At 46.4% G+C, this 112,683-nt stretch overlaps 4 protein-coding genes across 6 annotated transcripts; 3 read left to right on the top strand and 1 right to left on the bottom strand.

The window, feature by feature from the left end:
- Positions 1-8,859: 8,859 nt before the first annotated feature.
- LOC116940756 (kinase non-catalytic C-lobe domain-containing protein 1-like) lies at positions 8,860-25,393 on the top strand. 2 transcript variants are annotated; one of them, XM_076065835.1, is made up of 11 exons: positions 8,860-9,322; positions 14,291-14,408; positions 15,138-15,209; positions 15,890-15,951; positions 16,464-16,622; positions 17,159-17,242; positions 18,157-18,307; positions 20,351-20,450; positions 21,979-23,045; positions 23,734-23,878; positions 24,336-25,393. In XM_076065835.1, the coding sequence occupies exons 1-11, from the start codon at positions 9,260-9,262 to the stop codon at positions 24,667-24,669; spliced, it is 2,355 nt and encodes a 784-aa protein (XP_075921950.1). In that variant the 5' UTR covers positions 8,860-9,259; the 3' UTR covers positions 24,670-25,393. The 2 variants fall into 2 exon arrangements, with proteins under 2 accessions (XP_075921950.1, XP_032806832.2); XM_032950941.2 differs by having other exon boundaries at positions 24,333-25,393.
- Positions 25,394-25,468: 75 nt separating this feature from the next.
- LOC116940665 (kinase non-catalytic C-lobe domain-containing protein 1-like) lies at positions 25,469-48,170 on the top strand. Its single transcript, XM_032950793.2, has 15 exons — positions 25,469-26,061; positions 26,645-27,114; positions 27,839-27,932; positions 28,143-28,240; positions 28,706-28,983; positions 29,716-29,826; positions 31,709-31,847; positions 32,804-32,974; positions 33,306-33,527; positions 34,703-34,788; positions 36,598-36,739; positions 38,029-38,151; positions 38,532-38,591; positions 39,363-39,520; positions 44,151-48,170. The coding sequence occupies exons 1-15, from the start codon at positions 25,893-25,895 to the stop codon at positions 44,380-44,382; spliced, it is 2,553 nt and encodes an 850-aa protein (XP_032806684.2). The 5' UTR covers positions 25,469-25,892; the 3' UTR covers positions 44,383-48,170.
- An 8,259-nt stretch (positions 48,171-56,429) lies between these two features.
- Positions 56,430-76,463, bottom strand: PLPBP (pyridoxal phosphate binding protein). 2 transcript variants are annotated; one of them, XM_032950797.2, is made up of 9 exons: positions 76,393-76,463; positions 62,467-62,583; positions 60,903-61,010; positions 60,675-60,710; positions 60,268-60,343; positions 58,849-58,980; positions 57,641-57,783; positions 57,346-57,444; positions 56,430-57,152 (listed from the first exon to the last, which is right to left on the bottom strand). In XM_032950797.2, exons 2-9 carry the CDS (start codon positions 62,545-62,547, stop codon positions 57,030-57,032), a joined length of 798 nt encoding a protein of 265 aa, XP_032806688.1. In that variant the 5' UTR covers positions 62,548-62,583; positions 76,393-76,463; the 3' UTR covers positions 56,430-57,029. The 2 variants fall into 2 exon arrangements, with proteins under 2 accessions (XP_032806688.1, XP_032806687.1); XM_032950796.2 differs by lacking the exon at positions 76,393-76,463 and adding an exon at positions 64,343-64,518.
- A 594-nt stretch (positions 76,464-77,057) lies between these two features.
- Positions 77,058-86,967, top strand: LOC116940666 (pantothenate kinase 2, mitochondrial-like). Its single transcript, XM_032950795.2, has 7 exons — positions 77,058-78,086; positions 80,892-81,244; positions 82,036-82,286; positions 83,633-83,809; positions 84,053-84,176; positions 84,676-84,801; positions 85,054-86,967. The coding sequence occupies exons 1-7, from the start codon at positions 78,044-78,046 to the stop codon at positions 85,102-85,104; spliced, it is 1,125 nt and encodes a 374-aa protein (XP_032806686.1). The 5' UTR covers positions 77,058-78,043; the 3' UTR covers positions 85,105-86,967.
- Positions 86,968-112,683: the final 25,716 nt, after the last annotated feature.

The following is a 112,683-nucleotide window of genomic DNA, read 5'->3' as shown; positions in this document are numbered from 1 at the left end:
CCCCCCCCCCCTCGTCACACATCGTCACAAATGTCTGACCCCCCTCCGCCCCCTAGCTGCGTGACGTCATTTATGGACGGCCCCTTAATACAGATATGATTCCTTGTAAAAGGTTTCAGTTTGGTGTTTTAACACCTTAACACCTGTTTTGTTGCCAGAAAAAAGGGGAACCCCTATTCTCAAAATGTAATCTTGTCTGCAATTTGGCCTGGATTCAATCGACATCCCAGAAAAACATAAAACGTTGGGCCAACGTTGGTCCAACGGTTCCAAACCACGTGCCAACGTCTACTCAACGTTGGCATATTTACTGGGCAGCTGGCTACTGGGAGAATTCTTTATCAAAACCTGCCCCCACTCCGCCCCCCGTGGAGCGTGATACACGACAATTTAACTGCGGCTGTTGATCTTCTTTCATCGGCGTCTCATCATTTGGTCGTGAACTATTCTCCCCCTCAACTTGAAACCGCACGTCCTTCCCTCCTCTCCTCCCACACACACACAGGGCACACACAAGACACACACACAGGGCACACACAAGACACACACACAGGGCACACACAAGACACACACACAGGGCACACACAAGACACACACACAGGGCACACACAAGACACACAGAGCACACACAAGACACACACAGGGCACACACAAGACACACACACACAAGACACACACACAAGACACACACAGGGCACACACAAGACACACACACAGGGCACACACACAGGGCACACACAAGACACACACACAGGGCACACACAAGACACACAGAGCACACACAAGACACACACAGGGCACACACAAGACACACACACACAAGATACACACACAGGGCACACACAAGACACACACACAGAGCACACACAAGACACACACAGGGCACACACACAGGGCACACACAAGACACACACAAGACACACACAAGACACACACACAAGACACACACAGGGCACACACAAGACACACACACAGGGCACACACAAGACACACACACAGGGCACATAAGACACGCACAAGACACACACAAGACACACACACAGGGCACACACAGGGCACACACAAGACACACACACAGGGCACACACAAGACACACACAAGACACACACACAGGGCACACAAGACACACACAGGGCACACACAAGACACACACACAGGGCACACACAAGACACACACAAGACACACACAAGACACACAAGACACACACAAGACACACAAGACACACAGGTCACACAAGACACACACACAGGACACACACACAGGGCACACACAAGGCACACACACAAGACACACACACAAGACACACACACACGACACACACACAAGACACACACACACAAGACACACACACAGGGCACACAAGACACACAGGGCACGCACACACAGGGCACACACGACACACACACAGGGCACACACACAGGGCACACAAGACACACACACAGGGCACACACAAGACACACACACAGGGCACACACACACGACACACACACACAGGGCGCACACACAAGACACACACACAAAGCACACACACACGACACACACACACAGGGCACACAAGACACACACACAAAGCACACACACAAGACACACACACAAGACACACACACACGACACACACACAAGACACACACACAGGGCACACACACACGACACGCACACAGACGACAGCGGGGCTAAGGAATGCTTCTGTAAACATTCGTCCCTTGAACAAGAAAACTCTCCCCCACCCCACCTCAGCGTAGTGCTTTGACAGTGGTGATGGTGGTGCTGGTCACGATGGGCGGGCAGAGGCAGGTCACACACGTACGGAGCAGACGGGTCTGTGCGTGTCATCGTCGTGACAACTTTTCCCGCCCCCTTTCTCTTTCCCTCAAGAAAAAAATATATATCTAACTTACTGGCGCTTCGCTTTTAACACAAAAGGGCAAGGATTAAAGTATGTCTCGACATTGTTGATCTCCGCCTCCTCCTACCGCTCTGGTGTCCTCAGGAGACCGCGAGGAGGCGCCAGGTGTCTCGGACTCGTTAACAAACAGGACCGCGGTAACAATAGGGCAATACTAATAATAAAAACACACACAAATGTAATAGTATTGTAATCGAGGTTGGTGGTGGTGGTGGTGGGGGGCAGTGGAGTGGCGAGCGGTGGTGCAGCGGTTAGCGCTACGAACCCGGGGGCAACCCGAGCGAAGATTCCCGCCAACAACCACCAGTGCTAGCGACTGTCTGAACCCGTTCTGGGCCACCCCTAGGTCGACCCAGCCTCAAATGAGTACCCGGTGCGGTGTGTTGTAAACATCGCCACTGGGGAGACAAAGGCGGCCAGGGCGGGGTTCCGTCCACCCCCCCCCCCTACCTCGTGCGCCCTTGCGACCTTCATTTGGTGCTCGCTAACAGCACCAGCGGGGGGGGGGGGGAACTTTCACTTTGTGTTGTGTGGACAGCCCCCCTCTACGAGCTGCTGCTGCTGCTCACCACCACCCCGTTCACTTTCACCGCAGCAGCGACCAGGCGTGGTGAAGTATGGTCAAAACCAGCAGTGACCAGGGGTGGTGAAGTATGGTCAAAACAGCAGCGACCAGGCGTGGTGAAGTATGGTCAAACCAGCAGCGACCAGGCGTGGTGAAGTATGGTCAAACCAGCAGTGACCAGGGGTGGTGAAGTATGGTCAAACCAGCAGTGACCAGGGGTGGTGAAGTATGGTCAAACCAGCAGCGACCAGGGGTGGTGAAGTATGGTCAAACCAGCAGCGACCAGGGGTGGTGAAGTATAGTCAAACCAGCAGCGACCAGGCGTGGTGAAGTATGGTCAAACCAGCAGCGACCAGGGGTGGTGAAGCATGGTCAAAACCAGCAGTGACCAGGGGTGGTGAAGTATGGTCAAACCAGCAGTGACCAGGGGTGGTGAAGTATGGTCAAACCAGCAGTGACCAGGGGTGGTGAAGTATGGTCAAACCAGCAGTGACCAGGGGTGGTGAAGTATGGTCAAACCAGCAGTGACCAGGGGTGGTGAAGTATGGTCAAACCAGCAGTGACCAGGGGTGGTGAAGTATGGTCAAACCAGCAGCGACGTTATCTGACATTGGAATGGGCACTGAGACACGAATTGAGCATTTTTCCTGCGCTTCGCTTTTGCGAAGGTGCGAGCGATTTGTGTTCAGGTTAGTGTCACGTAAAGGGGGCCGTCCATAAATGACGTCACGCACTTAGGGCATTGAGGGGGGGGGGAGTCAGACATTTGTGACGATGTGTGACGAGGAGGGGAGGGGGGTTGATAAATGTGACGTCACATAAATATGCGAAAATTTAAATAAATATAGACAACACGTTCTACTTAATTAAATAGACTTTTTAATAAATGTTTTCTCCATCAACATCAGAGTGCAGCGCCACATTAAATACGCACTACAATGACAATAGTTTAAAGAGATTTGAAGCACGTTTGATTTTTGGGGGGGGGTGGGGGGGCAGAGCTTTGTGACGTCATATTTGAGGGGGGGTCTGACTTTTTGTGACGCCGTGTGACGAGGGGGGGGGAGAAATGTGACGTCACATCAAAATGCGAAAATTTAAATAAATATAGACAACACGTTCTACTTAATTTAATAGACTTTTTAATTAATGTTTTTTTCCTACAACAGAGTGCAGCGCCACAATAAATACGCACTACAATGACAATAGTTTAAAGCGATTTGAAGCACTTTTTTGGGGGAGGGGGCAGAGCTTTGTGACGTCATATTTGAGGGGGGGGTCTAACTTTGTGTGACGAGGGGGGGGGTCAAAAATCGTCAAAAATCGCGTGACGTCATTTATGGACGGCCCCTAGGCCGTGCAACGATCCACGTGGTTCGGTTTTCCCAGTGGAGATGGAGCGATGGAATCGCCTCGTGTGCCAGGTGCGAGGGGTGGATCGTAACATTCGTTGCATCGCAGCACCGTGAGAGATATCCGTGGCGTGAGGTTAGCCTTCGTGCGTGCAGCAAGAAGGTTTTGGCCATGGCTGAAGATGGCGGTGACCAAATCTGACACACGTGGAATGTTTTTTCAGACACACACTAAATGCGCGAGGCTTAAAGCCTCTCACACCAAATACGCGAGTCTGCTAAATTATGACTTGACAGATATATTTTTTCGTCACATCTGACCCTTCGCTTGTACAGTGAACCATTGCCGGATATGAGAATAGGTTTTCCCCTTTTTTCTGGCAACAAAACAGGTGTTAAGATGTTAAAACGCCAAACTGAATCCTTTTACAAGGTATCATGTGTGCATTAACCTGTGGTATAAAAAAAATGCTGGCAAGTATGAACCGTTCATACAGTGTGTGCTTATTGTTTAATTGTGTAGCTGTTATCATTCTCTCTGTGTGAGTCCTCGGGATAATGGGAGTGTTCATACGTCAATCAAATGCTAGTGTTGATCTGTCCCAACTTTTAGGACCTGGGAAAACACGATCCAAACCAGCTACTCAGCTCTCCTTTGCAGGAGAGGCATTGTGTTGACACAAGCATACAGTAATAATAATTGCCTTTGTATATCCAGAAAAGCCTCACCGAGTCTCAATACTCTTTTTTCAAGATGGTCCCAATACGCTGTTCCTTTTCGCCAATTCCATCAATAACTGCCATGTGGGAGTAAAATGGATTACCTAGAGGAAACCAACGCATACAAGGGATGTCAATTAAAGCGCCACACGTCCACTGCTGCACTACCATATCCTGGTCACCTGGGTCATTCCTGCCCCACAACACCTGGTATTCTCAGACAGTCTCCCACCCAGACCCTAACGAGGCTCAATCCGACTTAGCTTCCAAGATCTGACAAGATCAGGCACATTCATGGTGAATTTTATTGTAGGCAACAAACCCGGCCACATGCAATTTAATTGGCCAAATATCTCAATGCGTGACTGACCCTTATAAAGGGCCTTTTACATATATTCACACCCCTTGTTAATCCACTTCAGGTTGAATGCTGTGGGGTTGGTGAAGGTGAGGTTTAGAACGAGTTCATATATTACTCGTGACTGATGTTAACCATGTCCGAGCTTCTATCTCAGGTCGCCGGGTTGGTAGTACGCAGCATGCTAACCACTGTGCCACCACTCCACCTCACAGGACATTTTACCATGAAGTATTTAAACTGTAGATGGTACTGTATTTGAATTTCAGATACTCTAATGTACTGAGGGATTTTCACTAACTCTGGTAAACCTATCAATAGATAGTTAGGTGCATAGCTAGCTGGAGGTAAAAAGAAAATCCTCATTGAAGTCGAGGAACAATGCATCCGTTTTCCCGAGATCATCATTGGCTTTAAAGCTGCACCCATCCCATTATTTCATGGTTTGGCTTCGGAAGCAATGCAGTCGTGTGCTACCTGCCTCTCACACCCCTCAGCATGAATGATTCACTCGTGCATTATTCAAGTAGGTCTTTTTGTCAGCAGTAGGGAAGCAAACAACTGATTAGGCTTATGGCCAACCTTTGCATAACGTACAGGTGCACATGTTTTCTGTGGAGAGTGAGGGAGTTGAATTTCCCGGTGTTTCAAGTTTATGATGTTTTACAAGGTTAAAACTGAAAACGAGCCAATAACAGCCTAATTTGCCAGAGTGACCTGGGACATTAGTTTGCCAGGAGAGTGGAATGATTGCTATATATAAAATTAAAATTGAATGGTTTGTGGTCATTTTCGAATACTGCATAGCTAATTTTTAGCTTGACGTTGAGTAACAATGGCCTATGCTTGCGAATGACGTCAGCGAATGTTTAACATTCACTTTGAAGCACCCAACACGTATTATTATGGCTATTACACGCGCAGTAGTAATCAGGGCAGCCACTTGAATCGCAACCGTGAACCTCTAACAAGCAGCGAACGTGCTTTAGCTAGGCCATATCATGGCCCATGGTGGTGAGCTTTTGAGTGAAATGCTACACCAGCTTGATTGATTTCTCACTTCGAGTATTATAACAGTACAGGTGGGGATGTGAGCCTGAATTCAAGTATTTATTTCATAGTCTTCGTCTTTCGCATGGCTGATGTAGATGCAGAGCAACAACTACAATTTCACATTTACATGGCCAAGCCAGACAACCGCGTCAGGATCAGCGGAGTGTATCGCTCTGATGTCTCCTTCGTATTTGTGGATTGGGCATTGCATCGTTATATGTTGTACTAGCCTTTTGCCCGTCCAAGGACGGCTGTATTGCAGTAAATCTTAAACTCGCAGGCGAAAAGCAGACCGCGACGTGATATATCCATTGCATCAATTCGAGTGCAATTTGTAAGGCCGCGGTGACACAGACTCATTTCATTAAAAGGTTTTCATCCCTTACTCTTTGGTTATTTCGGTAAAGTCACGTTGGTATAAAATGAAATAAATCACGACGTTTCCTTGTTCCCCAAGACGCCTTTTTTACTTTGATGTCTCAACAGCGTCACAGAGATCACGTGATGACGTGAGGGTTCTGCCTTTTGTAGTGAGGGTTGTCAGCTGACGCCGCGGAGGGGGGAGGAGGCGCCCCGCCCCCCACGTGGAGTGACGTCAGCCACTAATTAATATTAAGGGTGAAGGGTGTTCATTTGGAGGACGTCACCTGTTCATGATTATTAATGAGGGGGGCTGTTCATTGTCGAATGACGTCACCTGTTCATGATTATTAATGAGGTTCAAAGAAAATAACAAACAAAAAACCACGACGTTTCGTCATAGTTTTTGACTATCGCTTGTGTTGCGATCGAAACGTCGTAGTTTTTTGTAATTTTTTGGTCATTTTCTTTGAACCTATCTAGGTGACTTTACTGTTCATGATTATTAATGAGAGGGGGGGGTGGGGCTGCTCTACGTGGAGTGTGACATCACGCGCGTTACACACTGACATTATTGGGTAAATATAGCAGTAAATGGTCTGTTCTGGATGACCACAGTCGCACACTGGAGAGTTTTAATTTTCCATTTGGGCACCATGGTTTGTGCAGACACGATTTAGGTTGGTTCATGAACTTCGTGGAAGATCATACCCAGGGATCGTCTGCGTTGGCTCTTTCACAATATGTTTGTGAATTCTTTTAAACTCCATTCAGCTCTTCAACCTTCATCAGGGTTGCATTGTTTAAGGTTAAGCGCATGGGTCCAAAAGGGCTTCCGTGACTTCAAGCGATGACGAGGGACGTTATTGAGGTCCTGATGAATGGAAAGGCGACTGACTGCTTTCCTCGATTCGCACGACTTCCTGGAGGGTTGCAGAGGATGGGTGGGGGAGAGATGTGTGACAGCACGGGCAGCCGAGGTGTTGGGGTCGACTTGAGGGTTCTAGTGATACACCGCATTGCAGTGTTTGGTTGGACATCAACAAGTCGAGTGTGACTAATGAGGTGAGTTCTGTGTGTCCCAAAGGTCTGGCTCATCGCAGAGTTTATGATGTTATCTTTCTGCACGGCACTGCTTCATCTTGCCCAGTTGGAAGCGGTGGGTCTCTGGTTAAGGTTCCGGGGGTATTTTTCATGTAAGAAAAATATATTTGGGGACGCATTAAATCAAGCGGTGTAAGTAAATCCAAAACAAAATAGCATTTTTTTCCTGCCACATAGTTAAATAAAGTTTTGTAATAAGAAAAAATCGTGATTTTTTTCGAGCACGACCATTTTAACCCTTTGAATTTCATCCAAAACACATCCATGCTGCAATCAATTGGTGTGATATTTTTACTGGCGTCTAATATTAGCAAACATCGTCAAAGTAAATGTGAGCTTGCACAATTTCTGCATTTGTGACTTAGCAATTATGATCTCAGCACCTGGGCACACTCGCCTCACCATCCTCGCTGGAACGGCAGTGAGCCCTGTAGACTCACTTGCCCAATACTCTCACCTTGACCATGGCACCCCATGCAAAGGCATTTCTGCGGTCGCCACGAGAGGAGGGGAGGCTTCCTGCTCTCGTTAAGATGCTGTTGCTCATTGACACCCGAGACAATACCTTTTTTTCTTTCAGTTCTCGAAACCCAAACAATTTTTTTTATGTTCGTAACATGAGGGACGGCTGATGAGTGTTCAGTCCCTGATACTGCGGGGGAGGCTGCGATGGTATCGGTGGGGTCACGCACGTCAACACCAACACAGCTCTCGCCACAAACACGCGTGAGAACTCATGGGTAGTTGGAATCGGCACTTGCCAGCAGCTAAAGCTGCATCGGTTTCCCGCCTCCCCTCTCATAATAAATTATGCTTTCGCGATTGCTCACACATAATGAAACTGGTTCTTCCACAACTGTCGTGTGATGTCATTTCATAGGGGCACCGTATGAATGCACGCAGAGCACCGGCGATTCCAGTGGGCCCGAGCTTGCAAGGTTTTATTTCTTTCATGCAACCATTGACCATCGCTGGCATAACAAGACTGTGCTATTTTTAAATGCACCAGCGAGATTAAATGATGAGGATGACTCCCCGGCTTATGAAAAACGAAACGTCTCTTGGCCGATATGTTATCACTTGGGCTGATCATAAAACTTAGCTGCGTCGTATACTTTGTGTCGTATTGAGTTGCCCCGGGCAGAAGACTACGACAAAGTCTATAACGCGGTTCACTGCCTTACTGACGCTGTAACGTTTTAACATCTAATTCGGTGAGCTTGTTTTTGTTTTTAAGCTAATATTTGCAGTACCCATCGTTAACATCATTTATTATTTAAGTACTTTATTAGTTCCCCGATTTTTTTGTGGGGGGGGGGGGAGGATGTTGTTTTCAAACCTCCCCTAACTCAGCCTAGCCCAACCCAACCGGGCTCATCATTCCTCAGGGCTGTTGTGAGACCACGTTGAAGCCCATAGCTCGTCCTGGCCTGTCTGGACAGGCAGGTGCGGGCGGGCGGGCCGACCATGAGCGCTTTGTGGGTTTGTTACGCGGGAGCTCAACGAGCCGCACCCTCGCAAACGTCGGCGGTTCCCGGAGTCCTCCCGGACACGTCCTGGAACACATGACACAGCGCACACTCGCACGCTCATCTTCACGACGCTGCCTAACCACCACCACCCCCACGTTCACCATGGCTGCATCTTGCGACCTGCGTACAGCTTGAGTCCCGGCTTTGAAGAATTCGTTTCTTTCGTTGTTCGTTTGAAAGTCATCCATTTACTGTTGATCTTATTGCGTGCAACAGCTGTGCTGCAGGGAGACACCGGTGGGGTAGTTTGGGTACACGGGGGCCATCCTGCTGAAGGCTGCCGATCTTCCCTGGTGAACTCTTCGTCATGCTGCCCATCACGAATGGTGGTCTGGGCCGGACCAGACCACCACTGGCTCGCCGGCAGAACGTAAGCGTTTGTTGATTCATGTTATTTACTTAACCCGTTTGAGGCACCTTTTCAGACGCATTACATCTTGCAAAGAACACCTGGGAGGCTTTACTTGCAACAGGATAGGTAGTGATTTTAACACATTTGAAAGGAAAATGTTGGGAGTTTATCTCGATACATCTGTATGTCCACTTTCTTGTAGAAATTACTTGGGTGGGCTAGGAATTGAACTGCCCCTTCTGTGCGAGCTGGTTCAGTGGCGAACGAGCAGACTAAGCAGGCTGTTCATTAAATTGTGTCGCTTACACGAATCTGCTTTTGTCGTGTGGTACATGTATTTGTTTAAACTGCGCGGTTGTGTGTGTTGTGTTAACTTTTGCAACACTCACCACCTTTCCTTTACCTGACATAGTTAGTGCACTGTAGCATAGTTTTCTGACGAACTGTAAGCCAGCCAACTGTAGCAATGCATTTGCTAAGCCTATGCAGTTTTTTTTTTAAATTTGCAAATCCAAGTGGATTAAATGCTTTTATAGAAATGGGGGTAGCTTAAACATGTTACACTGCAAAAAGCCAGGCCTCAAATCTTACCATACCTTAGGTCCTTAGGACCTCGTTGTGATTGAGAATATAAAAAATCAACACGACCATTCGCTTTTTGTACGTCTTTTCTGTTGCTTTTTATTTTTGGGGACCATTTGTAAGCATTGTTTTTTTATTATTATTAGGAAGTTCCTATCATGATATTTTTTTTTCCCATTAAGTACCATGACATCGACGTTCACCGCGAAATTACGCCGATGAAGTCAGCTGGTGTGCAGGTACCTTGAGTGGCTTTGTTACATCTCAGGAGCGTGAGAGATGCTGACGGCTTTGGCAGGCGGCCTTCAATTTAGAGCCACAGGGTTCGGCAATCCGCGGCTCCGGAGGCGGATGCGGCTCTTTAAGAAGGACTGCTTCGTGAAGTTACTCGCGAAGGAACCACCGTCTCGTATTCACCACGTGCATTGCGGCTCTTGAAACGTTTATGGGTTGGATTTTAACTTTTTTTGTTATCGAATTCTCTCAAACAAAAATGGATATTTTTTATTTTCGTTGCGATTCTCGGTCAAGTGGGAAGTTGAACCTTTCTCAAACGTGTTTTATCATATTCAAATTAGAGACGCTCCCATTCTCAAAGATGGCAGACGGGATGAGTGAGATCGGCGTGGGTTTAAGGGTTTGCGAGTCTCTTGTAGTGTCACGTTAAAAGCCACTCTATAGTAATCAGAGGGTTGGCAGCAGAAGCGGCGGGGAAGTTGACAGGTTTTTACCGCTGCAGAGTTTACTGTATTCGGTGAGTCTCGTGGCACACTGCAGGTCGCGTGCACCACCTGCACGGGGCAGCCACCGCTCCGCTGCAATAACAATAAAGAACTGGAAATGTCACTTTTGTCCAGACCCACGCTCGCGGGACCTGGAGGGAAACAGCGTAGAAGAAGCATTTTGTCGTTCCAGAAAACCCCATTGCCGGAGATTAGCTTGTGGCACAAACTCCCGCAGCGAAACTGATCCGCACCTTTATAATGCACGCGTGCTGTGCGAGTTGTAGCGCACGCACTTCGCACCGTGCGATTTTTGTCCTTGTCGCTATTCACACGATGTTGAAAGGCGCTACTTACTACCTGACCGGCCAGACATGTATTCGAATCGCCCAGCTGCCTTATCTAGGACGAAAGGATAGTAAAGTGTAAGAGGTATGGGTACAAAAAAAGGCACAGGTAGCCCCAGCTGTATGTGCATTGCTGCATCAACGTGTTAAATACTTTAAGTGTACAGTGACATTTCCTTTATTGCTTTGAAGGAGGGACACAATGTAGATGTATATTTTATAATTGTTTTCTTTGTGAGCTGCAAGTTATTGTTGTTGCTTTTGAATTACAGTCCCAGGCAGGCAGGGCTGCCCCGAGCTGTGAAGCGCTGTGCTGTGCGTGTTTGTAGTTGCCGGCTGCAGCTCAGGCGGATGGTAACACGGTGGCAAATGCCTCCTGGTTTGGCACCAGTGAAAGCTCCACGATAGGGTTCACGACAATTCATGTTCCTCTATGTGGCAAATCCGCATTGAGTCTCAAGACTCGTTTTCAGGTGGGTCTTCGAGATGTCAACTACATCGCCTGCTATGAAGGAGGTCGTGGACATGATCCCAACCTGTATATTTGGAGTTTGCGTGTCTCCCTCCAATATTTAGAATCAACATACTTTTGCGGTATTTGGCTGCTTTACATTTCCACGTGATAAGCCGCTTCGCTGAGCTATCCTTTGTGGCTAGGTCCCTTCTGAAAAAGAGCTATACAGCTCAGTGGGCCTTTCCTGGTAAAATAAAAAAAATAGTGAATAATATAGTTAGCCATTTCCCTTGAAGAGTGGCATGTGCAAGAAGACAGAGGAGAAGCCCACGTACAAGGAAAACACTTAAAGCTCCGTACAGATATATCCAATGACCACCTCACTGTCCAAGCCTGTCATGCTTGTTATTTCCATATATTATCCCATCCAAGTTTTATTGCCAGACCCAACTTTGTTCGGCTTCTGAGGTCTGACAAGACCGGGCGCGTTTATGGTGATTTATTCATTTGTAGGGTGAAGCCTGACAAGGCAACTGGCTGAATTTTGGCATAAATGGCTAATACATAGGGGGTTGCGAAATCTTCCAACAATGGCTTGCTCTCAGTCAATGTTTCGTTTTCATGCACTGCACAATGGGTAATCAGTAGTGGTCAGTTGTGGCACGTGCCTATAATCCAGCACTGTGGAGGTCGAGGGTTTGGTGGATCACAAATGTTGTTAAATGTGAGGTCCATATGCTCCATCTGTATAAGATAGTGTTGCCCACTCCCACACATGAATTTTCTGGGTGTTTTGGTTTTCTCCGACATGAAAACACTAATTTACCAGCTGAAAAGATCTCATATAGAGAGGACCACAGAGCCTGGGCCTTTGGCACCAGCGCACCACATGGCTGCCTCCCGCTTGTCTGTGGTTCCTCGTGTCTCGGGAGTTGTTCTCTCTTTTTGAGAGTGAGCGAATACTCTGTGGCGTGTTATACATTTAAATTAGTATAATTTTGGTCATCGCACTGCGCTATAAACTCGGCAACCTGAATCAAATTTCCTGCACTCCGTTCACCAACACGGTGAACTGTGGTAATTGCAAGGTTATTGTGTCACATATTGAGCCTTCTGCAAGAGACTAAGGAGGTTTATCAGCATAGTTTGCTATCTTGAGGATATTTGTAATAATTTATTTTAATGTTTGCCAGTTAAAAACCATCAGTGCAATGTCACTGATGTTATTTAAATATGCCGTAAAGACCATATTCATACGCATACAATTGAGACCTCTCCATAATTTATGTCGGTAGCGGTAGCGTTGTTTTTGTTGCAACCATTGCGAGCATTTTGAGTGCGAGCATGGACACAGCCGTTCGTGCTGGCCTGCACACTCACAACACCATGGCCTATGTCACCAGAACCGATATCACCATTATTATTAATCCAGTGTTCGACTTGTATACTTGAAATGCACTTACACGTGTACACGGCCAGATTTAGCAATCTTTCTCCTGGGACACCAAAGCAGAAGAGATTACCCCCCCACCTCCCCCCCCCCTCTCCACTTACACTATGAATACACAGTCCCACTCTTCCAAATACGTTTTGTAAAATGTATTTCAAGTGCGGTTTTCCGGGTTGGGTTGATCAATTTATTCTGAAACGACACTAAGTTTTACTTGAAATAATGTAATGTACAGTATTGTAATGCATTGTTCAGGAGTTGACGATAATGTATTGTTTTTGGTGGGCCCCGCTGGAGTTTTGGACTCAGGAGGGGACAAATGTCTTATATGCCACCCGCTGAAATCTGGCCATGCATGTTTGTGTTCTGTGTCAGATATATCTGAGTGAGGATTCGGCCAGTCGTTCATCCGCTGATGATAGCAGTGAAGTTGATGGTCATCAGTGTCACCACCCACTTCCCCAACCCGCAGATGATTATCATTGCAGCTTTAACCGATGCCCCCATGATGTACGGCTCATACACAATGGGTTGTCAATGACTCATCCACATAAATGTGTCCATAAGTATGAAATAGCCCCCACCTGTGGCTGCCAGGTATGTTGGCAGTTGCGGTCGGGACCCTAAGTGGTTAACCCAGACCCTTCATGTGTCAGTTCTGTAGTATGTATTTATGTTGAACTTCTTTCACACTGTACGTAGCAAACCGTGCTAATCGGAGGTACGGCGGGAAGGACAGGAAACTAAACACAAAAAAGCAGTTCTAAATAAATGTGTTTTCAATTTAGATTTAAAGGTGTAAATCTCCAGTGGCTTACCTTGTATCGGAAGGAAGAACGTTCCAGACGGCCGCAGAAGCGCATCTGAAAGCGCGCGATGCGGTGACCGTCTTTGTAAAGATCCCTGGAGGGGTCTGAGAGCCACAATGTGTGCAGTGGACAGGCATCGTCATTCATCTGCACGTGTGTGGACATTTGAGCTTATGTCAACTGTGAAACAATATTGTATGATAAAATATTTATTTTTGCAGACTAGGCCAACTTTCCAACAATTTTCACTTATATGCCCATAAGGCCTGTGACCAAATCAACCAGAATGTGCCCGAGCTCATCAGATCTCGGAATCTAAGCACGAATCTACCTTGATAGTGCTTGGATGGGCGACAACCACGCAGAGCGAGCTGTTTAAGCTCCCCATCCTCACCATAGCTGACCATTGTGGTCAGCTATGGTCAAATACCATTTCACACGGAGTGGGGATGCCCTCATCGCGGTGTATATTTACACGTACACTTCATCAAGCTGTGCCAATGGGAAGTTTGCTGATCAGTGTACGACCCATCGCTGCTGCCCCGTATTGTAAAGAGTAATCCGTTATGGACGAGCCTCGCCGGCGATTGAGACGGTGTTATGCTTTGCCCTCCCCGCTCAGACGATAATGTCTCTGCGCGAGATCCTCTGGGGTTTGACCCACCACATCGGAGAGCCTTCACTGTGGGCCGTGCTGCGGGAGTGTGTCATGGCTCTCAAGAACCGGGAGCAGAGACCAGGTGAGGACTGGCCCGTGAGAGTTATTCATCATCGTTGCCATCGTCCTCATCTGCCAGGATCAATCCACTGCTGAATAAAGTCCTTCCCAAGCCTTCGAACTTCTTCACAGTCCTGCAATATAATAATCCACCTAGCACCTGCACAGGAGCTGATTTAATCACTCCATCTTTGCGACGGATGTCCTCTCCGGCGCGTTCTCTCCCTTGGCTGTCACTCATTAGTCTTGATCACCGGCGATGATCATCACCCTCCTGCCCAAGCCAACTTTTCATTACAGCTCAAATTATGTCTTTCACCTGCATCCATGTGTTCCGCTTTCTGCATGTCAATTACATCCCGAGCTTGCACCTCTCCATGCTTCTTTGAGCACTTTTTTTGCAAATTATTATTTTGTTTGAGCAAAACCCAAATAAATTAGTCTGATGATTTTATTGTGCAATGTGTTTAGTCTTCATTGCCAATTCTGCCTTCCATCACACGTTTAGCCTGCAATGGTTACGTCTCTGAAGCGTGTTCAAACTACCTGCATGTGAGAACTCTAAGCATCAGCAATGTGTTAAACATCATTTATAAAATCCTTGAGTCTATACCTTGAAAGTAAAAAGAGAACCAATTATTTGCGTCGTGTTTTTATTGATGTCATTTGTTTTTTTATAACATTTGAAATAATAAAACTCGTTGTCGGCGGCCCTGACGCAGAGCGCGCGTTGTGCCCTGTTGTGCCGCAGTTTACGTGTCGCTTGACACGGTCACCATAGTCCCTTCTGGGATCGTCAGATTCATGCCCGTGAGTCCACAAGGTGAGGACCCAGAACAGCCACAATGCTACACCCAAGGACAAAGATGCCCCCTTATAGCATTAACAAACTGTAGGAGCAAGTGCTGTTTGTGAGCACCTATTGAAGGCCGGCACTGTGGCACACGAGGGGTTGGGTGGCCAGCAACCACGCCCGGCCGGCTTTGTCTCCCCAGTGGCGATGTTTGCACACCGCAGCAGGTATTCATTTGAGGCTTAGTCGACCTAGGGGAGGCCCAGAGCCGGTTCAGATTATCGTCACTGGTGTTAGCCGCGTGCGGGAATCAAACTCGTGTCGCCGGGTTCGTAGCGCAGCGCGCTAATCGCTACACTTCCGCTACCCAGAAAGTGACACCAACATCCACGAACACATACAAATGCAGAGATGCATTTGTAATCGCTGTTAATGAACACCTCTGAAGGCCGTCACTGTGTTACACAACCTTGGGGAACCCCAGCACCGCTTCATATATCGCCACTTATTTTGGCTGTGAATCGAACGCACATCACGGTGCCTTAGCCACACAGCCGTATACACTTTTACACAAGCACCAAAACGGAAATATGTACACTAATACGAATATTTTACATAGGCTGTTGGTGCTGTACCTCAGTCCCCAGCAAATGAGATATGCGACATGGTACTCTACTCGTAAAATAATGGATGCCTCCGCCCCTTCTCAGACGACCTGGATGAATTTTTTCTGGCCCCAGAGCTGGAAAAGCAGGGAATCATCTCAGAAAAGGTAACGGTTGTGTGCATCGCTCCTCCCTCCGCTGGCACCTACCGCAAACCAAAAGCCAAATCCTCGATTAGCTACACGTGATATAAAAAATATATAATTCCGTCAAATTGGAAGCAATCTCCTGTAACTAAGGACTTACCTTAACCATCATCATCCTCAACCGTGAGCAATCTGCTGCGAGGTGATGGCGTCCCCCAAGCTATCATCATGCCTCACTTTCTCGTGATGTAGCAATCCATCGAGCACCTGCACAGCTGCTGATTTCATTGCTCGGTCTCCACCGTGGACGTCCGCTCGGTCTCCACCGTGTACGTCCTCTCGGTCACGTTCCTCGGCAGGCAAGCGCACCGACATTAGTCTTGACCACCAGCCGCTTTTTTCCTCAATCGCAACAAACCTCATGGAAGTCTTGACTCTTACCCCGTGGATATTATTTATTCCGATGGCTTACTGACTAACCCTTTGTTTTAGCTGCACCCACATCATCAACGCCTCTTTTTATCTCCCAACAGTCGTGTATATTCGGCGTGGCCCAGACGGTGCTGGCCGCGGCCACGCTGTGCCTCCCGAGCAGCCAGGGCCCTCAGCTCACCGAGCACTTCCAGCAGCTGCTGGCGCGCATGACCGAACCCGACGCCGAGAAGCGCCTCTCCATCAGCACCGTTCTGAAGGTACCGCCGGCACGCTGCCACGGCCGGTGCAAGCAGCAGCGCGCTGCGTTCGATTTTGTAGCTACTGAGGTTTTGCATTCGGTGCACGCTGTAACGGGGCTCGTTAGGATGGTGGGACTCAGGCGCTGGAAGACAAAGAGCAAGGAAATTGTACGTGGGACCCCCATTTCGTTCCTTGCAGCACGCCCATTGCCAACAGCGCTACGCCAACAGAACTGGCCGTGGCGTTAATTTCTACTTTGCGCTGGGCTGGGATGTGCTGTGCTGTCGGCCATTCAAATTGTGCTCTTTTGAGCTGTAATCAGCCATAACAATGATGTCATGTGCCCTGCTGCTCCTTCCCCCGCACCTCCGATCAGCACTGTTGGCTAAGAAGTTCAAAGAAGGTCATCTTTGGCTCTAAGCCAGGACTATATCTTGGAATGCCCTCCCTCCTTTCCAGTCTTCGGGTATTATAAGCTGGTGGATGAGGCTGTGCGTTTCGCTTCAAGGCTCTTGGCTGACAAGGTTGCTGGTCTCTGTTTACCGTTGACCAGGACTGTAACGAGTACCAGAGCCAGACAGGGATCCTCACCCAAGAGATCTGCATGATGTTGCGCATGGAGGCTATGCATGGACAGGTGAGACGCCGTGTTCATTTGGCTGATGAAGAGACTCAAGGAGTTAAGGTTATTCTTCGGGGGTTGGGGTGGTTTTGTGGGTTAGCTTCCTGTTCTCCTCCTGCTTATTTTTTTCATCAGTACAATGCGTATCTACGTACATGCACCATGGAAAATGAACCTCTTCTATTGCGTAATGGTCGTTGCTGCCAGTCTTTAAATTCTGACATATGCCCGAGGGTGTTTGTCCGCGTTGGGTAGTTTATGACTAATCAGGAAGTTGACTGCCCACGAGTCATCTCTGCACAGTATAATTCGTGCCGCACCCACCTGTGCACTCCACCGTGAAACCCACGCCCACATCGCCCGTGGTGTGCCGCGGCGTGTCTGCGCAGGTGTGAGGCATTCCGCAACAGGAACTGTGGAGCTTGCCCCTACCTGCGAGTGTCGCAAGAAGGAGCCGCGTTGCCCTGCGCGTGCGAGCGATTGGAGATGCCACTTTTGTAATCGGCTCACAACAAGCAGAGGGGAAAACGCGCATTTAGTGTTGCGTGACGTGGCACCCCCTCCCCCCCCCACCCCTGCTTGTACTTTTGCAAGGCATGTGGAAGAGCTTCGCGAATTGGATAACGTAGCCTGAAACAATCGTCCTCGCACGCAGGTTTGGTAGAGTTCAACGAGCTGTTTAAGTAGCCTGGGTTTTGCGCCAATGCTCTGGCGACCACAATTTTTAATGCAGTGTATGTCTGTATGCCTCGTATGTCTGTGTTGTACTGCTTCAATGCGTGTGCCCATTGTTCATGAGCCAAAAAAGCATTTGCATTAACCGAGCAGCGCCGACTCCAAAATTCCTCTTAGAGCCGACTCCCCTTCATCCTCCTGGTCTCGTTGCCACTTGTCCCTTGCTCTTCTCTCTCGAATTCTGCTCCCTGTAGATTCTGCACATGCAGGAGCAATGCTCTGGACAGCAAGGAGCCAGAACAAAGCCCAAGAGCCCTCCCCCCTGCCCGGCCCGCGCCTCCCGTCCAGCCCCAGCCTGCTTCTCTCATTCAACCAATGACCATTCGGGGAACCCAGGTCGCTCAGGTACTGGGATGTTTACAGACTCGGTCCCACGCGGGTGTTCAGTGTCATGACTCATGGGCACACGGGTGGGTGGATATGTATCTAATCGGCATCAGACCGGAGGAGTGAATGAGTTCAGTGTGGCGGAACAGACCTCGTGGTGCTCTATTTGAGCTAAATTCCCACTGTCAGTAAAAAATTTGCATGAGCATGATTTGTCCCATATTCTTGGTTCTTTCGGTAAAGTCACGTAGAAGGCAAACAATAATATAATAAAAATATAAAACGATAAAATTCTGACGACGTTTCGACTGCAACACAAGCAATCATCATCAGGTGTGAAAACCACAGCAAGTTTTCTTGCTGTGGTTCATCAGAAAACTGATGAAGAAAACTTGCTGTGGTTTTCACACCTGATGATGATTGCTTGTGTTGCAGTCGAAACGTCGTAAGAATTTTATTGTTTTATATTTGTATTATTTTATTGTTTCCCTTCTACGTTACTTTCCCGTAAGAACCAAGAATATGAATCCCTGCAGTCACGAAAGCTTTAAATCAAAATGATTTGTCCCGATAAGCTTGCCTGTAGAAGTTAAACTGAAATAATTCCCTCCCATGCCGCCTCTATGAACTAGACATTTCTGGGGTGTGAGAGGGAATTTTACCCCCAGGGACACCTGACCATCAAAAACTCCCTCCCCCTCTCCTCCGCCCTGTCACCCTACACATACAGACAAAGCTCCCTTGTATAGGCTTAACAGACTGTTGGGGCAAATGCTGTTCGCGAGTACCTATGGAGGCCAGCACGGTACACACGTGGGTGGGTGGGTGGCTGGGTGGCTAGCACCACACCCAACTTCCTTGTGGCGATGTTTACACACCGCACCAGGTACTCATTTGAGGCTGAGTCGACCTGAAGGAGGAGGGCCAGTACCGGTTCAGATATTCGTCACTGCTGTTTGCCATGAGCGGGAATCGAATTTGGGTCGTTGGGTTCGTAGCACAGCGCGCTAACCGCTACACTACCGCTCCCCACATACAAGGAAAAAGACACACGCAAAAATCCCTACCTAACCTTCATGTTGAACTCTCTCACTAGTTTAGCACAAGGCTGAGATGGAAGGGGTTAAAATATGTCAGACGGGAACAATTGAAGAATGGTTCAACCTCATGAAACAGCAAGTTATTAAAGGTAGCATTGTTTATAACGTTCATATTATAACTATTATAAGACTAAACAGCCACATGTCCCTTGCCTCCCCCCACTAAATCCGGCCATGCCGCAGGCAAATTCGATCAATTGTTTCCGTTCAGGGTTGGTGATATGATTCAAGAATTTGTTTTTATTATGGTGAATGGTAGTGTCTCCAGTGGTTACAGAAGTCATGGGAAGACATTTCATACATCATATATACGAATAAAAGATCATCAGTTCTTACATAATCGATTCGATACGTGAATTGTGAGCTTAACATTCGATATGTATCAATGTGCCGTCACACCAATGCTTGTCAGGGTAAACTGCATTAGTCACAGCATAGCATTAAAATCACAACTACATCTATAATGTTTGTTTCCCCTTCATAAGACAAATATGGGTAGTGGTAGTTGTAATATAACTTAAAATCTAATTATGTTATTTGTTTAATTGAAAATGCGTTATGGGCTTTATTCTAGGAGGGTTACGAATGAATTATGGTAAAGTTGTAGGTTTTTTTAGTGTTTAGTGCTCAACCATGACTTAATCCTGGACTGCATGAGTCAAACAAATCTGAGAGGCACTTGCCGCCTTTCATTTTCAACCTGTCCCGATGTATCTCACGATCGGTGCAGTGTCTCAGTACGGTACAAACATTACACGTTACGGCCGGTCACACTGAGGCGTCAGTGCTTGGTTTGGGGAGGGGGGACAAAAATGGTTTGATTATTCTCTAACCGCTTTCGTTTTTTTATATATATAACAACACTACGGCCTCACGGGCTGTGCAATTGGGTTCTCGGGCGCGTCGCGACACGCCCATAGCTTGCCCCACTAATGCACACCGCCCGTCCCCACCGCTACAGGCTTCCTGCCCGTCTCCTCGACGGGAAAGTTCGAGGCCGTCCGCGGACCCGTTCCCACCAAGACCCCTCCGCATGCCGGTGGTGCAAACCACAATCCTGAGTGAGTGAAGAATTTTGTGGGAAAAAAAAATATGTATATTTACCTACCGTGTTCTCCGGGTTATAATAAACGTTTTTTCTCCTTTTATTTTAAAGCAGTACTGGGGGACACGTCTTCTAATCCAGGAGGTGTGTCTGTGACTAGATTTGTTTAACTTTATTGATACAGGGCACAAGGTTTCGAGTTTCCTCTAACTTTCATCAATGTTTCGGGCACTTTCAGAAAATCTGTTGAGCCTTTCGCATCCAGCGTACGAGCCAGAGCCTTCACCCCTCTCTGCTTCATTCACAGTGACGGTGACTCGGAATAAACTTCACAGATGTTAATTTTAATTTTTTTACATTTTTACAAAAAAAAAGTTCAATGGTATTCAGTGCCAATTAACTAGGATGTTAAATACATGTAATAAAATATATGTATTTAGAAAAAATTTAATTATTCGCAGTATGCCAGTCTTCACACATCGCCGGAAAGGTTCTCTCAATAGTTATTCGGGCTGCAAGAAGCTATAATTTATTCGCATTAATTTTCGCAATAATTAAGTAAAACTATATCCATCTCATATTCTTAGTTCTTTCGGTAAAGTCACGTTGAAGGGAAACAATAAAATAATAAAATATATATTAAACAATAAAAATTCTCACGACGTTTCGACCATAACGTTTCGACCATAACGTCGTGAGAATTTTTATTGTTTTATATATATTTTATTATTTTATTGTTTCCCTTCAACGTGACTTTACCGAAAGAACTAAGAATATGAATTACTGCAGTCACGAAAGCTTTAAATCAAAATTTATATCCATCTCCTAGACTCGTGCAATTGTTTAACATGCTATCAAAGACTCTATTTGTGGTGATGCTTAAGTTTCTATCTGTGGAAAGATTGCTATCTGATCAATGTTATGGTTGTTTCTGTTACTTGCCTGTACCAGCTGTGACAATAATTGGCAACATAACTTGGCAGAAGCACCTGCTCTAAGTCATACTTTCATCATCATGACACAAAGTCGGTCCTGTATTGCGAGATTCTCTTGCAATTTTCACATATTGCATGTGTGTGTGTTAACATTATAATAGATTGTGCTGTTTATCCATGAGTCAGGCACAGCACCTGAGTAATCTTAATCGTACGGTAAGGTCTCATTTAAAGTCACATTAGGACCAGATGTAACCAGGCATGTGTGGTGTTGATGATGAGCTATCTACAAATCAAATGAGGTTTTACCTGTTAAAAAACAACTATGAACATTTTCACCGTGCTTATCTTATAGGTTTTTTAAAAATCTCTAAAACAATTTTCAAATCCTCTAATTGCATTGCCACTAGCCTAGGGAGACCACGGGTTTGGAGTCTGATTGATAAAATGATGAAAAATCTGGGTAACATGTCAAATGGAGTCTTGGGAGGCATGGGGGGCGGAGGGCACTTAATTGCATTTGTGAGGCATTTTTGAGTGAATTGTGAGGCATTTTTGAGTGAATATGTAGAGTACGTGTCTATGGACTCGTTTATATTTGTTTCGCAGAAGGAGCATGAGCGTCGACGACGGCGCACAGCAGATGCCCAGGCGCCGCGTTCTCCGGCAGCAAACGTGGACCGAGACGGGGCACCGCAGGGTGTCGCGGCAGAGCGGCGTCGACGCCGACCACACGACCGCTCGCCTGCCGTCGGACACCACCGCCGCCACCCCCGCCGCCGCCGCCGCCGCCGCCGGGCAACCGCAGCTGAGCCGGAGGCAGTCGGAGAACCACAATCCGTGCCAACCCGCGGCCTCGCCGGCCCCGCAGCAATGCTTCTCCCTCGTGCTGGACAAGTCGTCGGGGAACTACCTCCTCGTACCCGTCTCCTCCCCGCAGGACCCCGCCGGGGCCGCCACTCCCGCGCCCGGGCCCATCGTGAGCAGCTCGCCGCTCGTGATGATGTCGGCCGAAGGGAGTTACGCTCCCGCGGTGCAGTACGGTGCACGTGGCAACTGGCCCAACTCCAACGGGGACGGTCGGGGGCCGGACCACCCCGCCTCGCCGGACTGCGGCAGCCCCTCGTCACCCGGACGTGCCATGAACTGGAGCTCGCAAAGTGGGCCTCTTTGCCAGCCGGCGACGCACATTGCCAGGCCGCGGGGCCGCCCCGAGCAGTGGAACACGAGCACTCCGGTGCAGGCCCGAGGAGCGGCGGCCGCCGGGCGGACAGCGGTGGGTGGCAGGGCTAGGGGAAACGGTAGCTTCGGCGGTCGGGCCTGCTCACTCAGCCCGGACCTGGAGTTCCGCCGGGCGGAGATGTGGGCGGCTCAGGCGCAGGGGCAACCGGGAAGTTACGAGGGGAGCGGTACGCAGGGTTCCGGCTACAGCACCGAGGCGCAGTGGGGCAGCCGGGCGCCCGTGCCGGCTGCGGGGAGGCGCCGGACGCCATCCAGCCCCGAGGTGGGGCCATTGTCGCCTGGACATCAGGGCCAGAATGGCCGCACGGGGGCGGCCGAGGGCCCCCATTCACCGCGTCCCATCAGCCCCCAGCAGCAGCGCATCCTTAGGCTCCTGCGCGAGGAGTTTGCCTTTGAGGGCTACATGGAAAACGGTGCCGTGGAGATGGAGATGGGTGAGCAAATCCACGAAATAACCGGTGCTTCAGCAGTAGTGGTGGTTAGGGTTGCCATGATATGGCGATTCCATGATATATTGTACGATGTAAGATCAGCAATAATCAAATCGTCCATTTTGCTAAATATCATGACGATCATGTCTTAATTGTTGACAATATTTATGAAATTCAAACACAGTCATTAAAATTCTAAAACACTAGCTATCATGCATTAAATTAATGCTTCACATTAATAAAGTATTTGATGGCATGGCAGTTATGATGATATCATCCCTTTAGGTTTCATTTGATTATTCATTGTCCCACTGACAGTGTGCATTATAACCATTACAGATTATAAAGTTGCGATGATTAAAAGACTTATGGCATGCTTATGTTGAGTGAACTGTTTTTGAATAACTTCTAATTTGCCTTTATTCCTACTGGAATTACAGCAAAGTGTAAAAAGAATACAATGATAATGCAAACTACGATTGCCTATTGCGCCTGTTTAATGCACGATCGTCAACCATCCAAGCACTATCCAGTCTCAAACTTTGCTTATCTTGCGAGGCCTTACAGGATCGTGATGCATTCTGGGTGATTTGTGTGCGCATTATCAGGACATTGAATGCAAGTTCATTATTTTGTTACATCGATTTGACTCCCCACCGCCCCTTCAACCACATCTGGCTCCACTTCACAGCTGAGTTCATCCGAGCCCTGCGTGTACTCAACTTCAAGGCTTTCAGTTACCTGGTAAAGGAGCGCTACCCGGACCTGTACTGGGACGACGGGCTCCTCCGCAAGCTGCACTCCCGCGACACCATGCCACCTCTCAAGATACAGAGGTCAACCTCCCTGAAGTCACGATGTGGAACGCTGTTTGTGTCTCACGAATCACAACTGCTCCTTCCCTCCGATCCTCCAACTTTTCAATCAGCATGTCAAGATTCAGATTTATTGTATTGCTATTCGAGATTTACCTTATTTACATTCTTAGAAATTGTCCCGAAGGGTTGCCCTTAACCTGCAGACACAGACCAGAGCGAAGTGGACGATTTTCAAACATGTATAAACACAGTTGTATATGCATCGACTCAGGTGCTGCTCATTAAATGCTTCCGAAGACGGAACTAACTATATGTATGTTGAACTTCTTTAGCACTGTAGGTGCGGGGGGAAGGACAACAACCAAACACAAAAAGCAGTTGAAATTTTGCAAAGCGTTGCATGAATCACGCTTGCGCGTGATTCTTCCTAACTTGTTGCGGGGTGGGGTGGATTGCGCGTTTCCCATTAAAGCAGGCCGTCCTTTCAGAAGCCACCGCCGCCCTCCCAAGTGGGCGGCGAGCGGCGCATCGACTGCACGGGCCCCGAGCCGGTGACGAGCAACGCGGGCCGGGGCAATCGTGGTGCGGCCGACATGGAGCCCGGCCTCCGGAGCTCGCGCTCGCGGACCTGGTCGGAGAGCACGTTCCGGCAGCACGGCACACCGCGCAGCGCCGGAAAGAGCGCCACCCCTGGCTCGGGAGACTCCCGGGGCCCGGGGTCAAAGGTTGCCGGGAGAGTGCAGTGCGCAGGCGAGTGCGTGCGTGCGGCGGTGGGGATAGGGAGGGTAGGATTTCCCGTGTGTGTGTAGTAATCATTAAAAAAAAACGATTTGTAACCTGCACATTCACAAAATGACAAGACTGTTCCTATGTCATAGTGTGGCCAGCCCTCTTCTGATGTAGCACTAAGTTCATCTCAAATTCATAAATTTACTGACTTTAAAGTGATACTGATGATGGTGATGATCAGAGTGATGATGGTGATGATGATAATGATGACGACGTTAATAATACATATAGTGATCACAATAAAGATGATGATGATGATGACGATAATCACGATGGTAATGATTATTTTTAACCGATGTGACCCCGGCTATGATTTTAACTCCTGTCCTCACAATGTGAGACTTTAATCGAGAAACCGGTTAACCTAGTGGTTAGTGCAAGCCAATTAACATAGATGGTCCAATTTCCACATTCGTGCAGCAATTTCTGCACGGTGTTTATTTTAAAGTGTGCCATCTGCTCTAAAGTGGAATGTGACATCATTCAGTACCTGTGCCATAACCCAAATCCTAGGTCGGCAATTGCCAGCAACTCAAGTACATGATGATGAATAACTGTTCATACATAAGAGTGGTCAGGCTCCCTCTTGGAAAATACACGAGGCACTATGAATTCTTACCTTGTTCAGTAAGTGGCATTCAAATGAATCGTGTTGTTTCTTGTGTACACATTTCGGGCTCGTGTTTAACAATTTATGCATGTCAGCCATTATTTTATGTACGCGCTTTGTGCCATGGGAGCTTTTTTGCCAGTATCGAAGACTGAAAAATAAGAATAGATTTAACCCTTTCTGGCAATAAAACAAGTATTAAGGTGTTCAAACACCAAATAGAAACCTTTTTCAAGGCATCAAGTTCGCATTAACTTCACATTGTACTTGTGGTGAGCATGTTTGTTTGCATGTCCAAGGTATCTATCTGGTTTTTGAACATCTTAACACCTGTTTTATTGCCAGAAAGGGTAAAAACCTATTCTTATTTTTCATGCTTTGTGCCACTGCAAAAACGTACACAGCAATGGGACCGAATACTGGTTAACATTTACTGGTAATATTCTGTGATGGACAAAGTACATTCAATGTATACAAATGACGAAAAAAACTGCGTCTCGCATAATTTCGATAAAATGTACAAATTCCATTGAGATGTTTAATTTAAATCAAATGTAACTTACACACTGCCCATATGTGATAATTTTTTCAGTTCTATGTCTCGTAATAGCCTCGTTGGATGCATCTAAGCCAATGTTTATTTATTTTTTCCCCAATGCCGCCCGTGCAGGCCCGGATCCGGCCGTGACATCCGGCAACGTCAGTGAGGTTCCTGCACCGGAGCAGTCGCCCGACGATCAGGCCGGAATCCAGGTCTGGAAATCCGTCTGTCAGAAGAACACCGGCATCGGAGAAGGCAGCGGTGCGTGCAAAAAATTTGCGATGTGAACGTCCGCGCCCAGCCTCTGTTTTATCCACGCGTCCGGTGGCTCAAAGCATTCAGGAAATGACGCTGAATTCTAGTAACAGTCATCGCTGCCAATGGCGGCGTTGCTTGTAAGTTCTCGGGAGTGTCACGACCTGTCAATTCCTTGATTCAAATTTACTTTTGCGTTCATGCTGCACGGTGAAATGCGACCACAACACCCCCCCACGACCCACGCGGCATCGTGGAGAGACCCTGATCGTTGTTCCTGTCAACCCTGCAGTCGCTAGAGGTGCTATGTAGGAACATAGGGTCATTTTCCACTGGGAGAGGAAAGTTCTTTGCCTGCAAATAACTTTCTTTACTTCTTAATAATTAACACACGCTGCGGCATTAATAATGGATGTCATGAGAGAATTCAAAAGAAATTTCAGGATAGGAAAGTATTTTCCCGTTTTGCCGATCGGTATTTTTGATGTGTCAGTGAATGAAAGAAAACTGCCCAACGAGGTGATAGCCCTTTGAGACAAAGGTGGCTCTCACGCAACATCTGTCTTGCCATTGCACCTTCCACTCACAGGAAACCCCGCGGCACTGCCAGCGCTGCGACGGCCAATCAGCTGCCAGAGCGCCAACTCCTCTCTCTCCGAGCTCTACAGCCGGGAGTCGTGGGAGGGGAACGAGGGAGATGGCGCCTTGGGTCCCAATGTCACTCTCGGCTGGCCCGGCGGAGAGACTCGCAGCGGAAGTGCTGGTGGCGGTGGTGGCGGTGGCAGCCGGATGACCAACAACAACAGCAGCAGCGGTGGCAGCGTTGGCGGTGGCGGCGGCGGCGGTGGAGACGGAGGCAGCGGCAGCTGCAGCGGGGACGGCGCCAGCAGCGGTGCCCCCAGCTCGGACTTCCCATGTCCGTCCGGGCCACAGCCCACATGCCTTGGCTGGGCCTTGGCCTTCCGCGGCGAGGCGGACTTTAATGAGGAAATCAAGACGTATGCACAGACGTTGGGCCGCAAATACGGGCAGAGCGCCGGGCTGGAGGAGAGGTTGCAGGTGCTTACACCAGATGCCAACAAGTATGCCACACTTCGGCTGATACTCGTTTACGGCTGAATCACAAGGTGGTCGAAGTGGCTCCAGGATAAAAAAAAAAGATGATAAAAACCCTGAGCTGGCATCGCCTAGATCTTAGGTTCACATCTAGGCAGCTGCCCGATATTAATCTAGGTTCTCAAGTTTAGTTAGCTGATTGTCTCAACCTGGTCACTAATGACTGCGCAACAACAACAAAAACATCGTGTGCCATATTTGGTTCTGCAGTCAATTTGGCTAAAGTCCAGCTCTGAGAATTAAAAATATCGGGTTGACTATCTTGCTATTGACATTACTCTCAGTGGCTGAGCGCTGCCCCCTGCTATGTGGAAAAGAGGTCACTTGAAGGCATCTCAGAGGTAGCTATGTGATATACACTATGTGGGCCATCTCGAACGTGAAGCGTTGCAGTGTTATGCGACAAATCCGAATACACACCTTGTCTCATGATTTGACGCCGATTGCACAGTTGGGATGCAATTCGGGAAACTTGATTTAGTTTTTTTAAAAGGCTGAGTTGCTTTAGGGGGGATCCAGGATAGGCGCAGCTAATATGTGCAACACATCATGTGCACGTGATAACAAAAGCTGCCATGATGTGGCCATTATTAATTTTTTTCGCCTCCGTACATTTCTGCCGGGGTGTTTACCGCCGCAAATAAATAAAAAATGCTTCTTCCTGCAGGAGCTGGAGCAGCAGTTGATGCTGGAGAAGAAGAACCTGAAAAAGACGCAGACGTATTACCGCAAGCTCACGCAGGGATCCGTCAAGAGCAAAAGTGAGACTAGCTCACTGCAGCAAAACCAGACACAAACATGAATCCGAATGTGTTCTCAAAAGGACCCCTTCGTGGTAATAAGGTTGTATGTAACCTGCACTGCAGCCTTCTATGCAACGTTGCTGTGAAATGTTTCTGCCGGGTGGCTAGATGACATCGCCCACTCTGCATTGTGGGTAGCCGGATGATGTTGCCCGTTTCCGCCAACAGGTGGTGGCGATCGTGGGCTACTGTTCAAGCTCACGTCCCAGATGGAGGAGACACAGGGCAAAGTGGAACTCATGCACTTTGTGCGCTCCTACCTGGAGGTGTGTACCTTGTGACCCCGTGGCAGGCACCAGGCCCTCGTGATTTTGATTGCTAAAAATATTTTTAAAACGGTGACCAGTTTAAGTTGAACTCTTATGTAGGTTGAACTTCTTTCGCACCGTACGTTGCCAACCATACTAATCGGAGGTGCTCTTAGCATTACACCCAATGCCTCTCCATTTATTCCATGACTTCGGCATTCGCAACTTGTGAGTAGGCATTTTGGGATTGTGCTGTTTAACTCAATGATGTGTGTTCAGGTTGTACCACGTGTTGTTTGCCATGATGTCCGACGTTTTCCTCTACTGGCTACGCTCGCAGCACGTGGAGGGAAAACTTTGGTCATCACGTCTTATCTTATCTGTCAAAACAACGCATGCGGTGCAATCTGAATACACATCAGAGAGCTGTTCAACATTTATTATTGTCTCCGTCATCATCGCCATTGTGCCACCAACCCGCAGCTGCTGACGGCTGAGCAATGTGGCCTGAACCTGTACGACCTGCCCTCGCTCAAGACGAGCCGATTTGCGGGGCAGCCCAGCCCGGGCTCCGTGACCACCGACATGGGGGAGGAGGAGGAGGAGGAAAACGCGATGGCCGGCGACGCGAAAGACGTTGCTCCACCGACCTTTGGCCTCCTCTTCCAGGCGGCCGCGCCCAAAGAGGGTGCCCCAAAGGAATCGACGGCCTTTGTCCATGCAGGCACCCCCCTCGGACTCATGTCCTACCTCTATGCCAAGTACGAGCCAGTGACGTCCACCCGCTTCCTCCTTTTATTACTTTATGATGTCCAGTTCACGGGCCACCTTCAAGAGCTATTGAATAGCTTTAGAAATATATATATCCAAGTGCTCTTAAATGTTCATTGGTTTTGCCGCTGCACCCTTGCATCGCAAATCCCCTGCTCGGATTGTGCGGCTGTGTCTAATGTAATTCTGGCTTCTGATGATTGCGTTGAAAATTCCAAATGCTGGGATATGCCATTAAGTAGCCTCTGTGGTAACACAGAGCTGCCAGCCAGTGAAATAATTTAAAGATTAACTCGTATTTGGGGCAGGTGGATTGACGCCTTTATGCTCTTTTAAAAGTTTCAACTCTGGTTGAAAGCGTTTATACATTAGGTCCATCCTTTGTTAACAGTGAGGCACTGTAAGACTCGTAAACATACCTAGTAAGAACAAGACTTCAGTATACAATTGCGTTGCTATTGGCCACTTACCCTATTGAACAAAAAACAAAATTATTGAACGGTTGCTTTCCCAGCATTCCGGGTCACAAACCAGAGAAAAAGCATTTTGCCCTAACTGCTATCTGTAGGCTTCCGTACTGCTAACGAAATGCTTTTGAAGACAGATGCATGTTGGAAAGTGTTACATAATTCATGCGAATGCATGACTGTTTGAACTCGTTTTTTTTTTCTCTCCATGTTGTGCGTGTGTGTGCGCGCGCACACGTGTGCTGTGTGTCACAGGAATTCGCTGTCCCAGGGATACATTCACCAGTTCTTCTACACGTACCGCTACTTTGTTTCCCCTCAGCAGCTCCTCAGCTTTATCATGGAGCAGTTTGTAAACGCCTCCAGGTAAAGAGAAGCATCTTTAATTTATAATTTCCTTTTTTTTATCAAATAAAGTTTCACCGATTTTCAGAACTATTTTTCACGGGAGTACTGCGTTGGGATGGTTGGCCAATTCGATAACTGGAGGGTGTGACACTCAAAGCTCCACACAGATGAAGTGAAGTCATTTCTGTGATACCATCAATTGGCCACCTCGTAGCCAAAGACTACATGCAACACCTGGTGTACCCAGGTAGTGTCCCATTCAAATGCTAATCTGACCTGACATAATTGGGCATGTTCACGGTCACGTGATTGTAGACGTCATGGTGATTTGGTTGTAGGTTGGGCATATTTGCCCATAGGGAATACATACACATAGAAGCAGTACACCCATCGTTGTGGTTATCACAAGACCCGTTGTCGCCTGTGCTTAGACCTCACACCTTGGAAAATGTGGTTTTTTTTCATTGTGAGTCCTTGTGTTGAGTGTGTAAAAAAACGACATTTTTATTGGTCATGTACAACATTCAGTCAATGCCATGGTAATGGAATTGCAGCATGAGATGCCGGACTTGATAATCCCACAATTTAGAACTATATTTACCCAAGAATGTCAGTGTGTAACGTGCATGACGTCACTCCACGTCGACCAGTCCCCCTCATTAATAATCATGAACAGGTTACGTCCTCCACATGGACCCGCCCCTCATTAATAATCATGAGCGGGTGACATCACTCCGCATTGAGAACCCCCCCTCATTAATAATAATGAGCAGATGACGTCACTCCACATCGAACAGCCCTCCTCATTAATAATCATGAACAGGTGACGTCCTCCAAATGGACACCCCCCCCCCCACCATTAATAATAATTAGTGGCTGACGTCACTCCACGTGGGGGGCGAGGCGCCTCCTCCCCCCTCCTCGGCAGTGGCTGACGTCACTCCACGTGGGGGGCGAGGCGCCTCCTCCCCCCTCCTCGGCGTCAACTTACAACCCTCACTACAAAGGTAGAACCCTCACGTCATCACGTGATCTCTGTGACGCTGTTGAGACATAGAAGTAAAAAGGACGTCACGATGGACCTTTAAATGAAATAAGTCTGTCACCGTGGCCTTACAAAATGCACACGCATTAATGCAATGAATATATCACGTTGTGGTCTGCTTTTCGTTTGCAAGTTTCAGATTTACTGCAATACACCCATCCTTGGATGGGCAAAAGGCTAGTTTAACATAATGATAATTTGTGGATTTACAGTTTCTAAAATGTTTTCACTCAGCAGATTGGGAGTGATTACATTAAAAGCCCATTTCATTTCCAGAGGTAATACATTTACATTGTTCGTGCAATACCGCTACCGTGAAATCGCCCGGTCCGTATGTATTATTCAGATCCATCAGTCAAAAGGACTTCTTGGTCCATATTTTCCAGGGGCATTTGTCTAAAGAGGAAAACCCCGGCACACATCCTGTTGAAAAACTTTGGTACGGGAGGGTATTTTGGATCATCAACTCAAATGTTGTGGGGGTTTTGTTTTATTTCTGGTGAAAGAGATCCTTGTGTGTCTTCCTTTTTTGTTATTTGCCGACAATCCACTAGGATAACTCAAAAACGGTTTTGTTATGTTTAGGCTTAAAACTATCGTGACTGCCGGAATTCATATTCTTGGTTCTTTCGGTGAAGTCACCGTAGATAGAAAACAAAAATAATCAAATTAAAAGCAAAAAACCCACGACGTTTCGATCGCAACACAAGCGGCCTGAAGAAGAAACCCAAGAATACGGTTTTGTTATACATTATACATATTCACAGGATACGAGTGGCCGCTGTTTCAAGCATTCTGTGCCCCCTCTCTTTTTTGTGTCTTGTTTGCAACAATCCTCTTCCTTGTCCCCCGTAGTGTCTACACGCCACATTCGTCCAAGATCTGCCAGCGCAGCATGGATCTGCTGCACATGTGGTTGCAGACGTGCTACAGGGTGGACTTCGCGGGTGACGCGGAACTCACCAGCGTGCTGCAGGGATTCATCTTAAACAAGGTGAGGCGTGTGTGGTGAGCCAGTGAGGGGGGAGGTGAGCATCACTGTACTTTTATCCTCATTGCTGTATTATATTTTATTTGTTTTGCTTTCATCGTTTGGTGTCCAAGGTCATTCTTGAAAACGAGCCGTTACCCTGGTCTCTTGGGCTTTCACCTGGTTAAACAAATAAACCTGACTTGATCGCTCACTCGCTATAATTGCTCGCATGCCTCGCGGCCTCTGGGGTGTTTGTTTATTTGTTATGAATTATTACTGCATAAGAAGAGGGAATGCGATGTGAACGGTTTGTTCTGAGTTGCCATTGGGCAGCAGGCATAAATGGGGGGGTTCATGTCCCGGCGAATAGTCCCAGTTGATGCATTGGTGAATGTTATTTTGTTTGCGCAGTTTTGGTCAAAAATTTGCTGATTTCTCCATTGCTAAAAATGGGGAAATTACAAAGGTGCCATGATTTGGCCATTTCTAATCTTTAGTCATCTGCCGAGTGGCAGGTTCATGGCTCAAACATGAACCTGCCACTCGATTTTGATATTTTGATATTTCTTCTTCATGTCACTTCTTTTCAAATCCTCAAGCAGCATCTTAATTTTTCTGCCCCTTCATCTCTATCTTTTCCGAGTTATTTTAATTACACTTGCCTCCTCCTGAACTTGGCCATGTCACTCAGATGTAAACATAGCCAATTTAGTTTGATTTAGTTAAACCTTTAGAGTATTTTGCATCGGGCCGATACCAGTTCTATGAAAGAGTAATAAGTTGGCCTAGAGGCCTGGCACCTGGTTATGCAGATTGTTGCATAATTATTGGCAGCCTTCTTACCAACATGCCTACCCAATGTTTTCACTCCACGTCAAACACACGCGCACACATAAAGACACTTCCAAATGCCCACCACCTGAATCAAACCACGTGTTCTTTACCTTCCCAACACCCACGACATGACACAATGGCAGGTGGTCTCATACCACGAGACGGCGGGGCAGCACCTTCTGTACCACAGCAGCAATTGCGACCACTCCAGGGGTCAAGGGTCACTGAGCAGCCTGGAGGAGGACGACGATTACGCAGTGTTCTCACCGGGCCCCGCATCGGCACGCGCCTCCTTGGACATCGGCGCAGCGCGGGTAAGTGTGAAAGTAAAGTCACAGGCTTAATTGAATCACTCGCTTGCGCCTCCGATTAGCACGGTTGGCTACGCCCGGTGCGACAGAAGTTCAACATACATACGTATATACATGAGTCAAAGTAGTGCGATGAGGTGGCCCGATGGTTTCGTGCGCTCATACCATATTAGAGCACCGAGCCGTGACTGTTGAGACTTGCAGCTAAACGAGATTCTCAGCTGTAGTGAGTTGGTACATCTCAGCCCAGTCGGCAAATGACTCCACAAAATGAACAAATAACATGAAATGTAGTTGTGTCACTTATATGTGTGATTTTGCGTCCACCTTGCAGAGAGCCCGTCCGACGTCGGGTACGGGAGATCAACACAAGGCCCGGTTGCCCGTGCAGCAGCAGATGTCCGTCTCGGGCTGCCTGGGCCTCTTCCGACAAATGTCCTCGGTCGGCGAGAGGGACGCCTCCGTGTACAAGCACAGCGCCAAGAGCCCCGGGGCGTTCATGTTGGCCAATTACACCGCAACGCAGATAGCGCTGCAGCTCACCCTGCTGGAGGAGGTATGGCTTCTCCGCACATCCGTGGCTCGCCGTTTCGTGCTGCTGTGTAGAGGGACGGGGCCGCTGTGTTCCGTCTCGTTTGCTCTAGTGCGCCACTTGACGTGTGCATCATACACTTCTGTTTTAAATTTATGGAATGGTCTTTTTTTTCGGACATAACAGAATAGCTGCTTAATAATAGGGTTTTTCCCCTTTTTTCCGGCAACAAAACTGAAACCTTTTTTTACAAGGATTCATGTCTGCATTAACCACAACACCTGCAGTCAAAATGCAAGGCGTCATCTGGTCGAGCACCAATTGGGTCGAGGCTCAAAATAAAGCTGTCCCTTGGTGTGGACTAATCAGTTTCAAGGACAATGCATATATTATCATAGTATGTTTTTGTTTACATTTAGACTGCAGGTATTGTGGTTAATGCAGACATGAATCCTTGTAAAAATAGGTTTCAGTTTTGTTGCCAGAAAAAAGGGGAAAAACCCTATTATTACATTTTGGTACTGGCAAAGGAGGTCTAATGATGGAGAATAGCTGCTTGTTTTATAAATATTCGGGGTTGTTAAAAGGTTTTTTTTATTCGCATTACCCACAGCTGCATGCAAAAATAATGCTAAATACAGTTACCGGTTTGCCGCACATATAGAAATGTAACATCTTTACCACTTTAGTAGAGAAATAAAGGGAGCTGCCATGCTGCAATAGAGAGGTAGCCGATTTTATCAGTGAGGCAGTGCAAGTTCCTTACCCCCCCCCCCCCACCACCTTTGTCCACCCAGCAGCATACTTTGGTTCACAACAATTGATTGGCTGGTCGCGGTTCAGGGCACAAAGAGCAAAGGAGTAGAGGGAGGCCAAGCATGAGATGCGAGGATGCAGTGGAACGAGATGTGTGGATAGTGGATGTGAGCAGTGAAGAGGTGCAGAATAGAAGCTCGTGGAGAAATTAAATCTAAGCAGCCGATCCAATGTAAAACAAATGGGACTTTGGCTTAGCGGAATAAGGGCTCTGCTGATCTTCGCTTTCTCAGGCACTCGGAACTTAAAACATTTGCCACGGCATTCTTTAAACCAAGCTGCCGCTTTATACACGACAGGTTGGAGTCGCTGTCGCGTTGCAATGTTCTGAGGTCATTGTTGACCGCTGGGTACTTCTCTTGATGACTCCCACCCTCCAACAGGTGATGTTCAAGTCGTGCCTCCCCGTGCACTTCATGAACACACGAGCGCAGGGCGTCAGGGAGAATCTGCAGCCTGGAATCAACAGGTGGGTGTGGAGTCATCAAATCATCGATGTGGAGGGGTACAAAAAAAACTTGCTCGTGTTGCTCACGCTGCAATGCTTCGGGAGTGATGTGTGGTGGGCTCTGTTTGATTCCCGACGTGAGCAGCGAACCGTGTGGAGTTTAAATGTTCTCCCCCTATTCTGCGTCGGTTTCCTCTGGGTTCTTCGTTTTTCCTCCCATAACTGGGAAAAAAAACATTGTAAACGATTTTGGCAGAACATCCCATTGCTGAAAAGTTGTCTTGAAAAAAAATCATACTCGTTGGGATCACGCGCAGCCAGCAACGTTGCCTCCTACTCCGACGTTGGCAGGGACCCTCCTTGTCTTGAGACTCGGCGAGACCTTCCGGAATAAACAATCTGAATAATTGTAAAACAATCAAACCATGCGTGTCAAAACTCAATATCTTACAGTGTATGCAATGACAGGAAAATGTTACCTTCGGGACCGTTGACGAAGTCTCATGAATACGCCTGATCTCGTCACAGGTTCAAGCCTGAACACGGTAGCACAGGAGTTGGACCACTGTCTCGTATTCGCAAGCATTGCGGCTCTTGAAATATTTCGCTTTTTTTTTGTTGTTACCGAATTCTATAAAAAAAAATGCTTGACGTGTTGTTTTGGTTGCGGGCCCCTTCACGAGCACAACATTTCTCTACCGCTGCCTGCAATGTAGCTGTAAAGCAGCAGAGGGCAGTGCCGGAACATCTGTGGCATTCATATTCTTGGTTCTTTCGGTAAAGTCACGTAGAAGGGAAACAATAAAATCATAAAAATATAAAACATTGTTTTGATTTAAAGCTTTCGTGACTGCAGGGATTCATATTCTTGGTTCTTTCGGTAAAGTCACGTAGAAGGGAAATAATCAAAATATAAAACAATTTTTATATTTTTATTATTTTATAAAACAATGTTTTATATTTTTATTATTTTATTGTTTCCCTTCTACGTGATTTTACCGAAAGAACCAAGAATATGAATCCCTGCAGTCACGAAAGCCTTAAATCAAAATCTGTGGCATTGTTTTTCCAAGCCTCTTCTCCCCAACCTTCACGCAACATGCACTGACCACCGTGGTGAAGTGTGATCAAATAAACCCAATCACAGCACGGTGTGGGCAGGCCCTCATCCAGCAGTGCATTGACATGTGTATTACCTTTGGGCTAATGGAACAAGCAAGGCAGAACAAACCAGACAGAAACATTCAAATTATCGACACTGATAACAGTGTAACAATTATTTTTTTTGTTCCTGGGTAGTGTTTTTTTTCCTAATTGCTTATGCCTCAAAAGTACAAAGAATGGCTATTATTCCCCACAAACTTTGCTTTTGTGACCAGGACAGTGATATTTTGAAATTTTACTATTTTCAATGAGAAAACTGCCGAATTTGTCTTTTCGTTCACATAAAGTCAGAAAAAAACAACAAATGAATCAAAATGAACATGTATTTATACTAAAGTACAGCCTTACTGAGTCTCTACGCTTTTTAAGGAGGGTCCTGCAAAGTTGTTGCGCAGTAAGGGACGACTTTTCTATATGTAATCCAAGTTGATTAATTTTCAAGTATTTTTTTAGCAATTGGATGTTTGGCTAATACCCGTTAACGTTGTATACGATGTTAGCTGCGGCAGTTAAACCAGAGAACCTGGAAGAATCCATGCAGATCAGGGAGAATAAAAACAACTACATACTCCAGGCCCTTGTTGCTGTGAAACACAAGCGTTACACCTGGTCCAACCTGCCACCCCATTAACTTGTGCGTGTGTGTGCGTCTATTCTGCACACTAGACTGACCATTTGCTCGCCGGAGGGAGTCAGCCTGTTTGTGCCTGACTGCAAGCCCCGGGGAAGTCTGTGGAAATTCCTGGACCACTCGGCCAACATCAGCACCTGGGTGTCCGCGGAGATCCTAAGCTGTGACTCCATCAAGGTGCGTTCCGGCACACGGGAGATTTACAGCGATGATGATGGTTACTTATCGCCGATGAAAATAAACTTTTAAGAGCTTCACTTGTTAAGAGTTTCACTTGCAAGTAAATTACCTATACCATTTGCTCTGTCTGAGATTTAATGAATTGCGGAAGCACTGCCTTCAAATTTACATTTGGCGCAGTGCTAAGTTACGTGCTCCGATGGCCGGCGGTCATAGCCAAAGTTACACGCAACAGATATTTTTTATATTGCATTTGTTAACCGCATCTTCCATGGCTTGTGAAGATTTGGCTAAGCGCTGTCCGTTGTTTCTGTGGAATATGTAAGCCAGACAGTGTGGTGGTGAGCTCACAGATCAGTAGTTGGGCAGGAAGCTTGAATCTCACAAGCTGGTTAAATGCTGAAATTCGCATGGCGCTAAACTTCGTGAATGTTCTTCTTGTCATGATATTGGTGCTGCTAGTTCAGGAATAGAGGAAGAAAGAAGACCCATTGGTGCTATATTCATGGCGATTTGATAGGAATATGCAAGGAAATAAAAGTAGCTGCTGTAGATACACACCTAGCCTCTGTATCTTGGGGTGCCAATGACAAATATGAACCTTCATTAACGAGAAATAAGCCCACCCTCATGGCACTCCTTATATATGTTAATGCTGTAACGTCACTTAGAGCACAATAGTAGAGAGCGTTTTCTCATGTTTTTAAAGAGTTCTATCGTCATTAATGAAGCTTCAAAAATTTTGTTGGACAGCCAGGGCACATATCTATGAAATAGGAGCTGATTTTTTTTTTTAGTGAGGTTACATCTTTGTTTAAGAGGCCTTGCGACGGAGCGGGGGGGGTGACCGGGCGGTGACCAGCAGACGTCTGTGATTAAACCGGGTTCTCAAGTGTAATGAGTTCATGGTTTCATCCTGGTCACCAATTACTGCACAAATAATATGAGTGAGGGCAAAATACAATTGGTTCTGCACTCAATTTAGATCAATTATAAGCCCTGAGAATTAAAAATATCAGTTTCACTGTTGTGCGACATACGTTAACTCAGTGGCATCAGTGGGTGGGGGAAATGCTGCCTTCTACTGTGTGGACCAGAGATCACTTGATGCAGGGATCTTTACTTCCGTGGGCCGTTCACTAACATGAAGAAGGGCTGCACCGCTGTGCAAGAGATACAAATGTATTTGCCGTCACATGACGCGACGCTGATCGCTTGGAAATGAGATTCACCAAAAATGTTTTTGTTAAAGGGGATCGTCATTGTCTAGTCACCGTCTCTCGCAGACACAGCTGGCTGTTCTCTCCAAATTCCTGCACGTGGCCAAGACCTGCAGCAGCCTGCGCAACTTCGCGTCCAGCATGCAGATCCTGAACGGGCTGGAGAACTTCACCGTTAGGCAGCTTCCCGTGAGCCTCGCACTCTCCAGTGATGACCTATTGCGGTTTACACTCGTTGTATGCTGGGTACATGCACTGAAAATGTACGCAGGTTGGTGGGTTCCGAATGGCTAGATAAAGACATTTTATTTTTCTCTGTATAAATAACATAAATATTTATTCACTTTGATAAGGTTAAACATTAACGTGTATTTTTTTTAAAGTGACCTTTCCAGGAACATCCAGCCCCAGACTCTGGCACAACCACCACCACCACCACTCTTGCACATATTACCTTCAGAGCATATGATGAAATCTCATGAATATCCCCGATCCCGTCAGAACTCGGCAGCTAGCAACAGGGTCTTGAATATCCATTCGTCCACTGTTGTGTCATGTGACTTTGACAGGTGTGGAGAAGCCTTCCCTCCAAGGCGATGGCCATCATGGAGGAGCTGGTGGCAGTGAAGGTGCAGCATTCCCGGCCGTTACATTCACACACAATCTTTCCCCGTCAGAGCGGGTGAGAAAGTGATGCCCTCAACTTTTCAGAGCAAGAGGTCACGTGTGAAGAGACCTCAGAGGTAGCCCTGTGATATCCACTTCCTTGGATCGCTCTTTGACACGGAGAGCTGTTGCACCGCTCTGCGAGAGATCTGAAAAGATGTTTCTTCTCAAGGAGCAAACGCTTTGTTTTGTCCACATTGTATTTGATATACAATCGCTTCCGTACTGATCGAGTCTCTTATTATTATTATTATCTCAAATACCCCTTTGTTCTGGCGTCGCGGGTTGTACTCCAGCAGTCACGGTTTACGTTTATACATTGATGATGATGTCAGTAACACATTCCAGGTCTTTATCTTACCCTGCTGTGACTCAATGACCACAGGTAGCTAATTATAAATGTTTTTTTGCAAAAAACAGGTATGCGATTTGCCACACATTGAGATGCCTAACGATAAATAAAATTAACTGAGAAACTAAGGGAGCTGCCAAGATGTGGAATGGTTAGCATACTTGACTTGCAACACAAAGGTCACTGGCTCAATTCTATCTCGTGGTGCAGCAGTTGGGCCAAGTTTCTTATATCCTGTCCACCCAGCAATATGAGTACATTTATACTAGTGGGGTACAGTGTGGGTACTCCCACATCTCCCTACCAAATTACACTGGTCAATGCCCAGTGTTCATCCACCCACGCATCTTTCTGTCTTTCACTACCCCCCCCCATCCCCCAGGTATTCCTGAAGAGTGACAGCGAGTGTTTACTGGAGGCCGATACCAGTCGGCCCAAGCCAACCATCCCCTGCCCTCACCTCTTCTCCATGCACGTGCAGCAGCTCGAAGTTGGAGGTTTCACAATGGCCAACAGGATGTACAAGTGGCCCAAGTTAAGGTACGAACTCTTATCGGTGGGGCCGATTTGCGGGGAGCGGCAGTGCAGTCATTTCCACACTATGTTACGAACTCTGTGACTAGGTGGTTGGCATCCTTCAACCTATTCCTGGGCCTCCCCTGGGTTCACTGAGCCTGGTGTGGTGTGTAAATATCAGCACCAGGAAGCTAAGATGGTCAACGTGGCATGGGGAGGCCTTAACCTAGCAGTGGATTTTTTAAAAGATGGACAAAATACATTCAAAATTACATATAACTGGAGGAAATGTTGATAGAAGTTCCCAATTCAGTATCTTGTGTTAGGTATTAATTACCTGTAGGTGTGTAAATTTCGATTTAAAGCTTTCGTGACTGCAAGGATTCATCTTCTTTGGTTCTTTCGGTAAAGTCACGTAGAATGAGAATAAAATAATGAATTGATAAAATAAAATAACACAATAAAATTCTCACGACGTTTCGGCCACAACACAAGCGGCCTTCATCAGGTGAAGGGACGAGACTGTCTGGAGGACAGCGCTGGAGCGAACACAGCCAAGCTCAGACCGCGACCTTTAAGCTGTGTAAGAAGAAACAGAGCGCCTTGACAAAGGAATTAGCATAGAATTTAGCATTGAAATAGCTGAGTGATTAGCTTGTGACTGGTCACAGAAATGGCTATGTTAAAGTCAAAGCATACACATCCACAGAGGCACCCCTTGACAAAGGAATTAGCATAGAATTTAGCATTGAAATAGCTGAGTGATTAGCTTGTGACTGGTCACAGAAATGGCTATGTTAAAGTCAAAGCATACACATTCACAAAGGCACCTAGTACAAATCAAACAGGAGAATTTAGCATTGAAATAACTGAGGGATTAGCTTGTGACTGGTCATAGAAATAGTTATGTTAAAGTCAAAGCCTACACATCTACAGAGGCACCTAGTACAAATCAAACAGAAGAATTTAGCATTGAAATAACTGAGTGATTAGCTTGTGACTGGTCACAGAAATGGCTATGTTAAAGTCAAAGCCTACACATATGAGCTATTAACAGTAACTGGGTATACACTACACTATATAATGAATACTATATAGTAAACCAATAAAAAAACTAAAATATAAATTACCTCAATGTTATAAATAAACTCTATATATTCTCCAATCAGCTAAGCTACCAACAATAAGTCGTTATATATCACAATGCTATATGGCGAAAAAATGGGTGGATTCTTACCCTCAACTTTAGCACCACGGATAGCTACGAGCCCCGTTCAGACGGACGAGTTCATCCATGGTCAGAACGGAGGAGGGGGAGAGAGACAGCTGTGAGGCGCTGTTATACTCCATGTTGTAAACCATACCATTAATTGTGGTGTGAGAGGTATTAAGAGTCAATGCCAGCGAAAGAGCTGCGGTCTGAAGGTCATCGTAAAATACAATTAATTAAGAACGGAAATGGTTTAAAACATCTTTCCAATGGTTACTAAGCCAGAATCCATCTTCTCGGTTGAAATTGTCTCTGTGCTTGTATATGTGCATGGCCTCATGAACGAATCTCTCATGGTAGCCGGTTGGTTTGCAAAGAACCTCCGTCTTGGAGAAGTCAATGTCATGTGAGCCCACTGAATTATAACAGTGATCTGCCACGGCAGAGGAGTTCGTTCTACCATGTTTCAAGTCTGCTTTATGTTCGCGGATGCGGTCCGAGATTTGTCGTTTGGTTTCTCCAATGTAGCTACTACCACAGAGGCACTTTAGCTTGTAAACGCCCAGGTACTGTATGTCTGGAACAGCATCTTTTACAGATGGAACCAGATCACGGATTTTATGTACTGTGTTGAATCGGACCTGGATCTTGTGTTTATTCAGGATTTTGGAGATCTTTTTAGTGACCCCTGCAATGTAGGGTAAGGTGATGGTTTTGAGTGGCTCCACAAGAGGATCCTTCTTCATGACTGGAGTGATGGCTTTGCGGATTGTGTAGTCGGAGTAACCATTAGCATTAATTGATCAGACCAAACAGTTCTCGTTGAAACCCTCTGCTGCCAGACCACCAAGATTATATGGCCTTCCAAAGATACACAAAGAAGATACACCCCTTCGTCCCATCGTCTCTACTATCAACTCCCCCACCTATAAACTGGCACGTTTTCTTGCTGATATACTGCGACCTTTCACTGGAAAAAACACTTCTGCGGTACTAAATTCTACTCACCTGGTATCGACAATCAAAGGCATTTTCCTGTCCCCAGACGACCTGCTTGTCAGTTTTGATGTGGTGTCCTTGTTCACCAAAGTCCCGGTACCTGACACCATCGCTATCATTGAAGACCTGGTTCAACAAGGACTGCATACTGATGTACCCCCCCTGGTGAGACATTGCTTAACCAACACCTACTTCACCTGGAATGTAACTTTCTACAAACAAACTGAGGGCACCCCAATGGGCTCCCCCCTATCTCCGGTTGTAGCCAACGTATTCATTGAAAAATTTGAAACTGACGCCATCCAGACTGCCACTCTACGCCCGACCTTATGGAAGAGGTACGTGGATGACACTTTTGTCATCTGGCCACATGGCCAGGCTGCTCTAGACCAATTCTGCGACCACATCAATTCCATACACCCAGCCATCAGATTAATTAAAAGGAGACATGATGGTTCAATGAACCACTCTATCTACAGGAAAGCTACCCATACAGATGCTTGCTTGAAACCGGATTCCCACCACCATCCATCCCAGAAGAACACCCTCATCAAGACTCTATACCATAGAGACCAATGCATTTCCAACCAGGAACACATTACCAGTGAACTCAAGCACGTACACCAGGCTCTCAGGGCTAATGGTTACTCCGACTACACAATCCGCAAAGCCATCACTCCAGTCATGAACAAGGATCCTCTTGTGAAGGCACTCAAAACCATCACCTTACCCTACATTGCAGGGGTCACTAAAAAGATCTCCAAAATCCTGAATAAACACAAGATCCAGGTCCGATTCAACACAGTACATAAAATCCGTGATCTGGTTCCATCTGTAAAAGATGCTGTTCCAGACATACAGTACCCGGGCGTTTACAAGCTAAAGTGCCTCTGTGGTAGTAGCTACATTGGAGAAACCAAACGACATATCTCGGACCGCATCCGCGAACATGAAGCAGACTTGAAACACGGTAGAACGAACTCCTCTGCCGTGGCAGATCACTGTTATAATTCAGTGGGCTCACATGACATTGACTTCTCCAAGACGGAGGTTCTTTGCAAACCAACCGGCTACCATGAGAGATTCGTTCATGAGGCCATTCACATATACAAGCACAGAGACAATTTCAACCGAGAAGATGGATTCTGGCTTAGTAACCATTGGAAAGATGTTTTAAACCATTTCCATTCTTAATTAATTGTATTTTACGATGACCTTCAGACCGCAGCTCTTTCGCTGGCATTGACTCTCAATACCTCTCACACCACGGTTAATGGTATGGTTTACAACATGGTGTATAACAGCGCCTCGCAGCTGTCTCTCTCCCCCTCCTCCGTTCCGACCATGGATGAACTCGTCCGTCTGAACGGGGCTCGTAGCTATCCGTGGTGCTAAAGTTGAGGGTAAGAATCCACCCATTTTTTCGCCATATAGCATTGCGATATATAACGACTTATTGTTGGTAGCTTAGCTGATTGGAGAATATATAGAGTTTATTGATAACATTGAGGTAATTTATATTTTAGGTTTTTTTTATTGGTTTACTATATAGTATTCATTATATAGTGTAGTGTATACCCAGTTACTGTTAATAGCTCATATGTGTAGGCTTTGACTTTAACATAGCCATTTCTGTGACCATTCACAAGCTAATCACTCAGTTATTTCAATGCTAAATTCTCCTGTTTGATTTGTACTAGGTGCCTCTGTAGATGTGTAGGCTTTGACTTTAACATAACTATTTCTATGACCAGTCACAAGCTAATCCCTCAGTTATTTCAATGCTAAATTCTCCTGTTTGATTTGTACTAGGTGCCTCTGTGAATGTGTATGCTTTGACTTCAACATAGCCATTTCTGTGACCAGTCACAAGCTAATCACTCAGCTATTTCAATGCTAAATTCTATGCTAATTCCTTTGTCAAGGGGTGCCTCTGTGGATGTGGATGCTTTGACTTTAACATAGCCATTTCTGTGACCAGTCACAAGCTAATCACTCAGCTATTTCAATGCTAAATTCTATGCTAATTCCTTTGTCAAGGCGCTCTGTTTCTTCTTACACAGCTTAAAGGTCGCGGTCTGAGCTTGGCTGTGTTCGCTCCAGCGCTGTCCTCCAGACAGTCTCGTCCCTTCACCTGATGAAGGCCGCTTGTTGTGACCGAAACGTCATGAGAATTTTATTGTGTTATTTTATTTTATCAATTTATTATTTTATTCTCATTCTACGTGACTTTACCGAAAGAACCAAAGAAGATGTAGGTGTGTAATTTAGAAACCAATTACGAATCACAAATGTAATAAACCTACATATGAATTGCTTGTAATTTGCACAAGTAACTATTACGGTAACAGTACATGATCACAAGCGCAATTCACATCTGTAACCAGAAACGTCCGTCTTTGTTCGTCACCGCTGCCGCGTCACCCACTGCCTCCGCCATCCCAGATCGCTGGCAAGGACGGTCCACCAGATAGCGGCGTTCCAGAGTCGCACGTACGCCCTGGCGCCCGACGAAGAACTGAAGGTGCAGCTGCGTGCACGCATCTGCCGCTTCCGCGGCGTCGACCTGCAGGCGCTGGCCTCGCAGCACGAACCCAACTACCACCGGCAGCCGGCCGAGCGCAACTCCCGCAAGGTGCACGAGGTGCTCGCCAAGGTCAGGGCCACTTTCCAGTAACGACCGCCGCCAGTTAAGAGAAGTCCAGCGGCGTCGCAAGTGGGAGCCTCCGCGCTTGCGACTGTGGTGGTGGCGCAAGCCGGTCACGGGAGGTGTCCTCCATACGCCTCCAGCATGGGACATACGCGACTCCTATTGGCGCGTACGCAAACATACGCGTCTCCTCTTTGGAGTGGGATGCTCCTGGACGGACACAAACACACACACACACACGTTTACGTGCGTGCAAGATGTGCCCGTCACTTGCGGCATGAAACTTTGAATCCCCAGAAAGACAGCTTGGAAGGTAAAGCCATTCCTCAGTTGTCTGGATCAAATGCTAAGACAGATGAGCCTCAAGTGAATTCGCCAATTCAGAATTGTCTTATGCGTGTATTTAATGGTTTCGTAGCTCTAGATGCTTTGTGTGTTTTTCCCCTGTAAAACAGGCATGCACAAAAAGAACATACAATACACGCTTTGCATGACCACGCGCACATCAAGACAAATTGCGTTCCAGTGAAACTCGCGTTAATTATGGTTATCTTCCATCTCTTCGCTCCGAGTTTACGGTACGTCATTCTGAATAAAAAGGGAAATATTATAGGTTGTGTATACAGACGCATCATTGGAATGCCAATGTGGTGCCGGTAACAATAGACGTGATACTAAGAAATAAATATACGATATGATTATGTTTTGGCCGAGAAAGCTCGATGTGTAAATCCGCGATGAGATCAATCCACACATTTCACGAATCGTTCATGTTTTTTTGAAAACTGCAAATACTGTACTATATGTGAAAGAGAAAACATGACACGAATTATATAATTTATTTGTGACGATTATTGTACGACATTTTTACCTTTTGAACAGGCTGAACGTTTCCTTGTTCATGCATTTTGCGACATCACCGGGAGAAATAGGTCATCAAAATGTATTGCTCAGCATCACTCTTAACGGACTGCGATGTTTGTACTTTAGAGAGTACAGCCAGCGGCAGTGCAGTAGAGTTGACGGAGATCTTCATTGCACCGGAATGTTTCGTATCGAGTGAATCCACAAGAGTCACGTGTTTCAGCTGTATCCATGTCAGGCTTGAAAATCACTTTTCCCCGATTCCCTACCAAACGCGTCTTTGCTAAGGGACCATTTTTAAGCGATATTTGCTGCTAAACAGTCATTCGGTCACTGCTTCATGGAGGATGCTGCTGTCTTTTTCGCGATGGAGTTAAATAAAATGACGAAACCGAACGTGAGAAGCAGTTTTTATGAGAAGGGGTTATTTTTGAGCCAGCGGCGGACATAGAGGACGTGAAAAGCCAACAAGTTGCCTTGAAAGGACCGAGAATTTGTACACACCAACAATAGCTTTACAAACGTAATATTTGAAAAAGTCATCTTTGGCTTCATTTGAATTACTTTAATGTTTAACAAAAAAACAATTGGCCCATATACTTTGGCGTGTTATTTTTGGTTTGTCAAAAAAGCTAAATGTTTCATATTTTCCCCCCACAATATTTAATCATTACTTTTTGTTATATATTAGGTAAAGCATGTATACATTCAATGTTAGATTTGTTTTCTCAAATAACATTCATCATGTCCATTTGGACCGAAATGACAGGTTTGCAAAAAAATCTATTTCACAATGAATAAGGTAATTATTTACAGTTTATGTAAAACGCCAAACCAACACGTGTTTCCTATTTTCAACTAAAAACTGACAGATTTGCACATCGTTTTTTTCCGGGGGTTTTTTTATCACTAAACATCTTTTTACGCTCATCGTCAGTTATTTAAAGAAACATTCAGGTTTTTCTTTGTCAAAAACTACAGACATTTTTTAAGTCTGATTTGTGCAAAAACTAAGTATTTTTTTTTTCACCAAGAGACCAACTGGGTGGTGGTAGCTAACGCACGTAGCCGGTAATCCAGCAATGTGGAGTTGAGGTCTGGTGGTTCGCACAATTATCGACTCCCTTCCCATGGGCAGTGAGGTGCCATACCCTTGACGTACCAGGAGAAGGCAGTAGAGCATACATTTGGACTGACTCACACCTATTTGGTCGGTATGGGATCAAGCATTCCCCCCCCCCCCTTGCATTACACACGTGCAAAACATTGTCTCTGCATTCTCTGGTTTACAAAGACAAAAATCCCCCCGTATAGCCTGAACAGACTGCTGGAGCAAGAGCTGTTTACGAGCACCTATGAAGGCCGGCAAGGCGCACGAGGCGGTGGGTGGCCAGCATCACGGCCGGCCGCCTTTGTCTCTCTAGTGGCAATGTTTACACACCACACCAGGTACTCATTTGAGGCTGAGTCGACCTAGGGGAGGCCCAGGACGAGTTCAGATATTCGTCACTGGTGTTGGCTGTGAGCGGGTCACCAGGTTCGTAGCGCAGCGTGCTAACCACTACACCACTGCTCTGGTTTACATCCACATGTAAAGACATTATTTGGCTAACACCTTTATATATAGAGGACCACAGAGCCTGGGCAATTATTGGCGCTGGCTTCCGGCTTGCCTGCGGTTCCTCATGCTTCTGCGTTGTTCTCACTCTAAGAGAGTGAGCGAATACTGCGTCACATTACAAGTAGTCTCATTAGTATACGTTCAGACCGACTGCAAGAGCGGTCCTTGGAGGTCGAGTGTCGACAGTTCCAACAGCGTGCGATTACACGGTGTGATGGCACCATAAGCATCTGGTGATGACTTCTTCGACTTGCTATTGACACGTACAATGTAGTGTTTTCAATCATAAATAGTGAATAAAAAACATTTACATTGCATAAATAAATGCAATACATTTTAAGTATTTATTCAACAACGGGTACAAACATCATCAAGGTTTCATTTTTAAAAAGGTCAAAGCAAAACTACTCTGGGCCACTTTTGCTTCCAAAGCAACATTCTGAGCCACTATGAAAATTGTATTCAACACTGTCCAAAACATGTGTGAATTCAATATTTGATGCAAACAGTATTTCATACATTGTCACAAAGTATGTGTGTTTTTAACATGTCCCACTTTTGGCCCAAACATGATGCATTAACCATCAGAATAATGAGTAGTACATTGCAGTATTTCAAAGCATTAATACATATTGCCAAGAAATATAATCTCTATCAACACTACCCATTTGAATCCAAAACTAAAGCGTGCAATACGCTGGCCACTTTTGACCAAAAAAAACGATTTATTCCAGTGTTGACCAAAGAGTGAATTTTTTATAAAAGTAGAAACAGTAGCGCCAAACAAACTTGTATGAAGTCTTGATTTAAAGCTTTCGTGACTGCAGTAATTCGTATTCTTAGCTCTTTCGGTAAAGTCACGTTGAAGGGAAACAATAAAATAATAATATATATATAAAACAATAAAAATTCTCACATAAAACAATAAAAATTCTCACGACGTTTCGACCATAATGCAAACGGTGATCATCAGGTGTGAAAAACTAACAATTCTCACGACGTTTCAACCATAATGCAAACGGTGATCATCAGGTGTGAAAAACCAAACGGTGATCATCAGGTGTGAAAAACCTGATGATCACCGTTTGCGTTATGGTCGAAACGTCGTGAGAATTTTTATTGTTTTATATATATTTTATTGTTTCCCTTCAACGTGACTTTACCGAAAGAGCTAAGGATATAATTTGTATGAAGTCATTCATGATCACTTTATACAGAGCATCATTAACAGCTGATTCCATTTATGGCTTTGATTTTCACCAATAAAACTGAGTTTTAATTATTGTACATTTTTTTATTTCAAATGTCACGAAATAAAAGTTTAAGTTAATTGTTTGTTGGAGACTTTATTCATTTTAAAAAATGTAAATACATAACTCGAACATTAGTTGGACAATACATGTGTAGTGACAGAAAATGGGTCACTATGGAGCATAGCACTGGTTGTTGGCAGGGAAAGGGGTCTGCGGTTGCAGCAGCCCTGTCTGTCAGCAGGTCACGTGATAAGCAGAGAGAGGGATGTAGGGCAAAGGTGATAGAGGGGGCACGTGAGGTAAGCCTGGAAACTCACTAGTAGGTTCCAGAAGGGGGGCGTGGCCGGGGGCGGAGCGAGGCCACGCCAAGAGGATGAAAGGGGACCCCGAGCGAAGGTTCGGGGCTGTTGTTTGGAGTGGAATCCCGTCGGATGCTGGAGTCTTCTTCAGTCTTCTTCAGTCGGTTAGTTGTTCTGAAAGTGTAGTTACCCCTTGTACCCTGTAAAGGCTATAATAAATAGAGTGCCTTCTATGCCTAGTGTCTCTGAGTGTATCACTACATTTGGATTCAGAAATGTTAAAGAATATATTTTATATATAGAATTTTTATTTTATTTAAAAGTTACAATGTCGAAGTCGACTAAGAAGAAGGTTCCGACCATTGTGTCTTCGGGCGAAGTGGACGACGGAGAAGTGATTCCCCCGACAGCCCCGGAATCCAGGACCGCGGCGATTGGTCCTGAGGAGGCGATCCCCGCGGAGCAGCGTGTGAGGGACGACTCCTCACTGCCGCCGACTGGAGAAGGATGGCTGCTGCGGCGGAGTTGTTTGCCCAGCTCGGAGTGGAGGCGCCTGAGGAAGAAGCTGCGGCATGGGTGCATCAAGCGGGCAGTTCTACTGTCGCCGTCGACCAAGCGCGGGAATCGGCGGAGCCCCAGCCCGCGCAAGCAGCTGCCATTTTACCTGCCGGGAACAGCGCTCCAAATTCGGCCGCCATTTTGTCGGTTGGGCAGGAATCGCTTCCTGCCAAATTTGACCTGCCGTCGGAGTATCGCCCAGAGGTGCCTTCCCTAAAGAAGCGGCTGCCGTTTGTGAAGGAGTTTGTAGCTGGGTGGGGCGACTGGACAGCCTTTCAGCGCCGTTTCGCCGCTGCTTGCGCCCTCGTGGGGCTACGAGCACTTCCCACCACCGTGGATGACGACTCCTTGGCGGCATTCGATGCCATCTCCCCAGCGGAAAGGGCGACGCTGCCTCAAGCGTACGCCCAAATAGCAATTTTGAAACCCGCCGTCCAACGCGCATCGGAAGTTCGTGATGCGAAGATGGAGCAGGCGGCGCTGGATTCTCTGGTGCTGGAGAGACTGCTGTCGCTGGCCCAGGAGATGAGCGTTTTTCTGTCTGCCATGGAGGAAGACGACCTGACTTCGCTTAAGGTAGCTCGATGCATCCAAGCCCATTTCAACCTACAACGAGGGAGCAGAACTCCCCCCCCCCCCCCCCCCCCCACCGTGGAGGTCCCCCGTCACTTGTTTTAAGTGCGGCCTGCGGGGCCACATCTCCAAGGGATGCCGCGCTGACCCTGGACCGTTCTCCCGCCCTCGCCATCTCCCGCCCTGCCGACTTCCGCTTCTCCGGTTCCAAAGGCAAGTCACGATGCACCACACACTCGGCCGACACAGTCACTTCACACACCTTCATCTCAGACCATGTCGGGTTCACACACCGCCACTCCTCATCATGTCGCGGCACGTGAAATTCGGACTTCGGCGGGTGGATGGCTGCGGGGGCTGGGGCAATGGACCGCGTTGGTGCACCGTATCGTGGTGGCGGCGGCGGGATCCTCCGCGGTTGTTGAGTTTGTACAGGGTGTCGAGCTCATCGACACGGGAGCATCCGCTAGCATTATTTCAGAATTTATTAATAAATCCTTACCGTCGAAATTGTGTTGTCTCAATCCGGTAAATAGGTCGTGTGTCACCGCTAATGGCGGGAGTATGGGTATTGTGGGCCAAATATAGACTACAGTACGTATCGGGGACATTGAATTGATGGGCCCAGTGTTAGTCTCGAAGACGTTGGCTGTGCCTTGTCTGTTGGGGACTGATTTTCTGGGAAGGATGGCCCTTCAGATTCTGGTGGACCACGGGTGTATTGAGCTGCTGTCGGGGCGTCGATTGGCGTTTTTAACATCCCTGACTCGATTGCGAAGGGCCAACGCCACGGTTCAGGCCCTCGTGAAGGAGACCGTCACAGTCCCTCCCGGTGCTCAGATGCTGGTGCCCTTGCAGCTGCAAGGGCACCAGCATCTGAGGAGGGGTTCATCTGAGGAGGGGTTCTTTTTACCCCTTCGAATAGAGCGGTTCGAGGTCTCACGTTGGTGGGGGCCCAGACAATAGTTAAGGGGGGCCAGGAACCGTTGCTGCAGGTGTTGAACGTTGGGCTGGGTGCCGCGGTTGTCCAGGCGGGTACAGTTTTGGCCCACGCGATGGCCACATGTTGCGAGGAGGCCAGCGATGTGACCACGGAGGTCGCTGCCGCGGTGGAGCGGGGAGGCGAGCCGGATGAGGCTTGGATGGATGCACTGTGCAGTGAGAATTCTGAATTATCCAGCGAGCAGCGGGAAGAGTTGCGTGCATTGCTCCTGGAATTTTCTGACATTTTTAGTCAGGGTGAATATGACATTGGCCGCACGTCCCTGATGCAGCACCACATCGATACGGGTGGCGCTGCTCCTATACGCCAAAATCATACTGACTTCGTCCCAAGGAGAAGGACCATGTTCGCCAGGCGGTCGGCGAGATGTTGGTCATCGATATTATCTCCCCTTCCACCAGTCCGTGGGGAGCTCCCACTGTTCTTGTTTAAAAGTATGATGGGAGTTTGCGGTTTTATGTACATTTCCGCAAATGTAATGTCTTTGTGGCGGATGCATACCCACTCCCACGGATGAACGACTCATTGGACGCCCTGTCAGGTGCACGATTTTCTCCACCCTCGACTTGCTGTCAGGGTTTTGGCAGTTGCCTCTGGATGAGAGCTCCAAATATAAAACCGTGTTCCGAACACCTCAGGGTCTGTTTCAATTTAATTGTCTCCCAATGGGACTCCACTCCGCTCCGGCCACGTTCTAGCGACTTATGGAGTTGGTTTTAGCAGGCCTCCAATGGGACTTGTGCCTTATTTATTTGGACGATGTGATCATGTTCGGACGCACGTTCCAGGAGCACCTGCAGAGGTTGCGATCGGTGTTTGTCAAAGTGCGGGCGGCCAATCTTAAATTCAAATCGCAGAAGTGTCATCTCTTGCAGACATCGGTTCGCTACTTGGGTCTCATTTTCAGCGAGTCCGGGATAGCCGCGGACCCCGACAAAACTGCGTGCGTGTGCACATGGCCAACCCCCAAGTCGGTGGGTGAAGTTCGCAGTTTTGTCGGGTTCGCATCGTATTACCGCCGCTTTGTAATCAAGTTTGCAACAATCGCAAAACCGCTCCACGCTCTCACCGCAAAAGGCCAAAGATTTAAGTGGGGGGAGGAGGAGGAGGCCGCATTTGTCGCACTACGCAACTACCTCGTTAACGCACCTCCGCTTGGGTACCCCGATTTTTCTTTACCATTTGTGCTGGACACAGACGCCAGCGACACCGGAATCGATGCTGTGCTATCACAGGTGGTTAACGCGGTAAAGAAGGTCGTAGCTTACGGGAGCCGTGTACTGTTCCCCGCAGAGCAGCGTTGTGTGACGCGCCGCAAATTATTGGCTATTGCAAATTTCGTACAACATTACCGTCTGTACATTTACGGGAGACAGTTTGTTGTGCGCACGGATCACACGGCTCTTCAATATGCGCTGCGGGTTGACCAGCCGTCCAGCCAGCTCTCCCGCTTGTTGGAAATTTTACGAGATTATTCCGCGCCATCCTTCTCCGGTCGGCGGCAGTGAGGAGTCGTCCCTCACACGCTGCTCTGCGGGGATCGCCTCCTCAGGACCAATCTCCGGGGTCCTGGATTCCGGGGCTGTCGGGGGAATCGCTTCTCCGTCGTCCTCTTCGCCCGAGGACACAATGGTAGGAGCCTTCTTCTTAGTCGACTTCGACATTGTAACTTTTAAATAAAATACAAAATTTCTAGATATATAACAAAAAAATGTATTTAACACATCTGAATCCAAATGTAGTGATACACTCAGAGACACTAGGAATAGAAGGCACTCTATTTATTATAGCCTTTACAGGGTACAAGGGGTAACTACACCTACAGGAAAGGTACACGTTACTGTAATGCGGACGCGCTGTCACGATTTCCACCGAGAAGCCAAACTGCGTGTTTGATGGGTCCCGGCCGATGTAAACCTGTGGTTGCAGGATTGCCGTGCACTGTCGTAGCGTCGGTTGACATTTTACCACCCGAAGCAACCGTTCCCTGCGACAACACGATTGGTTTCACGCACGCGGAATGGGGATGCCTCCCTATTAAAATTGCGGAGTCGCGTCGGAACGAAGGGTGGTAAAAAGGGGCCAGCGGGAATGTCCCTCATGGTCCTCCGAGATGGGTTGCTGATGAGGTGGGATGAGGAGGTGCAGCGTTACTGCATCGTCGTGCCAACTGCTCTGAGGGGTAGAATTACGTGGGCTGTCCATGTGAGGTTGATGCACTTGGGGTGCGGAAAACCTTATTGACCCTGAAGCGCGACTTGTTTTGGCCCGGAATGTCAGAGGATATACACCACATGCTTAATGGTTGTGTTGAGTGCGCTCGACGAAAACCCCTGCCGAGGCAGGCCCGGCCACTGTTGCAATCCATCAAGGTATCCCGTGTTAACGAGCTCGCTGCTCTCGATATCCTCGGCCCATTTCCCACCACTCCGAGGGGAAACTAATTTTTGCTCGTGGGGGTTGAGTACCTGTCCCGTTGGCCGGTGGCATGGCCTTTGCCGGATCAGTCGGCCGCGTCCATCACGGACGCATTCTTACATGGCTATGTTTTAGATAAAAGAGCCCCAGAACGTCTCCTTACAGACCAAAGTCGCAATTATTCTTACAAATTATGAAAGGAGGTGTGCGACTCCCTGGGTACTAAAAAGATCCGCACGTCGCCCTACCATCCCCAGACTGACGGGATCGTGGAGCGCTTGCACAGGACTCTCACGTCCATGCTGTGCCAACAGGTCAACGAGGCGCAGTCCGATTGGGATTTGCACGTTCCGGGTGTTCTCGCCACGTACAGAATGGCCCCTCACGCCTCAACTGGGTTCTCCCCCTTTTTCCCCATGTATGGAAGGGAATGTGATCCCCCCATGCAGGCTCAGTTGAACATGGATCCGGGCAAAAAGGTCACTGTGCCCATGCCCATGCAGCTTACAATCAGGCGGCTGACGGAAGCACGGGAGGCGTCTCGGGGTAATTCGGCCAAACAGCAAGCCACCAATGAAAAGCGTGCGGGACTCCGTGGATCCGGAAACCCATGGAACCCTGGGGACAAGACGTGGCTGCATTGCCCCCAGGTGCCCCTGGGCACGTCCCTTAAATTGCACAGGCCATGGCAGGTTGAGGTGATTGAGGTCAGGAGGCCGCAGTGCGTGCGATCCAGGTCGGTCGCAGGCATTGGTATGTGCACCTATCATGGCTGAAACCCTATTTCCCACCTTGTGATGTCGTTTCATCCCCACTACCTGAAGGCCGGGTGTTTGATGTGTCCGACGAGCCCGGGCGTATGGTCGCGGAGGGTGCGCCTCAGCGGGACTCTTTTGCCTACAGGATCCCAGCGCCTGACACCCGCGGAACCACCGGCGGCGCTGTCCGCAGACGGACCAGGGATGACGTAACAGCCGCCATTCGCTTCTTCTTTTTCCCGGGAGGGGCCGCGCCCATTAGGCCATTTACAAATCGTCCCGGGGGGGTCCCAGGAAACCAATTATTGTTCCGCCTGGGGGCCCAGCGATGAGGACCCGTTCCAAAACTGTTCGTTTCAGATAGCTCCCTTCCTCTTGTTCTATTTAGTCCCGACGCCGTCTGGCGGGTGGCCGCAGACGCGAGCCGGGCTGTGGCTGTCGATTTTTTTTTTACAGGGGGGGTGATGTAGTGACAGGGAATGGGTCACTATGGAGCATGACGCTGGTTACTGGCAGGGAAAGGGATCTGCGGTTGCAGCAGCCCTATCAGCAGGTCACGTGATAAGGGCAAAGGTGAGGGGACACGTGAGATAAGCCCGGGAACTCACTAGTCGGTTCCAGAAGGGGGGTGTGGCCGGGAGCGGAGCGAGGCCAAGCCAGGAGGATAAAAGGGGACCCCGAGCGAAGGTTCGGGGCTGTTGTTTGGAGTGGAATCCCATCGAGCTGCTGGAGTCTTCGTCAGTCGGTTAGCTGTTCTGACTGAAAGTGCAGTCACCCCTTGTACCCTGTAAAGGCTATAATAGAGTGCCTCCTATTCCTAGTGTCTCTGAGTGTATCATTACACATGTATTGCTCCCTGGGAGACATTCAATGCTTGAGTAACAGGTCCCATGATGTGGTTGTAATTGGCTATTTAAAAGTAAGATTGGCAAATTTCCATTACATGACGGTCATCAAAACTCAATAGCCAAAATCTCAACAAACGCCAACGTAAAACATTCACCTGAAAAGCAGATTAAACGTTAAATGTTATATTACTTTCAAAACTCAACAAACTTCTTTACCTTGGTCAAAATATAAATGTATTGGCTTTAACTTATAATGTCAAAGGATAATTTTAAGCTGATAATGCATTGTTCGCATTTAAATAAATATTTATTCTGCCCTGACCTTAACAATGTACACAACGTGGTCCAGGAATATGTATACTGGGTCCTGAGCAAAGACCTGATAAGTTTGAAAATGGTGCATCTCTAACAGCTGTGATCAGAAGGGGAACCGTGAGATTTGTACAGTACAGAGTAAAAGACGACTCTACCTGGCAAGTGAAATGCCACCGTCCTGGGTCCACCCAACCTTCAAATGGCATCAACATCGTGAAGATCCATTCTTACAGAATGTGTGCCGTCTCCTCCCTACATATGCTGTGACTGACTGAAAAGTACCTGCTCACACAGACTTGCGGCATAGCTCTGAGGAATCTTCTGCAAAAAGTTTGTATAATTTAACATCTATTTCCCCGTTATACACCAATGTGAAAAGAAGCGATTGCTCTGTAGTTGGTGCATTACACCACAACATCAGCAAACCGATGTTTATTTCCAGTCAGATAACATCAGTGGCGAGCAATACCAGAACCGGTCCTGAGCACTGGCCCCCTCCTTTACCAATCTGTACTGACCAAGCATGGTGAATTATGGTCAAACAATCCCCATGACCGATATGGCGTGGCAAGGTCTTCAGCAGTGGATTGATAACGGGATGTGATTAAAATGTATCATATACCGCAATATCGTTGCCAGTTAGCTTAGTGGTGGAGCAAGCCGTTCGCAATTGGAAGGTTAGTACAAATCCTGGTCGGGGGTTGGCTTAGCGCATCATCCCTTTGGAGTAGATAAAATAAATTCCACTTTGTCAGGAAGAGTCAACAGTGGTTGTCCTGTGGATAGACTAGCTTTGGCCATAGGAATGGGGAATTTCCACCACTGGCTCAGGGCTGTAAGTAGGCGATGAGCACCGTCTCAATGCTCAGTTTATATTCCAATGCGCTTTCAGTGCGATATCATGAGACAAATACATTACCCATTCCGAACTCTCGCAGCGAGCAGTGCACCCGGCCAGTGGAAAAACAACAGCCCCAGAAGATGAAGTTGCACAATCACATGTGAAGTCATTCAGATCCATAAGTGAGTCAGACAAAACATGCACTTTTGCAAAGTATACCTACAATTCAACCCACTGGCACTACCAATCTCCAATACTGTATATAAATAAGAATATTTTTTTCATTCAGGTCTATTGCATTACAACTAAAGACCTATGTTGATTTTACACAATCACTTCCAAGTGTGACACTCAATGACGATATAAACATTTTGCAACCTAAAGCACATTTTTATGGTCGACTCTAACCCGGGTTAATCTTCAACTACTCCACTGAGCAGCGTAATCCTCTTGTGCCAGTTTTATGCATGGGAGTGATGCGTTGTGTTTCTTCAGAGTTACAACGTCTGCCTTGGAATTTGCATTTATTTTTTTGTTAAATTCTCAAACGTGTTAATGAAGCATTCTGTTTTGATGGAAGTATTTTAAAAATAACAAAAATGTGGGCACAAGTACGTGCAGATGTGAAAAACACTAACGTAAGAATGTATAATTGATACCTTAGCAAGCTCACCAATTGTGTGCACTTTGAAGACTTAAATTGAAAAATCAACAATTATAATCTTGGTAATGCATAAAACTTTTATTGAAGTAAACAACCCTGGCGGTATCATTGAAAATCAACCAGAATATTTCAAAATGTGAGTTTCACTGCAAGGCAACTGGAAACTCAAGTGACTGGATCCTGCGAACGCTATAAATCTAGGAAATATTAAACAATCAGAATGACAACATATAGAAACACATGCTCTTGTAGTGTTTAGCAAAGTGTAAAATTCACACCTAACTAACAAAAGCATATCTTTATAATTTACTCAGTAAATTGAAATTTACGAACCACAATGGAGCGGTGACTCTAAATATGACTATAATAATGGCTTTGTGAATGTACTACTTCACAGATTATTAATCGTATGCTAATTTCTAATATATGAATTTCAACTTATTCGAGTGTTTTGTGATATCAATGGGCAGCCTGCATATTGTTTTCAAACTTCCAGCAAAAGCAACAACATCATGCCCAAGTGCAAACGCTTTAAAGCCAAAGAATCGTACAATTGTTACCGCATCTTTAAAGCGCCCAAAATCCGCGATAGCAAGCACTCTAGTCCAGCACTGTTCTGAAACAGCAAGGTTCCATGACGGCATGGTGGGAGTTTGGTTTTATCTTCCGGCAGAACCTCTCTCCTCCTCTCCGTCGCTACCTTTGTTCGCTCCCTTGTTTCCGTAGTCACGCTCTCCGAAAATCGTGCTGCCAACCCGGACGCTCGTGGCCCCGACTTCAATCTGACAGAAGCAAAAGACCACAACATTTGTCTCTGCAAAATACGCAAGAACCTGGGGTGCGATTTTTGAACACGTGCACTCGGCCTTATTACAGTTGTTCTCTGTGCGTGATTTGTGATTCGCAAGTAGGACGGGGCATGTGCGAGCATTTAAAGGAAAACAACTGTGCATGGCGTGACAGGTACCCTCTTACCGCATGTTCAAAGTCTCCTGACATCCCCATGCTCATTTGAATGGTCTCAGGCTTCAATCCAAGCTTCTCACACACGTTGACACGGCAAGCCAACAATTTCTGTTCCAAACAGAGGTGCACATACACACGTATCATAATTAATAGCACGCGGGCAACACTCGTGTTTTATTGCTGAAAGCCTGTTTTGTGTAATACATTGGCTCAAATTCAGCTCATTTCAAATCTACAACTGAACTCTTATATAACTTTAATATGCAACAGGAAGTTTGTGTAAGACACATTCCGTAGGTGTTACCTGAAAGTCTGGGTTGGGTCCCTGGGACAGGTCATGTCCATACATTCCGATTGTCATCAATCCAAAGAACTCTAGTCCAGTGCACTTTTCTAAGACTTGCTTTACGGTGTCCACGGTGTCTTTAGGTGGCAGCCCATGTTTGCCTTAAAGGTAACAGCAAAAAAAGGGTTAAAACAATACTACAGTTTACAGCTCTCTGAGGTGTAACGGGGAAGCCCTGTTACATGTGTAGTGAGTTCAACTGAGTTGCAGACGTACTCTTTGAGGCAACACATTTATTTAACACCAACACACGGGATAACTGCCCCTTAACAGAATAACAACCTATGGTGGTGACCACCAGGCTAACTACACTAATTACAACGTAACTAGCTACTATGGATCGGGACCCCAGCTCGGGTCCAGGTCCACGTGTTGGAGACTCGGAGAACGTTGAACATAGACGAAGGTTTCTTCAGGATGAACAACAACACCGGTCCCACTGGGGGACCCGGCTTATATCCTCTGCGGCGTGGCCGGCTCCGTCCTTGGCCACGACCACCTTCCAGAATCCTCGAGCAGGATCTGGACCCCGACCACGTGACCACCCCTAGCCCCCACTTGGGGCCCCTTTGTAGACTTAACTGGTCACGTGTCCTCTCGGGTCAACCAGAGTGCCATGGCCTTTAGTAACCTCATTCCTACGGCCGGCACTCATACACCCTGTCCTGTAGGGGCTGGCACTGCACGCCAAGGGTGATGCCATCCAGCGCTATCAATCAGCGCTCACCAAGCCCCTCTAGGGCCGGTACTACACCGACACCATTGTGGTGTCCGTGATGTCGTTACATCGCAAGCCGTGCCTCTCTAGGGCCGGCACTACACAGTGACATCCCGCGATGTCACTACACATGGAGTGGACCATTGGACATCGTGCCTAACAACAGGCGGGGTTGTTAAGCACAACCGCAAAAACCCTATGTTATAGTCTACAGCTGTTGTAAAATAAAATACCACTATAAATGGGGATGCAAACATGATTTGCATTTAAAATGAAAATAATATTCAAGATCATCAACCATGATCTATCTACTGCTGGATGAAGACTTCCCCAAGTCATCATCTCCCCTGGTCTTGCGATCCACCAATACCTTCTGCACCAAGTTACCATGGTCTGAAGAACACGCAACCAAAACTGGATTTCGGAAGAGTTGCCGAAGCTTACTTACTGTCTTCACTGCTCGTATTGATCTGTATCATGACCTTTAACTTTTCCGAGCTTTTCTTCTGCCAGGAAGCATTTACCCGTTCAGCGAGCTTGATCGAGTCAATAGTCTCCACCACGTACAGGTTTGGCGTAGCTGCGTTAAAAAAGCAAAACATGAATCATAGGTTGTAGCAATATATCAATGAAGGCATTGTGCTAAGTAAACTGCAGCCATGAATATAACTGCATACATTTTGGATGCACCATGAAAAAATCACCCAGAATGCACCGGATCCCATCAGATCTCAGTGCAAAGCAGGTTTTAACCTGGATAGTGCTTGGATGGATGACCAACATGCACAAACATGTTTACCGTATTTTCCCGCATATAACCCGCGGGGTATACCACTTTTTACAAACAAAACAAGACCCTGCGGGGTATATGGAGGTGCAGGCTATCCCGAAAATATTTTACACGTGTGACATGTCATAACTAGTTACATTTTTTCATGGTAGGACTATCCACTATGCAACACTTACCTTTGTTGAATAAACCACTCGCACTAAAATTGCACATGTTATAACGTTTTAAATGAATTGTTTGTACAATTAAACGACAATGTTTGAAGTGCGCGCACTGTTTACCGGCGACGGGAGAGCTGGGAGGAGAGAGAGGTAGGGGTTGGGGGGTGGGGCAGCTGGGGAGAGAGAGAGGTGGGGGTTGGGGGCGAGGCAACAGCGTCACCGTAGTGCCGCTATTGCCTGCGCAGTGCGCAACCTACAAGTGCTAAAACTACTTACAGTTATGTGTTACTAATTTATTGGATATTTACTTTTGTTACGTATTTACTGTTTTAAGTTCACTCATTTCCGGTTAGTTTGTTTTCTTTGTGCACGTTATGATTTTAATGTTAACAATTGATAGTGGAATGTATTACAAATGTAAACTTCGTATTAATATGATGGAATTAAGCTGCGGTAACGACGTTAAATAGATGAATGCATGCGGGGTATATGGAGGTGCGGGCTATCTGGAATTTGTTTTCCACAAAACGCTATTTTTTCGGGGTACATGCGTATGCGGGTTATATGCGTATGCGAGCTATATGCAGGAAAATACAGTAATTGGGCTACATTGTGGGCAGAAGAGAGTGGTGCAACAAAATCCATTGTTGTAATGTACTCCCATGCTCCCGTATTTATGCTCACCAACCCGCACTGACCAGCGCGGTGAAGTATGGTCAAATAACCCCCAAGATCTACATGACGCGGCGAGGCACTCATCCAATTGTGGATTGACAAAATCGGTGTACATGTACGTTTTTAATAAGTGTTGAAACGGCGACATAAAACACAATACGCTCGAGCTTAACGATGCACCATTTAACATTCCTGTGCCAGAGATATACTTAGAATTATCTGAAGGTAACAGGACACTTACTCACGAGCTTGTTGACATTGCCTTTCTGTAGGTGGCCGATAAAATGCCACTTTATCTCAGGACATTGCGACCGAACCTGCAAGAGGGGACTCGGTGTTAACCTCAAAGGCAAGCACTTACGAAGATGGTCACTGTATCGCCCGGCGCTTTCAGATGCACTCCAGCAGCCATCCGCAACGCTCTTCCTTCGGATATTAGGAAGCTACTGGAGCTACACACTTTTAAATCTAGGTTGAAAACTCATTTCTTTAGAACTGATTTGTGGTGTACTTCCCCCACCTTCGATTAGTACAGTTGGCTACGTACAGCGTAAAACAAGTTAAACATACATATACATGCATATTAAGGACAATAAAAAATAGCTATTTTTAGTACATCGTGCACACACATTCATGAATCTACTATACCTGGGGATCCGATGCCTTTTCTACCAATTCCTGAACCTGCAAGATTGATAACAGCTGTGACTTCAACGTTTCATAACTGCCACAGTTCAATACCCGACTGAACCCGCCTGTAATTCATTAAAAGCAGACGGTGAATTTCGACATGGAATTGTGTCACATTACTTGACGCAGACAGACAGATTTGGGATCAAGCAGTGCGAGGGCGAGAGGTCAGACGTGCCCACGTACATAATTTTCACCAAAGTGACGCTGCCCGTGCTTGTAGGCCTCGATCACCATGGCCGCCGGCTTGGTCTTGCTCACCGCCACCAGGCATGGGAGAGTGTCTGGGAGATGCTGTCGGATTAACAAAAAAAAGTCACGGAGGAACCCGTGATATGTGGTGTCGGGTGGGGGGGGAGATGCTCGCTTGCCGGGGAATATGTGCACTCGGGAGTGTAATGATTCATTGCCCCCAATAACTCAAATGTATTGTTGAGATTCAGGACAACGATTCTATTCAAGAATTGATTGAGCTTTTTTTCGTCTAACTTTTCTCATATGGTTTATAACGTTCCTTGTTTATTCTACCTAGTTTGTAAAGTTTGTTTGTTCCACTAGCATGAATATAAAATAGGAATATAATTTCCACATAACTGCACAAGTAGATAAACATTGATTATTATACCGATATTCAATGCATGTATCGTGAGCCTTACAAATCGATATCACCAAAATGTATAACCCCATTCTAAACCTGCAATTGATGCTTAAACAGCAATGCTCTCAGCATTCTTCAAACACAATAAACATTTCATATTTATGTACGATTTTCCCTCCTCTAAATCCACCCACCAAATGAGAGAAACATCCCGCTACGATCCGAAAGGCATTTCACGGCGTTGTGGTCAGACAGCTTCAGTTCACGCAGCTGCCATCGCGTGAACAAAAAAAATCTCATTTCGTTTAAACCTGAGCATGAAGGCAACGGGTGAGGCAACTGGGGTTTTTGCACAAGAGTTACACATCAATGAAATGCTACTGACGGCGCAAAATTATATCAGTTACCAGCGACCGCATTCTTGTCACACTATATACCCCTTTTTTCCGAGTGGGAAAATAATGTAACATTTGACTTAGGGAAGCAAAAGCTTACGAGTTCATCTGTGTTCACTTAATCACTCAAGCTATTTAGTTGCCCGCACCATTCCAGTCGCAAAAAAATCAGGCTAAGTTAAAACACAGTTTTGTTTTTTCTGAATGCAACGGGCGCATGTGAGACACGGGTGATCCATGCAGCGGACAGAAAGATCACAACTTGTGAACAATGGTGCCGGAAAAAGGCTACTTGTGTGGCTCCATGGATGGCAATAAGGACCAATGCAAGTTTACTGAAAGAGATTTGCGAAAATGCAAGAGTGTGCACCATAATATAAAGACAGACAGAAAATCATTATTGACACATAGCTAGGTGCGATGGGGGGAAAAACCTGGACAAACTAGACATTCCGTAAAATGGAAGGAAAACAAATAACAGAGGCCAGCAGAAACTATGACAGATATTATGTTAATTAACTAGAGAAAAGTGTACCAGTGCTATGGCAAAATAAAATAAAATAAATCACAGTGTGGCGTAGCTTCATCATCGCAGACACAAATACGCAATATTAAGCAGAAGGACGAGAGATAGCGGGAAGGCCATTGCAGGACAGTCAGCTGTGGTGACCCACGCAGCCTTGGCAACTGGTCAACTGTGGGACGGACTTCACGTGCAGTGACAGGATCGAAGGGCCGGACAAGGCGGGCGACTTACAATTGGCCTGCGGGCAGTGGCCGCCCTGACTTTATCCAACACGGAGCAAAGCGCTTCTGCCAATTCCATTGAATCTTGCATGCGGAGCAACGTTGAGCCACAAGCCGCACCTGCCCACTGGTCACAAATGACATCGCAGCGACATATTGTGGACAAGCATTGTACAAGTACGGTGATCCATATACATTACGGACACTGCTTTTAAAATGTTGTGATGGCACTAACAGAGGAGGCTTTCTTCTGAATAAACTACGCTTTGTAAAGCGGCTGCTGAATGAAGGCTTCCCCTCACACCGTGCCAGTCATGGGAGTTGTCTGACCATGCTTCAGCACGCTGGTCAGTGCCGGATGGTGAATTGAAAGCCCAGGACCGGTCCACCGATATTAGCCGTGGTCTGGAATCGAACTCGACTGGCCGGCTTCACAGCACAGTTCACGAACCACTGTGCTGCCGTGTCCACTACCCTAGTCCACCCCAGCGCCGCAAATAATCTTTATGAGAATCACGACAATGTGAATTAAAAAAACACAAGCGTATTGAATTACTTTGGTAAACGCATGCACACATTTCGCCACAGTGAGCGCGTGCATTGAATTCACACGATGCACGCGTCCAGTGGGGGTTAATACGCTCGCAATTTTATTATTTTAACGATAAACGGTAGTCCTGTATCATATTCTTGGTTCTATCGGTAAAGTCACCACGTAGAATGGAAACAAAATAATAAAAATATAAAACAATAAAATGTTCACGACGTTTTGACTGCAACACAAGCAATCATCATCAGGTGTGAAAACCACAGCAAGAAAATTTTCGTGCAAAGAAAATATTCTTGCTGTGGGTTTCACACCTGATGATGATTGCTTGTGTTGCAGTCGAAACGTCGTGAGAATTTTATTGTTTTATATTTTTATCATTTTATTGTTTCCCTTCTACGTGACTTTACCGAAAGAACCAATAATATGAATCCCTGCAGTCACGAAAGCTTTCAATCAAAATTTTGTCCTGTATCACTTAAAAATAATTTAAACCAATAATTATCTGAAAACTGACACACTTTTGCATGCAAGACACCGATGCAGGCAACGTAACAATTATTTTTTGAACATTGTTGGACCGCTAAAACGTTGTACAATATTTCCCTTGATATAACCATGCATGTTCATACCGGTTCCCCATCCTTAAGAGAGTTGTTGCTTCAAATTGCCCTCTCATCTCAGTTGTGAAATGTACAAAATAAATGGGAAGCATTCCAGTACTGTACATGTTGGCCCAGATGTCTTGTGACGCCCAATTAATTGACCCTAACACATATATATTCCCTTTGCATATTAATTTGTTTTAAATAAGCCTTAATTTAAAAAAGGATTAAGTTTTAGAGAATGAAATGAGGCGGCGAGTGGGGGGGTCACAAGACATCTTGACCACCCTGTACATAACAGCTCGTTGACACTTAGAAGCTGTTTATATCTAGCTCTGGCGGGACTTGAACGTGTACAACTTTAAAACCCCATGAGTTCAAGTCTCACCCAAGCGGCACAGACAGACAAATACAACGTCAATGCGAGGTTAAACAAAGAACTAAAATAACCCTATATAAACAGAGCAATTTTACTGTCTGTAACATCAATCGCATTCAAACGTTGGTACACGTAACATATCCACAGCGGCGAAATTTGCTCAGCACACGTAAGATAAACAATTACATTCGGAACACTAAACATGTTACGGTTTGACATTTTATCGTAAAACGTTACGTAAGCATGTAAAGTTCTATATATATAACAAATGTACAGTATAGCGAGCTACTCGTACTGCTCTTACTATGCAATAGGGCTCAGCGCGATGGGAAGCGTTATTACATTTGCGGCTTACCTGATGATAGTTCCGTGTTGATACCAACGAAAACGATTATAATAGCTAGAAAGTATTCAAATTAATAATCATTAGCGTATTGTGCGTGGAATGATGTCGACCAAGATTAACCACACCGCTCTCGCGTTTGGGACTCAAACCGAGACGCCAGGCCTCTTAAAGAGGCTACTTTATTCTTTACTTTATGTAACGCGCGCGCACACACAGTGACCTTAACAATTGGCGTATGTTTAAAAGATGCATTTGAAAAATTAATATCCTAAAAAATGTTTATGCATAACACAAACAAAATATTATTTTTTTGTTTTGTTTTAGTTAATCTTCAAGGCCCCAAGCGAACACGCGTCAAGTAATTGCGAATTAACCAGCAGCAACAACGGCGGTCATCCTTAAGAGCAAGTGGGCTGCCAATTGGTTCCATGTCAGGGCTCTCTGTCCCCTGGGCACTGGGGGCTTAACGATTAATCGATTTAAAATCGATTAATCTGAAAACCTATTCGATTGGCAAATCGCAAAAGCTGCGATTTTTTTTGTACTTTTAGAAAAGTCCTCTTACTTTCTTACTAACCGCATTTACTTGGCTGAGTAGCCAAGAGGCGGCTTTGCGCAGGGGGAATTGGGTTCAGAATTCTAGATTTGAAGCATTCGTAAACTGCAAGGATTCATACTCTTTGGTTTTATTCGGTAAAGTCGCGTAGATAAAATAAAACAAAATAAAAGAAAACAATTAATGTTTACAATTGTTTTCTTTTGTTTTGCTTTTACTTTATCTACGCGGCTTTACCGAATAAAACCAAAGGATATGGGGGGGTTCAGAATGTTGGAGCGTTGTTTCGAATGTTGCCATCGCAAACATTCCAATGGGATCGAACCCCGTGCATCACACCGCCGTCGATTTGAAGTGCTTTTCATTCATTTCTCGACCGCTCCTAGGCCAACCTACCCCCCCCCCCTCACCCCTGCACAAATCTGCAGTGACCACTGTGGTGAAGTATGGTGAAACAATCCCGATGGCCGACAATTCGTAACGGAGGCCTCCTCCATCCAGCAGTGGATTGACAACAAGCGTTATTACAACGAGCGTGCCGGCACTTATTCAAATAAAGCAATAGGACGTGGACTGGAACGCCGGTAACCAAACCTGTCAACTCCTCCTTATCAGCGCCTACTTTATTAGAGACCAATTCAGACCGTGTTGGTCAACCCCGTGCCCTTATAAATCTCAAAGTTCACCCCGCTAAGTCCCATCGCAAGGGAGAAACACGAACATGTATAGACAACATTTGTTTTGCCCGTATTGAAACGGCTGTACGCCGTATGGACCTCAACACTTCAATTTCCCTGTACAAGAATACGGGGTTAAACCGTATGGGTTGACAACTATAGTAGTGTATAGCAGTGTAGTGTATAATGGAGTGTAGTGTATAATGTAGTGTATAGTAGTGTAGTGTATAATTGAGTGTAGTGTAAAGTAATGTATAATGGAGTGGTGTATAATGGAGTGTAATGTATAGTAATGTATAATGGAGTGTAGTGTATATTAATGTATAATGGAGTATAGTGTATAATAATGTATAATGGAGTGTAGTGTATAGTAGTGTATAATGGAATGTCTTGTATAGTAGTGTATAATGGAGTATAGTGTATAATGGAGTGTAGTGTATAGTAGTGTATAATGGAGTATAGTGTATAGTAATGTATAATGGAGTGTAGTGTATAGTAATGTATAATGGAGTGTAGTGTATAATGGAGTGTATTGTATAGTAATGTATAATGGAGTGTAGTGTATAATGGAGTGTAGTGTATAGTAGTGTATAATGGAGTGTACTGTATAATGGAGTGTAGTGTATAGTAATGTATAATGGAGTGTAGTGTATAGTAGTGTATAATGGAGTATAGTGTATAGTAATGTATAATGGAATGTAGTGTATAGTAATGTATAATGGAGTGTAGTGTATAATGGAGTGTATTGTATAGTAATGTATAATGGAGTGTAGTGTATAATGGAGTGTAGTGTATAGTAGTGTATAATGGAGTGTACTGTATAATGGAGTGTAGTGTATAGTAATGTATAATGGAGTATAGTGTATAGTAATGTATAATGGAGTGTAGTGTATAGTAATGTATAATGGAGTGTAGTGTATAATGGAGTGTATTGTATAGTAATGTATAATGGAGTGTAGTGTATAATGGAGTGTAGCGTATAGTAGTGTATAATGGAGTGTAGTGTATAATGGAGTGTAGTGTATAGTAATGTATAATGGAGTGTAGTGTATAATGGAGTGTAGTGTATAGTAGTGTATAATGGAGTGTAGTGTATAATGGAGTGTAGTGTATAGTAGTGTATAATGGAGTGTAGTGTATAATGGGGTGTAGTGTATAGTAGTGTAGTGTATAGTAGTGTGGTGTATAGTAGTGTATAATGGAGTGTAGTGTATAGTAGTGTATAATGGAGTGTAGTGTATAGTAATGTATAATGGAGTGTAGTGTATAATGGAGTGTAGTGTATAGTAGTGTGGTGTATAGTAGTGTATAATGTAGTGTAGTGTATAGTAGTGTATAATGGAGTGTAGTGTATAGTAGTGTAGTGTATAATGGAGCGTAGTGTATAATGGAGTGTAGTGTATAATGGAGTGTAGTGTATAGTAGTGTAGTGTATAATGAATTGTGGTGTATAGTAGTGTAGTGTATAATGGAGTGTGATGTATAGTAGTGTATAATGGAGTGTATAGTAGTGTAGTGTATAATGGAGTGTAGTTAATAGTAGTGTAGTGTATAATGGAGTGTAGTGTATAGTAGTGTAGTTATTACAGACCAATTCAGACCTTAATGGTCACCCCGTGCCCTTATAAATCTCAACCTTCACCCGACAAAGTCCCATCGCAAGGGAGAGACACGAACATGTATAGACATTTGTTTTGCCCGTATTGAAACGGCTGCACGCCGTATGGACCTGAACACTTCAATTTCCCTCTACAAGAATGCGGGTAACCCGTATGAGTTGACTTGACACACTAGACGCGACGCAAGGAATGAGAACCACGAGGAGGTGTGACTGTCATTCCAGGGGGGGGTTTAACCACCGCGTAAACGCTAGCCACGTGGTCATAGTGGACGACTGAAATAGCCACACCTGTTCATATTTCTGGAGCCAGACGTAGTAAAAAAAAACCCCACACGCACTTTGTCCCGGTCACACAGTGACTTGGTTCCCACTTCTATTGGCCAACCCCCTTCCACTTCAACCCCAACCCATGGAACACGAAATAGAAAGACACCCCCACCCACAGGCTACACACTCCATCGAGGCATTCGCTATGTTATTGGGCTTCTATGAATAAATAGAAATGTGCGTATTTTAAGGTCGTGTATATTAAGTAACTTTGTATTTTCCTCCCGAAGACGTCGGTGGACCGTCATTGGTTTTCCGCCGCGAAGTAGCAGTAATAATAATTAGACTTTCTCAACGCCAAAATACCATGATTCTACTTGCGTCTTATTTTGGCTGGGCTATTTCCACTTTTCAAAGCCACTCCAGTCAGTGTTGTTCTTTAACATCCCGCGAACACCGGTGTAGCGTCACACATGGATTGTTCACAGGCGGGCAGCTCCACAAATTAGGAAGCCTAAAAGAGCCAACATTTCAAATGCATCACAAACAACATAACGCACGTGGGGTGTCCTGTTCAAAGTACTTTTTTCTTTCTTCATAAAATCTGGCTCGTTCATGGAATAAGTCAATGGATAAAAAATATATACACGCACGAAAACTGAATGCGCCATCCCAGCGTGCGTGAAAAAGTCCGATTGTCCGGGTTATTTCACGGCCATTTTTCTCCTTTTTTAAGGTGGACAAATTATCTAAATTACAGTCCTAATTGGGTCGACATTTACCCGTGTAAAAAGAAACGCATTTTGTGATTATACTAATTATTGCCCTCATTTTTAAGTTGTCTGAAATTCAAGTCTGAAATCGTAGGCCTGACAAGTACTGTGGCTATGAAGTACAGCTTCCTATAACTTTCTCGTGTACTGGCAGCCCTGGATGTATTGACCGCGTGCAAAAAATATATAGAGACCACGTTTATTTCTATTCACATTATTTTAAGTTGTTTGGAATGACGTACAGAGCTGTGTCCGTTCTTATTGATTCCCTATTGAATGAACAGCATGTATCGGAACAAAAAAAGAGACGTGACTTGGAAACTCTGCGAATGACGTCGTGGGAAAATCTGTTCTCAGTCATGTTAAAAAAATAAAGAGCGCGTGGTGTGAAACTTAAGGCGTCATGCGTTGGTCACCCATCGACGCCAAGATATGACACTCGAGACGCTCACCTTGTAATGAAAATACGTTGGTGCCGCAAGTGAACTCACCAACCAAGAAGCCTCATCCGTGACTCTCAATGGTTGCTTTACCACTCCATATAGATTATTTTTTGCAGTGGTGCTGTTCAACCGTCCCATGTTTTCGGGTTGCATCGCGTGTTGTTCAGCACGGTGTCCGACGTTTCGCTCCACTTACTGGCAGCATGAAGCGAAAGAACAGACGTACAACATGCGGCACCATCCAAAAACACATTGGAGGACTAATACATGGTTGTTTCGTACTCCTGTGAAGAAGTGGCGTGAAATTTTGATTTAAAGCTTTTGTGACTGCAGGGATTCATATTCTTGGTTCTTTCGGTAAAGTCACGTAGAAGGGAAACAATAAAATAATACAAATATAAAACAATATTTTATTGTTTCCATTCTACGTGACTATACCGAAAGAACCAAGAATATAAGTGGTGTGAAGTTGTTCACGCACTACGCTTCTGAACCCAGCAAACTGAGTTTGATTCCCGGCCGCTGCTAATATCATTGAGTGATAGATTAACCGTTCCTGTGCCCCTTCCTCTCACCGACCCACACTGACCAGTGTGGTAAAGTATAGTCAAACAACTCCCACAACCCACACCCCATGCATAACATGGACAAAGGGCTGGACTTTATTATTCTACCTCTGGGATCAACAAAATACTACTTTGGGAGCACGTTATCTGTGATTCTTCTATGGATGGACTGGCTCGTGTTATTGGAATGTGACATTTTCACAATTGGTCCAAAGCTGGTCATACAAGATCAGCAATGCTCTATGCTCGTGAGTAGATACACTTTTTTAATTTCCACAGTGGCATAGAAGCGTAGTTGGCAAGGGCCTTAGTGCAAGAAATTAAATGGGGCGCTGCCATGTCCACATTCCACCCCCCCCCCCCATCTTAGTAGCCCGGGGACTGGGCTCCTATGGTGCCCAGAGGTCCCGGTGCAGTTGCAACACCTACACACCCAATGGCTACTACACCAGTGCTTCAGAAGATCATGACGCGCGCAGCACGCTTACCCACGAAATTAATTACATATGGAAAATGAAACTCGATACATGCGACACGGGTTCAGTTCTCGACGCTGGAAGCCCTCAAACTGCCTTAGGACACGCTGCACTGCGACTATGTCCTCCTTGTGCTTACTAACAGTTCCGACATTTAAATGACTCAACCACTTGATTTTCAGCGTCATCAGAGTTCAAACAACCATTTTCCTTCCCGTCGTTTCGCCACCGTCTTTAAAGGGGGCAGTCCTCTGCAATGTGGACGGCCGTTTGAGGGGCCGCTCCACGGTCACAAGTACAGGTGGCGCGCAAACCAAAAATGATGCAACGGCGTTACAGATCGGCTAGGTGTCAGGTAAGGTGACACGCGCGTGTACATTGGTTCAGGAACAATACAACGGTGAGCGGGTGGCACAGACTGGTCTGGTGTTGGTCTGGATAGCCCGGTCTGGAAAGGATCATGGCACAAGTGGTGATGGTTTTTCGGCCGTGGCTCGAGCCAGGAGGTGGTATTGATGGTAGTGTTGGTTGCTGTGAGGGTAGGCGACAAGACACGGAACTGTTAGGCAACTTCTCAAACTAATTGCTGTAATATGCGCGTAACCTCTACTTTGTGGGTGAACACATGAGCAGACGGAGTGTGCAGAGATAAAATAACCAAAGCTGCATTCATATAAACTTAGAAACAAATATAATTCAAAACTGTACTGTAATTATAAATTTAAAATACAATTCAAAACAGGATGAGCAACTTCCAAAATACAGGTTTTTGTTGGGTTATATAATTGAAAAAAAAAACTGTATTATGGATATTAGTCGCGAATACCTACGTGTTAAACTGATGAGTAACTTCATTATGCAAGAGCAAAAGAGGCGTGTTCCAAATAATTGTTGTTCACTGCAACACAAACATCTTTCCTTCGAACCCTATACAGTAATTGTATGTTTTTTTTAATAGAAAGTCGGCTTGCAATCTCACCGGCCCTGATGCTCATCTTTAGGGTGGTGGCTTATTAACCGGTACTGGGCCTCCTCTAGTTCGCCTCAGCCTTAAAATAAGTACCCAGTGCCGATGTGTAAGCATCGCCACTGGGGAGACAAAGGCGACCAGGCGTGGTGTTGGCCACCCACTTCGTGTGCCGTTCCAGCCTTCAAAAGTGCTAACAGCATTTTGCTCCAACCGTCTGTTACAAGGCTATATGGGGGGGTCTCCGTTTATTAACAGCATTTTGTCAATACACTGCTGGATGAAGGCCTCACTAAGCCGCGTCATTCATGGGGGCTGGTTGACCACACTGCAGCGTGCAGGTCAGTGCAGGTTGGTGAAAGGAGGAGAGGCCTCAGGACCGGTTAAGATATCGCTCTCCACCGCTGTTAGCCGTCGCCGAGAATCGAACAGATGCGGCCGTGTGGGCACTTCCGACGCCTTCAGACTGAACCAGGAGTATTATATCTGACACCGTGATGTCGAAGCGTGCCCCCCCTCCCCCCAAAGCGCGGGGTCCGGGGCAGTCGCCCCGATTCGCCGTACCCTAGGAACGGCTCTGTTGTTGGGTTCCCCGTGCACTGTGCCATCCACTGGGTTGCCGTGGTTCTCTCCGCTGAATAATCTAAGAATTTCAAGAATGCCAAAGCTCCGAGATGGAGCTGAATGCAAAGCAGAAGCAGATTAAACAAGTGATTAGCCCACAACACGCTCAGCGGGTGCATTTTTAACACGTCTCTAACATTTTTCTCAAGCAGTTCAATTGACATCCACACCCGTGACTGTTCTATATAGAAAATTGAGCATTGTTGATTAAAACTCGTATCCAGATGATCGTGAGATCTCTTCAAATATATGTTTACATCCGATGCAAATATCATCCATGTGCAAGTGGATCCAAGTTGCACAAAGGTGCAGTCAAGATATGACAAATATGCTTTTATTTACTTGAATAAGTGTGGTTTCCGAGAGCAAAACAAGTCTGAGAAATTGGTGTGTATAAAAACATGTTTTTTTTTAAAGAACTGAAGCCATGAAGTCTTAAGAGGCTGAAACGTCAATGCCCAGGCTGTGAATAGTGCCCAGGGTACCAACAATTTCCAAGTGTTTGTGGTCGTATCTGACTTTGCATTAATGTTTTTACAACATAAATCACTCTTCACTCATCTGCACTGTCGAGCATGGTGAAGTATGGTCAAACAACCACCATGACCGGAAGTTAATGATTAGTCTCTGTCCTTTCTTTACCGACGAAAACCTGTCAGCCGTATCCTTGGTCATGGCTCAGCTCCCGGCTCCGCCTCTAATGCTCAGTCAGGCTCAGCTCAGTATTGAGCTGCTCAGTTGCTTTCTCACACGCAGGAGCTAGTGGTTCAGCCGTGGCTCGGCTCACGGGAATCCTGAGCACGGCTGGGGTCGTGCTCAGCACCGGCTCAATTGAGCCAGAGCTAAGTAGATCTGCGACGTAAGAATACGCAGTCTAAATACTCAGAGAGGCTCAAGCTCACGATTGCCATTGAACCTGTAAAACCTTACAACTTAATTAAGCTCCATCCCTATTTACAACAATGCACGAATAACAACCACATTCAAAACAACATATCTAATGCTTCAATTCTTCTTGTTTTCATCACCCTTTTGTTTACCTGGAAAGCTTATCTGAAACGTAAATACTTGTTTAATTATGATCCCGCTACATTTAGTTATTTGGCCACTTCTAGTCGTAACCATTTCGAAAGTTTATTGAGCCAGGTTGTAGTAATTTGGTGAAAACGTATCAAGCCTATTTTATTTAACCAGGTGACAACTTCAGAAACTAGAATAGACTAATTTGCAAGTGACCTGGGGTAATCAAAATGACAAATAAAGCACAGTAATGAAGATCAGTAACCCACCCCATATTCACAATATGATAAGTCATTGGCCTAAAATAGTCAACAGGAGGCAGTTTCAAAGAAACTCTGTAGCAATGACAGAGAAGACACTGAATGTCCTAGGCATAAGCCACATGAAACCTGTCCTGAACAAAAATTTAGCCCACTTAAAAGTCAACCAGGTACAACTCGAGCTGCGAATTTCCTTTTTAGTCTCACACGGTACAATATGTACCTCTCGTGACAAACCCTGCTCTGTGCACAAGGGGCTCGTGGCTGCAGGGACTAGCTACTGTCGGATACCAAAACCAGTTATTGCCCTCCCCCGCCCCGTTAAAGTTTCATGGTGAAGTGGTGGTTCAATGGTCAGCACACTGCGTGACAAACCTGGCGACCCGGGCTTCCCAGCCACATCCAAGGTCAGCGATGATAACCGAACTGGTTCTGAGCACCCACCACTTCACCTGCCCGCCCTGACAAGCGTGGTGAAATATGCTTAATTCCCATGACAAAAGGGCGTAGGAAGGCCATCACCCAGCAGTACATTGACAAAGGGCTGTACATTATTATCGTCATATAAAGTTTCAAGGTTTTGCCATACAGCAGCCAGGCGGGTGCCTCACAGTCGGCACAATTAAGGGATGAGTGTGTTTTGAATTTAAAGCCCACGTGCAAGCCACTGTGGTGCAATGTTGTGATGCAAATGTGTCTGGATAATTATTATCCATTGACCTAGAGTTCCCTCCCAATCCAATAACCGAGCCTCCCTCACCCACCTAGCTACGACACAAAGCAAAACCGTGTCCTGCCACGACTACGAATAGCCACCGGCCATTCTCTATCCACTGGTAAAGTGTGACCATATGCCAGCGGTACAAAATCCGCATTACCTGGCGGAATCCATCATCGTCGACCATGATCAATCCACTGCTGGATGAAGGCCTCCCCAATCCGCCACCAAAATCTGTCCTATCATATATCAGCAACTGTGGGGACCATGCTTACCGCCAGTATCATCAACGTAGTGAATTAGGTGTTCAATTTCCCTGACCCTGAAGGTAATAATTGTGATAAGCGTAATGCAAATTATTTATTACATTACCAATTACAGGAAAGCCTCATCCAGCTTTCTAAGACTTTTTTTTTGCCAGGAGGGTGCTGCTGCTGCATTGGGATGCTCGGTCAGCTTGGTGACTGAGCGTTTGGCTTCATGTGGGAGGAAAACGGATAACCCATGAGAACATCCACCACGTGTTATACGAGGGGGTAATGGCTCAGCACTACCACCGCCACCGACCACATACCTCGCAGCTCCACACCAATTACACCTGGCAGCCCTGGTGGTCACCCATCCGAGTACTAACCAGGCTCAACACTGCTTAGCTTACAATATTCTTATGAGATTGGGTGGAAATAGGATCTAGGGTAATAGCCATGACGGATGCCAACGATGCTCTGACTCTTGTCGACCCCAGCTGGAATTTTAATTCGTGACTGTGTTGCATCTAAGCCGAAAGGACATGGTGTGGATACAGTTACAACGATTGCAGGAACAAACGAAAACGGCATGCGCCACCCACCCATACCAATGAGAGCGAGCCAAACGTGCCCGGGGTAACCACCTCAACACTGCCTTGTACCCCACGTGTTCGCATCATCATCATCATCACCACCATCACCAGACTATTTAGCCTCAGCCATACTGCATTCAACTCCCACAAACTAGTTTAAAACATTCTCGATCTGCTTCTTCCGTCATGCTGCTCCTTTTTTTCTCTCAAAACCCTTAAAACCTTTCTCAATTCAAGAAAGGAGTCAACGCCTATCCATTACAAGTTTTAATAGTGCTGTTAGGTTCTGGATCTTTGCTCAGAAAATGTAACAGAAAAACTAAAACCCACCCTCACCATCCACCTATCACCACCATCCAACCCAGACATCACAACCTTAAACCGCCCTCTATCCCCCATATGCCCCCACCACCACCAGAACATTCTACCCCAGATATCAGTTTCTATCAACTCAAAGTGCTCCGATTAGCATGATTGGCTAGCATACCTGTCAACCCCCTTATCACTGCCAAGCTTATTATAGACCAATTCAGACCTTAATGGTCACCCCGTGCCCTGATAAATCTCAACGTTGATCCAACAAAGTTCCATCACAAGGGAGAACACAAATAAACCATTTTTTTGCCCGTATTGAAACGGCTGTACGACATATGGGCCTGAAAACTTAATTTCCCTGTACAAGAATACACGAAAACCGTATGGGTTGAAAGGGATGGGCAAAAGAAGTTCAACATACATAACCACCGTCACTATCCACCCCAAACATTAATCCGTAATCAATTCTCCATGTTCTCCCATTACCACAATCGTCACCAACTTCTTTGTCTGTACTAACTCAAAAGTGTTCCAATCAGCACCAACTTAAGAGTGTCCCAATCATCACCAACATCACTCTGTACTAACTCAAGAGTGTTCCAATCACCAACATCGCTGTCTGTACTAACTCAAGTGTCCCAATCGTCACCAACATCGCCGTACTAACTCAAGAATGTCCCAATCATCACCAACATCACCGTACTAACTCAAGAATGGCCCAATCATCACCAACATCACCGTCCTAACTCAAGGATGTCCCAATCATCATCAACATCACTCTACTAACTCAAGTGTCCCAATCATTACCAACATCACCGCACTAACTCAAGAGTGTCCCAATCATGACCAACATCACCATACTAACTCATGAATGTCCCAATCATCACCAACACCACCGCACTAACTCAAGAATGTCCCAACCATCACCGTACTAACTCATGAATGTCCCCATCATCGCCAACATCACCGTACTAACTCAAGAATGTCCCAACCATCGCCGTACTAACTCAAGAATCTCCCAATCACCAATATCACCGTACTAACTCAAGAATGTCCCAATCATCACCAACATCACCGCACTAACTCAAGAGTGTCCCAATCATCACCAACATCACCGTACTAACTCCGGAATGTCCCAAACATCACCAACATCACCGTACTAACTCAAGAGTGTCCCAATCATCACCAACATCACCATACTAACTCATGAATGCCCCAAACATCAACATCACCGCACTAACTCAAGTGTGTCCCAAAGATCACCAACATCACCGTACTAACTCATGAATGTCCCAAACATCACAAACATCACCATACTAACGCAAGAATGTCCCAACCATCACCGTAACTAACTCATGAATGTCCCAATCATCACCAACATCACCGTACTAACTCAATAATGTCCCAACCATCACCGTACTAACTCATGAATGTCCCAATCATCGCCAACATCACAATCCAACCCAGACTTCAGTCTACAACCCCCCAAAGCGCTCCCGACGGCACCCGATCAGCTGGCTGCCTCCCTCAACACCGCCCCGCGCACGTGGTCACGCCGGAGTGGCGCAGTTCCTGCTCCACCCCGCGCTCTGACCAATAGGAACGCCTCGCTCGCGGGTCACGTGGCGACGTACTTTCCCCCCCTCGCCATCGCGTCACCACCCCAAGGAACACGTGACTCCGTCTATATGGCACCATCCCCTCACCCGCCTCTTCCCACGTGGTTGTACAGTGCTGCTCTTATCAGTACAGTATTGTGGCGTTATATCGTGGCAATAGTAGGCCAAAGCAACAAATGGTGTAATCGTGTTTAATATATATTTTTTTTAAATCCTGATTTGTCATCGTCGTCGTCCGGTTGACGTAGGCTTGCCTGTGTCCTTTTTCAATAATAAGGTGACTCAACATGCAATGGTTTGGTCTCGCCCTGCTCACCAAGACGACGTCAATCACAGAGCCGGGTGCACGCCTGCCCGCTTTCACGTGGAGAGAGAGAAAAATAAATCACACGCCGGTGACGTCACGCGACCCCTTTCCCCCGCCCACACCTGCCCATGCCACGCCCACGCGGCCCCACGGGCATGCGCGCGCCTTCGCACAGACAAAGATGCTCTCGTGTTGCTCTTGGCCGAGTGTTCTGGGAGCGCAGCAGCGATAACCTCGACGCTTACAGCTGCTACCGCCACCCCCTCCGCCACATCATCCTCTTCGCTCGTTCGACTGGGCATCTGTGAAATTGCTGGAGCTGTGTAAACAAACAAAACAAAAGCGTTACAACTCCGTTCAACACGAAGCATTTCGCGAGCAATACAAATAATACTGTAAGAGGGTTTTTGTTGGGTTAGATTGCGTAAGAGCTTTAAATATTCGGGTAAGACCACGCCCTCATCGTGCTACGTCCCCGTCCTGACCACACCCACTCCCGCGCGGCCACGCCCATTGAAAAGAGACTTCCCCCTCGTCCCAGGAGCGCCTGACCAAAGAGCCCGCGCGCTATTGGCCGGCTGCCGAGCGCGAGACGCCGCTCGCGTCTCACGATTGGTTGGTGGACGGTGGCGTGGGCGTGGCTATGGGGGAAGACGAGGTGGGGGCTAGGGGGGGTGGGACCCTCCGAGTGGTGGCAGAACCCGCGCGACAGCAGCGCGGGAGGCAGTGGCTGAGGCTCCTCGCACTCACACGCACGCACACATCTACACATCCACCCCATACAGACACGGGTACATGCATCACTCAACGCGGAATACGTACACGATACACGTTATTTGACATAAGCTCCGTAACGACAAGCGTACACTCGGGACACACATTCGTACGTACACGCACAGTACAGTACGCATATACTGTATATTGATACACAGGTTCATAAATTTACACCGTCAGACAGATATATTATCTACGCAGATACACAATCGTCTCTGCACACATCTTTGTTTACACACAGACACGCATTTACCTACGCACGCATCTGTAGGAGCAGACACTCGGAGCCTCTCCGCGTCATTCACACCGGGACGCCTCCTGGATGAACGGGGCTGCAGCTGATTGTCTCACCACCACCACGACCAAACTCCACACTGCCACGCACAGTATTCAGTGTGCAGCAGTGGAGGACAACAGCTGAGCGATCCAGCCAGCCCCCCCTTCCATATGACCAGGGCCGCCACAAGCAGCTGCAGCAGAATAAGAATGTGGTAACAGAAGCGGACGTTACATGTTCCATTATTGCACGCCGACAAGAAGACACGCCGGAAGATTGATTGCGTTAAACAATAACACTAATTCGAATCGTTCGTAATATAAATACAACGTTGCGCGTGAATCATCACCATCTCGAAATCCCTGAGCTGTCTGCAGGTTGAGACGAGACTGCCCTGGGTTACCTTGGGTGGCCACACAGGACATGTGCTGCTGCTGCTACTGCCGTTGCTAATGACACATCCATCAATCCGTAGCGTGGCATTTATCAATTATTGAGTAGGTATTTATTTAACTTAATTGGAAGAAAAAAAAGACCCGCCCCGGCACAAGGAATCGGTTCGCCTTCCTTGCATGCGTTTAGAAGAAATCTGTAAAGATCCTCACGGCCATGAAGATTACAACAGCGAACGACGCGGATGCCAAGAAGCCAGGTGAGTTGCGCGCCAGGGTCCGTGATAAGCTCCAGGAGTTTGAATGCTGCCGAGTCGAGGTGGCTGGGGTTTAGAGGCAATTCATTAGAAATGTGGTGAAATGTGAAGGTTGAAGGTTGTTTGATGGTTTTGACGTTTTGGTAGCTTGGAAGAGAGGATTTTACATTTGGCAAAATCTGCTGAGTGGGAAATAATGAAACAAATGTGAACCAATTGACTGGAACCTTTCGATATTTTGGTGAAAAGTATCAAAATGTTGATTTTTTTGTTTTGTTTTAATATCCAGCTATTTTATACAAGACTTTGAAAAGACATGTTTGGCCGGCCAGCTTTGCCTGCTACTTGCACGATACGTGTGTGGGATTACATATTTCCAGGGAGGAGGGTATAACATGCCTAAAATACTACAGAGGGCAGCATAGTTTGTCTGTTCTACGGAGGTTTAAAACGTTACCGCTTTAAGCGATGCATAAAACCAAAGGGGCAGGAACCACTCTTAAGAAATGCCTTTGGTGCCATTCGCTGAAGTGACACCACGACTTATTAAGTGCACCGTGTGTAGTGTTTGATGTATAGGCGGTAACATGGGGGGAGGGGGACACAATAACGTCAACAAATGCTCCTCGAGGGGTTGACATTTAAGCGTTCATATTCTTGGTTCTTTCGGTAAAGTCACCACGTAGAAGGGAAACAATAAAATAATTAAAATATAAAACAATAAAGTATGTTTTTTAATTTTATTGTTTCCCTTCTACGTGATGACTTTACCGAAATAACCAATAATATCAATCCCTGCAGTCACGAAAGCTTTAAATCAAAATTTAAGCGTTCGTTCGTCTTGAGTGTGACGCCTGTTTATAACCCCCCGTGCACTTCAGTACAATGTAACTCTGTAGAACTCATGAGTTGAGTTGGCACTTCGCGATACACACACACACAAGTACAACTTCCTGAGTTCAGATGCCACGCAGAAGGTTCGGTTCGTGGTGTGATAAAACGAGAGAGTGGAGAGTTTGTTTGTTTTTCCCGTTCGGAAGGTTGTTGCCTTGCGTTAATCATTTGCTGCCTTCTTGTCGGCATCTGTGGTGATGCAAAAAATTGGAGCGATAGAGATGAAAAAGAGCGAGATATCAGGTTTTTCTGGTATGACTGGTGATTTTAAATAGCTGAGAAGATAACCCGTGCGCCAATGTTGACTTGTATTGGGCAAGGCAGAAGCGTTTGCACTATAAAGCCAATGTTAACACACCGCGTAACACACACCACAGCGAGTACGGGGAAACTTGCATTCAATTGGGACATTTGTAAGCATGGGTTGACCAACGTCCGGGTGGACGAGACCAACGATTGGCAGGGTAGCGGCCGCAGAGTAAGGAATGCATGCGCCCGTGAGGTCGATCAACCAGCAGAGATGGATGTAAAACTCGCTTGTGTGTGGTGCATTGTTACATCGCAGGACTGTGAGAGATATGACGTCTTGGCGGGGGGGGAAGCCTTCATCCTGCCGTCAAATGAGCATAACAGACGATGATGATGATAATGATGGTGATTCCCACTGCATTGGCCAGTTGGATGCAAATAGTCCACATGGACACACGACCGATCTGACCAACATCATCGGTCACGGCGAGCCTTTTAAACTTTGACGCTGCCACAGCCTTGTGGCATTGTGAGGGTTGGAAGGAAAGATAGGGACAGTGCCGCAGATCTTCTCTCTGGAAGGTTGTGACAGGCCCATCAATTAAAAACACATGGCTCTAACGCAGGATGGATAACTCTCCGACAATAATGACCACGATGTGAAAAGGGTGCCATCGCTGCCTCCAGCTGGTGAAGGCTGTGGAGTTAGGACAGTTGGGACATCCCTCCTGCAGTACCAACTCATCAGGAGGAGCAGCAATATGCGGTTCTGAAAGTCAACGCAGCAGCACGGCTCTTGGCACAACGGGCGTGCCAAAGTTCCCAGGTGCTGTTCTTTGATCAGATTTTTGGACCAAAGTTCAGATAGTTCATGTCGTGAAGCACTGGGGTCCAAAACAGTGTGTTATTTTGCCTCTTGGGTGTTTTAACAGCAAGTAATAACAGTCCAAAGTACGGCAAACTTATTTAGTGCTTGTGTGTGTGTGTTTTAGGGTTAGAACCAAGTTAAACAAATCGACAAAAAAAACTAAGTTTGCACATTGCTTTGTCACCATTACCCGATACTTTGTAGCTGACGAAATAATGTAATTTATACCTCATGAGTGTATGAATTTATCAACACTGAGTGACGAGCAAAGCGAGAGACTTGTTATTCAGAAACCATGGATACCTCTTATTGGCGCAAACAAAAAGGGCTCTGTTCTTTAGAATCCCCGCAGTCAGTGATGAAGAAACCAAACTTAGCAGCGTTTGAAAAGTGTGGGGGTGTTCCCAAACTCAAAAGAAACGCACATAAAGCCTCTCACGTAAGGAAGCTTTTGTCAGGTGTTTTGAATGTCAGCGGTGTCCAGGGTGGCTATCTAGGTATCAAAACACCTGAAGCCACATGATTAATAATAGACCGTGGAGATCAGTCGTCTTGTGCTACAGCTGCAGATGTGGAGGTGTCGTGGCACCACCAGCGCTGGCCATGATAATCTCATGGCCAGTGGCCGTTAAAGCCCAGGCCCAACCCCTTCCTTGTACCCTCTGCCTATGACCGACTGCCTCTATCCACAAAACATACCACCTTTTTTCTGTGCAGCATCTTGAGATGGGGTCTTCACTCGGACGCGAAATATAAATGCACGTTGTGTCGGGTCCTGATCTCCGCGTCGCCCACAGCGTTTCCCTGGTTCGGGCTGGACATCGGTGGCACGCTGGTGAAGCTGGTGTACTTCGAGCCGACAGACGTGAGCGCCGAGGAGGAGGAGGCGGAGGTTGAGAGCCTAAAGAGCATCCGGCGATACCTGACGTCGCGCGTCGCCTACGGCACGGCCGGGGTGCGCGATGCGCACTTGGAACTGCGTGGCCTCTCGCTCTGCGGCCGCACGGGCACCATGCACTTCATCCGCTTCCCCACGGCCGACGTGCCCGCCTTCCTGTCCATGGGCCGCGAGAAGGGCTTCTCCGGCCTGCAGACCACCCTGTGCGCCACCGGTGGAGGCGCGCACAAGTTTGAGGAGGACTTCCTCAAGGTACGGCCACCAGGACCTCTGCGTACGGGTGCACCGATCTGATCATACGTTCATCCTTGTACTTGTCATTTGTTTGGCTCTGATTTGTTTTCTGGTTGTACTGCGTGCTGGTGGCTTCTTCAGTAACTGAATTATTTTTGGTCGTGGAAATGATAAAGTTTGCGGTCCTCTTTGTAACCAGTCTATATTGCTAGTAATAATAATATTAATTGAAGTGGGCTTCCGATATATTAAGTGTAATTAATGTAAAACACGTTTCCGGAATTTTTTTGTCTTGCTTAAACGGAAGCAAGAACTACCAGGGTGTGCCTTGAATGATAACACCAGTAGATGCGATGTTTGTGAAAATGCAACACTAACTTTAGCAACGCAAGTGTACATACCTCGTTCCGCACAAATTCCCTATGGTCATATGTGTCCCCTGTGCACTCGCAGTGCTGCCACTGACTAGGAATGTAACGTTTCTCCTTCCCCAGGGGCATGAATACATTGTCAGGATTCATTGTTATGGTTTGCTTCAAGAATGTTGTCCTTTCTCTCATTTTGTACCATCTTGTTTCTGTATTTACGTTAACCTGTCTCGTTTTTACAGTTGTGCTAACTCTGTTTTCTTAAGTATTACTGTAAACATATAATTTATATGGAATTGCCATGCAGTGTAAATAATCAGCTCTCAAACGTGCAAGTTGATTGATGTGTCGTGAGCTTTAGAAAACCGTTTTCAATCGACACGCCGGTAAATTCCCACCGCCGCCAATGCTCTCGCTGCTCCACCCTCATGTTCCCCGCAGATGGTCCACCTGCAACTGCACAAGCTGGACGAGCTGGAGTGCTTGATCCAGGGCCTCATGTACGTCGAGTCGCTGGGCCTGGAGCGGCCCGAGTGCTATTACTACGAGCAGCCCATGGAGGCGGAGCACTGCAGCAAGAGGCCATGCACGCTGGGCAGCCGATACCCGCTGCTGCTCGTCAACATCGGCTCGGGCGTCAGCATGCTGGCCGTCTACTCGCCGCACGACTACCGCCGCGTCACGGGCACCAGGTGTGCGCGGCAGACCGTGCCGACGTGCAAAGCACGCTTGCAGAAATCGATAGGTCTCATTTTTCGAGAGCGCCGGATCGTGTGCATTGGCTTGTGTGTGCTTGCTTGTGCTCGATGTCTGGAGTTGGTTGACTTGAGTGTCGTGAATTGTGTTCCGCAGCTTGTGCACAATCAAGCTGCCGTGCCTCGCCCTTTGCCCCACATAGGCTGTGTTTAGTTTGACGCAGCAGAAATGTTGTGATTAGCTTATCTCGCCCCCTGCATCAGATACCGCAAGTGGTAGACGGAATTGAGTCATAGTTCAAGGCAAGCTGGGTCGTCAAACAGAGATGTGGATATCTGATATGAGGTGGGAGTGCTTTAAGTTAAGACTCTAGCAAGACTGGCTCCATCTCGGAGATTCATGCAGGAGACTAATCAACATGCTAGTGAAGCTAACAATAAATTCACCCAAAGGGGATTTAGTAACGTGGTGTGGTATTTAATTTTATGATTCCTTTGGAAGGAATTTATTTAAAAGAAGAGGTATTGGGCCATATTGCTTTCAGACTTAGCCACAAAAGGTACCATGCAGAAAAGTGTTTCATATCCAGCAGAAAAGTTAGCTGGATTTTTGTTCGGGTCCCAGTAACTTGAGTGGCAAATCATTTCAGAACCAGTCCTGTACAATATTCACGAACCTACTTCTTACTGGCATGGGGAGGAATTCATGTAGCAGCGGATCAACAAAGGGCTGTAAATTAGTAAATACATATGCAATGTTAAAAGAAAAAGGCAATCCAAAAAACACAACTGTTACAAATAACTGTTTACGTCCAGTTGTTCATCAGGTTTTAAGCTTGTTAATGAGTAGACTTTCAAATTAGTCAAGCAAAGCATTTTGTAACCCTTGTGAAGTTATGCCCCATATATAATGAAATGATAGTTTTTGTTTATTTTTCCCTTTTCATTCCAACTGTGCTCATGGCACACACATAACAAGATAGTTATGCACGTGCAAAAAAAAAATAATTTCCTTGTAAACCCAAAACATTTTTAATAGCGAGCTGGGTGTTCCACGCCAATCAGTGTCTGGCTTTTACGAATGTGTCACTTCAATTATTACCTGCTCCTAGCACGTGACTCCCGAGATGATTAAGAATAAATAAAAACAGATGACACATTCCACATAAGTAATGAGTAAATACCGTTTTTAATAGGCTAATTTGCTCGTTTAATCAGTATTTGTTTTATTCAGGCTACCCTTCCCATCCAATTACCCTGGATAACTGAGAGTTGACTGTCTGCATTGTCTAAAGGTCCGTTTCCTCTCCACTTGCTCGCTTTCCCCACCCACCCCCTTCAAGCCTCGGCGGTGGTACATTCCTGGGCCTGTGCTGCCTTCTGACTGGCTGCGATAGCTTTGACGAGGCGCTTTCACTCGCCGAGCGGGGAGACAGCACCAACGTGGACAAGCTGGTGCGGGACATCTACGGCGGCGATTACGAGCGCTTTGGCCTCCGCGGCTCAGCTGTCGCGTCCAGGTGCGGTGCAGAATGTTGAGCGTTAGCCCCTTGAATGCGTGGTGGGTTGTCTCTGGGTATTCCGGTTTCCTCCCGCATGATTCTAAACACTCGTTAATGGCAGTGGCCTCATATCCCAACTTAGCAGTACGCTACTCAAGAAATAGAGTCTTGGGACTCGTCGGTAAATAAAAGGACGTTATAATTATTATTGTTGTGAATTCTTCCCAAGCTTAAACCTGGCTGTGTGTGTGACGCATGCAGCTTCGGGCAGATGATCAGCTTGGACAGGCGCGAGGCCGTGAGCAAGGAGGACCTCGCCATGGCCACACTTGTCACCATCACCAACAACATCGGCTCCATCGCACGCATGTGCGCCCTCAATGAGGTGGGCATCGTCCGCTCGGTTCTGCCCGTGCGCCCGTCTCACAGCCCTCAATCTCCCACAAATGCTGCTTCTGTGGGAAGGGGGGGGGGGAAGTTTGTTTGGGGTTGGGGTGAGGGTCGCTCTAAAAATCCCACTGGCTTCTTTCCAGGTCACCCCTGCCGTGCTACTTGCTTCCTTCCCCGCTCCTTTCAGCCTCTCTATGGTGCTGCCTTGTGTCAAACCTGCGTGTCAAGCAGCATCGTACAGGGCTTGGAAAGTGTCGGGGGCCTGCAGCTTGGGCAGTGCAGACAGCACGGGCTCGGGGAATGTGCCGGTTTTCTTTTGGTGTTGTTCTCCTGCATCTAATCTTGGTTGCGTCGACTGAAACGAAACTTGCCCCGAGCTTTTTTCTCATGATTTATTACCGGCACGGCTCTCCATCACCCGTACCGAATACTCCATTGACTCCTCTGTGACCACGCATCTATTGCCCTGTCCCGCTGCTCCTGCCGTCCTCTAGAAAATGGAGCGCGTCGTGTTTGTGGGCAACTTCCTGCGCGTGAACCAGCTGTCTCGGCGGCTGCTCGCACACGCGATGGAGTATTGGTCGGGGGGGCAACTCAAGGCCTTCTTCCTGGAGCACGAGGTATCAGCCGCTCCTCCGTCCCGTAAAGCCAGGGCGGAGAACAATATTTTGTAAAGCTGCAGAAGCAGCGTGCAACTGAGGTTGAAATGATATATTTTTTTATCACAGCAGGAGCGATAGCTTCAAAGCTCATTCACGTCATGTGATACGTTATCAGCTAAGTTACTCTGCAGCGTTAGGTCACGCGGTTTAGTCGAATGGAATTAGGACCTTTAGCATGCAATCTTGACCGTTTCTTTGTTTCTCCGACAGGGTTACTTTGGGGCTGTCGGGGCGCTGCTGGAACTGTTAAAGTCGGAGTGACAACCTGGACCGTTTCCATCACCCAGTCTGCAATGGAAGAGTGGAGCTTCTTGAAAAACACTGATGCAGTCGACTAAAATGCACGCTCCGGAGGCTTGAACCAACATCGGTGTCCGTCTAACAGTGGCTTAAAGTATTTGCTAAATTATGTTAATCGCTTTGGGAAATTGCCGTTAGGGGCACTGGGAGTTCCGAACACTTACACCAGTGTGTGCGGCGTTCTTGCATAAATCAAAACGTCACTGCAAGGACAAAGCGTGCGCATCAAATTGCGACGTCCTGTGCAAAATAGCCTCCGCTCCGCGATGCGCGACCTGTTTGACCTGGTGCCATAGTGGCACCGAGAGGGTAGTTTTAACCGCGGCCGATGCCATCAACAGCCAACGTGAAGGATCCGCACGAGTGCTGGAGATCATCGCCGCGCCCTCTCTGATTAAACTATTCGCTGCTGATGAAGCGTACGCACATGCAGTTTTATCTGTACAACCAATTTTTTGCTGTGAAGCGGTGTCCCCCCCCGCATTGTTGTTGAAAATGCCCTGATCCCACGCGCCGCCTGTTCATGTTGCCAAACAGCTGCTCAGAGAAAATGTCCGTGTTATGATCAGCTGCTCGTACGAAATTACTTCTAATTTTTTTACGTTTTTCTTTTTAATCCTCATTGCGAAAAAGTTCACAACAAACAATCTGATCACGTAATGCAAATATCAAGTGGGAACGGTGTTGCGATGACACATTTTCACATAAGCTATTTCGAACGACTGGGTTGGGGAGGGTAAGGCCGGGGAGGTGGTGAACTTTAGACAATTTCTTGCAACGTGACCACAATACCATTCCAGGAGATGCACGAGGCATTACGGGAAAGTGAAATTCGCAAACCGCCTTCTTAAGCAGGCCTTAACGGTTTTTTCTTGTTTTGTGTTATTTTAAAACGGATTAATCGGTAACGGTGTTTTGTTTCCTTACAAACATTCCAATGACACTAGACAATTGGCAAACATTAAAATAAAACCTGCTGTAATCATGACAAGCCTTAGGTTGTTCGCTAGTTTTATTCACAATTTTTGTAACAATTGTAATTTTTTTCTGTTTGAGACGATATGTGAAATAGACGTGGCAATACTGTACTTTAAAATGCTTTGCTATGCAAGGTACAGAACATCCCCCGCAAATTATCCCATGAAAAAATCAATGCCTTCTTTCGAGACTCTTGTCACGTGGCTTTTGAAGATGGGAATGAGATGTATGTGGTTTAAAGTAGACTCGTGCTTGCGCTGGGTTCACGCGAGGTGACGGCCGCACTTTACTTGGGTGGGGGGGGTGTTTCTTGCGAACTTGGCCGAGAAGCCACAAGACGCCTTGGAATCGGATATCAAGCGGCCGGGGGTGAATGTGCGGCACGCTCTTGTGAAACGCAACATCTCAAATCTGAAGTCCAAAAAAAATACCGCAATTATTAAACTATGAAACTGGGACCGTGTAAAAACAAACACTGGCTCAATCCTCGTAATTGTAGATAAACACTTGAAATGGAAGAGTCGCTGTAAGGTGTCAAGTGTGAAATGTGGGATGTGTTGTAACGGTGCTGTCGCTGTGTACAGAGTGAGCAAAGGGAGTGGGAGGGGGGAAAGGTGGCAAAATGGTGCAATTGAGTGGACAGCGAACAGCAGACGAACACGAATTTCTGTATCGTACTTGCGATGCTTGTTTTGAAGCCCGTTCAGCGTTATTTAACATAATGGATGCAAGTTGCGTGCTGTCGTCTGCAGTATTGTTGGCCTTTACAAACAAAACCTGTGAAGTGCGCATAACTGAACACTTGAACGTGACCTGTCTGGAAATTAAAAAAAAATCCGACCGCGAGATATTTTTTTTCATGCATTTAACTTGAATGGCTATTTGACAAGTGGTTCTCAACCGCGTTGGTATTGACGTCCTCATCCACACAACCATTCACAACCACTGGCCCCCGTATCACATCTCACTTGGGGCGTCGCTGTGTTTTCAGTTGAATTTATTAGGTACGAGCTTTACTACCCGGCTTCGCCCGGGACTTGGATTCACCACGGCCAGACGCCTTTGTCTTCCCAGTGGCGATGTTCACACGCCACGCCAATTACTCGTTTGAGGCTGAGTCGACTTAGGGGAGGCTCAGGAGCACAAACCAATGCTGCGCGAAGAACGCCTTAGACCTGCAACACATTTGTATGGCACTTTACTCGCGGAGGGTTGGGGAGGGGGGGGAGGAATGCGTGACGTCAGCAGGCACTGCGTGACGCTTCCGCATGCGCGGACATGTGACGTCACTGCTCACTTGCATTATTGCGCCCCCTTTACCCCCCCCCCCCCCCCAAAAAAATATATATACAAAAGTGTATTTTTATAATTTTTGCATGGTGTACAGTCTGGAAAGTACCCACATGGCAAATTTCAAGTTGCATGTCGGGAAGTATGCTAAACATTTTGAACAGACATTCACAAATTTCCCTTATACACAGATAGTCCCCGAGTTACGACGGTCCGACTTACGATGGCGATAGCGATACGACAAAATTGTAAAATATTTTAAATTTCGCGCGGCAGGCAAACACAGCAGCGTACAAGGTACGATATTTTACGTTGTGACGCTGCCGGGATGTACGCATGTTAAAGTATAGCATGTAGGATTGTTTCCTGAAAAAACTTTCTCTTTGCAGTTCATATAGGTAGGCTAAGAATTTACCTTTTTTTACTTGACATTTTACTGTGCAATACAGTATTGTAATTAATACATACAGTATATAGTTAATACAGTACGTTACTGTAAATTGCTCTGTTTTGCTAAATTATCACCATTCTTTAAGACTCCTGGGTAGGCTAGGCCATCTTCGACTTACGCTATTTTCGACACGATGGGGGGTCGTCTTAACGCATCTCCATCGTAAGTCGGGGACTACCCTGTGAGCCATGCGGCCCTTGACTCGGCTGTGTTCGTTTTGGCGCCACAACATGGCACTGACCTTCCCTGTGCATTCACAAGTTAATCAACTTTACCATAACTTCACAACGATGGTGGTCGGTATGTGGGATTATGACGTTGCGGGAGATTTAGACGTAGTAGTGAGCGTTATATTTGTAACGGTAACAACCAAGCCGGTGAATATATATCGGCACTGCCCTCTGCTGGCGACTACGAATTTTCACCGCTCAGTTACCACAACTTGCTAAGACCGGATCCTTAGCCCGGCCACCAAATAATTGTCGAACAAACCACGTTAAGATAATTGGTTTTTTACCCTTTTATCTGGCAACAAAACTGACACCTTTTTTACAAGGAGTCATGTTTACATTGACCACAATACCTGCGGTTGGAACGCAAACAAAAAATAACTCTGATAATGTACGTGGCACTGTCCTTGAAATTGATTGGTCCACACCCGAGACAGCTTTCTTTAGAGCCTCGTCTCACATGGTGTTGGACCAGAAGACGCCAAAAGGCGTCACACAACTCAAAGACAATGCACCATCAGAGTATGAGAGCTCGGGGTAAGCATTTACACCATTGGAAACCTCATTTGCCAGTAACAATATCTCATACTCTGATGGTGCATTGTCTTTGAGTTGTGCGCCTTTTGGCGTCATCTGGTCCAACACCATGTGAGACGAGGCTCTTAAAGAAAGCTGTCTCGGGTGTGGACCAATCAACTTCAAGGACAGTGCCACATACATTATCAGAGTTCATATTCTTAGTTTTTTCGGTAAAGTCACGTTGAAGAGAAACAACAAAATAACAAAATATATATAAAACAATAAAAAATTCTCACGACGTTTCGACCATAACTCAAACGGTCATCATCAGGTGTGTCGGTTTGCATAAATTTATTTTGAAAACGGCATATTTATTTATTTATAAAAATAACGTTTGCGTCACGCGCAACGATTGGCAGTTTGCCCAGGACTAGTCCATCTATTTTTTGAAAAGAGGAGGGGGGAGACGAAATTTGTTTTTATGTATGCTGTCTGAAAGCCACTGTAAGCGTGAACAATCAATCAAGAACTGAAATGTCTTATCAAATCTTTCCAATGATTGCTAAGATAGAATCCATCTTCTCGGTTGAAATTGTCTCTGTGCTTGTATATGTGGATAGCCTCATGAACGAATCTCTCATGGAAGCCAGATGGCTTACAAAGAACCTCCGTCTTGGAAAAGTCAATGGCATGTGAGCCTACTGAATTAGAACAATGATCTGCTACGGCCGAGGTGTTGGTCCTACCGTGTTTAAGGTCTGCTTTATGTTCACGAATGCGGTCCGAGATATGGCGTTTGGTTTCTCCAATGTAACTACTACCACAGAGGCAACTTAGTTTGTAGACACCAGGGTATTGTATGTCCGGAATCACATCTTTTACAGTGGCTTTCAGACAGCATACATAAAAACAAATTTCGTCTCCCCCCTCCTCTTTTCAAAAAATAGATGGACTAGTCCTGGGCAAACTGCCAATCGTTGCGCGTGACGCAAACGTTATTTTTATAAATAAATAAATATGCCGTTTTCAAAATACATTTATGCAAACCGACACACCTGATGATGACCGTTTGAGTTATGGTCGAAACGTCGTGAGAATTTTTTATTGTTTTATATATATTTTGTTATTTTGTTGTTTCTCTTCAACGTGACTTTACCGAAAAAACTAAGAATATGAATTACTGCAGTCACGAAAGCTTTACATCAAAAATTATCAGAGTTGTTATTATTTTTTGTTTGCGTTCCGACCGCAGGTATTGTGGTCAATGTAAACATGACTCCTTGTAAAAAAAAAAGTGTCAGTTTTGTTGCCAGATAAAAGGGTAAAAATCCAATTAACATATTTTGTTACTGGCAAATGAGGTTTCCAATGGTGTAAACCACATTAAGTTTTGGTTCCACACACACTGCATGTGGCCACAATCCAGCTCTGAGAACGAACGTTTCGGGTTGAACTCGTGCGGCGAACGTTCCGCAGGGCAAAAGCGACCAAGTGCTGCCCCTCTCCCTCCTGTGTGTGTTGCACCACATCTCGCTGCTCTGTGATAGATCCACTTTCGCGCTTTTTGTCTTCTCTGATTACGCGTTTGTGTAAAACGACAACAACAAAAACTAGTTTGGCCGGTTGGGGGAGCATGGGGCGGGGGGTGGTTGTTTAAGCCACGCCGATGACGTGGGAGTTGATTGTGCCGGGTTGTTGTTGTTGTTCCATGCTATTAAAAGTGGTGGTGTAGTTCTTAGTCACAGTAGCATAAGTGTAATGTGTATGTACGTTGAACTTCTTTCGCACCGTACGTAGCCAACCGTGTTAATCGGATGTGGACGGGCGGGGCCGATGACCTCATAGACACGGGGCGGTTGGGGAGAGGAGTTGCGACGTCACCGAAGATTTGGGGTAATGTCAGGAGGGGCAGGATCAAGTTAACACGTCGGCTTTATTATTATGAAAAGGGACAGGATGACGTCACGAGACGTAGAAGGTCGTGGGGTGAGGGGACATTACGTCACGCACGATTGGGATGAGGGGAGGGGGTGATGTCACTGGACGTAGGTGGAGATGGGAGTGGTTTGACATCACGCGACATTGGTGAGTCGGAGCAGAGGGGCGATGACGTCAAGCTATAGATTGCGGTGCGTTGGTGAGAGGGAGATACGTCACCAAACGCAGCGGGGGGGTGAGGAGTTGGTGACGTCCCGCAACACTGGTTCGGTGGAAGACAGGCGGCGATGACGTCAAGAGACGCCGGAGTGGTGAGGAGGCGGGGTTTTGACGTTACGGTACATTTGTGAGTTGGAGCAGGGGGGGGGGGTGATGACGTCAAGCTATAGCTTGATGTGGTTGGTGAGAGATGGGTGACGTCACCAGACGCGACGGGGGGAGGGGTTGGGTGACGTCACGCGATACGGGTTAGGTGGAAGACAGGCGGCGATGACGTCAAAGAGACGCGTGAGTGGTGAGGAGAGGGGGCCGGGTTATGACGTCACGAGACATTGATGAGTTGCAGCACGGGGGTGGTGACGTCAAACCATAGTTTGTGAGCTTGGTGAGAGAGAGTGGGTGACATCACGCGGCACGGTTAAGGTGGAAGACAGGCGGCGATGACGTCAAAGATACGCGTGAGTGGTGAGGAGAGGGGGCCGGGTTATGACGTCACGCGACATTGGTGAGGCGCTGGTGAGGGAGTGATGATACAAATGAACGAATGTAGTCGCCGTCACTTTCACCGCCAAAGTTCCGCGGGAAACTTGCCTTCGTGACGCCGACAGCAAGAATTGGAATTGATGGAAGAATAAAAGCAATTACAGACGATACCAGGACGAATTTAGATTTAAAGCTTGCGTGACTGCAAGGATTCATCTTCTTTGGTTCTTTCGGTAAAGTCACCACGTAGAATGAGAATAAAATAAGACAATAAAATTCTCACGACGTTTCGGCCACAACACAAGTAGCCTTCATCAGGTGCTCCAGAACACTGTCGTCCCGACAGTTCTGTTCTTTCACCTGATGAAGGCTACTTGTGTTGTGGCCGAAACGTCGTGAGAATTTTATTGTCTTATTTTATTTTATTATTTTATTCTCATTCTACGTGACTTTACCGAAAGAACCAAAGAAGATACCAGGACGCCTTATTCGTCGTATTTAAAAAATATATATGTATATTAATTACAATACTGTATTGCACAGTACAATGTAATGTACAAAAACAAGGAAAATTCTTAGCCTACCTATATGAACTTACATTTAATAGAAAGGTTTTTTTTCAGGAAACAATCATATCTGCTATAATCAAACAAACAACGTACAGTACCGTACCTCGTACGCTGCTGCGTTTTCCTGCCGCGTGAAATTTGTAATATTTAACAATTTCGTCGTGTCGCTATCGCCATCGTAAGATCGAAATATCGTAAGTCGGACCGTCGTAAGTCGGACCATCGTAAGTCGGGGACTATCTGTATTGTACAATGCACTGAATGCGGGGGGGGGGGGGATACACAACATTAAAGATCCCCCGTATAGCCTATTAACACTTGGGGCCAAGTGCTGTTAGCGAGCACCTATAAAGGCCGGCACGGTACAGGAGGGGGTAGGTGGCCAACACCACGCGCGGCCGCCTTTGTCTCCCAAGTTGCGATGTTTACCACAAACCGCACTAGGTACTCATTTGAGGCTGAGTCGACCTAGTGGAGGTCCAGGATCGGCTCAGATAAAAGCCACTGATGTCGGCCGTGAGCTCTGGTCCGCCGGGTTCGTAGCGCGGCGCGCTAACCGCTGCACCACCGCTCCCCACACAACCACCACCGCACACACACACGTTTAATTAATTGACGTGAAGTAATAATAATCTATCACCGCTTATAAGTGTAGTGACATCGCGGGATGTCAATGTGTAGTGCCGGCCCTAGAGGGGCTTGGTCAGCGCTGACTGATAGCGCTGGATGGCACCACGCTTGGCGTGCAGTGCCAGCCCCTACAGGACAGGGTGTGTGAGTGCCGGCCGTAGGAATGAGGTTACTAAAGGCCATGGCACTCTGGTTGACCCGAGAGGACACGTGACCGGTTAAGTCTACAAAGGGGCCCCAAGTGGGGGCTAGGGGTGGTCACGTGGTCGGGGTCCAGATCCTGCTCGAGGATTCTAGAAGGTGGGCGTGGCCAAGGGCGGAGCCAGCCAAGCCGCAGAGGATATAAGCCGGGTCCCCCCAGAGGGACCGGCGTTGTTGTTCATCCTGAAGAAACCTTCGTCTACGTTCTACATTCTCCGAGTCTCCAACACGTGGACCTGGACCTGGACCTGAGCTGTGGTCCCGTTCCGTAGGAGCAGTTACACTGTAATTAGTGTAGTTAGCCTGGTCAGCGTGCCGCACTAAAGGCCACCAAGCGGCCGCCAGTGGCCCGCGGGCCTTGCGATGAAGACCACTGTGGTTAAATTTTTACTTAAAACTTTCGTGACTGCAGGAATTAATATTCTTGGTTCTTTCGGTAAAGTCACGTAGATAGAAAATAAATACAATTTCTACGTGACTTTACCGAAAGAACCAAGAATATGAACCACTGTGGTAATGTTCTCACCCACCCCAACTGGACATCTGTGAAAAAGAGCTTCATAGCTCATCGGATTTCCCCAGTATAGATACATATTCTGATTCACTGCCTTTGACCGTGGGCCAGCAACCTGCGGCTCTTTTAAGGACTGTTTCTTAACGTTACTCATTAAGGACCACCGTCTCGTATGCACGTGCATTGCTTTTTTTATTACACGCTTTTATTTAACTCAATCTGTTGTCATATCCTCAAATCTTGTAACTCAATTTTAACCCACTTCCCAATGTGGTATCGACTGCAAACTTGGTATACTTATGTCATACTGATTACAATACTATATTCTATCATTAAAAATAAAAACATTTAAACCATCTTTTTTACGTGTTATGTTTGGGCTTGAGTCTAATTGTCCACGCTCAACTGACGTTGGCTGTAAATCACCACGGTCCCTTACGTTATGGCAAGCTTCGGGGCCATTTCTTGGAGTCGTGGAGTTTTGCCATTACAAGTACGGTACGTTTCGTTAAAGCGTGTTTTTAAAAAAAGTATTTTTAAATATTACTTCTTTTTACCGACCCCGGTCCGAGACCAACATCCGCAAGCGATCTGAATGCAAAGGCGCCAGTGGTCAACGGTTAATTAACTCCAGTGAGCTTAGGCAAGGTAAGGCAACAACATATAAATTGACCAGGTTTCTTTTTGCAGCCAGCTATGGCTCCAGGATTTGGTGTTACATGTTATTTATGTAGTTTATTATAAAAGTTGGGTCACAGTCCCTGTGATGACTGTTACGTTGCAATTATGGCTTTATTTTTTGGTGATTTCGAAAAGTTTTTGGGGTTTGGCCATGTTTGTTTTGTTGTAGTACGGAGTTAGACTGATGGCCTTAATCTAAGTTTTCTTGTGGTTGTTATTGTTTGACTTGCATCCCACTGGGATTTTTTTCACACAGCGTGGGTGTACGGTGCTTTTTTCAGGAATATTTTGATGTCTTTCTTGTTCATGTTTTTTTGTTTGTTGTGGTTGCACCCGATTCAAGAGCCGAATGGCTCACAGGGGCTATACCAAAATAAATCAACTATAAAAAAACTAAAACAAATACGTGTCAATGTTGTAGAGACACTTTAGTTAATCATTAACTTAAAGCAAACCCAGCATGCGTGTTGTAGAGTTTTATTTTGCCAGGTGAGACGTGGACTTTATATTTTTTTACAAGGTGGACCTGGTCAAGGTGGCTGGAAATTTACCAGACACCCCCCCTCCCAACCTCCCCTTAGAGCACTCAAGGCATTCCATTAGAGCTGCTTGTGTTAGTTTGTTGTCCTTCACCCACCCCGCATCTCCGATTAGCACGGTTGGCTACGTACGATGCGGAATAAGTTCAACGTACATACACATACACTTCTGCTACCTAGACTAAAACTACACCACCGCTTTTAATAACCCCGTACTTCATCTCAGACCGTCATCATCATCATACGTACACTTTTACAATTGCCATGATGCACATTGGAAAAGGCGCTAGAAACATCTAGATAAGATACAAATGAACGCATAATACGCATTGCGTCTCACCGTGATGCTGCGCATATTTGTGAAAGAGATTACATGTGTAGTGTCGGAATCGCGTGTGCACACACCGCCGGTATCCACTTACCTGCCGTTCGCCTGTATCCACTTACCTGCAGTTGCAGCCAGAGGTCGGTAGGGTGTGCCAGTCAGTACAAGGTGATAGAGAGGGAGCCGGACCCAAGGGAGGCAGGGTTCCCCCCCCCCACTACCCCAGGTGGGGGACTGGGAGGGGGCCCTTCCAGGATCCTCTGGAAGGTTCCAGAAAGGTGGCGGTACCAGGGGCGGAGGGTCCCCTGGAGGTGTATAAAAGGGGCACCCCGAGCACAGCTCAGGGCAGTGCTACGAAGACTGAAGACAGCTAGACTAGGACCCTGGGACTTCAAGCCCGCTGCCCTTGTAAGGGCCGGGTCGAGCTTGGACCAGTGGTCGAGACCCGTACCTTGGCTGGGTCGGGTCAGATAGCCTCCCCTAGGGCACTGATAGCCGGAGGGCTAAGAGTTGAGTTGGCAGTGCGTGAGTCACGTTAGCCCGGAGACTGTACCTCCCTAGATAGGGGATGTTAAGGAAGTTTTCTGTTAAACAATAAACCGTGTTGCCTCTACGACAACGTCTCCGTCTCCATAAGAACTCACTACACGTAATGTATTGAAAAGTGGAGCGTGTCTGTCCGAGATGACGTCTGCTATGGAGATGGAGCGCTCAAAACAACTCCTGATCAGCAGCTAGATGGATTGTATTGTGACAACGTGAGAGATGCCAACGGTTTGGGGGAGACATTCATCCAGCAGTGGACTGATCCGGAGTTATGATGATGAGGTGACAGGTAAATGGATCCGAATGCAGAGATAAAGTTTAAGCTGGGCTTGAACTAATCTTTTTTATTTTATCAGGTAAGGCCCACTGAGCTATAAAGCTCTGTTTGACACGTAGTTCTTTCGCGACAAATATCCATAATTGAGTTTTTTTTGGGTTAGATCACGTAAATATATAAATGTGTCGTTAAAACCCGCCACCAGCCGACAGCCAACTAGTAAGGGTTGTCGCGAAGAACAGAACATGCCATTTCGTCACGCGTACAGCTTGGCTCTCCAACACACCGGTTGGCAGCATTTGCCACCCCAGGTGGTAGTGACCAACCCGCTCTGTACCACTTACGGCCTCATCCGTGCGTTTGGAGCGCTCTGCCATGCAGGTGTCGTCAGCCCCTCGACGCACGGGTGCCCGGGGCTCCACGTGATGTCCCTGCTGGCCCCAGTGGGCTGCCTTCAGTGGCTCAGTAATTAATGACAACCTCACTAGGAACTTAACGCCGCCCGTTCTCTCTCTTCTTTTTTTCCCGGCCGTATTGTTTTTGACAAACTGTGTCGAGATGTTTTCCCCTTTCGTTATTTGTGCACGTGCACCCCTGTAAACACAGCAGCAGCAACAACAATAAAATTTGTTCAATGGGGCGTGAGAAGTTTGTCAAGGTGTTACAACGATATGACTAGTAATACTATGAATGTCCTTTAATATTGTTTAAACACAGTTGCTGAGCACACGGGCCAAAGGTAAAAAAGGCCCACGGCTCTCTATACCGTAGCTCTTTTTCAGAATCGACCTGGCCACAAATGATAGCTCAACGAAGCGGCTTATCGCGTGGAAATGTATAGCAGCCGAATGCTCTAAATGCATGTCGATTGTAAATGTGGAGGGAAAAAATGGAGAACCCGGAGCGAAATCCACGCGACCATGGGGAGAGAGACATGCAAACTCCAAATATACAGGCGTAAGGGTTGAGGATCGAACCCACGATCTCCTGTATACCAGGCGAGGCAGTTAACAACTCGCCACGTCAAGCGGACAGTAACAAGCGGCACTATCAGAGTTGTGACAGATAAAGAGTGTAACACGTCTCTGAAATTGAGCAAAGGTTGTTTATAAGAGCTTGGGGGAAAGAGAATATGGGAATAAATTCGAAATCCGAGCAATTGCGAGAGAGAAGGCATACACAGAAGTGGTGTGTCCTGCAGTGGGGTGAGTAAATGGGATGGTGGGTGAGTGTAAGAGTGAGTGGGAGAGTGGGTGGGAGAGTGTGTTGTTGTGTCCTGCACTGGTGGTAATGGTGGTGAGGTGGAAGTCAGTCTGGTAGACCAATTCCTCAACATGGAATGGGGGAATCAATGAGTGACGTTCACTAACCATGGTAGCGATATAAGAGTGATAAGAATATGACTGACCGAGTGACCGAAGTGAATAGCTGAGTGCTGGATCATCAATCACTCCGACTGCTGCTTCAATCTGTAATTCTATCGCGTGTAGCTGAGGTAGGAATCAGATTCTCCACCCAAGACGTGACGGCAGGATCCCAACTTCGACAGAATTCGTGCTTTGTATACGAGTAACAATTGTACGGGGTTAAAGAGGCCCTACTTACCCAGGAAATACTAACCGAGTCTCAAGACTCTTCTTCAGGATACTGCTGCCGCATTGGAATGTTCGTTTGCCAATATCGTTCATGAGAGTTTGACCTTCGTGTGTGAAGAAACCGGAGAACCCGGGGGGAAATCCACCGTACACATGTGGAGATAACGCTCAAAGTTCCGCACAGATCGATTCAAGAATCCATTGCTATAACAGGGCCTCCTTGCCAATGGCGGAACCAGGATTTTCAGGTAGGGGGGACAACCCCTCCAGCAATGACAAATGATAGAGGAGTTGTTAGTATATAAGGAGTTGTTAGTAAGTAAGGAGTTGTTAGTGAGTAAGGAGTTGTTAGTAAGGAGTTGTTCCTTGCTTTTTATTCGACGCGTGTGCGGCGATGGCGCAACCATCGATTGAGGGTCGAATTCGAACCGCGTTGTGTGATCGGCATCGCGCTCGCTGAAGGTGTTGATGCCTACAGGGAAGTCGTGGACTGGATACACAACTGCGCACAATTCTGTGTCACTTATAACTGCTTTACCGTTACTTATTGCCAATTATGGATTCCCAAACATCCTATCGAAATGAGGGATTTCCATCGGAGTGTGTTGTGTCAATAGCCTGGAGTGTGTTGTGTTAATAGCCTGGAGTGTGTTGTGTTAATAGCCCTGGAGTGTGTTATGTTAATAGCCTGGAGTGTGTTGTGTTAATAGCCTGGAGTATGTTGTGTTAATAGCCTGGAGTGTGTTGTGTCAATAGCCTGGAGTGTGTTGTGTCAATAGCCTGGAGTGTGTTGTGTCAATAGCCTGGAGTGTGTTGTGTCAATAGCCTGGAGTGTGTTGTGTCAATAGCCTGGAGTAGGTTGTGTTAATAGCCTGGAGTATGTTGTGTTAATAGCCTGGAGTATGTTGTGTTAATAGCCTGGAGTGTGTTGTGTCAATAGCCTGGAGTGTGTTGTGTCAATAGCCTGGAGTGTGTTGTGTCAATAGCCTGGAGTATGTTGTGTTAATAGCCTGGAGTATGTTGTGTCAATAGCCTGGAGTATGTTGTGTCAATAGCCTGGAGTGTGTTGTGTTAATAGCCTGGAGTGTGTTGTGTTAATAGCCTGGAGTATGTTGTGTTAATAGCCTGGAGTATGTTGTGCTAAGAGTTTAATAAAATGTGTTGCTCCCAAGACAACGTCTGCGACTCAGTTGGACTCGCTACACATGTATGGTTTCACTTATTTCGCACCGTGCATAGCCGACCGTGTTAATCAGTTGGCTTACGTTCTAACAGGATTAAGCTCTGCTCAGCTTGCAACGGTTCACTCCCCACCGGGCAATTCTATACACGTGTCGCGATTCAGTCGCAAGGATCGCGATTCAATAATAATGCAACACATTACCTAGTGATGCTGCATTGGCAGTGATGAGCAATCAACTGAAGAAGAAAAAAAACTAAACCTATTAGTCAATAACGCTGACTTTAAAATAAATATTTGTAATAGGCGACATTTCGGATTTTGGTGAATCTTCATCGCACGTACATTTAAGAAGTGATCATGTATAAACATTGTGGTGAATCTTGACTTAGCATATTTCACGTCAGGATTAAAATAATGACTTAAAGCTTTCGTGACTGCAGGAATTCATATTCTTTGGGTCTTTCGGTAAAGTCACGTAGATAGAACAATAAAATAATGCAAATGAAAATAAAGTGAGTACAAAATAATAAAAAAATATCACGACGTTTCGATCGCAACACAAGCAATCGTCATCAGGATGTTTTAAAGGTTTGAAATAGGCGTAGCCCAAGGGCCATAAGCGAAGTGGGCGGGGCTAGTAATGTTAATGTGAGAGAGATTAGCATTTCAATGTGAGAGATTAACATGCCAATAAAAACGGCGGCTGTGTTAGTGTGAACCTGTTCATGTAAAATCAGAGGGTCGAAAATAGCTGCTAACATCGGAAGGGAGGATGGAAACATCACAGCCAGTTATGATTTAAACTGGTTGATGACGTCCTTCCAATGATTGCTGAGTTTGTACCCATCCTCGCGGTTGAAATTGTGTCTGTATATATGGATGGCTTCATGAACGAATCTTTGTTGATAGCCAGTGGGCTTGCAAAGTACCTTCGTCTTAGAGAAATCAATTTCGTGTAAGCCCACCGCATTAAAACATCGATCAGCCACGGCCGAGGTATTGGTCCTACCGTGTTTCAAATCTGCCTTGTGTTCACGAACACAGTCCGAGACATGTCGCTTAGTTTCCCCAATGTAACTACTGCCGCAGACACAGCTTAGTTTGTAGATGCCGGGGTATTGCATGTCAGGGATCTTATCTTTCACAGATGGGATCAGAGCACGGATTTAATGTAATGTGTTCAATCGAACCTGGACCTTGTGTTTGCTCATGATTTTGGAAATATTTTTGGTGACCCCTGCTATGTATGGCAAGGTGATGGTTTTGATTGGGTCCTCAGATGGCTCTTTCCCAACGGTGGGGGTGATAGCGTTACGGATTGTGTAGTCTGAATATCCATTCGTCTTGAGAGCTTGGTGCACGTGTTTCAGTTCACTAGCTAGGTGATAATGGTCGGAGATGCATCGAGCTCTATGGTGTAGAGTTTCGATGAGGGAATTCTTCTGGGATGGATGGTGGTGGGTCAGGTTTTAGGTAGGCATCAGTATGGGTTTCTTTTCTGTATACAGAGTGGCCCATTGAGCCATCTGGTCTATTTTCGATTAGAACATCCAAGAATGGTAGCTTGCCATCCTTTTCCACCTCCATGGTGAATTTGATGGCTGGGTGTATGGAATTGATGTGGTTGAGGAATTGGTCTAGAGCAGGCCGGCCATGTGGCCAGATGACAAACGTGTCATCCACGTACCTCTTCCACAAGGATGGACGTAGAGTGGATGCCTGGATGGCGTCTGTCTAAAAATTATCCGTGAAAACTTTGGCTACAACCGGAGATAAGGGGGGACCATTGGGGTGCCTTCAGATTGTTTGTAGAATGTTCATTCCAGGTGAAGTGTTGGTGAGGCAGTCTCACCAGGGCCAGTACATCAGCATTGTCCTTGTTGGACCAAATCTTCAATGATTGCAATGGTGTCGGGCACAGGAGCTCTGGTGAACAAAGAAACTACATCGATACATCGAAACTAACGAGCAAATCACCTGAAGACAGTGAGATGTTCTTAATTAACGATACCAAGTGAGCTGAGTTAAGTACAGATTAGGTGGCCTTACCAGTGAATGGCTGCAAGGTCTCAGACAGAAATCGGGCCAGTTTGTAGGTGGGTGAGCCAATGGTGGAGATGATGGGACGAAGGGGTGTACCGTCTTTATAGATTTTTGGTAAGCCATACAATATGGGTGGTCGAGCAGCAGAGGGTTTTAAGGAAAACCGCTTTGTTACATTAATGAACCAAAATCAGTTATGATACTGTTCGTTTTTGTAATGAGGCTGTTGGTGGGATCTCTTTAATTTTTTGTATAGCTACCATCATTAGGTAGGTCCTGAATTTTGTTATTGCATGTGGTTTTGCCCATTCATAATAAAGGTTTTTTGGTTAGATCGCGTTATTTATAAATTTGTCGCAACCCGCCACCACCCGACATGGCCAATCCATAAAAAAGTGTCACGTTGACAAACGACAAATAGTTCACTGCTTTAGCCTACCGGTGTGTCGAAGAGTGAATCCACAACATTTACAATTTTTGAGTACGACGTTTCGCTGGAAATTACATCCAGCATATTTGGGCGCTTTGCCAGAATAGTGAAGCCATCCACCTGCTCCCGGTCTTAAATAGTGCAGGACGACGTCATCGTTGTTGAACCCCATCAGGATTGCAGATCAGAGGCGGAGGTGGGGGTGTTTGCAATTATGTAATAGATCACTCTACAGCCACTTAGCATGTGACTCACCTGTAAGGAATTGCAATGTGTTGTGTATTACCTAATAAAACGCTTCCAGGCTGCGCTGAGTCTATAGCTATCACAGCGATTAAAATTATTTGAATTCTTCTCAATTTAAATTGATTCTCGAACTAATCTACTGAAAGGGAATGCACACAGATGCCTATCTGAATGCAGATTCGCATCATCACCCAGCACAGAAATCCTCTCTCATCAAGACGCTCTCATACATTGGGCAAAGAGAGTGTCAGATGGTAAAATTTTAGGGAAAGAGATTAAACACGTTAAAGAAGCACTAAGACTGGATGGCTACAATAATGCTCAAATTAACAGAGCATTGAATGCCAAATCAAGATCGAACAACAATACTGCTGAAAGTGAGTTACTGACAAATTAGCCCGTGTTTTGCAAAAGCAAAACATTAAAGTGAGATTTGGTACGGTATACAACATTCAAAAACTCGTGTCTTGTACTAAAGATGAATTACCGAAGTTATCAACAGAAGGTGTATATCGGATCAATTGCTTATGCCGGTAAATTCTATATTGGACAGAGGGGACGTAACATTAGCGTAAGACTAAAAAGAACACCAAAGGAACATTAAATTATCCCAAACACAGCTGTGAGCAGTGGCAGAACATGCTTGTCAACAAGGACATTCAATTAATTTTGATAACGTTGAAGCGTTATGCAGAACTAATTATTACTGGCCAAGATTAGTTCGAGAATCAATTGAAATTGAGAAGAATTCAAATAATTTTAATCGCTGTGATTGCTATAGACTCGGCGCAGCCTGGAAGCGTTTTATTAGGTAATACACAACACATTGCAATTCCTTACAGGTGAGTCACATGCTAAGTGGCTGATTAGTGATCTATTACATAATTGCAAACACCCCCACCTCCGCCTCTGATCTGGAATCCTGATGGGGTTCAACAACGATGACGTCGTCCTGCACTATTTAAGACCGGGAGCAGGTGGATGGCTTCACTATTCTGGTAAAGCGCCCAAATATGCTGGATGTAATTTCCAGCGAAACAACGTACTCAAATTCTAAATGTTGCAGATCCACTTTTCAACACACCGGTGGGCTAAAGCAGTGAAGTATTTGTCTTTTGTCAACGCGACACATGTTTTTACTGATTGGCTGTGTCGGGTGGTGGAGGGTTTGCGACACATTTATAAATAACGCGATCTAACCCAAAAACCTTATGCATAATACTGGTCGCGAACGCCTACGTGTTAAACTGGTTTTGTCCATGATGACCGTGGCATTGCCCTTGTCGGCTGAGAGGATGACGATACCATCTCTTTTTTTAATTGAGTGGGCATCTGGTAAAATAAAAATTGTTTCGTTTAAAAAAGTCATCTCGGGTGGGGGACTGCTGCAACTTCTCACCGTATCCACGAGAGGACACTGCCGCACCACCCAGTAGAACGAACGGGCAGCCGGCAGAGCCAAAATCGGTCCACGCGGAGCTTTCGAACTTCTTTCGTATGGCTTCTGATGCAGATGCCAGAGCAACGACGACAATTTCACATTCAGGTGGTCAAGCCAGGCAGCCGCGTCAGGAGTCGCGGAGTGTATCGCCGTGATGCCTCCTTATCTGGGGATCGGGCATTGGAGAGTTCAAGACACGTGGAGCGTTCAAGACGCAGGACGGAAAAAACACAGCTGTGGCTAACATTCACGAGATGCCAATGTGGATTTTCCCCATTGATACCCCCCACCCACCACTGTTGACACATGCAGCAGGGAAGCACAGAGCCCCATTTGTTCCAGTAGTTAGCGTAACACGAGGCTTTCAGGTCATTGTTGCTGTATACGCTACTGAGCAAGAGAGCTGGGACGTATGCTGTGGCCACGTTAAGCAGCTCCAGAGACTAAGTCGCTGCCATTCGAGCTCTCTTGTCTGCGACGGATCCGAGGAATGTTGTGTGGCTTCATAGGATTAGCAAACGCAGGGAGTCCGGTAGAGAGCGTGGCAGGATAGTGTTGCAGATATGGTGGATAACTGTGAAAAAGAGCTTAATAGCTCATCGGATTTCTCCAGGATAAATAAATATTCTGATGTGATTCAACACACGCTGGGACACGTGTTGCGCAGGATGGGAGCGGGAGGACCGATTGCCAAGACAGGGATTGGAATGATCTCAATTAATCCGGCGACAAAGGGGTAAGAGCTAAGACCAAATGCCTGGGATACTGCTATGGCAGAAGTGTACAGATTTCTTACGTGAGTCTGTGGGTCTGCAAGTATATGGCTATTTGTGGGAGTCTGCGGGTCTCTGAATATACAGCATTCTGAGACTCGGGGCAGATATTGGAGGTCGTGTATCTACTGTGCAGCAGCTGCGAGATCTGGCGAAGGGGGGCAGCGTTGGCAAAGAGCTGTGTGGTGGCACCAATGGTTTTGGCTCACGTACTGCCGGATGAGGGCCTCCCCTCACCGTGCCGGTCATTGGGATTATTGGGACCATACTTCACCACGCTGGTCATTGCGGGTTGGTCAAAACAGGAGCATAGACGTAGGAACAACAGAGGTACACCAATTGACTGATTACCAATCTATTATATAATTAAAATACCACCCCCTCCGCCTCAAATCACTGCACCTGAATGAGTTAAATGATGACGTCACCCTGCTGCTCTATTTAATGCCGGGAGCAAGTGAGGGCTTTACCATTCTGGCGAATTGCCCGATGATGCTGGATGTAATTACCAGCGAAATGTCGTACTCAAAAATTGTAAATGTTGTGGATTCACTCTTCAACACACCGGTGGGCTAAAGTAGTGAACTATTTGTCTTTTGTCAACGTGACACATGTTTTACTGTTTGGCCGTGTCGGGTGGTGGAGGGTTACGACACATTTATAAATAACGCGATCTAACCCAAAAACCTTTTTTGTACACCAATAGATGTTTCTGCACTGCCCTCTCTGCTGCCCCAGGGGTGGTGGTAGCCCCATCTAAGCATCATCCAGCTCCAAAAAAATCCTGCTTGGCTTGTGAGCTTTGGCGAGATTTAGCGAGAATTGGCTCATGCCAGGTGATTTGGTCACATGTGGTTAGCGCAACACAAGCTCAAACATAATCTAACCGCGTATCATTTCCCAACACTGCAATGTGAAACCGTGTTTATATACCAGTCATACAAGTGGAGATGCAGCATGCGCATATCATGTGTTGTATCTGTGAAGCAAGATACATTGGAAATAGCCGAGTATCCGTCTGGCAAATTTGCCATCAGAACTAGGAAGGAGAGTGGGGGGGGGGAATGGACACATAGAAGTCCAAATGGAGAGACCAGAAATGACAGCGACTTGATTCTCACTGACAAAGCTCAGCATGTCCAGAGACGTGTCTGCTCCTCGGTCAAGTCAACACAGGGCGTGCTCGCAGGCTGAGGATGCAACGCCAGTTGCACACTTCCGCGTGGCCCAAGAGAAGGCCGATTAATTAGTCAAGGGCAAGACAATTAACGTCGACACTATTGCTCAAGAGATTCGGTGATTTATACTGAAAGAGACAATTTTGTAGGGGATTTTCAAGTTGCCCGAATGAGGTGAGGCTATGTTTAAAATGCTTAAGATGTGTGAATACGACAGACGGAATGCATTTATACACCGAATTGGCCAAGGTAAAATTCCTCACGTGGGATCCTAAGTGCAGCAGGAGAAATGTCCCAAGCCCTCCCGAACAGCTGCCTTGTTCATATCTACTGTGCCAGACGGCCGGTGACACCTGTTCTGAATTGCATCTTATAAAATACCACAATGACGATAATACACATATTGGCGTGATGAGTATGATGATTACTGAGATGATGTCAATGATAATTGAGATGATTATGATTGAAATGATAACAATTAAGATGACGATCGTGAGAAAAAATTATGGCGAGACGAAATTATTATTTTACACACATCAACCCACACACACAAATCATTGCGTAGCGCTCACAACACAGCGAGAGCCTAATTTTTTTACGACAAAATGTGGCGACGTTTCTTCTTCTTCTTCTTCTCCTCCTCCTCCTCCTCGAATTCTCACATCCCAGAGCCCTGCAGAATAAATATAGAGCGGCGAGGCGAGAGGAAGGATATGCAGGAATTAATTAAGAGGCACCAGGGAGACCAGCGAATGTGAACGTCGGCGCTGCACCTGAGCACATGCAACCATCCCTACGTCATCCGCGTGCCACTATTTTTAGCCGGAACACAGCCAACAGGGAGGGGGGGGGGAAAACACACACACACAAACACACAAAAAATGAATTTGCAATCCCATGCGTTGCATTTGAGTCTGCCACAGGTCCGGTGACGTCTTCTCCACTCCCGCGGGATAACCCGCGGCGTCAGAATCGCGATCGTCTACGCGGGGGAGCAGAGAGGCAGCTGAGGGATCTCGGCAGAAGGGAGCGACCGCGGCGTGCGGCGGATGACCTCTTGACCTTGAGCTCGAGCGGTGGCGCAGAGTTCGCGTTGCTACGATGGGGAGCCACTCGCTCACCGTACGATGCCCACTTGACCTTCCTCAAAGTGATCGTCATTTTAATCACCCCGGAGAGGGTGGTGGTGGTGGTGCTTGTGAAGATAAGGGTGATGGATGAAAACGAGTGTGGTGTTGGTGGTGCTGATGATGTTGATGTTAATTGAGGTGATCGGAGTGATAATTACTATATTGATCATTATGGTATTGCTGGTGATGACGATGATAATGATAGCACTGGTGGTGATGGCGATTAATATTACAATATTGGCAGTGGCAATGATGGTGGTAGTGATGTTGAGGATTAGGGTGATTATGATGACGATAATGATGGCGATTATGACAATGATAGTCGTGGTGGTGATGAAGATGATGGTGGTGATGTTCGTAAAAATGGTGATGGTGTTATTGTTGTACCAATAACAACACCGATTTATTTGTAAAAACATTCACAGCAACCAGACAAAAGGGAACTTGATACTGGCAAAAAGGTCCCATTTTGTAGCTGCTCACCCCGAGTTATAAATGCCTCTGATACGTGCGGCATTGTCTTTGTTACTGTTCGTCTTTTGGCCTTCCCTGGTCTGACACTGATGAGACGAGGCCATAAAGAATGATGCGTGTAGGCCAGTTTCATAGACAATGCATAGATTACCGGAGCATGCTTGCTTGCATGTTCACCACAAGTACGTGAAAGGGTAAACTCAATTTTTTTTATTTTGTTCATAAAATGAACTGTGCAATGCATCTCGTGGCAGACCGCACCGGGCAGAGGTTACAGAGTGCAATCCCGCAGTGTACGTGACTGCACACATCTTCACGCCTCGTTCGTTTTCATTAAACACAAGAGGAATCATCAACTGCCGTATTTACATTGGCAATTCGGTCATTGTTATTATTGATGCGGCGAATTTCCATAATCCAATTAGGCTCCATCCATATCGCTTATAAGGAAAATGGGCCGACGACGGCTTTCAAAAGAACACAAATGTCTCTCGTCTTTAAATTATGCAGAGTGTAACATCGATAATGCCCTTCAACTGGAAAGTTTCGGCAAGTCTAAGGACTCTTTTTTTGGGAGGGTCCTGCTACATTGGGATGTTTGACAAATTCCATAAACGATTGATTCTGGCTTCGAGTGTAAGGAAGCTGGAACACCCAGAGGCTTAACACACCGAATGAACTCTGCGCGCATATATTCCGTACATCCTTGCAGATGGATGTACAGTGAGGGAAAAAAGTATTTGATCCCCTGCTGATTTTGTACGTTTGCCCACTGACAAATGATCAGTCTATAATTTTAATGGTAGGTTTATTTGAACAGTGAGAGACAGAACAACAAAAAAATCCAGAAAAACGCATGTCAAAATTTTTATTGATTTGCATTTTAATGAGGGAAATAAGTATTTGACCTCTCTGCAAAACATGACTTAGTACTTGGTGGCAAAACCCTTGTTGGCAATCACAGAGGTTAGACGTTTCTTGTAGTTGGCCACCAGGTTTGCACACATCTCAGGAGGGATTTTGTCCCACTCCTCTTTGCAGATCTTCTCCAAGTCATTAAGGTTTCGAGGCTGACGTTTGGCAACTAGAACCTTCAGCTCCCTCCAGATTTTCTATGGGATTAAGGTCTGGAGACTGGCTAAGCCACTCCAGGACCTTAATGTGCTTCTTTTTGAGCCACTCCTTTGTTGCCTTGGCCGTGTGTTTTGGGTCATTGTCATGCTGGAATACCTATCCACGACCCATTTTCAATGCCCTGGCTGAGGGAAGGAGGTTCTCACCCAAAATTTGACGGTACATGGCCCCGTCCATCGTCCGTTTGATGCCGTGAAGTTGTCCTGTCCCCTTAGGAGAAAAACACCCCCAAAGCATAATGTTTCCACCTCCATGTTTGACGGTGGGGATGGTGTTCTTGGGGTCATAGGCAGCATTCCTCCTCCTCCAAACACGGCGAGTTGAGTTGATGCCAAAGAGCTCCATTTTGGTCTCATTTGACCACAACACTTTCACCCAGTTGTCCTCTGAATCATTCAGATGTTCATTGGCAAACTTCAGACGGGCATGTATATGTTTTCTTGAGCAGGGGGACCTTGCGGGCGCTGCAGGATTTCAGTCCTTCATGGCGTAGTGTGTTACCAATTGTTTTCTTGGTGACTATGGTCCCAGCTGCCTTGAGATCATTTGCAAGATCCTCCCGTGTAGGTCTGGGCTGATTTCTCACCGTTCTTATGATCATTGCAACTCCACGAGGTGAGATCTTGCATGGAGCCCCAGGCCGAGGGAGATTGACAGTTCTTTTGTGTTTCTTCCATTTGCAAATAATCGCACCAACTGTTGTCACCTTCTCACCAAGCTGTTTGACAATGGTCTTGTAGCCCATTCCAGCCTTGTGTAGGTCTATAACCTTGTCCCTGACATCCTTGGAGAGCTCTTTGGTCTTGGCCATGGTGGAGAGTTTGGAATCTGATTGATTGATTGCTTCTGTGGACAGTTGTCTTTTATACAGGTAACAAGCTGAGATTAGGAGCACTCCCTTTAAGAGTGTGCTCCTAATCTCAGCTCGTTACCTGTATAAAAAACACCTGCGAGCCAGAAACCTTTCTGATTGAGAGGGGGTCAAATACTTATTTCCCTCATTAAAATGCAAATCAATTTATAACATTTTTGACATACGTTTTTCTGGATTTTTTGATGTTTTTCTGTCTCTCACTGTTCAAATAAACCTACCATTAAAATTATAGACTGATCATGTCTTTGTCAGTGGGCAAACGTACAAAATCAGCAGGGGATCAAATAATTTTTTTTCCCCTCACTGCACGTATGTGTTGGACTTCTTTCGCACCGTGCGTGAGCCGACCGTGCCAATCGGAGGCGCGGTGTTTCCATCTCGCGGGATCTTCCACGTACAAATATTTCCTACAAGCGAAACGTAAACACGGTGCTACGATATCAATAAATAAAACAAACCCACTTATGCTGCACTTGCAATCTCCTGGCCGGCCACCTTGCAACCCAAGCCGCTTCGTGCCTGATATTCCCATGGCAGCCTCCCGCTCTCCCGTGCCAAGCAGGAGCCACCCACTGCTTAAGCTGCCGAGATCCGGCGCGGCGAGAATGATTTTGGTGTCGCGGACGGATCGTTAAGGAATGCACGCGCGCGGATTCATTGCCAATGCTGCACCAATGGGAGCAAAAAAATATATATCAATACCATTTAAACGTATATCCTACAGCTGTGTTTCCACAAGCCTTATTCATAATTAACACCGGCATGATTTATTATGCATGAGGGTTGTTCGGGTTATAAATGGGCGCATACGCACAACACCACACGCACAAACTTGCCTGCTCGCTCGTTTGAAATAGATACCGTACATCTATGACGCACACGTGTTCATTGATGTCCTTTATTTAAGGTGATATCCAATTAATGTTAATTCTTTATTTGACAAGATGGAACTCGAAAATGTGCTTTGTTGAGTGGAGGAAATTGAAGTGTTCTGTGCCGTCCAATTATAGCCGCCTGCAACTGCATTTCCATATCTGCCATTTGTGCTACACGACACTGGCACACGAAGAACTACTCTTGATTATCGAGTCGCAGGGTCTTCAATGCGCACTTCATAACAGTCGGTGTGCTCCATCAATTCCCAGGAGGCAATTGCAAAGTCCCTGCATTGGGAATCAAACGGTGAGCTCTATGCACGCTGGCTCAGTGGCGATCGGACTGACCTCCGAGCTCCAGCAGTTCTGTACGTTCCATAAATCACCGAGTAACGCCACATTACGTTATTATCTTTCCTCTACAGCATCTTGAGATCATCGCAATAGAATTATGGAATGGCTTTGTTTATCCAGCCAAAAACATCGCCGAATCTAAACTCCCCTTCAGGATGGCCCTGAATTATAATTATTTTCAGAGACGGATGGGAGACTTGGGTGGACGCGACACTGCCTGGGAACACCAAGTGTGGTAGATTTGGGCTTCACTGGCTTGCAAAACATTTTGTATTAATAATAATCAATGGTGGTGGTCTTTGTTTATTCAAGAAAGCCTTATACAGCTATCAAAAAGCCCCAACTCATTCGTCAATACCACAGCTTTAAAATAAAAAAATATATAATTGACGTTTCGGGCTATGGCCCTGTTTCAAAACACATACATGTATAAGAGCCATTTCCGGATATGTCACCTATTTATATATATTTTTTATTTTAAGGCAGTGTTATTAACGAATATGTTGAGGTTTTTTGTTAATTGTGCTTATGCACCACAGCCAATTCAGCAGCAGCAGCGGTGGTCGTCATCACCAAATAATGTTTCATTGCGTTTCAAGATTCTCTTTCAGGGATCGTGCTGCATTGGGATTTTTGGCTAAATTAATTAATATTGACTTAAAACATTCGTGACTGCAGGAATTCATATTATTTGGTTCTTTCGGTAAAGTAACGTAGATAGAAAAAACAATAATTAAAGTAAATAAAATAAAAGCTACGACGCTTGTATAAAAACAAGCAATCGTCATCAGGAGGAAAAAGGGGTAAAGCCACTGAAGACAACTGTTTTTAAAGGTTTAAAAAAAATAGGCGTGGCACAAGCGTCCTGGTGTCAGAACGAAGTGGGCGGGGAATATGTTCACGAAGCCATCCATATATACAGACACAGACAATTTCAACCGAGAGGATGGGTACAAACTCAGCAATCATTTGAAGGACGTCATCAACCACTTTAAGTCATAACTTGTATGTTTTCTTGTCACCTTCCGTGCTTCACCTTGGTACTCTGACCCCAGGGCACATATGCCCCGCCCACTTCGTTCTGACACCAGGACGCTTGTGCCACGCCCATTTTTAAACCTTTAAAAAGTTGCCTTCATTGGCCTTACCCCTTTTTCCTCCTGATGACGATCCCTTGTGTTGTGATCGAAACTTCATAGTTTTTATTTTATTTACTTTTATAATGTTTTCGATCTACGTGACTTTACCGAAAGAACCAAAGAATATAAATTCATTAATGTGTTGGACAAATGCCCCTTAAAAAAAAATGCCCCTTTCTTCATCGCTAAAGGGCCATTGCTCGAAATGCCACCGATTATATTGTTTTCCTTCTGGCGCAATGTCACTGACGTATGCATTGAATTTGTTTTTGTGTCGTTGCCGTTTGAGCTCATTGCTGCCAACAACACAAGTGACCACAACAACAAACAAACACGTGTTTGACTTTGACAAGAGACTCCCACTCGTGTGTTTAAAAAAAACAGCACTCGCTGTCCCCACCCCCACCCAAAAGTGGGAGTAAAAATTCAGTCACAAAACCAAAATCAGCTCAGGGTGGCTCATTAAAGGATTGCAGGAGCTATTTTAAGGCATTAAATCTGTCTTGGGTTTAGGGCTGTCGGGTTGGATCAATTAAGCGATTGAAAAAAACAACGTTGCGCCAATGTGTTGCCGTCCCTACTGGCGGCACAGCTGATGCATCGGCCAGTCATCTGTCAGTCGGGTAACCCATGGCACCTGGGTCCGTTCCGTGACCTCCTGCCCGCAAAATGTTCAACCCCTCACGCGGCATTAAAAGTGCACGTAGCCTGGCACAAGCCCCGTGGTGACGTCACCACCACTTAGTGGCGGTTGTTGTTGTCCCTACTGGAGGCAATGGAAGCTCCGCGTCGTCTGTGGGCGACTTCTGCAATGTGCTCATTATTATTTGTACTCTGCCTGAATTTGCAGCAAATGGTTTCGGGCTTGCTAATTAAGCACCTAATGAATGCGATAAGCACAAAAATATAATAATAAAATCCATACCACATTGATCATTAACACTGCCTGGTAACATAATTGGCTAACGTTTCAGGAAATGGCCCTTGAGAGTCAAGAGAACATAACCACCTATCCACGTTTTTCCAAAGACCACAATATAAAAAGTGTGAGCTCAACTCGCAGTAATTATTTATGCTTTCTCTCATACTGAATGTCACTGGCCAAAATACACGTCTAAGGACTGTATGTGTACTGTGTATATATATTACTTTATCATCATCAGCCATGGTCAATGGTACTGTAGTGTTCGACTTTACGCGGACAACTTCTGTCTTTCTTCGAACACCGCTTTATTTACAACATTCAACATGTCCTCCACACTCCACAGTATCCTGGTCACCACGGCTCGCTCACCGTGCTCCGCTCGTCTCGCTCACCACCTTTGTCTCTCCACTATTACTTCACTTGCTTCGCACTCAGCGACTCCCCGTTCAGCTCCTCCGCACACAGCGTCTTCGCACAGTGACTTCGCACGCTCCGCATACAGCGTCTTCAGCTTCGCTATCGCTATGCTCACTCCACTGCTAACTACTTCGTCTTGCTTCACACTGTTCCAACTCCGTTTCCAAACTCTGTTTCCAAACTGTTTCCAACTCCACGTCTTCCTCGTCCAGCTCCCAACTACAACTCCCCGCTCTCTCTGTCTCCCCCAATTTATCCCCATTCTCATTATCGCTAATTAATTGGCCCGTGTGCCTCCGCACGCATTGCGTCCTCAAACACCTGCCTTTCTCCAGACATCTCGACGCCTCCTCGCCCTTGACAACAGCCACAGCCAATCACCGCCGTTGCTGATCCTCTGGCTTAGTTGGCCCAACCGTTACCTCATCATCCCAGCCTTTGCACCTGGCTGTCCTAACACGACCCACACTGTTTTCGCCTTCTTCACAGGCTGACCCCAGATAACCCACACTGTCCGTGTGATCATGCAATCGCGCAGTTTCCACAACACACCTTCATACTCCACTACAGTACTACTGAATTAATGCCTCCTCCTCGTCATGCCACAGCCTCTCGCGATCTTGCGATGGAACATTCCACCCAGCACCTGCTCATGAGCCAATTCCATCACTCCATCTCCTCGGCGGGGATCATCTAGGACGTGTTCCATCCCTTTGCTGCCGTTCCCTTATGCTGCAAGGCAGCGTCATCGACAAAATGCTCCTTTGTGCTTCTCCCCCACTGCCAACGCCATCTCTTAATATTTTACTGGGGCAAGGGAGGGTTATTATTGAGGCATGGTTGGGCAGCTGTTCCACAATTAGAGCATTCCTGGACATGTGCAAAAAAGAGCTTCATTGCTCATCGGATTCCTCCAGTATGAATTAAGTTTCTGATTCT

The sequence above is a fragment of the Petromyzon marinus genome, chromosome 9, assembly GCF_048934315.1.
Source record: "Petromyzon marinus isolate PM22_M1 ecotype Great Lakes invasive population chromosome 9, UKy_Petmar_22M1.pri1.0, whole genome shotgun sequence".
In the NCBI taxonomy this organism is placed as follows: Eukaryota; Metazoa; Chordata; class Hyperoartia; order Petromyzontiformes; family Petromyzontidae; genus Petromyzon; species Petromyzon marinus.
The sequence above is the reverse complement of the archived record's forward strand: the minus strand, read 5'-3'. Positions and strand labels throughout refer to the sequence as shown.

Bases quoted from the DNA above. Each gene is read 5' to 3' on its own strand.
- LOC116940756 (XM_032950941.2), top strand. From the start codon at position 9,260: ATGCTGCCCATCACGAATGGTGGTCTGGGCCGGACCAGACCACCACTG. The intron at 9,323-14,290 runs GTAAGCGTTTGT...CTCCCCGCTCAG, and splicing joins CACTGGCTCGCCGGCAGAAC to ACGATAATGTCTCTGCGCGA. The intron at 23,046-23,733 runs GTGAGCAAATCC...TCCACTTCACAG, and splicing joins TGCCGTGGAGATGGAGATGG to CTGAGTTCATCCGAGCCCTG.
- LOC116940665 (XM_032950793.2), top strand. From the start codon at position 25,893: ATGTTTATTTATTTTTTCCCCAATGCCGCCCGTGCAGGCCCGGATCCG. The intron at 28,241-28,705 runs GTGTGTACCTTG...ACCAACCCGCAG, and splicing joins TTGTGCGCTCCTACCTGGAG to CTGCTGACGGCTGAGCAATG. The intron at 38,592-39,362 runs GTGCAGCATTCC...CCCATCCCCCAG, and splicing joins AGGAGCTGGTGGCAGTGAAG to GTATTCCTGAAGAGTGACAG.
- PLPBP (XM_032950797.2), bottom strand. From the start codon at position 62,547: ATGCAAGATTCAATGGAATTGGCAGAAGCGCTTTGCTCCGTGTTGGAT. The intron at 57,784-58,848 runs GTAAGTAAGCTT...GTTACCTTTAAG, and splicing joins CAATACGAGCAGTGAAGACA to GCAAACATGGGCTGCCACCT. The intron at 57,153-57,345 runs GTAAGAGGGTAC...TGCTTCTGTCAG, and splicing joins CAGGAGACTTTGAACATGCG to ATTGAAGTCGGGGCCACGAG.
- LOC116940666 (XM_032950795.2), top strand. From the start codon at position 78,044: ATGAAGATTACAACAGCGAACGACGCGGATGCCAAGAAGCCAG. The intron at 78,087-80,891 runs GTGAGTTGCGCG...CGTCGCCCACAG, and splicing joins CGCGGATGCCAAGAAGCCAG to CGTTTCCCTGGTTCGGGCTG. The intron at 82,287-83,632 runs GTGTGCGCGGCA...ACCCCCTTCAAG, and splicing joins CGCCGCGTCACGGGCACCAG to CCTCGGCGGTGGTACATTCC.